The sequence below is a fragment of the Pleurodeles waltl genome, chromosome 1_1 (assembly GCF_031143425.1).
Source record: "Pleurodeles waltl isolate 20211129_DDA chromosome 1_1, aPleWal1.hap1.20221129, whole genome shotgun sequence".
Classification (NCBI taxonomy): Eukaryota; Metazoa; Chordata; class Amphibia; order Caudata; family Salamandridae; genus Pleurodeles; species Pleurodeles waltl.
Window position 1 is genome coordinate 126,983,617 of NC_090436.1, and position 144,179 is coordinate 127,127,795.

General features: G+C 44.3%; 1 protein-coding gene across 2 annotated transcripts; it reads left to right on the forward strand.

The window, feature by feature from the left end:
• The first annotated feature begins 43,671 nt into the window (after positions 1 to 43,671).
• Positions 43,672 to 96,975, forward strand: SLC14A1 (solute carrier family 14 member 1 (Kidd blood group)). 2 transcript variants are annotated; one of them, XM_069218852.1, is made up of 9 exons: positions 43,672 to 43,828; positions 66,111 to 66,267; positions 71,867 to 72,056; positions 73,832 to 73,960; positions 75,046 to 75,238; positions 85,626 to 85,773; positions 89,028 to 89,162; positions 94,231 to 94,280; positions 95,330 to 96,975. In XM_069218852.1, the coding sequence occupies exons 2-9, from the start codon at positions 66,117 to 66,119 to the stop codon at positions 95,513 to 95,515; spliced, it is 1,182 nt and encodes a 393-aa protein (XP_069074953.1). In that variant the 5' UTR covers positions 43,672 to 43,828; positions 66,111 to 66,116; the 3' UTR covers positions 95,516 to 96,975. The 2 variants fall into 2 exon arrangements, with proteins under 2 accessions (XP_069074953.1, XP_069074952.1); XM_069218851.1 differs by lacking the exon at positions 43,672 to 43,828 and adding an exon at positions 50,394 to 50,657 and having other exon boundaries at positions 95,330 to 95,654.
• Positions 96,976 to 144,179: the final 47,204 nt, after the last annotated feature.

Below are 144,179 nucleotides of genomic sequence, written 5' to 3' on the forward strand. Positions count from 1 at the left end.
GGTCAGACACCTTTCCGAATTGGTGTGGGATGCGTAGGGGATGCCCTCTCTCCCTTCTACTATTTGCCATGGCCATCGAGCCATTGGCCTGTCTCCTATGCTGTGACATTAACAACTGGAGGTGGAGGCTGGTTATGAGGTCAGAGTGTCCCTACATGCTTATGATATCCTGGTGTTCCTGGGGGAGCCCAAGAGCTTCAGACCCCAATCTCTTGAGCTTTTGAAGCTATACAGCGAGGACTCCGGGTTGCAATTGAATCTCAGGAAGTTGCTACTAGTGGAGGTGTGAGGAAATGCTGGGGACAGTATCTGGTGTCTGGATAGCCTGGTGTCTGGATAGCCATTTAAATACCCCTTTCTGCCTTTGAAGTTGGCAAACTTCAAAGGAAAGTCTCTGTTGTTCACAAGATCCTGCCTTGCCAAGTCCTGCTCCAGACACACACCAGGGGATTGGAAACTGCATTGTGTGAGGGCAGGCACAGCCTATTCAGGTGTAAGTGACCACTTTTCCCTCTGCTCTAGCCCAGATGTCTCATCAAGATATGAAAGCTACACCCCAGCTCCCTTTGTGTCACTGTCTAGAGGGGATTCAAAAACAGCCCAACTGTCAGTCTGACCCAAACAGGGAATACAAACGCAGGCAGAGTCACAGAAGTGTTTAAGCAAGAAAATGCCCACTTTCTAAAAGTTGCATTTTCAAACTGACACTCTTTGTAGTTTTAAATTGTGAGTTCAGAGACCCCAAACTCCACATCTCTAGCTGCTCCCAAAGGGAAACTGCACTTAAACGTTATTTAAAGACAGCTCCCATTTTAACCTATGAGAGAGATAGGCCTTGCAACACTGAAAACCTAATTTAGCAGTATTTCACTGTCAGGACATGTAAAACACATCACTACATGTCCCACCTTTAACATACATTGCAACCTGCCCATGGGGCTACCTAGGGCCCACCTTAGGAGTGCCTAAAATGTATAAAAAGGGAAGGGTTGGGCCTGGCAAGTGGATACACTTGCCAGGTCAAATTGGCAGTTTAAAACTGCACATACAGACCCAAATACTTTACACTTTGCCTCCGAGTAAAGCCTGACTGCTCTGTACCAAGCTACTCAAGGGTTGAGCACAGGTTAATTTAAGTTTTGATTGTGAATTCACCCTGAGAAGAATGGTGGTTGCTGCTTGAGAAGGGTTTCATCCCCCCCATACCCAGAAACCTAATTTCTTACATCCACTTTATTATGAACTTGTGACAGAATGGGTTTTACTCACTGGAAGAACTCTTGATGAACAGCATTAGCATTTGCTCTACTTCCTGCTGGACTCCATCACTCTAGTTCGGATTATCTACACTCTTTTGTGGAAAGGGTTTACAGATTAATGGCAAATTCTTTAGATATAATCAGGTTTATCAGCAATAGAAGTTTGTAAATTTCAGTACTCATAGGATTCTGCAGAATAGGGGCTCCCTTACACATCATCACAAGTCAGAGTGTTGTCCATATACCATTTCTTTCGGATGTTCACACAACAGATCTGTTCCTTTTGCCTGCTTAGTTTCTGGACTCAGCATGTCAAGTTGCTTAAGACTTCTCCCACTTGACTCTTACCAAAGTGACAATAGTTTGTGGGTCTTTGTAGGAGAAAGACCAACTCTCTCGTGGAACTAGCAGAAGTGTCTTGTGGTCTTGGATGTCCTCTGCAGAGATCCATACAGATGTTTATACCAATATTTGGAGTACATTCTAATGAAGGAGCTTCGGAGTGTCCTTCATAGCCATTACCTCTTAATGGATCTGGCAAACACCTTCGATTGTTTTGTGTGCGTGTTAAGCCAAAGATCATTCTATCTATTAGTATAAGGATTGTAGAAGTAGAATCTTTGACATAAAGTGCACAGTGATACTGATCCTTTCAGTCTAAGCAGCAATAGATCAACGCAGCATGTTTATTTGGAAAATCAACTGGCCACGCACAAACAGAACAACCCTGGTACAAGAGAAGGGAGTTGCAGTCAGTAGAGGCATGTTTAGCAATGGTAAGAGATCAGTTTGACAGAAGCTGGTGCAATCATAAGAGAGACTGCAGGGTAGTAGCCAGATATCCAGGGATATCCACAGCTCAACCATCGTCCAATTCCCCCCAAAAACCCTCATACAGCTGATAATTGTAGAGAATGGGTATAAAGGCTGTTTTTTGAGTTCACTTCTCTACAGTTATGAGCAAATCTAGAATCAAGAAAACATCCCTTGAACCAGGCAAAAGCTCTCTGTAAACCTATCCGTAAACCTGGAATGCAAGGACCCAATCTTTTTACACACTGCCCTTGGTACCCACTTGATGACTTTGCAGTCAAGCTGGAAATGACCACTAGCTGTGATTGCCATCCTATGATTAGATGGGATAATAGTCATTGTTAGCCTTCTTATTAGTGGCACATACGTGATCAGTGACTAGTCAAGTGATGTCCATCTTAAAGCGCCATTGAGTATTCTCCTATGAGGCAGAGGGCAGCAGCTCACACCAGAAACATTGCTGAAACATAAAAAATAAGCTTTCCAGCCTGTGTGACCCAGGGGAAAATGGGGCTGCGGGCACTCACAGGGAAAATAATCAGAGATGAGTTGAAAATCCGTGCAGGGTTTTGTGATGTTAGTGCATGCAGTGACAGCCCCTATTCAGGGCTCCATTCACTTGGTGAAAGGAGTTCAGTTTCTGGTCACAGCTCTGCACAACCGGTGTAGTGTTGGAGTACAAAACATGACAATGCATATATCACTACTGAATATGGCCACATCCTATATAATTAAAAGATGTAGCTCTGGTTGTAATTTAATGTTTCCTTTTCTTTTTTGTGCCAGGATCGTGAAGCAAGTCTTTCACAATGGCAGCATTTGTGGCACTCAGAAGTGTGATGGCTTTGTGAGACCAGGCCATGCTGTTCAAGATTAAGAGAAGGAGTTGGCATCCTTGTTTGGATGAATGGGAGAGGCTACAAGAGAACTCAGGTAATTTTCGAATCTTCCCCTTTTCTTTGTTAACCTTCAAATTATTCCCTCGCTCTGATTTTTTTCTCTTGGTCCATTCTCCAACCATTTCATGCCCCTGATGTAGCAGAAGTGGGTGTAGACTTATGTTGAAAGGAACAGATCAGCTGTGAGACAAATCTGAAGAAGGAGCTGAATGAGGGCACGTCCTGTGCTGCTACCCAATTACTGTAATTCTAATCGCATTTATATTGCACTTAGTACCTTTGACGATAGGGTGACCACCTGGCATTGAAGCAAATTCTGGACAGGACTGTAAGAAATTCAGGACAAAGGGTCAAAATTCAGGACAAAAATTCAAGAACAACCGTCAGTTTTACAGACACACACAAGCGAGGCCATGCATCACTATTTTGTCAGTGCATTTATTAACTGTTTTTTAACATAACACTATTTATTAACTGTGGTCTTTTTGTGATTGCCTCCTGGTATGCTACACTCAGGTGTCACATTTCGTCCTTGTTCAGTAGCGTAGGCCAGTCTCCAAGGCCATCACCCCTACCCAAATCTACTGAACATTTTAAAACCTCTGTCAAGTTTGGGAAACATTAAGGTAATAAACCTTATGTTAGTTTAAACAAATTTAACAAAAACATCTGGCTTACCCCAACCGCCCATGGACTTTCAACCTAAATTGTTTTTAAAAGAGTCAGGGCAGACGGTGTGTGTGACAGTCTCACACCTAATGTCAGGATGTGAGGTACCCACAAGTTGTCTGTGGTCTCACAGCACTAGACTGTATATCTGGGACTACATTTATCTCAGAATTGGGAGCTCAGACTGCCAATCAAAGATAATAAAAGAGGAGGATGAAATTGAGATCAAATGGGGGATCCACGGCAAGTGATTCAAAGGGTTGTTGCTCAGAACTGGATAGATAAGGAAGAGAAGAACAAGGTGGGCCAATTCCTAAAATCAAACAAGATGGATCCACCAAGACTATCAGAGGTATTGGGTACCTAGGGAGTTGTCTCTGCACACAGGTGAGAAACAGAAGAGCCACTGTCAAGTGGTTGAAGAAGCAACACCCATCCACCTTGGCAAACTCTTCTGGTGCAATGGTCTGCTGTTCGTGCTGTGAAGTGTGAGCAGGGGCCAGACTCCTTGCAAAGTTGTGCAAGGCAATTGCCTGCTTTGTCCATGTCTTTAAATGGTTTTGAAATTGAGCAAAAGCCAAACTAGTGATCTGGGTTATCCCTAAGTGTCAAGTACACATAGAATCTTCAAGATATTTGGGACGTAAATTGCACAAACAAACTGTAAAAAAAATTAAAATATAATTTGTGTTTCTTTAACGTATGGCACTGTTTTCCCCTTTATATAGAATTAGATCTCAGATTGAACTGGGAACCAGTTACGTTTCGATACCTAGTGATTAATATTTACCATTCTCCCACTGATTTCCAGGATCGAAATCTCAGCAGAGCATCACAGTCCATCCAAGTCCAGTTTGCTTTTAGGTCTTCTCTTCTGCTTTCTGTAGTGAGCCAAGTGGCACTAGTGAAGATGGTGTGCTACCCCAATGATAGTATTATTTCGCAAACCTTCTCCTGCTCGTCCTTCATTCCTTCTTCAGCTATGCCACCCATCTGATTTGGTTGCTGCGGTGCCATCGGGTAGCTCTTTCCACTATAAAGCTACCTGTGACTGGGGTGGATTAGGCCTTCTGCACTTGGAACGCTATTATTCAGCTGCACAGGTCCAATGGGTGGCTTGCTGGCTTTCTGCCCACCTCCCTGCATGTTTATCAGTAAATACTTTTAAGGAGGGCTTAATGCACTGCTCATTGTTTCCTACTGACCATTCTACAGATCACCATCCGGGGTTATCATGCACATCTTTCTCTTGCCTTGCTGGAACCTGTAAACTCACTGAAACGAAGAAACCCTGTGCTCCTGCACTACCTTTGCTAAGCCTTCCCACTCTCACAGGACGGCTGTGCTCAGAGCAACTCCATCAGTGGCATGCTGCAGGTATCTTAAAATTGGGGGATTTGTTTGTGGATGACGAGCTACTAAATTTCCAAACCCTTATGGTAGACTACCATCTTCACCCAGGTCAACTCCTTACTTACAGCCACTTTAAATAATCATTAAAGCCCTATTTCATGTCTGCCACCTAGCACTGACCCTACAAGAGGTGTGCCAGAAGGTCTACACCATAGGTACTGGTGGCAAACTGATAGAATAGATGTGCAGACCTTTGCTGCAACATGGAAACCACTCCAGGTCTCCTCCTCATACTACCTGGGTGATTGATTTGGCCAATCCTCTGCAAGGTACGGACTGGAGTAAAATACTGGACTTTCCCCACAATGTATTCCACGGCTGTAACTTTAAGCACATTCAAAGTGCTTCCTTGGGAATGCACTCTGCCCGTTGCTTGCCATTGGCCTTGTGGTTTGTAACTCACATTTTGTTGCTTTCAATTTGCTGGCTTTATTTGTTTTAGGCTATGCAGCTTGAGTTCATTCCTTCCCTTGCGCAAACCTTATTTACAGTATCTTTCCGAGTGCTCCCTTTCGGTAAACAGGCCTGTAAATCTTGTTCTTATCTCATCACATTTGCTGTGCATTCAAAGAACAAAGTCAAATGTCAGGCTCTGATTTCTGTGGGAACTTAGGGGGTTATTCTAACTTTGGAGGAGTGTTAATCCGTCCCAAAAGTGACGGTAAAGTGACGGATATACCACCAGCCGTATTACAAGTTCCATAGGATATAATGGACTCGTAATACGGCTGGTGGTAAATCCGTCACTTTTCCGTCGGATTAACACCTCCTCCAAAGTTAGAATAACCCCCTTAGTGTTTACTCTTCTTTCTCTGACTTCAAGATGAGAGGATTTATGCGACAATCTAGCTGGATACTGGGGTTAGAAAATAGTTTTTTTCTATTACATGACAACATTTAAATAAACTTCAGACTATATCAGATTAGGAGTACAAATGAAGCACATTTTTGTTAATCCTTAACTGTGCTGGAAACAAATACCTTTATATGATTAAAACAAATCATTGCATTAGGTGATGTAATTTCCACACATCATCGTCTGTGCAGAGTATAGTTTGATTTGAAAAACTGTACGTCTGTGCAAATGTAATGATCATTTCAATAAAAAATGTGTTGTCTGAAATGGCAGTGTGTTACTACACTACACTCTGCACCACTCCACACCACTGCACCCTACTCTCTATCACTCCACTTTACGCCACTCCATGCCACTGCACTGCACTCTTCTCCATTCTGAACCACTCCACATTTTGCCACTGCACTCTGCTACTTCACACTATGCCTCTCTACTCTACTCTGTACCACTCTACTCTATGCCAATGCACTTTCCGCCTCTCTACACCACTGCGCTCTGCTCCTGTGCACGCCATACCACTCCAGTCTAGGCAACACCAATCTAGTTCGTACAACTCCACTCTATGTCACTCTGCAACACTGCACTATATGCCACTGCACTCTAAGCTAATACACTCAACTCTATGCCCCTGCACTCTACATCAATACACTGTACGTCACTTTAATCTAATCTGCATCTCTGCACTCTACACCACTTTACTCTATGCAATTACAGTCTATGCCACTCTTTGCAACTCATTTCTACCCTGCACCTCTCCAAGCCACTTCACTCTACTGTGAAACAATCTACTTTACGCCACACTGCACTCTGTGCCACTGCATTCTATGCCACTGCACTCTACCCTGAACCTCTCCACTCTATGCAACTGCACTCTACTCTGAAACAATCTATTCTACGCCACTGCACTCTACGCCACTCTGACCAGTGCACTCTAGTTCAATATACTCTACACCACTGCACGCTGACACTTTACTCTGCAACACTTCACTGGCCTCTACTATACTCTACACCACTCTACTCTGTACTACTACATTCTGCACCAATACACTCTATTCCACTGCACTCTATGCTACTCTACTCTGCCCCATGCCACTCTATGCCACTGCACTCTGTCAGTGCACCCTAAACAGCTGCACTGTATGTCACTGCCCTCTACTCTGCACCACTGTACTCTGCCACTGCTCTCTGTGCCACTCTACTCCACTTTACATCACTGCACTGACACTCTACTCTGCAACATTGCACTCTCCGCTACTGTACACCAATCTACTCTGTACTACTGCATTCTACACCACTGCAATCTATGCCACTACACTCTACGCTACTACACTCTACGCCACTGCACTCTACGCCACTGCACTCTACGCCACTGCACTCTACGCCACTGCACTCTACGCCACTGCACTCTACGCCACTGCACTCTACGCAACTGCACTCTACGCAACTGCACTCTACGCAACTGCACTCTCTGCCACTCGAGTCTACTCTGCACTCTATGCCACTGTACCACTCTGCACTACTGCACTCTCTGCCACTCTACTCCACTGCACTCTATGCCACTCTATTCTGTCCCACGCCACTCCATGCCACTGCACTCTAAACCACTGCACTGTACCCCCCTGCATTGTACTCTTCACCACTGGGCTCTACGCCACTGCTCCTATGCCACTCTACTCCACTCCACCCCACCCCACTATGCACTAACTTTTAGCCATGTTGAACAGCAGCCACTCTGGTGCATAACATGGCTAAAACACATTGGCAAAGCCAATAACTCTTACGTAAACACGACCTATTGGCTTTGCCAATGTTTGTTAGTACTATGAGGTACTGAGGTTCCTGAAAGGACTGTGAATGTGCAAGTCCTTATTTTAAATATGTATTCGATGCCTCATCAGGGGTAGTAAGCGCTATATAAATACAATTACATCCTAATATAGGCTGCTACAAAATGCGCAAATACAGTTCGGTTAAATAAAAAAAGTGCTTCTCAAATACAGATGTGAATAATATAAAAAATGTTAGTATTAGGTATAAAATTTATTACAGTCCATTAAAACCACACACTCTACAGCTCACCATTACAGTACCTATCTAAAAGAAAATATCTTTGGCATCAGAAAGCTTCAAGTGACTCCTTTGATTAAAGTCAATGCAGGTTTCCAAGCCCCTTTACATTTGCAGATTTACCAGTTATCCACATTTGCATTTCTTTAGGGAAGGAGACACCCTGGCAAGAAGGCCTTTTCTTATCTGTCTGCCCCTCCCGCAGAACACAGGAGGCTCCCTGCCCTTCATTCCAGCTGGGGAAACTGATCTGCCGGTAATTTTGCCCTGCCTCCGTTGTCCTTTAGGTGAAAGGCTGAAATTACGGACAAATGCTGTCCGTGAAGACTTTCATTACGGACAACGGACAGCAGGGCAAAATTACGGGCCGTCCGTGAAATTTACGGCCGGGTGGTCACCCTATTTGACGAGGCAGCACCAGGGCTTAATTTGTGCTTGTTGTTTCCGGTGCTGAGCACCAGCACTTATTTTTGACGGCCGGGACTTATTCTTCTGCCTTAAGCATTTGCTGCGAGCAAAAGACACACATGGGAAAGACGGAGGAAGGGAAAAACGAAAAAGCGTCACAATGTGAGAAAGCAGAAAGCCGCAAGAGTGAGCTGAAGGGGCAGGCAGTGGCTTTCTATGGATAGAAGAGGCCCGTGATCGCTTCAGGATTACGCTGCCTCAGTGTTCTGTGTTCACACATTTAATTGCAGCAGCCGCGTTTTAAGAGGAGGGCTTTGGGCACCTGAACCTTTTTATTTACAAATTAAGCTCTGGGCAGCACATTGCTTCGGAACCCAAGGTTAGTGGTTAGTTACGTGTTATTGGTTATTGTTTATTATTGAAATTAGTCCTGAGCGCTCAGGCAAACCATTCCATGCATTCACTCCAGTTTCATTGTTTAAGATCATTATTGGGAAAAGGTGGATTTGTAAGTTCCTGCAGATGTTTGGTGGGGTTACTAGAGAAGCAAGAGGGGATTAGGTAGTGTTCGCTTGCAAGGGCATCTGCTGAAAAAAATTAGAAGTTGTAATCTTTGAACTTAGTTTTTGGCAATTTCCAAAAATACATTAATATAAATAAAGTCAAATATTCAGGTGAGTTAGGGAAGGTTTTTCTTGAAGAGAAAATGCATTGAGAGGAAGGAATAGAAGGATAGAGACATTTTAAAGGAATAAGGAGAGGTGACCATCACACGTCTTAGCTAAAGATCAGATTTTGTTTTTCATGTCGGATTTTATGAATAAAGAGGATGTTTTTGAGATAATATGTCATTTACAAGTCTATATTTGGGTTAGGGGGTGTAACCACAACCACAATCCTTTCCAGGGTGAACTAGAAAAGTCACTAAATTAACCTGTGCTTAACCCCCTGGTGGCTTGGCACAAAAACAGTCAGGCTTAACTTAAGAGGCAATATGTAAGAATTAATGCAGTTCACAACACAAACAAATCCCACACAAATTTAAAAAAATAGAGTAAAATGTAATAAATAAAATGACAGTGAAACTACTTAAATCCAGTCAGTGGATCCTAGCACCTAAAAATATCAAAGCACCACAAGCCTAGTCAAAAGACAAGGCTAACCACTACACGAGATGCATTGGTCTCAGCTTCCCTTTGGATGAATTTTTGAAGGGGAGCTCCTGGACCAAGTCACAGAGAAGATTTCTACCTTCAGACTTTGTCACTTTGGTTTTAAAATGGTTTTATTGGTTTATAAAGGATAAAACATTCACTCTCACCTACATCCACTGGCCGCTAAGATGGATTATAGGAGGAAGGGGCCAGATAAACAGAGGCGGGGAGACAGGGTAAGTAAAGCAGGTTCAGGTCCAACAATCCTAGGGTGTGGTGACAGGAGGGGCAAAGGTATGGCAAAGTTTTGGGGAGGTGACCGTACTGCTTGACGGTTCTCCACTGCAGAGAGCATGTAATGTTCTTGAGGTGGTCCCTAAGAGGCTGTGGTCATCCAGTGTCAGTTCTCATTAGGCTAGTGGGTGTTGATATCAATGGTTGTGAGTTGAAGCACTTGTAGATAGGTTGGGCAGGACAACTCCCAGAAGTCCCATGTGAGGACCTGAATGTCAAACAGTATCAACATTGGGGTAGCTTGTGCTCTATGGACACTGTTAATTTTTCCATGCCTAGTAGCTCCCAGAGTTTGAGTAGCCAATTGACATGAGCTAGTGTTATGTCTGTGCCCCATTTTGACAAGATGACTTGCTGAGCCTCACAGAGCGCTGAGGTAATTGCTTTACCTGTTGCAGAGCTCAGTGGATAAGTCAAGGTATTGGGTAGCCCTAACAGTATGTAACTAGAGTACTTGGGTATGGCTGGCCCATACATCTTGTGGTGAATCCATATTAATTTTTATTAGGAAGCAGGAGATTAGTTCAGCCCTTTGGCTTGCAGGCCTGTGCATCCATTATCTTGTGACCTTTAAACTACTTAGCGTGCTCTGTCTTAGCCCATTTATGTTATTATTTATTTTATGATGGCTGCTATTGTTTGCAGTTACAGAAATGTTTTGATTTCCATTATCAGTGCCACTCTGTGAAGGCATCACTATCAGCATCATAATCAAGTGATCAAGGTACTCGCATCATGTCCCTTTCCCACTTACATGTGACAGGAACATAATGTACATTTGGTGGGAATTGTTTACATAATTGCCGCCACAAGCCTGTCCCCTTTTCTATTTTTTGGGAACATACCTGCGTCAGGGGTTCTACATGATCAGTAAAAATACATTTCACACAGACAAGGTTATCAGAGGGATTCCTACCAGATGCCATCTACGCCATCTATGCTGTACATCACCTTGCTGCAGAATTCAGCCTTCGTGTCCTCAAGAAGTCTGACCTAGACCTCATTCCAAGGTAACAAGGGTTGGGGGTGCTTCTCATGGACATAGTACTGGCAGATTAGGTTCATCACACCTAGATCTCATTAGGTTAGTGATTAGGTTATCTGCGCTAGGGATTTTACATTTTATGTTTATTGCAAGATGGTGGGGGTCTTTGTATTCAAGGCTTTCATCTTTACAATCATGCTTCTTCTATCCTAATCATTGCAGCTCATGCATTTTATCATAGATTGCAGTCTTTTCAATAAACTTATTGAAAACTTTCCTGCATCTTCTTCATTGCCTGTGTGTGACTGAGACTTATTGCTAAAGTGAGAAAAGGGTAACTTCCGTTCCACCAAGACCCCCCCCTGAGATGAAGCAATCTAGATTCCATGCGCAAGGCTACCAGAAAGCACCTTTTACTGTTTGGGTTGTTGGGGAGGTACTGCTTGTGAGTCGGGAGGGTTGGGCCGACAGTTGTGACTTGTTGTAGGAGTGACTTAGTCGTCTACAAACAAAAGTGCTGTCATCCCTAAACCAGCAGTTTCACCTCAGAGTGAGAGTCCAACTACGTTGATTTCATTAATGTCTTTCAACACGTCTTTCCAAAACCTTTTTAGTTTGGTTGCAGTGCCAGACAAGGTGAGTCAGCTTTCCTGAATGGCCACACTTGCGCAAACAAACATTGTCCACGTCTGTTTTCCAATTAGCCAGTGTAGTTGGAGTGTAATATCAGTAATGTGTTAATTTAAGTAGGGTCTCCTTCCTGGAGGCACTGTAGGCAGAGGTGCATGATAACTGTAGGACGTCTCACCATTCCCTGGGGATAAAGGAGTGCTCAAACTTAGATTCACACCTTTTTTGGGCTTTGGATTTAGTAGAGATAGTGGGTGTGTTCAGGAAGTCATAAATGTCAGAGAGGAGCTATTTCTCAAACTGTTTGGGGGGATCTGCTAGCGTGTGGTTTGACCTGAGGTTATGTGACCCAGTGTCTTATGACCATGGTGGTCAAAGAAGTCCCCTACTCCTTTACAATTCGCTTTTTTGTCCATGGGAGCAATGCTGTACCCTGCATGGCAGGGTGGAAGTCAGGATTTCCTATAATAGGTGTAAGTGGGGAGATGTGCATGGATAGCGTTTCAGCTAGTTTGACTCTATCCCCTGATGCAATCGTCACCCATACAACTGGGGAAATATAGACCCCTGGCGAGCAATACTTTTTAAACAACCAAGGATTTTACATAAATTGATCCCGGTGAATGTGATCAATGAAGCACCAATGCTTTTCTATGTGTGTAATGTTCCAATGCACCATATTCTGTAATTGGGCAGCTTGGTAGTAGTGAGTTAAGTGGGGGATTTCTAGGCCTCCCTCTGCTCCTGACAAGTAGGTCTGTTTTTTAGCTATGCCTTCTTGCCATCCCATATGAAGATTTCGATCAGATGTTGCAATTTCCCCAGAGGTGAGGAGGGGGCTGCAGTGGGAGAGTACACACTATGTATAGGATCTTTGGAAGAAGGCTCATTTTGATTGCAGCTATCTTACTCAACCAGGAGAGGGGGCCACCCTCCAGGTTTGTAGATTGGAACAGGCTGACACTAGCATGTCAGAGCAGTTAAGTTCTTCTATTTTCTCTACTGATGAGTATATTTTTGAGGCCCAAGCACTGTACCCCTTGTGTGACCCACGAGAAAGGGAGGAGGTGCTTGAGCTGGGTCTTATCTCTCTGGTGAATAATAAAGTTGAAGGTATGCAACTACTGTATGTTGACTTTGAAGCCAGTGACTCTTCCAAAGGATTCAAGCTCGGGCAGAAGCATTGGTAATGAGGTTTTTGGCTAGGTAAGTGCAACCATGACATCATCTGCATAGAGTGCTATTTTATGCTTCTGACTGCCCATGGTGATGTCCTTGATCTGGGGGTTCATGTGTATCCTTTCAGCTAGTGGTTCTGTGTAAAGAGCAAATAATTGCAAGGACAGGGGGCATCCCTGTCTCATGCCTTTTGCAATGTCGAGTGGCCATGTGGTCAGCCCATTTACTCTCACTATATCCGTGGGCTTTGCGTAACTGCGCCATCTCTACTTCTGGAATTGGTCACCCAGGCCCACCCTGTCCAGCCTCAGGTGGAGAAAGAGCTACTGCATCTGATCAAATGCTTTCTCCGCAATGATCTCCAGCAAGAGAGCGGGTACCTGTGAGCAGCTTGCTTTATCTAGAAGGTCAGGAACCATTTTGTATTATCACTAAACACCTTTCCAGTATGAAGCCAATTTGGTCTGAATCGACTAGCCCCTGCAACTAGGGGGCGAGTATGCTTGTAAAGATCTTGGCATCCACATTTAGCAAGGATATGTGCCCATGTGATAAACAGAGAGTGGGATATTTTCCAGGTTTGAGAAGCACTGTAATGGTTTTCTCCCTCATCGTGTCAGTAAGTCTGCCTTTGTGGCTAAAGGGATGATTGAGGAAGGTGAGGATAGTTACCAGTGGAGCAACACCTGTAACAGCCAGAGGTGATTCTATTTTGCCCTAGAGTCTTGTTGCAGCTGCAAAAACTTTATCCTTTCATATATCTTTTTCCAGCTGGATGGCATGTCCCACCGGTAGGTGTACGGTGGTCACCTATAACATATAATTTGTGACATCTATTTGGCTTAACATTTCCGCCAAGTATAAGTCACCATAGAAGCTTTCACATTCCTGGGCTATTGTTATGTCATTGTGTGAGTAATGTCCGGATTTCAGTTATTCTCTGCCTATGTGTTTCAGGCCTTAGTTGGTAAGCTAATAATTGCCCAACTTCATTACCTCTTGCATAATACTTCTGTTTGGTGCAGAGGAGAGCTTATTCCATTTTGTCCATATCCAGTGCTTTGAGCTGTTTTCTGGCCAGTGTTAGTTGCTTCCTCACTTTATGGGAACCCAATGATTGGTGGGCCTCCTCCAAGTCTTTCACCTGCTGTTCCAGGGTGGTGTATTTGTCTGTCCTATCCTTACTGAGGGCCTGATTTAGATCATGCGGTGTTACCACCAAGCTGCATTGATGGTGGACCTAAAAAGACCACCAAGCCAACTATGTTCTGCCCGCCGTATTTAGATGTTACAGTTCTGCAAGCGGATTGAAAGGTGACGATTTGCTGATGGAGACAGACAGCGGCGGAACCCAATGGACTTCTTACAAAGGCAGGGGCTATGGAAGTGACACACACATACACTGTCACTTAGCCATATGTGTATCCCTGCACTTCACACTACACAACATACCACATGCACACAATACCCCATTGCCATTCCTCCACAACACAACCCATACATGCCGAAAACACAGACTGACATACATCCATGACACAATATACATATACCATTGGCACGGCGTCCACATATGACACAATTACAACAACCAACACAACTACACACTTAGCTACACAAACACACTCACACAAAAGCACAACTACACACTCACCTGAATGTGTCACATGGCAACACAACATACACAACATCAATCTTGTGCAAGTGACACACATACAACCATACCACCCACTCCAGCTCCTAACACCTCAAGCGCCAATCCGCGTGCACATACACTTACTGACTCACATACATAACAGATAGCACAAACCCACCTGTATAGATGCACCTGCAATGCATACACATGGACACCGTTGTCCAGTGTCAGTCTACCGTCATTGTGGTGCCAGCATTCATTTTGCAACGAATGTCAATGACAGTTGTGTATGGGTGCGATATGCGTATTGTGCCCACCCAGCCATGTGTAACACAATTGTTATCCTGATGTATGCACGTCACAGTGATTTTAAAAAATTATTGTGACATGTATATGCCTGCAGTAATCCCAACATCATGTTCAGTGCCCAATCAGAGTACCCTGACACTGCTGCATCCCTATTTTTGAGTCCCACGATGGGTGGGTCATGTTTTCTGCGTGGATTGGTGGCAGCAGTGATGGCAGGTGTTGTCCAGTCAAAAACGGGGGTGGGATGGGGAAAAAGGTAAGATTTCACCCTCTTTTCTCCCCCAATCTGCTAACTCAAACATGTAGGTCAGGCCTCCACTTTTTTCTTGGCAGTACGGACATCCAAATTTGCATTACGGGGAAGATGTTTGGGGTCCCACCGTCAGCCACTTTTCCCAACTGCACCATTGATGCAGGTGGTGTTTCTTGGTTGAGAAGGTGGTTCATATGCGGGCTTTTGTCTATGGGACCACCAATATCTAAATACAGCTGGCAGACCGTCGAGGCATTAGACAGGTTTTCAGTTAAAAAATTGATGGTGGGACCATTACCACCAAGATCTAAATCAGGTCCTGAGTCTTGTAGCAATGGCTATGAAGGTGCTTCGAAGGACAGCTTTTAGGGTGTCTCAGAGCAGGGATATAGGAATGCCTGACCTATCTTTAGTACAGCGGAAAGTGTTGAGTAACTCTTTGACTTCCTTTAGAGTGAAATAGTTCACTAGTAGTTTGGGGTTAAGATGCCAAGCTTGCTTGCACTAGTAGTTTGGTGTTCAGAAGCCAAGTGCGCGGAGACATAAGTGAGCTAGGAATGCTGAAAGTGATTGAGAGAGAGGAGTGGTCAAACAGTGCTGAAGTCCCTATTTCTAACTGGGCAGTGGCAGCCACAAGGTGGGTAGATGTCAAAAAGTAATCTATCCTGGCATAGATTTGGTGGGATGCAGAGAAAAAACGTATAAACATTTGTAGTGAGATTTTGAGCTTGCTACATATCCACCAAATCCACCTCACACATCCATCGAAGGCCTGCAGCTGTGTGGCACCTGTTTGTCCTGGCCTGGAAATGTACCAAGGACTATGTTGAAGCTGCCTCCTATTAGAATGTCAGCATCGTGGTGGTCAGCACATGCCCTAGTACTTTGGGGATGAATTCTTCTTGTTGATGATTGGGGGAATATATGGTGGCTAGAGTAAAGATACACACGTGTATCAAGAGTGTCAGTTAAAGAAGTCTGCCTGGTAGTTTTGCTAGCCTCAAACATTTGGCCCTGGAAATGCGATTCAAATAAGTTTGCCACTTCTGCCTTGTTCCCAGATCCTGAAGAAGATGATTGCCAGCCAAACCAGTGGGACCTAATATGCTTCCAGTCTCCTCTAAGTAAGTGAGTCCTCTATAGAACTCAAATGTCACACTTGGAATCTCAAAGCATAGAGAGGAGCACTAGCCTTTTTGTTGCAGTGTTGACACTGTGAACATTAAAACTCAGGATTTCAACCATATGTTCTGGTGTTGGAGCTGCTAAAGCAGGGTTGACCACTCTCTGCAGTTCTCAGCTGCTGTGGGTTTGCTCACTTTCTGACGGGATGGGAGACAGGCTCTCCCACTGGTGTTCAGGTGTGCCGGCAAGCCCCAATGCACCGAGGACCGAACACCTACCTTCAATGCAGCCTCCAGGCCCAGGATCAACCATGCCTCTTTCCATAGTGTGGATCATGTGTGTCACTTTATTCCAAATGAAGATCAGGTGAAAGGGATGACTGCACTTATATCTGACTCTTTTCTCATTGAAACAGGTAGTGGCAGACTTAAGTGCATGGCCGCACTGCAGTGTGATGATGGGCAGGTCTTGGTATAGCCATATTTTTGTCCATTTAAAGGTGATCAAGCTGTGATCTCGCACTGCTGACATGATGGCCTCCTTTTGTGGTCCAACTGGCATCCAGCCTAATACAGCTTTCCAATGCCACTTCAGGCAGCCAGGGCACACAGTGTGCATGTAGCTCTGAGCAGAGAGAGGCCAGTAGGTTGCCACTTTCCTTGTCTAAAATTACCTGTTGGTGGCCGACCCGCAAGTACAACATCCCACCCCACCATTCGTCTTTCCGGGAGTGCCTTGCTGGGGGCAGCATTAGGTCTTCCTAATTTCCTGGAGAATTCTGGGTCCAAGAATTCCTTCTACAGAAAACAGCCAGCCCAATCTAAGATGGTCACCCTGCTTTCTTCCCCTACCAGGTTCCTCCCAATCTAAAATGGCAATGCCCGTCCTTGATTCAATTTCCTGTTTTCCAGAGTCCATAAGGGAGCCTGTCTATCCTCATTTGCGTCGCAACACTTCCTAGTATTAGATGTGTTTCTTCCCTCCTGATTCCTGTCCTGAGGACTCAGTTTCTTCCTGGAGAATTTTTTTCCAGCTCTTCCAGCACCTTCTTCTGTGAATTAGCTTCCAGCCTTTGGTGTTGCCCTGCTCCTATGGCACTGGATTTCTTGTTGTTATCTGGAGGTTTTTTGCCCCTGGGCTTGTTCTTCCATCTGGGCTCCATCATTAGGGCATTATCTGCTAGGCGCTTCCTAGTGTTGGGGAATTGTGGCTATTCAATGGAATTGCCCTTATCTCTGGCAGACAAGAACAGCCAAGGTAGAACAGCCGAGGTTGGACCCTCTCAGTCTCCAAATCATAAACACCCTTGAAGGCAGCGTCCAAATCTTGACACCTTTTGATGGTAGTGATGTGCACGTTAAAATGTATTGAAGTGCACCTTGAGCTTTTAAGGGGCACCCGCTCTATGCTTGCAGTTAAGGGCAAAGTCTTTCTCTGTGAGTTCCAGAAGAATATATCAAAAAAGGCAAATGACATAATGCTCTATGTTCTCTGATTCAGCTTGAAATGGAACTCCTTTAATTCTAATGTTTGAGTGATGGGATCTATTTTGAGGTCCTCCAGATGAAAATGTAATTCCTTGTGTCAATTCCACAGTTCTAGCAATTTACTTCTGTGATTGTCAAGATCTTTGTCCCATAGGGCAGTGAAATAATTTCATAGTGTGCCAAAGAGGATCTCCATGAAGGAGCATGTGACTGGGGCATTGCCCGACAGGTGATGCATGTCCGTTGCCTCACGGGATGCTAGCAGGGTTGGTGATTCATCTTGAGGCTGGTCAAGTTTCTTTACAGAAGGTTTGGTGAGCATATCTTTTAATGTATTGTCTTTCATAGATGTAGCTGCTGCCATGTCAGTGCTAGGATCCTTCTGTAAGGTGTTCTGATGAGGTATCACAATTTGGCAGTCCGAAGCTGTAGCGCATGGGAACAGGCAGGCCTGCTTAGAAGTGTTCCACTGATGCAATGTAGACTGATATCAGGAGTGGTATCTCAGTCCTGAAGACACACCACAGGGCAACCCCCAGACACACCGGTCCCCCCGGTTGCATGACTATAAATGCTGGTGGGTTTTACAGTCTGCGTCAACAAGCAGGGATGAGGTTGGCACGTGCAGCAGCTTCTCCCTCCTTTGATCTGCTGGCCTCAAACTCCTAGCTACTCTTGCATCTGCTCTTGCTTCTATCTGCTGCACACAGCCCCCCACTGCCGACCAGGAAGGCAGAGGCAAGGTGTCCTGGTCTCTCACCATGGTTTCTTGCAGCAGGTGTGGCCACCAGCAGGTTCTGGCCCCTCACAGGTGTGCAGGGGGTCATCCACTATCATGGCCAACTGGAGGTGATCCCAGCCATATCCAGGGTCCCAGCACCTCTCTACCACTGTATTTTGCCCTGTCTGGGCTTCCAACACCTTTGATGCGCGGGACCACCACAGCCTGGCAGGCAACCCACGTAGTAGGCCCCTGACTCTGCTGCTGTACTCCATACCCTCAGGGCATCTCAGTCTCTTAGTGCACGGGGCCTGAGTTAAAACTTCCTCACCCTCCTCACACGTTGCTCTTGTGTGGCTGCAGGTGGCCCCAGTGACCTCAAGAGACAACAGGCGGGAGCCTCCCGCACCTGTCATGGTCTCAGCTCTCGTGCCGTGGCTTCAGCCACCACAGCTTGTCAGGCAACTCAGTCCATGGGCCTTGCAGCAGATACCATCTTGGCTTGCAGCCACTGCTGCAAGTCACTGGCACTTGTCGATCCTCGTCAGTTTGCATCAGTGTAGGGGCTAGCAAGTACTCCCACTGTCATCCATTGGTTCCCCCTGACAATATCTATGGTCAGACCTACACAAGCTGAGCCAAATCCACCAGCTGTGGAAGTCGGGTGACAAAGCGCCACCAGACTTTGTCACTTTTTTGGAAGTTGAAAATCTTCAGTGGGATAAGGCTGTAGCCAATGTCTACAAGGCCGGATACCTTCAATGAGAGGTCTTGCTGAAAAGGATTAGCTGATGCGCAGTCAGATCGCCCAGCAATGCACTGTGGGCAGATTGATGAACAGATAAGTCCTGGTCTTCAGCCAGTTCTCAAGCCACTTTTGGTGAAAAAAAAGTCCCACCTTTTAGGGTTAGTCAGGAGCAGCACCTTCAGCACCACCATCAAGCTACTAGGACTGGAGGGTCACCACTTGTTGTGTCAGGACACAGTCCAGCAGAGCCCATGTACAGGGTTTAAGGTCTCTAGAGTTTGCTATGTCCCTGTAGCTCACACAGAAAGCTAGCCAACTAGCCCTTGAAGTTACTCTGATAGTCTTAGGTTCATGGAGCAGGAGTGTAGTCCTCTGGTAGCAGCAGGGAGGTTTTCTAAGGTACAAGGGAGGCCTCAAGCAGCATGGAAGTCCTCTGCGGGTCCAATGCAGTCCTTCTGATGTACTCCACAGGTCCAGGAGTGTACTGAAGAGTGGCTTAGGAGATCCAATATGTATACCTGGTGCCAGCCTTTAAAGTGGGAAAAACGTCTAGGCTACCCCCACATCCTGTTCTGGATAGTCCCTTCCTTTCCATGCCCAAGCTCCGGATAGCCTAAGGTGACAAAAGTCTGGCATCAAGATCCTTTGTGAGTATGCTGGAGGTAGCCCTTTGAAATGTACGTGGGGCAGGGAACAGCTGCAACCTACCCATTTTGGCAGGAGGGCCCATCCTGTTAACAGGAAGTCCCTTACAGTCTAACTGTTGCGGAGGAAAAAGCAAAGGCCAACTGCCAAGCATTTCAGTCATATGACCCAGGACACATGCTGCAGGCACCATATGGTTAGTAGAAGAAAATTCAAACTTTCAAAAAGAGGCATTTTCATAATTGTGACTTAAAATCTGACTTTACCATTAAAGGATTTAAAATTACAGTTCAATTCAGGCTAAACAAGGCCTCCCTGCCTGTTTCCAATCAAAGGTTAGCACTGCCTAAATGTAATAGAGTAACCCCATGTTATCTGTAGTATTGGACAACAAATTTATGAGTTTTTCGCTACCAGGGCATGTAAAACTTAGAAACACATGTCCTTTGTTTTAAATACAATGCACCCTAATTTGTGGGCTATTTTGGGCCTAATACGGGGGTGACTTTTATGTAAAATAAAGGAATGTTTAGGCCTGATAGAAGGGTTATTTTTCCAGGTCAAATTGGCAGTTCAAAACTGCACACAGACTTCAACGGCAGGTCTCAGACATGTTTTAAAGAGCGACTTTAGTGGCTATCTCAATAAGTGCTGCAGGCCCACCAGTAGCGTTTAATTTACAGGCCATGGGTACATGTACTAATACTAGGGACTTGTGAGCAAATTAAATTTGCCAATTGAGTGTAAGCCAATTTTGCCATGTTTAATGGAGAAAGCACAAGCACTTTAGCATTGGTTAGCAGTGCTAAAGTGCACAAAATCCCAATGCCAACCAAAAACAAAGTTCAGAAACCAGGAGTGTGAAGGTAAAAAGTTTGGAGGTGACCCTGCAACAAAGACTGTAAAAAGAAACATTATTTGCATGTGGAAATAGTGCTATACTAGGTGATTTGAAAGGCGCTACAGTAAGGCGAACAGTCTGACCACCGCTTCAGTAAGGAGAGCAAATCAACTCAGGGATAGAAGTGTAAAGTAAGCCTGGAAGCAAACACTGAAAGGAGATTCTATAAATGATGGAGTGAATGTTACTGATATTTGCACTCAGGTTTGGCTCACAGTATTAACTATAACTGGGTCCATTTAGGATGCCTCTGTTTGACATGGCACATGATGGGGGGGACAAGGCCAGATGGCTTCCCCCAGACAGTGGAAACATATTGTCTGCATTCCTGTGGGTGAAGATACAAACACTAGGTGAGGGGGGGGTTCCTTTCAAATTTTAAAGATGACTGTGTGGGCAGCGGGCTGCTGGCTAGACATACTAAAACAGCCCTTTGATTGATGGTAGGGAAGACGGATGGACTGCAGATTCTATTGTGCTAGGTGTTCCTTTAAATGAGGCCCAGCGTTTTGTCTTTCTTGAACACACATTCAGTTTCACTGATGAGAGGGCACTGCTGAAACCTCACCCCTCCCACCCCCACCCCCAGTTGATTGTGGTTGTGGTTGATAAGGGGCATCATTAAATAATGGATGTGTTTGGAGAGAAGTCTGACAGGATATTTGAAAGGAGAAGCCACCTAAACCGGTTTTGCAGCAGAAAACCCTTTAGAAATGTTAATCACAGGAAAGGTGATGCCAAATTTCTTAATGCACTCTGAGTACTGTCCAAAAATGTACAATTCCCAAAGTACTGTTCTGGAGTTTACTAAATAGTTCCTTCTTTTCATCCAATTGTGTCAGGAGCTGTCAGGCTGCACAATTCTGAAAGTTATCTAGTATGTACTTGAGGGGGTTCCTCAGGGTGTTTTAGAGTGTACTGGCAGAGTGCACCCTCTGAAATTGATGTGGAGTGTGCTAGCATAGTGTTTCTTTCTGATTGTGATCTATTGCATACCCTCCTCAGACTGTTATAGAGTGTTCTAAGATGGTGTACTATTCTTCTATTGTTCTGGATTATTCTGGCAGAGTGTTCTATTCAAGTAGTGTTCTAGTGTGTGCTGGCATTGGCAGCAGGCTGTGCTTTCCTCAGAACATTCTAGAGCATACTGGAGAGGTTTATCATTCTTGATTTTGTTCTGGGTGTATAAATGAGCAGTCCCATCAGTAGGTCCTTCCCTCTGCAGGGCATTCCTGATTGCAGTGGTAGGGTTCCCCTTGAGAAGAGCTCCGATGTGCTGTGTTGTGAGGTACACCATGTCTAATAATCTGGGATACACTGACTGGGAATGAACTTAAGGGTGCAACATCCTTGAGTGTGTTGGCATGATAGGCTTTTCTCATAGAGTTCTAGAATCATGACCAACTCAAAGTATTTAGGGTGTCTAACCTCCTAAGAGAATTCTAGACACATAACAATCTGAGAGAGTTATAGATGTATGCTGTCCTTGGAGTGTTATAAGGAGTGCTGGCAGGGATCTCTTTACTTTCAACTGTTGTAAATCTCTGCGTGCCCTTCATGGGGTGCTATATTTGGGGTAAGGCCCACACTCACTTTCAAATGTTTTAGAGGAGAGTATGCCATTCCTGAGACATTTCAGGCTCAAGGCACAGTTTGCCTGGTTATAGGACACAGTGCCACCACCCACACTGCAACCACAGGAGTTGGGAGTTGATGCACATCCAGCAGATGCTGTAGACCCTCAAGGACAGTCAACACTTTGAGAAGGGCAAGTAGGCATGCCTGCCAATCAGTAAAATCAATAAGACCACTTTGCATTTCCCAAGCCGTGCTGTTATTGTTGCACAGACACCATACATAGAACACACGCTTCATTGGCCAGGTCCTGCACTGGAAATCTGCACCCTCACCATGTCAGAGGGGGCCAGGTGATGGTGCCAGAGAATAACCCTGTGGAGGCCTGGTGGCATGCTGTGCTGCTCGATGCCAGAATTTGTCTTCCCAGCATTCAACGTTAGGTCATGACATCTCAGCTGCAGAACATCTATCTCTTGACTTTGTCCATGCCATTGTACACAGATCTCAATATGCAATCAGATGTGACCTGTGTGCAGGTTCCTAAATTGGAACCTTGTTATAGATGGATAAAAGAGTTAATATACGCAGAGTCAAGATCCCTGATATTTAGGCCCCAATAGGGGCGGCAAGGCAATTAATGACTTACTTATCTGTAGCAGTACTTTGTTAGGCTACCAGAATGAAACTTAACTTTCTTGGAGGAATAATTCCTAGAATTCCCTACCATACCCAAGTCTTTATTCTAGAAAACTGGATGACTGCTCATTTAGTAGAGGAAAGGGCAGAGGGGTTGTATCATCACTATGCAGACAGGCGTATTGTTTTAACATGAGCTTATTGACTCCTTTCACCAGTGCTTCAAACGGACTATCTTGGGAACACCTAGCTACATGAATGACAGAACTAAACATACTTCAAAGTAGTTAATAGAATATTCTTTTTCATAGCCTCTGAAGCTAAAGGTAACAAAGGTACACCTCCACGCACGCATAGCTCTAATTCATTCTCTGTGAAGAGACCTGTTGGTGTCCATTTTATCTTTGTTGGATTCTATATTTAACAAAGTACAATTATTACCCAAAAAGGGTTTTGCAACTTATTATCAACAACTGTAGCCACTCACCATACTCACCATAAATAGAGTATTTTTAATGAGCAGACTTTCTGTTTGCTATACTACACTAGCACATGTCATGTCCATGTCAGCCCCAGTAGTGCATGATGGGCCCCCACTGGTCTTGGCTCAATGGAGGCCACCTATTAGGTTGTACTCCTTATGCCATAGGTGGCTGCATGGGGCCTCTGTTACACCTTTGTTTCAGGCTTGAAATGTTCATGTTATAGTCTGAGGAAAGATACTCTCAGTTTGTTTGCAGCACCAGACACAATACTCTGAATCTGTTCACAACTGCAGTTACAGTGTTCTGTATTGAAAGGTAATTGTCAAAAAATGTGCTAACCTTCTTGCTCCCATTTTTTCCTTTAGGTTTGAAGATCATGCTGGTTTCCCACAGTACACCATGCTGCTACAATTTACCAATAGCCAAATCAGGTAGGCTGAATTGACAAAGAACAAATGCTGGGGATGCATTGGGATCCCTGAATCCCATGCAGTGAAAATCAAATTGCAAAGTGGCTGATCTGGAGCAGTGTATGGATTACATTTACTACTTTAGACAAAATAAGCAGAAACATTTTGCAGGAATTCATTAAGATTTCCAAGTGGGTCAAGATTTAACAAAATGTGTCTACTGACAAGCAAAACCTTGAATTGTTCTTTTTGAACAATGACGCATCAATATTGTGAGTTCCCAGTGCAAGTTCTCAATAGTAGGACTTCTCATCAATGAGGTGAGAGAATTAGCAGCATTGGGAAGAATGAATATATTTCATTACTATATAGATATAACCTAGTGGCACTCACCACTAGGTAATTACTGTTAGGATCATGTTTCCATAGAAAAAGTGTTTTTATCTTTGGCACTCTTGACGAATCTTCATGAAACTTTTGAGAAAAAAAAAAGTGCCCCAGTGATTCTTGTTGCACTTGGAATGTGTTTCCCATGTTAATTCGCATAGGACCTTTGCCAAGGCTACAGGCCGAACCACTGGACAGAATTACACCAAATATGGCAGAAAGCTAGCATTAGGTACGCAGATTGTGCTTTCACTTATTTGGTGTAAATCCGTCCAGTAGTTTAGGAGATATTAAAGGGAAAATACATTTGTATATCTGAGGTTGCGATGCCTTTGTGAAGAATAAGAGCTTGTTCACTGAAATGCAGAGCTCTGATTGGCTGCCAACACTTTAAACCAGGAATTGCTGGTCGCCATCTTGGGCCTCGGCTTCAGCCAAGTTCCACAAAATGTTTTTGTTTTGTTTTTAAAACAAGGGGTCAGGTAGGGACACCCTGAACATCTTAGCTCTGGTGCTGGGGTCCCAGAGGGAAAGGCTAACAAGCATTTGTTTTAGATTTTTTGCTGAAAATTTGTGAAATTCCCAAATTTGCTGCACAAAGTAAAAAAGACAACCAAGCATGGTCTCCTGCGCTTGTCATTTATGAAGCCCCCATGTGGGCCAAGTCCTGGGGGCATTGTTATTTTTTAATGGGGGGCTTCCTGATCCCCCCCGCCCCCAGCCCCAGGGTCCAGCACCCCCATGGGGCACTAATCAAAAGTAAGGCGGGGGCATTTGGGAGGCAAGGGTAATTTTTTTGGCTTAGGGCCGGTACGGGTATTTGGGTGGTAAGTGTATTTTTAAGGTTTAGAGTGGGTAAGGGTATTTGGTGGCAAGGGTATATTTAGGGCTTAGGGTGGATAAGCGAATGTGGGTGGCATGAGTGTTTTTAAGGTTTGGGAGTAGGTATTTGAATATAGAGGTTTGGGGTTGATGTGTTTTTTTATATATATATATAGATATATACACAAACATATACGTATGTATCTGTGTGTTTGTATATCTCTCTATATATATATATATATATATATATATATATATATATATATATATATATATATATATATATATATATATATATAAAAAATACACTAAAAGCATGAAAAGCAGCATCCAAGTTAAAACAGGTCAAAACTATCTAATCTCTATGAAGATGCACATTTAACTTTCATCACAATTTAGTCCATCGGGAGTTATTGTTTGAAGATCAACAATCAATTTAAATTCTCTTTTTCTCGGGTACAGAGTACGCTTACCCCCTTTGGGATTCCTCCCAATGTGTTCACTGCATAATAGGATAACTGTGTGGGGTCACTGAAATGCATTGTTTGATAATGTCTCGCTACAGGATATTTCGGGACATCATGTCGGATTGCCTGCATGTGCTCCAGCACATATATATGTGTGTATATATATATATACACACACACATACATACATACGCACGCAGACACATATACTGATGTGTCAAAGGTTAATCTGTGTAATTTTTGTTTTTGTTTGATTGTGATAAATAATACTGTGAATTATCCATTATAAAACTGCAGGTTGAATGTATACTGTGACCTTTAAAGATGAGTACCATGCTGGCATTACAACTCGATAGTTTCTGAAAAACAGTACTATTTCTAGGGCTATGGTCACACTGTTCTAAATGGTGGTTGGCATTTTCAACATGCTAGTGTGAGCAAGACTGTCTGGTTGAAACACGTTGCATGGATCATTGCTGTTCCTTTCAATAAAGGATTTTTGGTGCATTTGAGTTTGTGCGCTTCCTTCCTGTGTCCCTGGAAGTAGTAACTGAGATTTGCATATTGGGTCTGCTCCCAAAATCACATGACACTCCTGCAGGATACATCAGCTCTAAGTGTGGAGTTGCTATGTGGATGGATTTATATATATATATATATATATATATATATATATATATATATATATATATATATATATATATATATATATCCATCCATAAGTGTGGAGTTGGCATATGGATGGATATATATATATATATATATATATATATATATATATATATATATATATATATATATATATATATATATATATATATATATGTATGTATATGTATAGGTAGTTATAGTTAGGACCCAGTTTCCATAGGAAGAACATTTGTTGTTTTGCCAGTAACTTTGGCGGCGCTTGACGAATCTTCACAGATTATTGAAAGCATATGCTTCAGTGGGATCAGCTGCTGTCTCCAACGTTTTGGGGTGATCCGTCAAGCGGGGGCCTAGAAAATGGCGGGGTCCCAAAATGCGTTTTCCCATGCATTTTCCCATAAGGGTTTTGAACATGATTACAGTCTGAACCGCTGGACAGAATGACACCAAATTTGGCAGAAAGCTAGCTCCTTGTTCCGAAAGCATGCTTTTTGTGATTTGTTGTAAATCCCTTCTGTAGTTTTTGAGGTATTAGAGATTTAAAAAATATAGATATCTGTAGACACGGCTCCTCAGCAGATCCAACTGTCCCTGTGGTGATATCAGATTGACTGTCAACACTGACAAGGAAGTCTTGGCAGCCATCTTGGGACTCAGCTTCAGATGGGTCCCACAAAAAAAGTTAAAAGAAAAGAAAAGGAGCCAGGGCAGGATCACCCTGAGCCTCTAGCCTTGGTATAGGAGTCCCTCATGGCCCCTGTTATGTCTAAAAAGCATTTTTTGTATCTAAAAAAAATAAATCAGCTGATCTGGATTTGCAGATTTTTCTGATATTTTAAAAAAGGGCATTCTCCTGCCCTTTTCCTTTATTTGCGCCCCAGGTGGGCCAGGTCCTGAGGGTATTGGGGGATTGAAAAAGGAGGGGGGCACATGGGGCCCCACTCCTGGGGCTTCAATGAGCCCCAGGGGTCACTACCTCCCTGGGCCAATTATGCAGAAATGTGCAGGGGGCCTCAGGGCCCCCCTGTGCCCTGGGGACCACCACCTTCCAGGGGCAATCTCGGTCTAAAAAGGAGGAGGCCATTATGGCCTCCCCCTCAGCACAGGGGACTGCCACCTCCCCATGGCTAAATATAAAATGTATGTGGGAGGCCCATTTCACACTGGGGGCCCTGGGGGGTAACCAGGATAGATGCTGGGCCCTGGGATCCATGGGGCCAACATCAGCCCAGGGAGGGAGCCACGCAGCTCCCTCCTCCATTTAGTGAAGGCCTGGCCCCAGGGGATGGGGTCCTGGGGACGAGATCGGCCCAGAGAGGGGTGCCACACGCCCCCCTCCCTTATCAAATATAGGGTGGGCCCGAAGGATGGGATCTCAGTTGTGAAATTTGGGTCGGGGAGGAGGTTGCATGGCCCCCCTCCCCTAGAGTCCATGGGTCTCCCTTTAAATTACTACAAGTATGCAAATGTGCAAATCACCAGAAAGCGCTGCCCGCACTGTCCACCTCAGAAGTATGCAAAAGTCTTCCTGCCTTTTACCAGGATGGTGTACAGCTTTTCAAGAGCCCCCACCCCAAGTGTGTTTCCTGCCGATTTTGGTGGTGTGTTTTTGATGCCAGGAGCAATCATGTTGCCAAAACTCACACAAGGTCACTGGTGACATTTCCTCCTGGTCCATTAAACAGTTGTAATGTAGAATACATACTGGACATTTACCCAAGGAAGCAGAAAGAACTCCCCTTGGGTAGATATTTTGTGCAAAGCTGTGGATTAGTGTTGGATAAAAGGGCAGATGAGGTTCCTTTGTGACTGAGTCTCTCACACAGCTACTGACACACTCACACAGATACACATCCACTCACATATGCACTCAGACACTCACTCAGACACTCTTGCACCCACTCACAGACCCACACGGAGACTCAACCACCCACTCACACCCCCCCTCAGACACTCACCCACCCACTCACAGACCCACCTAGACACTCATGCAACCACTCACAGATCCACTCACACAATCACTCACCCACTCACAGACCCTCTCAGACTTTCATAACCCCACTCAGACCCTCATGCACTCACTCTCAGCCCCAGTCAGACCCTTACACACTCACTCACAGACACACTCATACAGTTACGCACCCACTCACATGCCCACTTGGACGGTCACGCACCCACTCACAGACCCGCACACACACTGATGCACCCACTAAAACACTGATGTACGCACTCTCACACCCATGCAGACAATCTGACAGCCAATCTCACCCCCAGATACACCCTCTCACACCTATTCTCACACCCCAAGAGACCGCAGGTAACGCCCACCACGCATGGCCAAAGGGCAATGTGCAGTATGGGGTTGGATGGTTAGGAAGGTTGACCGCAGGGCCTGGCTGCAGTTACAGTGATATCAATGATGTTATGTTGCAATGTCTGCGGTAATTAGCAGTACATGGTGAGGGAGCGAGTTATAGTTATCTTAGGGCACGAGTTATACGTACTTGAAATAACTAGCTATAACTGGTGACGTATTGATCAGAGTAAAGGTTTTCGCAAATGCAGTAAATGTAAGGTCTGTCAGTTTGGTGTTAATACTACTGAATACATGATTTCATTCTACACTAAGCTGACTAAAATTTTTGAGGCATATTATTGAAAAACTAATTATGCAGGTTATGTGTTGGCCTGTGGTTGCAATGTCAGATATGTGGGCACCACAATTCTACAAGTACACAAAAGAACACTGCAGCACATTGGGACCACAAAGAACAAAGACCACATTTATCCAGTTGCCAGACCCTTTAATGAACTACACAACAATGACACTGCACATTTCTAATAGTTTGTTATTGATTCTGTTCAGTGTATTTACAGAGGTGGCAACTGTAAACAAGCCCTAAGGCAACTAGAGACAAAATATATCATCAAACTAGATAGCAAGGTGTTAACCGGTTTGAATAGTGGAGGAAATATGGATACTTTCCTTTGATTATGTTGATCTGTAATCTATATAACTAGAACGCGCGCCCCCGCCATGCACAGTTTTTTTGTCAAAAATGTTAGTGCAAATATTACATTGATATTATCAATTATGTAATCAAAGATGTTATACGTGCCATCATTTGTGGGTAGTTACCAGCGCATGGCGAGGGTGCAAGTTATAGTTACCTTAGGGCACGAGTTATAGTTAAATGAGATAACTATAACTGGCAAAACTCTAAGGTTTTGTATGTTTAAAATGTGAGCCTAACTATAACGTCCCTGCAACCTTTGTTTTTTTCAGTGAATTTCTATGTTTGTTTTTTATGTATACTCATTTTCATTACTATACGTTAATCCAACCACCGCCGCACAGAGCCTTCGGCCTAAGAATAGGTGTGAGAGGGCATGTTTGGAGTGAGAGTGGCTGTCAGATTGTCTGTCTGTGTCAGAGTGTGTATATCAGTGCTTTAGTGGGTGCGTCAGTGTATGTGTGGGTCTGTGAGTGGGTGCATGAAGGTGCATGGGTCTGTGAGTGGGTGTGTGACAGACTGAGTGGGTGTGTGAGTGGGTGCAGGAGTTTTTGAGTGGGTCTGTGAGTTGGTGCGTGGCGGTCTGACTTGAGCTGTGAGTGAGTGCATGAGGGTCGGAGCAGATCTGTGAGTGGGTCTATGAGTGGGTGAGTAAGTGTCTGAGTGGGTGTGTGAGTAGGAGAATTTGACTGAAAGAGACCCAAAGAGAGAAAGAAAGTGAGGGAGAGTGATAGAGTTTTTTTAGGGTTTGATGTCTGATATACTTACAATGACATATTTGTGTACATTTTTTAATTCAAAAATATATTTATTATTTAAAAAAAGAACAATAATAAAAAAAACTTTAAAAGACAGTCTCTGACCATCACACTGAGCTATGTGTTTTCTTTTTTTTATTTTAGCTCTTTATGGGCTATCTGGGACCCGAAGGGAGCCCTTAAGGGCTACCCCACGGTCTCTCCTTATATATATATATATATATTTTTTTTTAAGTATTATTTTTTTTAAATACAATGGCCTTTCTGGGCTACCTGCACTTAAGTATTTGCCCCTGGGGAATGGTGGGCCCCAGGGCAGCAGGGGTGCACATCTCCCTCCAAATAAAGTGTAGTTCCTGGGAGGTGGTCCCCAGGCATGGGGGGCCACAGCCCCCCCACATTAACCAAATGTATAGCCCCAGTCAGGTGGTGGTCCCTGGGGCTTATTAAACCCCAAGGAGGGGGGCCCTGCATATTCGCATATTTTTCTGATTTTATTTTTAAATGTTTTTTAGCCCTGGGGGTTGCCTCAGGGACCCCAGCACCAGGACTAAGGGGTCAAGATAACTCTACGCTGGCCCCTTTTCTTTTTTTTTTTTTTTGTCTTTTTTTTCTGGGACTCAGCTGAAGCCAAGTCCTAAGATGGCTGCCAATACTTACTTGCTGACTTGTTGCCAGGCTAAGCACTGGGACAGTTGGATCAATGGAGGATCCTCTTACTGAATAGATTCATACCAAATGCGTGATCTGCATAACAGAATCTAGCTTCATGCCAAATTTGGTGTAATTCCGTTCAGTGGTTCGGGTTGTAGGCATGTCTAAATGTCCTATGGGAAAATGAATGGGTTTAACGCATTTTGAGACCCTCCTTTTTCTCAGCCCCCGCTTGACTGATCACCCAGAAACTTTTAAGACAGTAGCTAAACTTTGCAAAGTATAAGTTTATAAAATTTTGTGAAGATTTAGAAAATTTCGCCAAGCGGAGCCAAAGTTATAGGCAAAACAAAAAACGCTCTTTCTATAAAAAATTGAGTCCTAACTACAACTACCTACTGGCGACCACCAGTAGGTAATAGATTATATATATATTTACTGAAAAAACAAAAAAAGTTTAATGTAACATTATAGTTAGGTGAATTTGTCAGTGACAACATTAATTTTTTGAACTAAAAAAAAACACTGAAGTTTACCGATTATAGTTAGAAGAGCTAACTATAACTTGCCCACCCACCACGCACTTTTAATGACCTCACATAGGACATCACTCATGAAATGTTCTATGATATCATTGATGACATCACTGGTGCATCTCAGTTGACATCACTGATCACATCACTGATGACAATATCCAAGTTTCTTTTGTACTCATTGCTCTATACCATCCAAGTTATGAAAGTAAGTGCAAAATAGTTAAAATTAATATGAAGAGTCCTTACTGCTATCATATGTACAACCCCCATAGGTAAATCATGCATTTGTTCTTTGCAACATTGACCATATACCATACACTTCACGGGATGCCATGTTCATGTTGACTATGAACCACAGATTAAAGGGTAACCTATTCTGCACACAGTGTACAATCCGTATACAACCTTTCAGGTAAAACTAAGTTTCTCCAGCTAATCAAGCCCTGTTACATACCTAATGTCCTGCTACTGACAGTCTTTACCTGTATCAAACCTCTGACAGTCACTGAACCTACGCAGATAACTGGAGTGGATATGATTAGGAAAGAAGGTACTGTTAACACTGTTTACTTTATAACATACTCTTTGACGATAGTGACACCCCTGTGGGCCCCAGCCATGGAAAGGTTAGCGAAAACAGTAGTTGTGATCAGCATGGTGGCGCTGAGCCGAGGCTGACCAAGAGTCCGGCCGCCATCAGCCCATCAGAAATCATTGTTACCGATGGAGATGGTGGTCCGACTTCCACTGTTGTAACATAGAGGTAGGACCTCCTGGAGTGCAGTGGGCCAACCGTCACCGCGAGTCTGGCAATCCTAGGACCGCCAGACTCATAATGAGTCCCTTAGTATGTAGTACGTAGAATCTTTTCCCTGCTGGAAATTTTTGTTCTGTGGAGTATAGTGAACATGAGTCAACTTTCACATGAGAATAGAGTTACTTCTCAATACAAAGAATTATAACTTGCTCAATACCTCTACACACCTATGGTGCATTAGGAGCACATGCGTTTTGTAAACACTTACATCCATTAGCTGGATACAGACTGTAGAAAATTAGTTATAACAGTAATATGGTAGTTACTCGTCACTATGTAAACTATAAAACGAATGAACACACTCATCAGTGATGTCATCTGAGATGTCATCAGTGATGTCAAAATGATGTCATAGAACATGTTATGACTGGTGTCATATGTGATGTCATAAGCAGTGCATGGCGGGGTGCAAGTTATAGTTCCATCATGGGTCTCCATACACTTCACACACTCCGACCAAGTCGTCATATTTACCAATGTAAATGAATTGAGTCCTGAATAGTAACTCTTTGGAAAATGGACGTGACGTGTGGTCCATCGACATTGACGAAGGCCAAGTGTCTAAACACATCTGTTTGCTGCGTGCAATTAAAACTTGGTAACTGTGCTTTGAATTCACCTACTAAGGTTTTTAATTGTGCTTTAATGTGTGTTTGGCTGCAGCAACCTACCGAGGCAGAAAGGATTGTCTACTAAAGATGTAATATAAATGTACAGGACTAACACTACCAGGATGCACTGTGTAACTCACCAGAGCATTTAATCAAATAATCAGGTGCCTGCAATCATTGCTCAACCCAAGCATTAGGCCTGTGACCAAGGACGAGATATCTGAAATGAGCAAGGCCTGTTAAATGTGTAAAGAATTCTTTGAATGTTACTGGCTTTGCTGCTTTCCAAAACTGCAACCTGTTGAGAGTTCATTTTTGTCCGGAGGACAACATTGTTTTGCGCATATATATATATATATATATATAGCTGGCACTGTGTAGTTATAGTTAGGTCAGAGTTTTCACAGAAAGAGTGGTTTTTTTCTGCTAAAAAGTTTTTGATGCTGTTTACAAATCTTCACAAAACTTTCCAAAGAAAACTTCTTTTTTTTTTTATTATTGAACAGAGGTGGCGTAGATGAGCCCCCCTCCCCTTGCAGGAATGGATTTGTAGTTCCCGAGGCCCCATCCTCAGGTTAAAGGAAATTTAAAATCCCGGAAGACCCCATTCCTTTGGGACAGCACAAAGCAGTTCCGCATGCATTGACTGCCCCACACCCGTGCATGTGTCTGTTGGGAGCAGGTCACCCCAGGGAATTCACTCCCATTCTGTCCTCCTCACAGTCCCGCTCATGAACGAAGCAAATCAAAACTGCTCCCGCCAGCCGGGATCAGAAAAATACAGATGCCATCTCTGAATTGTGCAGTGAGACTTCAGGGTCATGGGAGCCTTAGGGTTACCTCCTTGGCAACCCACTAAAAAGAAAATGTTAGCTGGGTGCTGGTGTTTTCCTGAATCTGATGGTGCCCTGGACACTGCTAGCCAGTCTCAGGGACTGTGCTCTGTGTAAAACGATTATGCAAATTAGGTTAATTTTAATTATGTCAACCTACCTATAAGTCCTTAGTCCGTAGTCTATGGTAGGGCATGTAGGTGTTGGGACTCCAGAATAGGTAGTGCACTGCTGAGATACCCAGGGTCATTTTAAAGGCAGGCCTGCCTTGCTGGCTGCTTTTAAACTAAAGGTAAATGCACATTTGACTTTGGAATTAAAAGTACTGTGAAAATCTCAAATGACCTTATTTTTACATATATCAACCCTAAGGTGTCCTGGGTGCCCCCAGGGTTGGGTTCAGTGTAACTATAAGCAGGAACCTTATAAAATATGTTGTATAAGCCCTGGTGAGGAAAAATAACCAAATTTGTTTTTCCATCATTGTAATGAATAGGCTCCATAGGCTAAAATGGGGAGCCTTTATTTTAATTAAGAGTCTCCAAAGGAACTAGATATGGCAAGTTTGGTCTCAAAACGATTGTAATATTAAATGCAACTTGCCATTGTTGGATTTGATATATCTAGTTCAGGGAAAGAGTTTTAGAACTCTTGCTATAAGTTACCAGTTTCAGCTCCGTAGTGCCGTTCAAATGAGGAAAGGACGTTGGAGCAGCTCAGGACCTCCTGCATTTCCTGCAAATCCAGACAAACAGGTGCCCTCTTGATTAGATTAGGAGAGGGCAGGAGAGGGCTGTTAGCTACACCAGTGGTTGGGCTCAGTCAGACCTAACCTCCAAAATTCAGTTTCTGCCATTTTGGACTTCTAAGGAATGTTGCTCCCTGGGATTGATTTTTGCCACACTTCCCAGGAAGTGGTCATCCAAGGGGGGAGTGGTCTGCCTGTGATTAGACATCCCCCCCGCCCCATTTTCCACCCCAGGAGCAAGGGTAAGTATGGCAGAGCTGCACCCATACCTCAGATCCCTACAAGGAACAACTACAGAAGAAGAAGGACTGCCCTGCTGGACCCCTGACCTGCACTTGGACACTGCACTCTGAAAGTGTTGCTTCACACTAAAGGACTTTGTCGGTCTTTATCTTGTTCAAGAAGGGACTCCGTGCTTGCTACAGGTGTAAAATAGCAAACAAGAGTCCCTTGCATCAAAACTTGAAGGAACTGACCCAGTGGCTAGTGATCGTTTTGGGATTTGAACTAGGTGCATTCTGAGAGTTGGAGTCCTAACCCTCATGGAGCAACTCAGAGCTTCTGGAACCTTGGGGTGAGTTGTGAACTCCTAAAGGAACTTCTGAATCCTTCTGGAAGAAGATCCAGAAGTCTGGAGAGCTTTTGGAAAAAGAGCTCCATAAAGGGACCGACCCGCTGTGGTGAGTGAGGCCGGCTTACATCAACTGCGGGCCGGCCTGAGTTGCAGGTTCGTCCTACTGAAATGCTCCATAGCCCCAGAATTCCAGGATTTCACTGGGGGCTCCTGGAAAGGTGATCTGATGACCTTGCATCAAAAAAGACATGCGGTGGAGGGTCGTCCCCTGTCGGAAGGAAAAAGCTCCATAAAAGTGATGAAGTCCGAGTGTAAAAGGTTGAATGGGACTTCCTGCGCAGCGTATCCGAGTAGGGCTCCAGGGACATCAGATTAAAATTCAGCCTTGGCCGAAGATTTCCATCCTGAAAAATCATCCAAGTCCAAAGGTAGAATTCTTCACCAAGGTCTCCTGCGATGCGTATCCAAAGAGGGCTCCAGGGAGGTCGGATCGGATTGGTGACTTCGTCCCACTGACGAAAATCTTCAAGAAAAAGACTAAGTCGGAAGGTAAACTTTTGACCAAGGCCTCCCGCTTGCTGTAGCCAAGCAGGGCTCCATTGCGGTCGGCCTAAAACTTTGACTTTGCCCTGGTCTAGTGTGATAAGATGATCAGATTGGCGCTTTTGGTTTCTATGCACTAGAAAACTTTCATTCTTTAAACATTCATATCTCAGGTTCCCCTTATCTGGTTTTAGTCCTTTTGGTGCCATTTTAAAGATAAAAATATAATCTATTTTTATAAATTGGTGTTGGATTTTTATTGTGTTTTGTGTTTTACTTATTTACTGTTTTCTGATTTTTAAATGCTTTACACACTTTTCTCCTAAGTTAAGCCTTGACGCTCTTTGCCAAGCTACCAAGGGTTGAGCTGGGTTTACTTTATTAACACCTAACTGGACCTAAGTGGGGGTTAGTGGCCTTTTGCTAGGTGTAGGTACTTACCTGCCCTTACCAATAGTCCACTTTCTAGCAATGCTACTCTTCTGTACAGTATTTTACTGTATGTAACTACACGCTACACCACTGCACTCTACGCTATACCACTCTTTGCCAATCGGCTCTACTTCACCATACACCACTATACTGTACGCTACTCCATTCTACACCATTCCACTTTACACCATTCCATAGCATTCAACTCTATGCTATTCCAGTACACGCCACTGCACTGCCACAGTATGACACTCCACACGCACTCCACTCAATGACAGTCTGTGCCCCTCCACTTCACTGTACCATACTATACTCCACTCTATATCACTCCACTGTACAACAAGGCACTCCTATCAATGCGAGTTTACAGCACTGTACTTTACTCTATGCCGCTGTATGACACTCAGCGCAACTCCCTCTATGCCGCTACACCCCACTTTACTATACTCTACTCCATAAGACAGAACACCACTTTACTTTACTGAGCTCCAATACTGAATTGTACACTACTCTACTGTATGCTACTCTATGTCATTCAGTTATTTTACAGTCTACGCCACTCCACTCTACCATACTGTACCACAGTATACTCCAATTCACTATTCAACACTATAATCAACTCTGTGACACTCCAGTGTAAGACACTCTCCAACACATCAGTGCACTCTACCGTATAACACAGGACTCCACTCTACAACACATTAATCCACTGTAAACTACACCAGTCCACTCTACTCCACTACATGCCACTCTACAACACGTTGCTCTACTCTCCCTACACCACTCCACTGGACTCCACTCCACTCAACTGCACCGCACAACACTTTACCCCACTCTATGTCACTGTATGACACTCCACTCTACACTGATCTAATCAACCACACTCTACTTTATGCTGCTCCACTCTACATCATTCTACTACTCTCAGTGCCACTATACCACACTGTACTGCAGTCTATGCCCCTATACTACACTCTACAGTCCTCTACTTCACTCTATGACCTTAAACTCAACTATAAAACGCTCTACTTTATGACACTTTCCAACACTATATAACACAAAAGTCCACAGTACAGTTCAAAGCACCACTCCACATTATGATAGCTTAGTCTACTCCATGCTACAACTGTCCACTCTAGTGCACTCCATGCCACTCTACTCTATAGCATGCAACTCCACACTGTGGCACTTTACTCCATTGTATGCTATCCCATTCCACCACTGTTTGACACTCTCCTCTACTTTACAGTATGACACTACACTTAACTACGCTACACCTGACGACACTGGACCCTACAATTTCAAACACATTTATATTAAAAAACAACATTAAAATTCAATGAAAAACTAAAGTTTAAATCTTTGTTATAGAGAACATAACTTTATGTATTCTTTCGATACAAACTAAAACTACACATACATTAGAAATTCTAAAGTTATAGTTATATCTTCAATTTTTATTCTTTCTATCCAAAAAGACAACCTACACAAAATTTACCCATTCTAAAGTTATACTTGTACCCTTAAGGTATAATTTATGCAACACTTTCCAATTATTATAACTTGCGCACCTTCATACACAGTTTCATGAACTTAGTAGCCACACTACATTCTCAAATCCCTGCTGTGAAAGGGCATTTCGTTGCGAGGGCTTGACTTTACTTATGGTAATAGTATATTACTTTATGTTAAAGAAAACTAAAAACTCACATAAAAAAACAAAACTTAAAGTAATATTAAAGTTAAATGTGATAATATATGTTAATAGATCTTTTCTTTTTTAACTTGGATATTCACTGAAAAAGCAAGGGTTGAAGTGACATTACAGTTAGGTGACTATCTCAGTGGCAACAATAACGTTCTGAGCTCAAAACAAACCACAGAACTTCACCATTTATAGTTAGCAGATCTCAATATAACTTGTGCCCCCGCCATGTACTGCTTATGACCTCACATATTACATAACTCATGACATGTTCTATGACATCAATTATGAAATCCCAAATGACATCACTGATGACATCACTGATGACATCATCCAATGATCTGTTAATTTGTTTTATACCTTACATAGTGGTGGATAGCTACCATATTAGTTTTCTACCTAATTTTGTACAACATGTTTCCAGCTAATAGGTGTATGTGTTTACAAAACACATGTGCTCCTAATGCATCATAAGAATGTAGAGGTATTGAACATGTTATAAATCTTTGTATTTAGGAGTAACTCTTTGTGCACGTGACAATTGACAACTTGTGTCAAGTATGTTCCACATAAGTTTTCATGGTTCTGCAGAAAAAGTTTCTAACAAGTCAAGATACTAAGAGCCTGATTTAGATGTTGGCAGAGGGAATACTCCCTCACAAACATGACGGATATCCCATCCAATGTATTATGATCTCCATAGGATATCATGAGATTGTAATACGGTGGGCGAGATATCCATCACGTTTGTGACAGAGTATTCCCCTCTGCCAGCATCTAAATCAGGCCGTATGTTTTGTAAGCAGTCTTATGTTTTTATAGATAACTGTCTTAACATGACAATTTCTGTATACCATGGAAGAGTGTATGCACCAGATACTAACCTATGTACATATGCTTGTTTAGCTTTAAAAGATGGGGTATCTGTAAAGTCTTCAACACAGTATGAAGGCTGCAGGTAAAATGACATTTAGCACCTTCAGACCATGGGTATTAGTAATGAGTTGTGTCTCTTTAGACCTTTTTTTGCATACAGTGAACACTGTTGTTAGTAGATACTTTTTAATACTCTGTGGTATATTTCTCATGGGAATGTCAGTTTGCAAACAGTGTGGAAAAGAGTAAACTCTCTCCTTAGAATAAACACTCTTTACGGTACCCACTTTTTTACTCATATGCACTTCATTTCTTTCTGTAGGTTCAGTGGGTGTTAGGGTTTGATACAGTTAAAGGCTGTCCATAGTAGAGCATAAATTATGTAACAGAAGTTGAGAATATGAAGGAACTTAGTTTTCTCTGGACAGTTGTATAAAGATTGAACACTGTGTGCAGTAGGGGTTACCCATCTACGTATGGTTGATAGCAAATAAGAACTCACCTACCCATAAAGTGTATGGTACAGGATCAATGTTGCACATAACTCAAGCTTGCTTCACCCAAGAGGGTTGTATGTGTAGTGGCATTAATTTTGCTCCATATTATTCTAAGCTATTTTGTACTTACTTTTATACCTCTAATGCCATACAAAAGCTTAGATGATGTCATCAATGTTGTTCACCCATGGGCAACTTTGCTTTGAATAACAGATGTTTATTACTACCCAAATCACCAATACTAAATACTTAAAGTTTCAGTGTATTTTTTACAACAATTTGCGGGGCGTCAAACTACACATTGCTGCTCCTGAAAGCAACCCCTCTTAGGTGGCGGTAGGTTGGTCTCCCCAATCTATATTCTCAAGGAGATAGCCCCACCCCTCCAGTAGACATTGGAGGCTGGGTGTTCAAAAAAAGATACTGTTTTAGATTCTGGCAGGTTAACTGGTGACTGCCTGGAGAGCACGCTCCCTCGCCAAACAGTTACTACCACCTGTTCTGATAGTCCAGCACATGGCTGGTTTACCTGCTAGCCAGGTAAAATAAAAATGCTTTGTGCACCCCACCCCACCCCCAACCTCCCTTGACCAAGTGTGGGAGCACTAACCCGAAACCTCTAAACCCGTAGGTCAAAAGATATTCTCATTTTCAGAGATCAGCATCATTAACCCAGTTGTCACTTTCCTTAGCCTCTCTTCCTCAGCTTCATGGGGGTGCCTTCCCTGTGGAGCCCTCCACTTACCTTCACACAGGCACCCTGAAAGGATTCTCCTTCTGTGCCTCCCAAGGTGCCTTTAGCCTGTGCCCTCAGACCCGGCATTTTCTGGGCAACCATCCTCTTCCTAACACTCGCTCCTCTTTCAAATGTTCCTAACGCCCTGCCTGTAATAACAGTCCCATTTCTTCTCTCTCTGCCTCCACAGTTTCTGCTCCTTATATTCCCATACCCCCGTTTCTCCTATCCCCAAACCTACGATTATCCACCCGGTGTACCACACAGATGACCCCTTTGAGCAGAGCTCTCAGGTTTCCCAGGTCCATACACAAGTAGCTGAAGGTGTTTTTTGCATTCTGTACTTGCACTGCATATTGGGTTCAGTCCAGGTCTTTTCTTTGCGTTCCGATGCGTGCATTGCAGATTGGGTTCAGCATGACTGCGAGCCCCCATAACGCACAGAAAGAATATAAAAAGTGGACGACCTGCATTTGGACGCGCCAGAGACACTGGAGAGGTCTGCTTAGCCCCTCTCAGAGACGGCCCTGCCTCTGTGCTCCAGTCTCTCCCACTGCCCGTTATCCTCTTCCCTCACTATAGTCGCTCTCTGTGTGGCCACACTGTAGCCCCTCTCGCAAGCTTTAGTCCGATAGTAAACCTGTCTAAGGTTTAGGCGATTCTCCCTCCAAGCAACCCCTTACTGCACCCACAGGGTTTGACAGCCCTCCTTCCACGCGCCTCTGTTCTCTGCGAACCAGCTGCCTGTACCGCCCAGCGCCGGTCACGTGACAGCCGTGAGGTAACCTGGTTGCTAAGGGCGGCATCCCCGTGGGAACAGGTCGCTACCCCTGGACCAAAAGTGGTAAAAGAGCCAATTCGGGACCACCCGAGATGGGTTAAGCATTGGTGTTAACTTGTTTTGTTTTGACTTGGAGTTCATTAACCTCTGTTAAAAAGTATGACGAGCATTAAAAGAAACAAGCGCTACACACATATGGGGAAAAAGAAGCCAGGACAAGACACAGCCAATATCCTCAACCCCACTCCTCCCACCCCCGCCCCCCCCCCCCACCCCCACCACCACCACCCGCAGACATTGTGTTTTTTTGGTTCGACAGATCCCCTGGTGGCAGGAAATACACGCGGGAAAAAATGTTTTGAAATCAAGATGCTGGGGATCGGCGGATCAACAATACGTTAGCAATTAGGTTGAGAATTAAAACGATGCTTTAAAGACTGATTATATCGTCAGTCATAAATAATCATTTCAAAGGCGACGTTTGAATCGGAGGAATTTACTTCTTAGACGAACGATCACAGGGTAGAAATAGAGTGTATAAGAAATCTAGAAACCATTTGTGACGTGCCTAATGAAATTTACGCCGGGGCTTAAATCGCAGCGGCAGTAAAATTCCACGTAATCCATAACTTCCACCACGCATCTAAAATACCCCATGATTCCTTTCCTGCGCGTTCCTAAAACAAACAAGGGCATCCTGTGATTTATAAGGCCTTGGGAAACACGACATCAAAGCGATATGAAAGTGTCCCTTTAGCAAGCCTATGCCTGACCTGGCCACTGGCGACTTGTGAAATTTAAACCAAATTAAACATGCAAAGCCTTTAGCTGAGCTCCGCGTTTTAACCCAAAAAATATGCAATCCATAACCTGTTGTTTTGCTGTGACCTGGTCCCAGATGGCCTCCGTACCTCGTGTTTTCACATACGCAGTTTCCTGTCCAGGGCGTGTAAACTAATTAGATCAAGGTTGGCACTTTAAAACTACAGCGACCAGAATGCATTAGGATGCCACATGAAAGCGCAGGACTGGACACAGTGTTCGTGATAACATGTTTCAGTGAAGTTTTACTTTCTTTTGTTCATGGCTACAACTATTCTAATACATAATATAACACACTATATGTGGAAACACAATTTCAAACGAACCTAATTACTTCAAAAGATTTTATAAAGTTAAAAAATACAGTAACAATCTGAATTTGGGAGAGGCAGGGTAAAAGTAAACTACAACGTTTGGGAAAACACTAAGGGGATGATTGTGACCTTAGCGGATGGGATACTTCCTCACAAGAGTGATGGATAGCGGTCCGCTGTATTATAAGTTCCATTATATCCTATAAAACTTGTAAAATGATGCACAGGATATCCCTCACGTTTGTGACGAAGAATCCCATCCGCCAAAGTTGTAATCAGGACCTAAATGTTGTTCAATAAAAAGCATGGACTGAGTATGCCACTCATGAATATTAGAAATACTAGGCAATTCCAACTGTAGAGTTCTGTTTTAAGGTTATCAGATGGTTCCATATGTCTGAAACATATATATATTTCCAGTGCTGGCCTTTTGTTTAAGCGACATATGCTAACACTGTAGTTTTGTTTTGTTTCAGTTTAACTAGATGGACTAATGCAGCCCATAACCTTGAATTTCTAAAGCAAAGCCCAGACATCGACATTCGGTGCAGTTTGGGGACGAGAAGATGGCACGCCTGGCTGTCTTGCCATCCTGTACCAGAGCAGTAAAGGAAATAGTGCTATGCATCTATAGCACTGGTGCTTATCTTAACCTGTGGTTGGAGGACCCTTGGCGGTCCACAGAACCTATTCAGGGGGTCCACAACTGTTAAGAAAATTAAATATTATGAATGGATTACTATAATGTATATAACAAAAAAAGTAAAATAGGAAATTAAACATTTTAAAACGTTCTGTAAATGGGAAGCAGTTTGAAATTGAAGGCTAAAATTTAGATTAGAGTCTTAAGAATGGGTCTTGGGAGCAGTGCAAGTGCCTCAAACAGAACATAGTATGGACGATGAGTGGCCTCAAGTGAATTTAGAAAAGCTCCAACCTTCCCATCAAAATATTTTTTTTATTTGTGAATTAAATCAAATATTTCATTTTTTCTGTATTTGAAGATTGCTTGTTTCTGTATTTTTGTGTATTGTTCAGCATTCAAATTGTCAAAAATGCTTAGATCGGGGTCCTTAGCTTCCAGTAATGATTCAGTGAGGTCCCCGCATTCCAGTAATGATTGGGGTGGGGGCTGAAACCACAGAAGCCAAAATGTAAGAACCACTGATCTATAGCAATACCTTAGGAGAGAAGACAATTTAAGATGACCCTTGACCCCATTTAAGATATGGATGGAAGAAGGTGTAGTGTATGCAAATTAAAGATTTGCAAGGAAGTTTTCCGTTAGAGCACGTGGATTTGTCAAAATGTATTATCGCCACAAGGAACCTCTGGATCTACTGTTGAACCTTCCTGCATATGCAATCTGTTTGCACATTGAACAATATAATGACACATATGCCCTGACAAAAGTGGATGTACATGACCTGTTTCCCGCCGAAACGAAGATCGACATTTCCAAAGCCTACCTCACCATACGTAGTACTGTTATCATGGCAACAGAAAGTTTGCCCAATGGTATTGGGGTATGGGCTAATTTGGGATACATGTTATGAATGATGTGCGGATGGTATGTATGGAGACTACGACCCTGGGGAAAGTTTTTTTTCCACAAAGTAATTGTGATAAAATCGTATTAACTTTGACTTCACAGAAAAATGATTTAGAATGGTTTATATAGATAGAATTCTTTTTTCAGTGACAAAAAGACTGGCCTCTCTTCATTTCATGACCAGTGCGAAGTTGTACTAGCCTTTCAGAAAGTTCATAGGAAAAGTTTGGAAGAAATGAATTGACGACATACTGTTTTAAAATACAACCACCGAGGACACGTTTATTGAACAGGGGTGGTATAAGGGAACCCCAGGTTGACCCATTGCATTATCTGATGACATCCAGTGGCGACTCTGCAGTTGGCTTCGCAGATGAGCCACGCGTTTTGTAGGCACTTAAGTGCCCGCGGTTACACCTGCGCCAGTTGTACCCTTAACAAGAATTGCAGCCTGGGACGTTATTCCAGTTTGGTCACTTGGGGCTCATCGAGGACCGCAACTCCCAGAAAGCATTATGCTGTTGGTTTAAACCGCGCGCCAGGACCCTCATCAGAAGTTCAAAGCACTGCTGGATAAAAGCCTCACTGCTGACCTGGTGCAGCCGGGTCACGCGCCGGACGCTGGCTGAGTTGGTCGTAATCCTTGTTTTTGGCTGAGGGTTGTCGGTTCTTTTACTTACCCAGCTGATCTGAGTTTTCCGCTAAATCTGTACGGGTTTTTCCTAGGGGGCGCGCACGCTTTGGATGATGAATGGTTGCGAGAGGATAGCTTGATGTCTAAGTGGAGTGGTTTGGGTCCGGTGGCTGGTCGGTGAGAAGCAAAGGCAGCAGCTCGGCGCTCACAGGGGGCAGCAGCACAGTGCCGGCAACCGAGGCCACTGGAAAAACACGATAACTCTGCGAAACTTGGCAGAAATTCAAGGACAGGAGGTGGACAGAGGCGGCACACGGGCACCCTCTTCTGAGCCCAGCCTCGGCTTCTGAGGGGTGGGGCCGCGGGACTCGCACATGCTTACCGCCTGGCCGGGGCTGGCGCTATAAAAGCTCTTATCGAGCCCCGCGGATTACCGCTAGTGCTCTCCGTGCGTTATTGCGCAAAGTGCAAACAGCCAGTTCACAGGAGCCTTATTGAACCCAAAAGGTAAGACTTTTAAACTCGTCTTTCCACGTCTTTAGTTCTTTTCCAAATATTTTAGCTAAGACAAAATGTTTCACTTTGATTTCTTTCGTCCTAGTCAAATGTACGTTCTTTTATTGCATACTTTAAACATACTATAAAGTGTGCTTCTCTATCGTTAGTCTAGCTTTTCTGTTAACAGATGAAGTCGCCAAGTACACTTTTCTCAGCTAAACGATTGTCCTTTGGAGTGGTTATTTAAGCGTGTTTAGCCGGTGTCCCTTACTCCCCTCTCCGTGTTTCTCTAGTGGGCGTATATAGCAGTCTCTGTCGCGCCTCCGGGAACGCGGGGCAGGTGCCACTTTTCTCTGTTTACAGCTATGCGGGGAACTGGCCGGCTGTGCAGCCTCACAGGGGAGGTGTTTGACCACATAACGCTGGCAGTAATTCAGAAAACGGTGCGCAGTGTCATAAAATGATAAACACCGCTTGTTTAGCAGCAGAATGTGCCTTTTTAACTCAAATGGCGCCCAGCTGCAGGGAAGGCTCCATGTGTCCGCTATTCAGAACCGCGCCACTGACCGAGGCGGAACGCTGTCGTTTTTGCGCGTGGTCTATGCAGAAATGAGTGGCATCACCTTTAATTTACAAATATAGCAATTACAGCAGATGGGCTATAAATCCGATTTTCTGCTGTAGTTGTCACAGCAGCAGGCGCTTTAGCCCTGGAACTATGTGGTTAATGGAAGTACGCCCATTCTTTAAGTATTCGGCGCAGTCTGGACAGGAGCTCTGGACCAGCGTTATTGCAGCATCCTGTGTACAAGTAAAACCTCGGTGTGTCTCCGTGAATAATATGCGCTCACTGGGAACTGACCCTTGAGCAATGCGGTACACAACATTAAATCGCCAGGCAAAGTCTTGCGAAAGCCCAACTGCAAGCGATCAATTTACCAGTGGCGAGACTTAATTTCCACAAATCTCTCGAGTCCTTTTAAATGACAGAGCATCTTTAGTGACGTTGGCGACAAGGACGTCTTCCCCACTCTGCATAGTTACTAATTGTTGCATTGTTAATCCTATATCCGGCACTGTGTTTTCATTAGACAAGTCGGTGCATTATGGGAGTTGCAGTTTAGGGGGGTTAAATGGAGTTAGTACAACAAACGTGCATGGCTAGACTTTATGAAATGACGTTCCAGGGTTTGAACACGAGAACTTTATTTTTCTTTTGACGCCATTTACTTCTCCAGTCTTGTCACCTTAAAGCGAGGCGCGTAGTTGGCCTCGGGCATGCCGTTTCTGGGTGACCCATGTAGGGAAGACGCCGGATTTTCAATCCGAAGTTTATGTTGAGCCACTGTTTGTCAGGGGTCATAGTCCAACCTGAAACAATCGAGGACTACAACTCCCAGAAAACTTTGGTCCACGAGGATTGGAAATGCTTGGCAACTCCAGGCCCAGTGTGTTCAGTAACATAGCAGTCCGGTTCCTGACTGGCTTGCACGGCACCAGAGGGTACGGGCCACGGCCGACCCTAAAACCTACATAACCTCATCGCGCTCTTATCCCCACCCGCTCACTATGTATAACTAACGGACTTTACCTTTTTGCACTTAAAGGGTACAGTCTGCAGCGAAGGCGTCATATTGTTGTGGAATGACTGGATTAATCTAACGATGTGAAACACACCAGCTAAGTTCAGTGTAACTTTCTACATTGCTGAGTATCTTGTGTTTAAATATCTGTTTTGGTAACTTATAAATACGCAATAAGATATATAAAAATATATGCCGAAAATAATAGAATGTAGCGTAAAAATAGATAACTTGAGAAAATATTGTCTCAGGGAAGTAATACGAGGCAAATCTGTAAATCATAAAATGTCGACTACTAGTACAGGTATAAGGGCAAGAAGATATGACCTGGAGCTAGACCACTTTAAAACAGTTAATTATTGTTTGTAATCATCTAACGGGTTCTAGAACAAAACGTGAACTGGGGGTTTCAGTTTCAAAATCTTTCCTGTAAAAATAATTAAAAAAAAAAAAATATATATATATATATATAATCTCTTTTCCAGACTACCTCCCTGTAGTGTGCTTTGATGTGTGCCCCTTCTCTTTGCTATATGTGCACCCCTGAGAGCACACATGACCTTTGCATGTTCAGTGGTGGTCGATGGGTCACTCGTGGTGCCCAATGTGTCATTACAATAGATTCGGGCCCAGTCGCTGCCAACATTGTTCACTGTGGCTATGTGGATACCTGCTGACGGCCCTGGCCATTCCTTCTCTCGAACCAATCTGCAGGTCTTGACTTGGTCTGGAAACTTTGACCAAGGCACAATATGAACATTGCTTTGAAAATGTTTTGGTGAATAATCAAGTCCCCATGTTTGGCGCTCTTACTTGCATATGCAGTTTCATCACATCTAGTTTAGGAGCAGCTACCGTGCACAAGCGCAGGCTGCACTAAACAGTGACTCGAGGGTTTTCTATTCAACCTTCGAGGTATCGTGTGGCTTACGGAGGCAAAATGTGACTCATTCAAGAATGAGTCTGTGCCATACCTTGGCCGGTTACCTAGGCTTATTACATAATGCAACTCGGCTATAGCATTTAGGACAATTGGCTAGATCACATACCGTGCAAATCTATTGTAGAACAAACTCCATTCTGGTATGTACAAGTCTAAAATGTGATGGCATAACTAGGCCTCGGTGAACGAGTTGTAATTATTTCTAAGGGATCACCACTCTTTTTTATTTATTTTTTTATTTTTATTTTTAATTTTTTATATATAATCAACAAGAAAGGTGCTTGCAGTTTCCAGCTACACAAGTAGGGTATTGTTTTTAAAAGGAGAATTGTTGGAATTCTTGGTGGTAGAAATTCTGTGGGTCCCCTCAGCTTTGTAATGTTCCCTCAGAAATATGAGGCAAATGCATGATTTTATCCGAAGTTTGCAGGACATTCTAGGTAAGAAAACATAATAGGATCCATGCAGGTCACACCACCCTAAATTCCACTGGGTGCATAGTTCTTAGAAATGTCTGGGTTTGGCAGGTTTCACTTGGCAGCATCTGAGCCTGGCCCCAAATACCACCACTATCCCTATTACCACAATAGGTCTCTCTTTTTTTTTTTTTTTTTTTTTTAATGGTGAAAATGTGACATTGCATTTTGGGGCCTATCATGTCCAGGGCAATGATCCAGCAACACAAATGGTGTACAATTGTTATTGGGGGAAGTGGGTAAAAACTGAATAGTAGAATATTTGTTATGATTTACTGAATTTCTATTTATTTTCAAATGTAAGCTAGTGTACAAGAAAACACATTTTGCAGGTGCCTTCAGAATCATATGGTAGTATTGGTAACACATGTTTTTTTCGAAAATCAACAAACACTGTACATCCTGAAACCAGAAGTGATGCTCCTATTAAATTTGTAAATTGGCTATCAGGGCAAACACAATGTAGATGACAACCTCGTCACCTATTTCTGCATTTCATATTAATAATAATAATAATAATTATTATTTTGCTAAAAAAAATTATTTCAACAATTGGTCTATTTGAGAGAACCATGAGTGATCTCCATAACTGACGCATTGCTTTTTCCTGAAAGCTGAACAGATGATTGTCTTAGCAGAGCAAACCTTTTGTGGATACTGTTTTAGAAACAAAATCATGCTTTCCTGAACAGCATTATGCCCCTTTTTTTTTTTTTTTTTAAATAATTTTGGCTATTTTCCTGGTTTCCTCCAGGCAAATACACAAGTCCTAGTTAAGTTTAGGTTCCAACATTTAGGAAATAAATGACAAACCAGGTCTGGATACCTTTGTGGGGAAAATGTCATGAAGGTCTAAATATCCCAAACATCAAAAAAGCTCAGCACTATGGATGGGAGAGGGACTAGCAACTAAAGGATTAAGCATTGTCTAAAACAAATTTTCTTCATTTTATGTTTATTTTTTGTACAATTAATACAAAAACTCTAAATACACTTGGTTACCCAGTCCACGACTGCCTACAAAATTACCTAATATTAACAGATTAGGTCCTCAGCTTTCAGTAGTGACTCAGTGGGGGGGAATCTCCAGATTCCAATAAAGATACAGTGGGGTTCCCTGGGTGCCAGTAATGATAAAATGGTGGTCTACAGAAGTCAAAAGGTTGGGAACCACTGCTCTAAACGGCACAAATGGCTAATCTTATGGGTCGAGCATGGACTGTCAGCAGGGCCGGGTTTAGGACTGGTGGCGCCCTGTGCGACAGTTAATTTTGGTGCCCCCGACCCATGACCGCCTCTTCGGTTTCACTCACTACCACCCGGCAAATGTGCCCCTCATCTCTCCATTGCTCCCCTTTCAAGTACATTAACGTGTTTTAAAGCACTTGTAAAGGCTGGCTTTACCAATCCCCCTCAGCTATCCACATAAAATATAGGGGCATATTTAAGAGCCCCTAGCACCATTCTAACACCACATTAGCATCCATTTTTTTTTAATGTTCATGTGGTGTTAGAAGGCCAAAAACAACGTGCCATATTTACAAAGTGGCGCAATGCATGCATTGTGCCACTTCGTAACCCTTTGCGCTACATTATTACTGCACCAGGCATAATGTATGTAAAGGTGGCATTCCCCCGTTAAGGGGGGCCAAAAAAAAATGGTGCAAAGAGATCTGACTGATTTCTTTGTGTCACTTTTTTACGGCACTTTTAACATCTGATCAGAGTAGGCGTTAAAAGGAGGGCTCCGTTGGTTATAATGGGCCTCTGGGTGCTTTGCAGGATTAACATAATATATATATATATATATATATATATATATATTAATATATATATTTATTGTTAGTTTTTTTTTTTTACGCTAATACTGCAAAGCGCCTGACTAGCATAAAAAATTCTGCTGTTAGTCCCCTAACTACCGCCATGGTGTGCCGTATCTTAAATACAGCGCACACATGATGGCATTAGGGGGGCACTAAGGGGTGCAAGAAAAATGGCGCAGCACTGTGTGCAGTGCCACTTTTTTCAAATATGCCCCATAGGGGCATATTTAGGAGCCCCTAGTGCCATTCTAACGCCAAATTGGTGTCTTTTTTTATTTTATTTATTTTTTTAATGCTAATGTGGCATTAGAAGGCCAAAAGCGCAGTGCCATATTTACAAAGTGGCGCAGTGCATGCATTGCGCCACTTTGTAACCCTTTGCACAACATTATGCCTGCACCAGGCATAATGTATGCAAAGGGGGCATCCCCCCCCCTTTGCGTCATTTTTTTCCAGCACTTTTAACGCCTGCTCAGAGCAGGCATTTAAAGGAGGCTTCCATTGGTTACAATGGGCCTCTGGGTGCTTTGCAGAATTAGCGTCAATATTGACGCTAATCTTGCAAAGCGCCGTGCTAGCGTGTAAAATTCTGATGCTAGTCCCCTAACTACTGCCATGGTGCCCTGTATTTTAAATATGACATACTGATAGTGGTGTTGGAGGGGGTGCAAGAAAACTGGCGCTGCACTATGTGCAGCCCTACTTTTCTTAAATATGCCCCATAGTTCTGTGTTTTGTGTGTTTTTTTTTTTTGTTGTTTTTTTTGCAGCAGTCATATTAACCCTCTATGCTACTTTATGTTGAGTCAAAGCTGAGTTAGGCAAAACTCCCATCTCTCTCCCTAGCAGAAACATTAATCACAAGAGATATCTTGACATATTGTTTTCTGAACGCTGGAGGCACAAGGAACTTTCAGCAGGTGCTTTTAAGTCGCAAGTTTCAGAAGTTATTGCTAAGCACAGCGCCCCTCTGAGGTCTGTGCCCGGTGCGGCCGCACCGCTCTTACCGCCCAAAAGCCGAGAGTCATGAACTGGGTCGAAGGTATTGCTACACTCTTTTCCCCTTTTCAGTGATTTAAGAGGGAGTGGAGGAGGGTGTACCCTGTGCGTGACGAGCGAGTCACTCATATGCGGTGCCACTTGAATTATGCGGTGGTGCCAAGCACATTGGACCGCAAAGTAGCCTTTCTCTGCCACATACATACTTAAGCCAACTTGTGCAGTGTAATGTGGAACCATTTCTGATGACATTAGTTAAGTATGTTATTTTTACACGTTAGCACTGTTTGTGCATTTTTTTTTTACCTCATTAGTACCATTTTAACACCGAATTACAACAATGAGCGACTGAACGGTGAGCAGTCTGCCTTTACGAAATGCCCTTCACTGCGTGGAAACACGCGTTGGTGTCTTTTTAGCAACGTCTGAGATAGTTTCCATTAAAAAAAATAGTTTTTATTTTTAATTACTATGCAGCAAATTCCTAATTATTCGATGAACGCTGTAACCGCAGCTCACACAATGCCAGAGGCTGTGTCCCTGCCTATAAAAATTAAAAACTCTGTCTGGAAATGTGGGGGATGGAAAAAAAATGAAGTTTGTTTGGGGGGCGGGGCGGCGGGTTGTCAGTTTTGACACCAGGGGGAAACACTTTGCGTGCATCCCGTGAACCTAAGCAAATAATAAAAACGGGAATCTGTAATGTGCCAGCTCATAACTAATTCATTGCCCAAACAGTAAACTTCTGCGCCTAGAGCTGCCTCAGTCGAATGAGGAACAGCCTGTGTTTGAAGGGCGCAGTGAGCGTGCGCGTACAAAGTATACCTTTTTCTACTGATACACGATCGAGGTTGGAACGAGGATGAACCGATGCGCCCTCCGCGATGCACTCATGGCAACCACATCCCCTGGCGGATGTGAGCGCTCCGAATCCGAGATTAAGGACCCTGGCTCGTCCCGGTCTTCTGCAGACGTGCTTCCAAGCACCCCCCTTTTGGAAAAACTGGAATACCAGGTATGCAGACACCTGCAGGCCACGAGCCACGGTGGTGGAACGGGTGGTGCGCGGCTGTCGAGCTGTGCTCGTCAGATGCAACGCGGGCTCTACGGCCCCTTTATGTGCTGCAGCTCGCTTTCTCTCAGGTGTGCTCACTGTGGCTCACCAAATGCTTTCGGCCAGGGGTTCTGGTGTGTGTGTCTTTGTAAACGAGCCTTGCATGAACTGTGTCCTTTCGAAAACCAAACTTTCTAGTTGAAAACTTCGCAGCAGTCTCTTGCAGGTGTGTCTGCTTCTTTCATGTCGTACCCCTGTAGTGAACTGGCGTATTCCACGCTTGCCGGCTATGATCATAAGGTCATCCGTTGCGCCGGTACTTGATTATTTAATGGTGGAAGTTGTAATCCTTGAACTGCCCCCCCTCCAACTCCCTTACTTGAATCGATTAGACTGCATATCGTAAATAGTGGCTTGCCAGTACAGTAGCCAGTGTGTCATGGGCCCTAGTGCACCGAATGAAATGTGTTGTCTGCTGTTTGACTTATAAAATACAGTAATGTTCGGGTGGCCCGACCGGCCTCTGGGTCCTGGTGCCACTGCACCTGCTGCATCAATGGAAGCTACGTCCCTGTTTGTGGAAGGAAAGACTAGAATGTGATCTCTGAAGACCAGGATGCCTCTGGTAACCTTATTTGAGTGCTGAGGTGAAAGCCGTAGGTCTCCTCCATTTAAAGACCCACATATATCCCCCAGGCAGTCTGTGCCTCTTTGCCAAAGACCTTAATTGATGCATGTGGCCTTGAAGCTGACTACAGTGTATCTGGGCTAAGGTTACATCTGCATTTACTAGTACTGTTTGACCATGATCTGGTTTCACTCGGATTAAAGTGTACACAGTGGCTGAGCTGTGTCGGCCACAGGTGTGTGTTTAGTGCAAGGCGTTTCATATGTCTGCCTTCAATGCCTCCCTCTTGAAATAAACCATATTCTATTTACTTTCCCACTCTAGAAAGTGATTATTTGGAGGCTAATTAAACTGAGATGTTGGGCATTGTTTTTTATACTTTGCATGCAGCACCACCCGTTGGATGTCCTGCCCCGTTGCAAACTGTTTCCTCCAGATCTGTGAATGCTACTTTGAATGCAAGATACGGTTTTGCTGTCCCAGTACTCATGAAATTATTGGTTACAGACCTTTGCTTGGTTTTCTTCTACCACGCGGTGAACACTATGAATTTGGTTTATTGCAAGCCAATGGAGGTTGCCCAAGAATAAGACACCACCTTGGCATGAGCTACTGAATGGCTAACACCATATTGTTGGCTTTCTTAGGTCTGGCTTGGCAGTGCGGCACTCTGCAAGATCTGTTGTTGCCCCGTCCAAAACCCTTGTGCCAACAGACGTTTGAACCCTGGATATGTCTCTACTCTCATGTTAGACTTTATACGGAGGCCATGAACTTATTCATTTTCTGTGGTCCAGTCCTTACCACAAAAAGTCTGTTCACTCACTAAGTTTGGTTCAGTGTGCAGATTGCAAACTTTTCATGGATTATAGCCCAGCCAAACTACTGAGCAGTTTGACTGCATAGTATGAATATAATTAAATTACTGACTTAGTGGTTACTGCAGCCAATTTGGCAGCAATGGCTTTGGTCTCTGATCATTGTAAAGTAGTAGATGGAATGTGGGAGACCTGGATATATCGGGAGCATTCTTGAGTAACAATCTAGATTTGCATCTGGGGGAATGAAGGAGCAATATGGCTCCCCGAATATATCGACGGCAAACTTTGATTCATTGCTTTCATGATATTATATTCTTAAGTTCTTCTTTTAAATCTCCAACTTTAACCCTATTGTCCATAAAGCCTCCATTCCTTTGTTTGCTGGTCACCCTACTTCTCCCTGCAAGCTGTTCACTTGGCTTGACCTTGCTCAATGCTTTGTTTGCATCTTAACTCAGTTTACCACCATCATCTAGCCAAGCTCAACTCAGAATAGAGCTTGGCCTTGTCAAACAGATTTACATTGTAATGTAGTAGTATTTGTCTGCTTCCACTTGTCAGTCCCTTGTCCTCATGTCATTGAAAAAACTAAATTGGGTTGGCTATCCCTGGTGTCCATTTTTTTTTTTTTTTTTTTTTTTTTCTCATTCCAGTTGGGCTAGGAGATGGATTTTGGTGAAAGTAAAATTACAACCTTTCTTAGGATGGCTATGAAGGAGTGTGTTTGCTTCTTTGTCGAATTAATCCACTCTCCATTATAATACATTTCTTGTGATTTATTTCTGTTTAACTCTAATTTATACAATGATCCCAGACTGGGTCATATGTAGATTGCAGCAGAATGTGTAATATGGCAAAAGAAACACTACTGTGTATTAACTGTCATTGCCAAATACATTTAACACAGTGGAAACTGTGGCTCCGAGAAGGGTCTTTCCATTTGATGTAAGAACTTGTGTTGAAGTCATGTGTTTTTTTCTTTTTTTTTTTTTCTTTGAATGGTGAAAATCTAATGACAGTAGGCGAGTGGTATAGTTCATTGGCATTGTTACAAAAGTTGTTAAGGTTAAATTGTTTTAACAACAAGTTTTTCATCGTGAATATGTATCATTTCATTGACTTTGTATTTGTTTGAATTGTAGTTGACATCAGATTTGACCTGAGCATTGTTAACAACTCTTTGAATTTGCACATTTTGGGCGTTGGTCCCACACACAGGATTTTTTTCCCCTCCTGTCGCGTCATGCTAATGGCTATACAATGTATCATTCCACTTCCTGTGAAGTGACAGAGTCTAAGCATGAGGTACTAATTTACATCTCAGAAGCACTTACTCATCGCACAAAGTCCTTATCACATATATTGTGTACCATGAGACTTGCTCAAACACTGTATTGAGTAATCCTGTGTGAGGTAGACATGTTAATACGCACATGTACATAAGGGTAGACTATTCACAGCCCCGAAAATAGCAATGACCAAACCAACAGATCGGGCTTTAAAGTGCAGTTTTCAAGAATTAGCACAGTAAAGCCAGACCTATCAGTTTTGCAAATGCTTGTTGGGTATTGTAGTAATCCATGGAAAGTTCTGCAAGTGCTCCTAGTTCATCTGTCTTGGGTGCATAGTTAACTGTCCACATTAAGTTAATTAATATGCCTCTTACCAAATTTAACTGCTTAGTACATCACATAAATATTTTGGGACTGAACTGCAAATCTCTTTGCTAACCTAAATGGACTCTCGAAGAGCATCCAAATGCAATCTCTATATTGAAATCCACATTTTTATTCTAATTTTCAGACATTGGCTAAAGGAATGGGCATTAGAATGTGATAGGCCCTCAAAACATAATTTACCCCTTTTTACCGTATGGTTCATGAATAACTACAAATATTCGGGCAGTTTCCCACTCTAGGTGCTGTTCTGGCTGCAGAACTACACTCGGAATGCTAGCATTCTTGCTACAAGTGGTCTGGCAAAAAAAGCTTGGGGCTAGTGCGCCTGATATTCTGCTATCGTGCTGTATGCAGTTCACCCTTCCGTATCCTCAGTATCCCATTACACGTTTTCCAAGTGGAATGGGGAATAACACGTGGAACTCTACACTGACGCCCATTATTTGGGGACCTCAATGTGACGCTCCTATTCTGCTGCCCTTCCTGATCACACCTTCAGCGAATGCTTGAGCCTTTCAGGTGAAGCTGTTCTCAAGAACAGGTTTGAGCCAGCAAATTCCCGAATAAATGCTTGATCGATACAAATCAGATACCTTCGAATCGACTGCTTCACTATTTGACTCGGATAAGGAATCTTAGCTATTCGGAAGAGCCACTTCACGTTCCAATCACATTTACCAATGTCCCGTGAATACTCATAAGACATAAAAATGTGGTAACGCGTGATAACATTGTTTTCCATAACCACTTTTGCGAAAACTACTTTTCAAAAACGTCTTTTACAATACCCATTCCTCAAAACATCTTAGACTAAACTTTACATTGGGTTCTTTGGCCCAAAAATAAAATAGTTAAACTATGTATTGCTGATTTGGAAGGCGCTTGCGTCCGTCTCATCTGTTTGTATCGTATGTGATAGTTTTCGTTCCCAATCTTGCGTTTGTTTCTCTCATAGCACGTACTTCTTGCCGTCCTTTAATCGGATGCTTGCGTCCTTCCCAGGCCCACACCAGGGAATTACATTTTTATTTTGTTTCCTGCATGTGTTTTCTTGCTTTCTCTTCAATGTGCAGCTTTCGCCTCAAATCTCCGCCCCCCCACCTGGGCGCCAGCTCCTCAATTGCTCACGTCTGTCTGTCTTCTCTGCAGTTTGCTGTCAGACTGTGTGTGCTCTTATTTGTGTTTTTGTGCTTTATGTGCCTCTGAATGGCATACTCCCATGTCTCAAAAGAATGTGTAAAAAAAAAAAAAAAGACTTGTGCATGTATAGCGCTCAGTTGGATTTTTTGTTTTTGCCAATACTGTTCCACATTGACATACAACCATATTTTTCTCTTTGGAATGCAAAAAACATTGACGGAAAGAAAATCAGGTAATCCAGCTGAAAGGTAACAGCCCTACTGACTTTGTTGGTGCTTCTTATGGTACAGGAGATACCGTCAACCAGCTTCCTCCCCATCTTTGGTCTGTTAACCATTTCAATTCTATCCATCACTGCATCTTTTCCTTTACCTTGATTTTGGTCGTTCCTCAACACCCCCCATTTACCCCCCCCCCCCCCCACACTTCCATTCTTCCTCACTTTTTTTTTTTTTTTTTTCCAATGTTCTTTTTTTTTTTTTTTTGTGGGTTTCTACTGATCCATGTTCTTCTCCGGTGAACCTTCTGGTCCTGTGGCAGTAAACTGAAGACCACCATAGCCATCTGGCACGGTATTGCAGAGGCCTCTCCAATTAACAGTTGACCAACCTCCCAAACCAGACCCACCCGATCACACCTTATCCCACCTTAGGCAGATGCACAATTTCACTCCCCTTTTGGGTTAGGGGTCGTAAACCCCTGCTTGTATTTTTTTTTTAAACATAAAATTCACAGTTAAACACACATCATTTCCAATGATTATACACAGTAACCCTTCATATTTACAGCATTATTTACATGTTTTGATGACTAGCCTTAACAGAGATGCTAATACATCATATTTCCTAACAATATCTAGACTTGTTCCTGCATATCCACAAACTGAGCCTTCGATTTAAGATCATGACTGGTCCCAGTAGTATCTCCTGCTCCAGAATCTCCCTTTCCCTTCAAATGCACCCGGGGTGTCTCACTCCTGATAGAGGACCCCACCCACCGCGTCCCCTCCCATGGTATGCCTGTGCAGGGGGCCCCCCTGTTTGCCAGGATACATACATCAGGGACTCCCTACAACCATCATTTCCACCCCCACCACCAAAAGGGCTAGTGCTAGCTTTGTGCCCATTGCACCTCCTACGCGGATGGTTGGCCATAAGGACCAGATGCCAGCTATTACTCCCTACCCCCTGTGCCCCTACAACTTCTGTTCAACTCACAAGCACTCCTTGGAGGGCTCCGTGACCCCCCTGTGTATGTTTTTATCTAAGGGTAAAAGGTATGCTTTACATGGACCTGAAGTGTTCACCAATCATGACCTCACCCACCAAGGCTACATACAATCACAATAAATACAACATGGCAATCATGCTGAAACAAAAAAATACTTACCATAACATTTAAACAGGGTCTATGATGCTCTCCCCTAGGACACAATATCAGATGGAACTCGTGGACAACCCTACACCTACCTTGCTCAAACACTAGCAAAGAAAAGAAAGAGGGTTGCTTGCTACTGGGATGGTTGGTGGGGACAAATAAAAAAATCCTCATCTGGTGAATTGGGAGAGAGTGTGTGGCGTCTTCATTAGTCTGTGAGTGGGGAACAGAGACCCGCTTGAGGCCTTCCATCCCCCTGTATAGGTGAGGCTTGGTGAGTTCAGGGCAATCGGCCCAGGAGCACTCTAAGTGCTTCTGGCGCTGCAACCCTCCCCCCTCCCCCCCCACGCACAGGACCCGATCACTGGCTGCCTCACTGCAAGGTGGTGGCGCATCACGCCACTAACCCCCAGCTGCAGGCCTAGTGAAAACCATCTTGTGTGCTGCTCCCCTGAGCTGTGGGAGCCTTTGCCATATGGCCCGGTAATGCTTAGCCCCCCCCCCCCCCCCCCCCACCCACCCAATTACTATATGACCTCTCAAACCATACTCACCCCACCCCTTCTTAGGTAGACACAACATTTCTCTCCTCTTTTGTGTTTGGGGTTGTGAACCCCCAGCTGTAGTTTATTAAACAGAAAATTCACAGTTAAAATGCACACAATTTCCCATAGTTATATTCCGTAACCCTTCATATTTACAGCATAATTTACATCTGTTGATGACTAGCTTAACAGAGAGGATAATTAATCAAGGGCCACATGTATAAAGCATTTTTCTAGTCACAAATGGACCGATTCGCAGAATTGGCCTATTTGTGAGCAGAAAAATGCTTTTTTGATTGTACAAAGCCCAATTTGTGACTCTGTAACTTGTTACCAAAATGCAATTTGGGTTTTGCGGTTCAGTATTAGGAAGGGGCATGTATGGATATTTCGCAAACAAAATGCAGTCACAAATTACCACCAATTCTAAATTGGTGCTAAGTTAGGGACCCCTTACTATTTGTGAATGTGGACACCAACATTATTTCAGAGCAGGGATTTTTTTTTTTTAATTGCCCTATTTAAAAAGCAGTCACAGACATGATGGTCCCAGCAGGCCACCATCCCTGTGAGTGCCAGCCATTCCCAATGGGTCATGAATTGGACCTGTCTCCTGAATATTTATGAGGAATGTCCCTTGCGACCCATTTGGGAATTGCTAACTGTCTGAGACATTGCTGTACATCAGGTTTTGCAAAATGCAAAGCCTGTCACTTATACGTTCTCCCAAACGTCCTAACCATAGGTAGACTTGTTCCTGCATATATACAAACTGGGCCTTCAAGTGAGATCATGACTGGTCCCAGAGTTGTATCCTGGCCTAGAACCTCACTTTCCCTTCAAGTGCACCACCTCTCAACTGTAGCCTTGGGATGATGTTAGACCATGGAAGCACAGCCTGCTGAAACTTCTTTGCGAGCCAACCAATCAGATGTTCAAACCGATCCTTTTGGCCAATGTGCACCAAATTGTTGCCACCAAGATGCACTAAAACCGGACCAGTAGGGGGCCCTCATTCCCCAGGGCTGATGAGCTATGAATGCCTTGAGGTTACTCAAGGGGCAACATGCATTGCATTACCTGGGGCTGTGTGCAATAGGATGTGATCACTCCTACCAATATGGTCTGCCTTGGAGTGGGATGGAACATCTGCCGGCTGCAAACCCCCTTCAAAATCTTTTTTTTTTTTTTTGTGCCACTTGCCAATTACCACAAGGGCCCCAAAGAAAGCAAGGGTAAAAACCACCCTAAAGAAGTGAACCTCTCCGGAGACCAGGAGATTGACCCCCTGGGAACCCAGAATTGCAGCCCAATGTCGATGGGACACCTAAAGCTGGTCCTGGCCACATCTAGGCACTGCCAACCCCTCAAGGCCCTCTGCACCAAGAAAGATGTTGTCCCATCTGCTTGCCCAAGCATTTTTGTAAAAAAGGATATCTCCGCAGTGTGGTTCCTAAGGCAGGTCACTCACTGCCCTTAGCGGCCCTTTGCCTGAAGTGAAGGCAAACCAATCCACCGCCCCTACCTGTCCCAAGAACTTGCAATACATATTGCCTCTTCATAGGCAGGCCTGGTTCTGGGTACTAAGCCAGCTGCTATGTGGTCAGGTAAGCTTGGGCATCCAGTTGCTGCAGATGGTCTGAAAGAGGCGTAGGGGACTCCACTGCTCCTGTGTGATGGAACCTTAAAGCCTGCATCTTGAAACAAGATAATGCATCAGCAGCACTGCTTAACATGCCAGGGACATAAACTGGCTAGAAACCACACATTCAGCCTCAAACACTAATACAATCTCCTTCAACAACCTCTGAATCATTTTGCTGCCTGTTGCGTGATGCATTCTACTACTGTAATATTGTGAGACCAGAACATAACTCACCGGTTGTGGAACTGCTCTGGCCAAAGGGACAATGCCACCAGCACTGGAAATAGCTCAAGGAAGCCAATGTTGACAACCAATCCAGACTGTACCTACTCACTGGGCCACCGTTGCTTCCACCATGCTGGGCCTAGGATAACTCTAAAACCTTAGGTTTATTCACTGATGCAGTGGGCGACAATCTCCTTATTTGCCCTAGACTGGCTGGGTCACATCACCATCCCATTAAAATCCTGCAGGGATGGCTCCCAGGTCTCCTATTCTGTCTAACCTCAATAGACAACCTGGTATGATTGTGCTTTTCTTTTAGGCCAGACATGGCTCAGGCAATTGACTGGGGAAAAAGTGTGGCCCATGCGGATGATCCATAAAGCAAAATTCAGCTGCCCAACCAAGACTTGTAACGGATGCAGCAATGTGACCTTCCTAACTGCCAGACATGCTTGAAAGGCTTGGGGGAAAATGAGTAAACCTTCTCCAAAGGGAGCCTTGAGAACTCTGCAACAGAATCCAACTCTCTGACCAGAAAGTCAATGGTAGTTGCAGGCCTCAGTGTCTTGCCCTGAGCCTGTGGGACCCCCAAATTCCCCCATCAATGCACAAAAGGATTGCACAGCCTCAGAGCAATCCTCTGTTCAGGTGGCCCTAAAAAGAGGAAATTGTTGAGGTAGTGCAACAAGCACTGAAGACCCAACATCTGCCTGAAAACCATCAAGGAACGTGCTGAAGTTCTCAAAATAGGAGCATAGGACTGAGCAGCACAAAGGCATGCATACATCAAAATAAACTTTGCCCTGAAATTGGAAATCCAGAGATGGAAATCCTGTGGGTGCACAGAAAGCAAGTGGAAAGCAGACTTTGTCAGATATTGCTAATAGTCCCAGATCCTAGTTCCTGCAACATCTGAATCACTTGGTCAAGGTAAGTGTATTTGACTAAGCATAAAGCACAGTCAACAGTGTCATTCACTGACTGATACCTGGGAGCTGATAGGTTGTGTATCAGTCTAAATTCTCCTGACTCCTTTTTTAGGGACAACCCTCAGGGGAGAGCAGATGAAACCCTTAAGAGAGAATACATCAAAGGGACCTGCTATGCTCCCCAGACTCATCTCCTTCAGGATGTTCACCCTGGCCACTCCAAGGTATAAATATGGGGTGATAATTCCTATTTCTTGGAACCTTTTTTTCTTTGGACTTCCTAAAGCACTTGGATTTTGGATGAGATGCCAAGCCATAGAATGAGCAACAATGCTTGAATTTACAGGTCCACGTCGGCCTGGTACAGGATTGCTTGTTAAAGTCCCAACAGGAACCTTTTTCTTGTTCTTCCCACCCCCTGGTCTGCTAGCAGACCCCGAGCCTGTGCTAAAGGGCTGACTGGCGGTAGTGTCTGTACATTGTGGTTTAATGTAGGGCAGCCATGTGGTGACCTCTATTGATCCCTAGCTAATGTGGGCCTAGTGGCCTTAATCCTCCTGAATTCCTTGTCCTATTCCATTGAGGCCAAAGTACCATACTCGTCATAAATGCATGCAATTCTACTCTGATAGCATGTGAGCTGGGCAGCCAAATTAGTAAAGCGCTCAGCCAGAATAGCCAGGTAAATTGAAAAACCTTGTACCGAGTTCACCAGGATTTCTTCTGCTCTCTTTTTTGCACAAGAAATGGCCACAGTCCCTAGAGTGACGTATCCACAAGGAACTCAAAAGGTTCTACGTAAGCCCCCTTCCAAATGTTTTTCTTTTACCTCCATTGAGACATGCCTGCCCGGCTGTTCATGCTCAGACCATACATCACCCAAACCAATGGCCAGTATTGAAGTACCTGTACCTGAATTCCTGAGGGGGAGGGAGCTGTTGCATCACTGCTGTACCCCCGGGTGCACTGCCTGCCAATGCGGTGCCTGGTGCTGACAGCGCCTGCACTGCTGGCTTCTTATTTGGCCCCAACAACCCCTGCTCCAGGGGCAACTCCCACTGGCCCCACTTGACTCACCAATGGGACTGTAGAATTAACCAGTGGCACCCCACTGACCCCAGAAACATCCGCTACAGAAGCCGTACTCCTCTGTGTCCCCTGACTAACCATACTGTCAAGGTGTGCTACCAATCACCTGGCAAGGGCCACCACATAAGGGGGGGGGAGGGGTTGTCGGACAACATCCCAACCCTTGAAAGCCAAAGCAACATACTGTCTAAATTACCCACCAAGTATGGCTGACCAGTGCCCACTGCAGGTGTAACCCCAATTGCAATACAGTTGTTGCCATTCTTAACAATACACCTGCCAGACGCAGGGCTCATTATCTCAGTCATATTTCTCTGAGACACTACTGGGCCTGAGTTACTTGCCACTATAGTCTGACCCACTTGTCCTGCTTTCATTGGTACAAAGCCCTGAGCCCCCACCATACTTGGATTGTCTGCTGACTGTATCCGCAAATAATCCTTCTGGGTATTCTTCCTGTGGGCCTTCTTCTGGACAAGGGGAAATGCCACACCTGGCTTTCTAGGCCTCTCTGCTGTTGCTGCAGGCATGCTGTGCTGGACCACAGGAGTCTGCAACCTCATGAAAAACCAAAACCTTGTCCATAGCGTCTGTTCTGTGTTAAATCCTCGAGGACCACCTCAGTTCTTGGGCGCATAGCACCTTTCCGCGCACTACCATGCGTGTGTTCCAGTGATATCTGTTGGTGTGCAAGGGGTCCCAATAGCAAGCACGAAATAGGATAGGTAAAAATTGATGCAACACAACATTCAACATCAGCCTACCACTTTGTGTCCTACCAGGGCCACTAAAGAAGGCAGGGCTGACCTGACCAAACACATCCAATGCAGCAAGACTAAGCACATCCCCACTCATCTCCCAGGCCCAGAACCTCAAAAATGCCAAGACAGGCACACTAATGCCCCAAATGGCACTAATTTTTTAGGCAAGTTTCCTACCCACAGCAATGCAATGCAACACTAACAGGCCCTTTATTACAGACCACGTGGACTCCAATTACCAGGAACTGCAAAGTGCACCAGGTTTCAAAGCACTACAATAATGGGGGGTGCTTTGCCCCACAATAAGCACCCATCCAAGAGAAAATGCTCCACAATAGTGCCCCCTTCTCCCCCCCCCCCCCCCCCACCCCAAACACCCCTCACTTGCAGCCATGGTGGTTCCCTGCCAGAGCCTCCGCCAAGTACTCCGATACCCGGGTCAGGTGAGACATGCTCTAGCCTGTGCGGCCCCCAGGGAGGGGACAGCTGTGCTGCTCAAAGTTTCTACGGAGTGCGGAGCGGAGCACCACGCACCTGCGGAGAAAGCAAATAGGACAAGAAAGAAAATCCCATTAAGTGCGATGGGAGCCTGCAGCATCTTCATGAGATGGTGAGTGGGAAACAGAGACCCGCTTTTGGACTGGAAGCTTCTTTTATGAGCAGGGCTTGGCACATTCAGGGGCAAGTGACCCTGAAGCACACTGAAGTGCTTCTGGTGCCATGACCCCTCTCCTCACAGGACCACATCGCCGCCTGCCTCATTGAGAGGCGGGATCCCCCAGCTGCAAGTACAATGAAGGTACCGCTTTTAGGTCTTCTCTAAATTATTAAATAAGCTCTAATCGTCACCAGAGGAGACTAAAAACCTGCGTTCCTAGGGCAGTGAAAGTACCCTGTGAGCATTCCAGCTCTTGAAAGTGAGAATAACCGCATTCGAAATTCTGGGATGTGCGAACACCATAGTTCTTAGTTACACTCTGCGTCTGCTATAGAAAATAGCAAATTAATGCCCCATCAGATTACTGCAGTATTTTTACATTATTTTCAGGTCTTTTTCCAAATAGAAATGTCATTGGTTTCTTTTTAGGATAAATAACAAGAACAAAGTAATGCAGCATTCCTTGTAATTGCCAGTTACGCCTGGAAAACCTTTATGGTCAAATCAGCAGTTGCACAACTGAGAACCAAGTGGTCCACGCACTGATGTCTTGAGTAGCTTGCCACAATCTAACGTTCTTGGCTAAGAACCTTTCATCGTCCTGCATGGATCTTGTTTTGTTAGTATATTTGAAGCATGTAGATTTGCTACCAGTAGATCAATTGCACTAGGGTCCGGACAAGCGCAGGTCCCTCACAATCCTAAAAATGGTTGTAATGTTCTACTAAGCTCAGAGTAAGGGGTACAGTTTCCTTGTTTTCATAAGGGTCTTTTTCACTCCGTGTACCCCAAGGAAGGACATGAACTGCGGGGTCAATAACTTGTTCATGATGGGTGCTGTATAGATTAGACGTTGTGCATGGTAACCAATTAAAATGTACATTTATTGCCGAAAAACTAACAAGCAGTCGTCTCAACATATTGTGCATATGTGCACACTTACTCTGAAGGGTACATTGGCTGATTAAATCGTCAATACCCAAGTCAGAATACTAACCTTGGAAGAATGAAAGGCTGACTGGACCAGCTGAGATTTTAACCTGTAACCATGAGGTCAAACACTATTTATTTTTTTGCAGTGAATATGAGCTGCCAGACCCGGCTTTTTGCTTGCAGGCCAAAAGGAAGAGTTAATGTACAAAATTGTCCTTCCACTTCATTAGCAGATTACTTTTTAACTTCCTGCCTACTTGGCTATTCGACTACTATTTACTGCATCCTAACTTGGGTTTTACTTGTTGACTTTAGTGTATTGTTAATTTGCACAATTCCCTTTAGAATGTCGCCACCAGATTTTTGCTGATGTTAATGTTGGATATTTCATCATACACGTGTCTGATGTGGTGGTGATAGACCTGTCCACCTTAGGGTGGTCTACCCCCTAAACTTTTTGCCTGTTTACCTCCTTTTTGATTCTTTTTGTTGGCCTTAAGTTTCAGAGCATCTGTCCAGTGCTGAAGTGCATGTGCTTCTCCCCTAACATGGTAATATTGATTCACCCACAATTGGGCTGATTAATTTAGCTGTAAGTCCCTAGTAGAGAGCACATGCCCGGGACTGCAGGGCCTTTGTGTGCAGTTTCACTGTCATGCCATCTTGGCGTTCAAAACCTCTTGTCAAGCAGTAAGCTGCCCTTTTATTACATGTAGGTCCTAGTTAGCTCATAGGGCAGGGTGCTGTGAAGTAAAAGGTAGGACATGTACTTTTTAGCTGTGCATGTCCTCCATAGTGAAAACACCTACATTTTGTTTTTCACTTGTGTGAGGCTACTCCTGTCATAGGTAGACATTGGGAATTCCTTATTACACTCCTAGGTTATAATTTCGGTTTGAGAAAGAGTACCTCTGTTGTGTTTAATATCACTGGAAAGATGATGATGATAAATTCAACTTAGCCAGCAAAGAGGATCTAACATTATTATTTAACAAAGATCACTTATAGAAAGTTGGTATTTCTAAGCTCTTAAAGCTGTGTGCCTGTAGCCTGTCTCCAATAAACATTTGGGGTAGGCGACAGGTTGATTTTGTGTGTCCCCTCTAGACAGCCACACAAAGGAAGAGCAGGTGTGTCTGAGTGCCCATTTGCATCCTGATGGTTCATCCTGGGCAGGATGGGAGGGAAGAGCTGAAACCTGCGCTTGAAAGGGCAGTGTCCTGTCTCTACACAGAGTTCTGATTATCCCCCTATAGTATGTCTGAAGCCAGTGCTAGGAAGAAAGGACCTCTGCACTTCAGATACCTTTCTTTTGAAGTCAACCTCACTTCATAGGCTCAACTGTGCATAAGTACTGGATCTCTGAACCCACCAAATTAGACACCGGGACCAGTAAAGAACTGTCAGAAGGACTGCTGTTCTGCTACTAGGACTCTCAGGCTGTTGGACTGCTTCTCTGGAAGAACTGCTTCCCTCTCTGACTCCTGCTGGGGGAGAGCAAGACTCTGCCTGAAACCCACCGTGATCTCCAAGGGCTTGTCTGCTGGTCTCATGTTGCATGAGACTGTGGTGTATATCAGACCTACTCCTGTGCCTGACCCAATGAAAGTGGACTCTGGTACTTGCTCCAGTTGAACTGACAACTCTTGTCTGCTAGAAGCAGAATAACGCATCATCGCTCTTGCAGGATCAGAGCATAGGCACTCAGAACCAGTGCTTTGCCTAAAGAATTGATGCCTCGGAATTGCCGCAGCAGTGTGGGGAGATCGATGCATCTCCTAGACTGCATAGAGAAACCAGGTGCATTGTCTATGGAACCATCTTCGTAACTGACGCATTACCGCCACTGCTTGAAGAAAATTGACTTATCACCTTGACTGCAGGTTCGGCACTAATGCATCACTTGGCTGCGCTCTACTTCTCGCTGTTATGACAAGGTCAAGGTACTGTGTTCAGCGGACCTGCATGGCTCCTGTATCTGGCCCATACTCCATCAGGGTCATCCTTAACTCCTGACTTTGCTTTGGTCCAGTGAGAAAAGATAACCCCCATTGGCACTTATTGCTTCTAAGTGCTACAGACACTTTGTTATTCTTTAAAAATTAATCTCTCGACTTCTACCTATTTGTCATTTTAGTCTTTATTTATACATTCATTATATTTTTATATATTTATTATTTTTTTGTTTTTTTTGTTAAACTTGGTGTGTAGTCCTTTTTGTGGTGGTTTCACTTCACTGTTATATTGTGTGTGTTGCACAAACTTTTCACTTTGCCTCTTAAGCCTGACTGCTGTGCCAAGCAGCCAGAGGGTGAGCGCAGATTAACTTTTAGTGTGTATATGACTTTCCCTAACTAGGATTGTGGTCCCTGTTTAGACAGGGTGCATATCTTTGCCAGACAGAAACCCAATTTCTAACAAATGATATAGAAGTTCACAATTACGCTTGCCACAAAATATAAAATGTGTATACATTAGAATGTGCACAAATAGATTTAAAACCATATTTTACCATTTGCACAATGCTCTAACTAAACACCTCCATGGGCAATTAGTTAATCTTATTCATATCTGATGAAAGGAACATAAATATCAACCCTACTCATGTGTATGATGAATATATACCTCAGTGTGAGGCCCCCTTCAAGAGATCTGTGTAACCTTCAGGTGTTTGGCTGCAACCCCTTTTTTTTTTTTTTTTTATTTATTATTATTTTTTTTTTTTTCATGGCGCCCACTCCTCAATTATGGGGGCAACCTTAAACATTGTACCATTTGGGAAATTGCTAAATATATGTAACTTTGTTATTTAGCAATAGAGGCTAAACTGCATAATCCAGAGCTTTGACTCTAGCATCTGGTAAAGGACGTACAGCATATGTTGTATGGCACTGCATGAGTGATTTATTGAAAACTTTTATTCACTGTGGGTAGATGGACCCTTGAATCTGACGTCTCTTTTTTTTCTTTCCTATAACTAACAGAAGGATATGGAACACCAAGTGGCGATTCCTCCAGTCGATGATATGAAGAAGCAGCCCCCTGGGACCACCAGTACCACCAATGTTTATGTGAGCGGCATTACTAATGCAATCAACTATATCACTGGAGACATGAGCGCCTTTGGGGACTGGCTAAAAGGTACTTCAATCCTTACTCTTAATTCAAGTTAATCAAAGATAAATAGTAACCACCTAGTTCTGCCTAGACTTCTTTCAACGTTTTTTTTTTTTAAAATTTTTTTTCTTTTCTTTCTTTCTATCTAAGAGCCCATTCCACTTCAGATGGTAAAATAATGCTGCTCATTAATGTACCTTAGTATTTTTCTGTACAATAGAACAGCTCGCAGAGAACACTAAAATCCCCAAAACAATGTTCATATAAACTTGTGATCCTAATTTTATGTGCTGGTCAAATGGTAACCATAACCGGTTTTGTGTGATTTTTAGGAAGTTTCTTACCTCAGTAAGATTTGTTGGCAGGATATTCATTTTATCAATAGTTCCACAGGAATGACCTGCATGTTTTTTCTATATACAGGTTAGTAACTAGTCCATGGGACTGACTCAAACTCAAATCCAAGGTTCTTTATAGTGAGCACCATGGAAATGGTACTAATGCCTCATTTTGTAATACTAAATGGCACAGCATGATACCTGGCAGCCCAACATACTTAGGAATGGTCAAGGAGCATGAATACATAACATACTACCCATCTAAAGCAGCTAACTTCAACAAAACTAATGAACACAGAAAACTAGAAACTTTGAACTAAATGAACCTTTAGGAAATTGCTGGCACATAAGGTTTGAAAATCTGTGTGGGATGCAGCATATTTAATCTACTCCTGTGTGTTTGTGTTTTTTTGCCTGCATCAGAGTGCTGAGTATGTCTCTTGAACCTATTCCACTCTTGCAGTCTTCTAGTGGGATGCAAGTTAGTAGGCTACTTTCAGGCTGTATGGATTGCCATAATCCAGCCCAAAAAGTACCCGAGGCAAAATCAAGCTGATGTATGCTCCCAGTGCCCACACACAGCTGTATGATTCATTTGAGCCTGAGACTCAAAGTGACACATTTATAGGTAGTGTTGCAAAGTGGTGTTTGCCCATTTAATCCCCCTGGATTTTTCCTTTTTTAACAACCTGTGTTTTTTTTTTTTTTTTCTTTTGTGGACTTTTTATTCTAAGTGAGCTGCAGTGTCATGGGAAATTCATGTTAAATGGACTTTAGGTTTTAACTGCTCATTCCCACCTTTTAAGATGAGGCTACTGCGCAGTTGGTGTAAGAGACTTTGGTCTGCTTATACATGAGCACAGGCATGCCCAGGCTGCACTTGAGGCTACCATCTTGCTCAGCCCAGGATCTGCATACAGGTAGCCCTTCATACATTGGTACTGACCCAGGGTAGACCATATAATGTGAGTGGAATTAATTGTGTAGGTCTGTAGTGCTTACTGAAAGTCTGTGGTACTTAATTGAATTACACATTGTAGGTAAAATCAGCACGAGCACAGTTTAAACCTGGTTGGGCTTACATGGTCCAGTGAGGTATCAATCTAGGAGTTAACATGCATCCAGATTGTGGCTCTATCTTTGACAAAATACCTATACTCCTTATGGCACTTTATGAATTTTCCTATTTCCCCTCATAAGGCTCCTAATCCAATTCTGGGACTTGCCCCTCCGCACCCTCACCCTCTTACCAGGCCAAGTTAATTACTGTGCTCTCTAACAGGAGGATCACAGGCCTCCCCACACAATATAGTAATTAACACTGCTTGATGCAGTTCCTGGAAAAGAGAGGGGTGGGAAGGCAACCTGCTTCTTTTAATTAGCTTGCCACACTGTTTCTGTGGATCTGATACAAAGGAGGCAGGCCAGACCTGTGAAGCCCAGCACAGGATGGGGCTTTCCTTTGTTTTGGTGGGAAGGCGTCAGGCAGCGGTGTCTGCTAGAGGAGGAGTTGTGGCTCTCGGAGAAGCACTTCCGACATATCATTAGAAGTTGGGGGGCACAAGATGACTTCTTGGTGTTGCCTGCCTTCTGCCAGTGCTTGCTGGGTGGGGTTGTCACGGAAGTAGAACTTTGCTTGGTTCCACCTGTAGACAGGACCAAAAATAACATTGTTTGCTTCTGCTCGAGGTGTTTAGAAGTGTTGTCGGCTTCAGAAAGGCACGTGGGGAGCTGGTTGGCCCATAACTAAACTTTCAGTGCCTGGTGGGCATTGGCACCTTGTATTTTTAGAAATGTATTCCGTGCGATGAGGCTGAACTTTGAGAAACAGCGCTTGGGTAAAGCTGCTAGTATAATATGCAAAACCTGGAGCCTAGGAGTGCCCCCACACTAGCCCCTGGAGCAGGCTTCAGGATTAGCATATTTGCTTATGGTGTGCCTCAAAAGTAGTGGCACAAGCAATGTTACTGGAAGTATTATGGGGGCTGCTAGGGGATCAACAGCCCCCTTGAAACTTCTGAAAACATTACCCAAGATCATAGGACAAATGACCAGAGACACTAATCAGTTTCTATGCTCTCCCTGATTTATTAGTTTGTGCCTGGGCTTGGGAGTGCAAGGACTCATGGTGGTGGGTCCTAAACAGCATTGTAAAAGTAAACCAATAAAACTCTGGAGCATGTTATTCAATGCATTGTTTTCATGATACTGTTGCAGGTTGACCATGCAAGGTTTAACAGTTTAATGAATGCTATTATTACCTTAATTGTGTGTTACAACCTTTATTGCTTATTGGCACTGTCCCCATAGCTTTCAAGTGCTGTTGCAGTGGTGAAATGTTAACTCTTCCTGTTTTACTATGTTGTGGCACACCTAAAATCTCAGTAGTCCTGCCTTATTGATACTGGCACCCCCACATATATTGTGATATTCCATTCAGTTATAGGTATGGGGGGGGTTGTGGATATAAGGTTCAGGACCTGTTAGGGGTGTCATCTGGCAGTATCACCAGAGATATTTCCATCTACTTGATAGTACATATGTGTAATTCAATGCAAAATATTTAGAAGTGTGGCTTGTACTAAAAGTACTTTTCTGTTTATATAAATAAAAAGCACTAACTGGACAATGATTTAAGTGTTGCTGCTGTGGGCCAACAGACTGGGGTTACTAGCCTGCACCACCTCTCAGGAGTAGACCTTGGACTGCTGTACTTTACTAACCTCAGTTAGGTGCTTCAATGGCGTACTTGGTTCCCTGAAAGAAACTTGTGGTCCTTATTACTTGTGAGGAACTTGCATCTTTTGCAACGAATAACTCCAATTCCTTATAGGCAGCATGTACTCTGAAAGAAAAAGCAGTCTGAAAAAAGGTATTCCAATACATGTAGGCTCTATGCCTATAGATGGATTACTTTGTGGGGGGGGGGGGGGGCAAAGCAGGAAAAGGAATCCAACTGATGCAGGCACTAAAGCTGAATTGCTAAATGAGCATAGACTTCATACATGTTTGTCTCCGCATACTGAGTATCTGTTATCCCAGGCATGGGTGGGCACTACTGAAAGCAGCAGACCCTAGTACTTGTTGCAACAGTCCCATATACCTTTTGCAGATCTGGCTCTTGTGAGTAAAAGGAGGAAGCCAGATAAGTGTAATTGGTCGCAATGCTTGCATTGTGTTTTCCAGACTTTCTGTACTTTTACTGTGTGGATTCATGATGGATAGTGTAGTATGTTCAAGAGGTTACTAGAAGAGCTGTGGTATCTTACCTTTGGAGTAACCTGCTCCTAATGGAAGAATGCAGAAACGTACATGATTGTGCACTTCTACACTAATGAGTAACTCTAATATTGTGGCCCCCAAAATGAGACATTAGTTAACTGCACCAGTTCTATACTCCATTATAACCACATGCCACCAATGAGCATCCTCCACACAGCTGGTGGTCTGAGAGCAGCTATTTCTTGCCTAATTAGTCATCACAGATTGTCTGTAAACCTTAATATTTTGTGTTTTGAGACTCTCACTTAAGCACACACCTTCTCCATAGTAAAGTGGAATGTAGCCTGTAGTACAAAATTTTCATGCACAGGAGCAGTGATGACACTAAATTTTAAATTGGTGAAATTTATCCCTACGTTTGGTTTAGTTCCTTGTTATCCCTGCAATGTTTTTCATCTGGTAAATATTTTAATTATAGGGGCATACTTGATGTTGTGTTTTGGAGAAACCCTGGTCCTAGATACTACAGCATACCCTGAAGAATTGAAATATTGTAGGAGTTCAAGATTTTGGTTTGCAGTTGACATAGTGTCTATGACTTTAATTGTTTTCCCTCCTGCACTTAACCATCTAAGCTACTGGCTGATATTTATACAGCCTTCCAATGACATGAGTTGGTGTGCAGTAGAATATAGTTTTTGCCAAGCCATTTGAGGCTCTCTAGAAAATGCATCTGTGTAATTGGGAAAGCAGCTAAGCTTGTGTCTTGCTGGTTGTAATGCATGTCCCTGTGGCAGTGAAGGATTCTGGCTCGTGTGTTTTTTTTTTTTTTTTTTTCGTATTTGGACACCAGCAGGCTTATCGTGGTCTTCCTGCTGGGTTTCCTACTGTAGATTTGTTGCAGACTGGATCTTTGGCACCCTGAACTGACTCAAATGATTGAATGGCCCATTAAGAGCACTTTAATCGTTGTCCTCATTGTGACACAAATTGATGCAAGCAATTTTGTTCCCAAAGGTTTACAGAATCTTAAATGTACCCATTTGACAAACCTTACTGTAACTGGAAGCCCTACTCATAGGTGAGCATGGTTCGTTTTGGCCTATTTGTAAGCATTTGGTGGAGACTAGGTTTAAACCACATTCTCAGGAAGATGGCATGTTTATGGTTTCATTACTCAGCTGCTGGTACCTTGCTTGACTGGCAAAGTAGACAGAGTAGTTTGTCATATGTAGTTGACAACTCCCCTCCAGCAAATTGGAGTATTCAGGTATGTGATGTGTGTGCCTGTCAGTTTTGTTATCAATTCTTCTCTACCCATTGATAATGTGTGGGTTTGAACGTTGAAGCTTTAGGTATGTGATGTGTACAGAAACAAGTGCCTTACAGAATGACACTCCTTTTGTAGTCCAGCCTTGAGTTAGCATGCCCTTAATGGACCTTCAATGTGGGAAGAAAAATGCACACTATTTGTAGTTCCTAGGATATCTACTGTGGCAATTGTGTAGATCTTACGTCCACTTCTGTGCATGTATTCTCCAGACTGTACTCTATGCTTGTACCTTTTCACAGCTTCTTGGGACCATGAGTCTTGGTATCATGGTGTTAATGAAGAGGTGTGTGTGTTTGTGTTTTTTTTTTTTTTTTTTCCCGAATTTGATTTGATCCTAACATCACCTAATCTAGAGAGCTCTGTAATGCATCTTGAAGCTGTTTTCTACATTTTCTAATATGGCTAAATGGATGTAGTTCTGAAAGCATAAAGTCTTAAAATGACTAAAAGATGGAGCTTTGTACAAGTTGCAAGTCGGCAGTACTGGTAGTTCTTTATGATCCTGACTATTATAAGGGTTTTTTTTTCCCTTTTAAATCAGTTTCAGCAGGTTCAATAAAATTTTCTTTTAGAATAGAATTTGAAAGTTCAATAAGCGATATTATTTTGAACCAATCTTAGAAATGTTAACGGCTAACTTTTGATTGGTATAAATGTACGTATAACAGCTGTGCCTCTTTTAAAAATTAAATAATAAAAATGAATATTTAAATTTCCCCTCTCTTTTCAGAAAAACCTGTTATTTTCCAGTTCATTGATTGGGTCCTGCGTGGGACGTCACAGGTGATGTTTGTCAGTAACCCCATCAGTGGAATTCTAATAATTGTTGGGCTGTTTATCCAGAATCCATGGTGGGCCATTGCTGGTTGCTTGGGAACGGTGGTCAACACAGGGGCAGCTCTTATTCTGAGCCAAGACCGGTAAGGTTGTCATTTGTGCTGTAGCACAAGTATTTTGATTGGAAAATTGAGTGTTTGTGTACAGGAGACTTAATCTAGTCAAGAAATAACATGAAGATTCCTGGATTTTATTAATGCACCTTGGTGTAATATGCATTATTTTTGCCACTTACTTTACACTCAAGAATTACTTGTACTCCAATATCTGGAAGCGGCCTATCTGTACCATTTCAGATCACAGCCTATCTAAAGGGAGGAACGCTACTTTGTAATATATCAACATAGCAGATTTATACAAAAGCAGTTGATACCACGGATTGCCTTGCTGCTGTGCATTTAAAGCTGTATGTCCAAATTTGTGATTTCAACATACTGTACTTTTATGTACACATTTGCACACCGGGTATACAGTTTAGTAGCTATTCCTATAGAATTTTCTTTTCTTTAAACCTTAGGGTGTTTTATAGTTCATATGAATAAAGTAGGACTGTGACCTGCTCAACATAAACGTCAAGGTTTAGGGACTCTGTACGCATATACCATCAGGAAATGTTGACCACATACACAGTCCTACTTTATTAGTTGGAACCGTGTAACATGGTGCCCAATGTGGGGTGCTAGGTTTGAGGGTTCCTACGAATAAAGTTGGACTGTGGATCTGCTCAACATAAATGTCAGGGTAGTGGGACTCAATCCACATATGCCATCAGGAAATGTTGTTGATTATGGTTCCTAGCTAGCTCACAGTGCCCTGTCTGAACCCCTAACCACACCAGGGTACCCGATGGGTTTTGCAACCTTGAACAGATCTACTCAGATTCCCAAGGTAATCATGGAAACGGATCTACTCTTTAGTCGTCGCTGGGAGTATCCAAGATTAGACACAAGAAAAAAATGTTTTTCAGAGTTTATTGCAACAGTTTTATTCTGTATAAAAAAAATTGCTGTGATTTATTAGGCAATGAGACCTAGGATGGTAACCAACATTACAAAGGTGGTGAAAAAGAGAAACCGTTGAACCATGGTTTTGTGATTGTGTTGGTACACTCCTATCTGTAGCTACCTACGCTGCTGAGAGCATTGTGGGAGCACCCTCTACCAGATGTTTTTGGAAAAGCTAAATCCCCATAATTGGGTAAGATTGGCCAGGAAGCCAGTCTGGTGTAGTGCAGATTTGTTGGTCCTCTGGAAGGTAGAGGTCAGATCCACGGTCTTCATCAGAGTGAGCAAAGCTATATCCATGGCAGTGCGTACCATGTTCCAGCATATGCCCAGCGGATGTGCTCCTCTGTTGCATAGTTTGCAGAGGCAGTTTTTATAATACAAGCGCCATGTGTCGGAGGTGCAAGCTCGATGCTACAAGTCTATCAATGCAGAGCTTTCTCTATGAACAATCAATGTTCATGCATTGTGCAATGTGCTCGGACTTAGACAGTGTGTACAGACTAGATAGCATGCCCCCCCCTCCCCCCCATATTTATTGGACATCGAATATTGAAAACTACTGATAGGGTGAGCAACACCATGTTGGTAGACATCTATTTCTAACAAAAGCTTTTCCCAAAGTTATCTGAAGGCAAATAAATTTAGTGAAGTAGGATTCATCTTAGTTTTCTTACAAATACACTGTCTCTATTGTCAACTGCCCAAGACCACCTACAATTTGTCAAAACTCTGACTGGGCCTCCATGTTCATAGTGACTATTTTGCTGTACAGTTTACTCGCTGAAGTTCTAAACAGCATGGAGATTAGTGTGGCACTAACCCTATGACATGACATACTTTTCTTTTAACAGATCAGCAATTGCAGCAGGACTCCATGGTTATAACGGAATTCTAGTCGGCTTACTTATGGCTGTGTTCTCTGACAAGGGCAACTGGTACTGGTGGCTGCTATTGCCTGTCGCAGTTATGTCTATGATCTGGTACGTTGCTCATCGTGATACCTACACTAGTTTGTAAATTACAATTCTGACTGATCTTTCTTTGCTCTAGCTTAGCCTCTGAAAATAATGTATTTGTTTCTCATGATACTTTGTTTTTCCTGGAATGAGAAAATCATCCTTGTGTAAACAGGACTTGCTTGAATGTGTTATGAATTTATAGGACATTTCAGATCACATGTGATCATCAATACAAAATAGTGGGACAAAGTAAGCACCTAAGCAACTAATCACTTAGCTTTACATTTGAAATTAAAAACTGGTAACCTGTGCTTGTCAATTACATTATTTCCTGTCCTTTTTTTTTCTTTTTTTTTTTTTTTTTTCTCAAAGGAACATATGCAAGTAGCAGTTTGAATAGTTGTATTCACTCCTTAATCGTTTTGGTTTGAAAAGATCAGTAATATGTCAAATTTCGTACTTACTGGACTTTGAATGTTGTGTCCCTGGGGCACCATTGTTGCATAGGAGACAGCCTTGCTAATGCATCTTAATTAGTTGGAAATAAAGGAAAGTCCCCTTTTCTTCCGGGTCGAAATGTAAAATCTTTATTAAGAGCAGAATAACCACCTGGGTGAGTAGCATGCTTGGATATTCCTATTGCATATTCCCTTTCAGCAAGTGGTTTACCTGACCTCAAACCATTGTTATGGGGAATCCTGGGATACAGGCAGAAGGTGCTTCAATTCCCTTGAACTGAACTTGCATATGAAACCCTCTATCAGTGGGGGCTCTTCTACAGCCAATACTTTTTGTAACTTCTTTCCTGTAGACTGTCAATGGATTTCGTACCCCCCCCCCCCCCATCTGCATTTTAGCTATTAGATTTTCCGATGGATAAACTAAACCACTTGGGCTAAAGTAAAGGAATACAGTTAAATGTCATAAAAATGAAGCTTCTTGTTTGTGCTTTGTCTCTGATTTGGAGTCCTCTGGTACGCACATGGGGAAAACATTTTACTCCACTTTACAAGTGGAAAACTGTAAGTACATAAATGTGCATGTTGCTATAAATTAATATATATTTATTATTATTATTTTTTTTTTAAATTTGTTTCCCTTTTCAGTCCCATTTTGTCAAGCGCATTGGCGTCCATTTTCAGTAAATGGGAACTCCCTGTGTTCACGCTGCCTTTTAACATCGCAGTGTGCCTGCACATGGCTGCCACTGGACACTACAATGTTTTCTTCCCGACTGTGCTATTCGAGCCCATCTCTGCTGTGCCAAATATCACCTGGTCTAACGTGGAAGTGCCTCTGGTGAGTGAGAATTTCTTAGTCCGTGAGTTGGAACATTGTCTTGGGTTTTGATCTGCATCCCCCTGGTGTACCGTTGCATCACTGATCATTGATCTAGAGGCTCCGAGGATACCTTCCCTTCACTTTGGTCATCTTGTCCTGTCTGATAGATGGAAGAGCAAAAAGTGTGCAAAGACTTTATTTTAAAAAAAAAAAAAGGGGGGGGGGGGCATATATCCGGACTCTCAAATGGTTGAAGATCACCTACTTTTGTAAAGCTCCTACTTTTTTTTTTTTTTTTTTTTTATTTTTTTTTTATTTTGATTCAGAGTCTTATGTGTTTAGATAGTATGGTCGAAAAAGTTGCAAAATATGGTCTCTGTTGGAGATATTGGGATCAAACCCGCTCTCCTTTCTTCAGTCTCTTGGAAATTGTGTATTTGAAGTGAACGTAGTTTACGCAGACATACTGTCCTCTAATTTATCTGTAATGGTTTTACCTGCACACACACACAGCCCCTATGTGACGCCCTTTCCAACCACTTCTCCACAAAATCCTGGACATCTACAGCAGCTTCAAACCACACTCACCCACCACACATACCCCTCACTCACCCAACCCCCACTCAGGACTCCCCCACCACACTCTCAGCATGGACCCCCACCACACACGAAGAAACCGAAAAAATCATGAACTCCATCCACTCCGACCCCTGTCCACACAGCATCTACAACAAAGCTAGCCCTACCATCGCCCCCATGCTCTACAATATAATCAACTCCTCCTTCGACTCCGCCACCTACCCAGACCCCTGGAAGTACGCAGAAATCACTGCTCTCCTCAAAAAAAACAAGCCGACCCATAGACCCTCTCCAACTACCGCCCCATCTCCCTCCTCCCTTTCCCCGCCAAGGTTGCAGAGAAATAAGTCAACACCCACCTATCCCACTTCCTCGAAGCAAACACTCTTGACCCCTCACAATCTGGGTTCCGCAAGAACCACAGCACAGAAACCGCCCTCATCGCATGCACTGAAGATATCAGGACCAAAGTCGACAAAGGCGAGACCGTCGCACTCATCCTCCTAGACCTCTCCGCAGCCTTTGACACAGTCTGCCGCCACACACTCCACACACGCCTCCACAGCATAGGAATTTGCCACAAAGCCTTAGACTGGCTCACCTCCTTCCTCACCGACCGGACCCAAAGAGTCCGCCTTCCGCCCTTCCACTCCAACACTACCAAGATCACCTGCGGAGTCCCCCAAGGGTCCTCCCTCAGCCCCACACTCTTCAACATCTACATGATCCCCCTAGCCAACATCCTCCGAGCACACGGAATCACTATCTTCTCCTATGCAGATGACACCCAACTCATCCTCTCCCTCACCAGCAAACCCACCACCGCCAAAACCAACCTATACGCCACTCTCCTACACACCGCCAACTGGATGACCACTAACCACCTCAAGCTCAACTCAAACAAAACCGAGATCATCATCTTCGGCCCCAACAAAACCACATGGGACAACTCCTGGTGGCCCACCGCCCTAGGCCCCGCACGCACGCAACCTCAGCATCATCCTCGACCCCCCCCTCCCTCTCCATGACACAGCAAATCAATGCTCTAACCACCTCCTGCTTCCACACACTCCGCACTCTTAAAAAAAAAAATAAAAAAAAAAAAATAAATCCTTCAAATGGATTCCCCCTAGAAACCAGAAAGACAGTCACCCACACACATCAGCAGCAGACTGGACTACGGTAACGCCCTCTACGCCGGCACCACACTCAAACTCAAACGCAAACTCCAGAGAATCCAGAACACAGCTGCATGCCTCGTCCTTGGCCTCCCCCGCCACGAACGAATCTCACCACACCTCCAATCCCTTCACTGGCTCCCCATAGACAAGAGAATCTCATTCAAGATCCTCATCCATGCACACAAATCCCTCCACAACACTGGCCCAACCTACCTCAATGAAAGAGTTAACTTCCACACTCCGACACGCAACCTCCGATCAGCCGACCTTGCCTTAGGCACAGTCCCCCGCATCCAACGCACCACCACAGGAGGCAGGTCTTTCTCCTACCTCGCCCCCAAAACCTGGAACTCCCTCCCCACGACCTTCGCAAAACCAAAGACCTACTGGTCTTCAGAAAGAACCTCAAGACATGGTTGTTCGATCAGTGACCCTCCCTGCGCCCCCCCCCTGTTTCTCCTCCCCCCAGCGCCTTGAGACCCTCATGGGTCAGTAGTGCGCTCTAGAATTTTTTTGATTGATTGATTTAAACTGAATGCATGAAACCGATCCGAATACTCAGTTTATAAATGCAAATGGCTTGTTTTTTTTTGTGTTATTTTTTTATCCGAGTTATCGTGGATCTTTTAGCCCAAACATGTGAAGATCGATTTTGTTTTTGTTTCTTTTGCTTTGATTGAAACTTTTTTTTTTTTTTTTTGTCTAGTTTTGAACATACCAATTAAACCTTTCTACTTCTAAAATCGGAACAATACTTTGTTTTTTTTAACCTGTTAAAAATGGATCTCTCCGATCTCTTTAAATGCTGTGCAGTCCAACACTGTCAAGGGCTAGGAGATGAAACTAGCAATCTACAGTGCTTGGAAGTAAAGGCACTAAACGCTTTTTATACTGGCAGGCTAATGTTGTTCTGTAGTCACTGGTGTGGAAGCTTTCAGAAGGAGGACCGACCAACAGTGGGGCTTCGGTTAGTTTCAAAAGGCTAGAGAAGGACTGGAATAAAATGCATCTTCAGCTATCTGCACGAGATCCATTGCAAGAGCATGGGGGTTTCAAATTCTGAAGTAGTGTTGAGGAAAACTATTTATCAACACTGACCACCCAGAATTTGAAATGAGCTCCACCAAAGGTGCTTCATAACTGATTTCCATCTTGGCAAATAACAGGAATCACCTGCCTCTGGGGGACCAGGTTTTTCTATTATTATTCAGGGTGCCACCAAATCCAAGCGTGATTGCAATACAATCATAGCTCCGTGGTCCTGTTTCTCGACTGGTTGACCAGTTAAATATTGCCGGTCCTAACACCAAATCACCCTAGCATTTGGGGGAGATGGAGGAGAAAGAGGGTCAATGAGGGCTGGAACTCATTTGATAAGCTGGCAGGCCTTTTGAGGGGGAATGAACGTTGTAGCTATAAGAACCCTAAATGTAGCTTCTTGCACACTTGTTCAAGGATGAAGTGTGACCTTTAACTTAATTCCACACTGTGGGCCTTCTTGCAATTGGAACCATGGTGTTGAGATTTAAATGAACTTACCAGGCCACACCTCTATTCCTCAGTGAGTTATGTTCCCAAGCATACAGCACCCCTATTTAGGATGTGTACATAATGAATGCAAAGAGCCGTGCAATTTTACCAGAAGGCACGGATCATCAACTGATGCAAGGTTTCAGATTCGGTACTGGTCAGTTTGGCTGCAGATCTTGAGGCCTCTGAGTCCTACTTGGAGGCCTGTCTCAATCAGTTAAGTCTTTGTTCGGTCTCCTTATGGGCCTTGCAGTGCCTCTCCTCTCTGGGGAGCCAGTCTCTTGAATTGGAGGCAGTTTTTTCATTATTTTACCCCTGGGGGAGTTCCAGTTAAGTCCTCTTACAAATAATTGTATGGCACCATGCTCAGTCTTCGAATCCAAAAGGAGTAGAAAGTATCATATTTAGACAGTACCCATGTGAAATGTGGGTATGGGGGCAAGGGAGCCACGCCCAGATGGAAGGTGTGCCATCTTAAGGCTCCTTCTCTCCAGAGAAGGAGGTATGTCCACAAGCATTTTACCCTGGCTGTGTACGTGGAGGGCAGAAGATGAACAGCAAATGGTAATTTGGGTTTTTATTTGGGATGGCAGAAGACTGACATCCAAAACATAGTTCACATATTGTCGAGTATAGCAAGGGTTTGCATCAATGGCGGGAAAGAACAGCTTGAGTGCTTTTTGCTGAATAGATCCAGGGATCCTAGTGGGGTCCTAGTTGGCTGGATGTGTTTTTCTACCCAAAAGCCAGGCAAAGGTGAACCTGCTGTGGAATTTGAGGTGGCGGTCAGAAGGGGCAATTCTAATGCAACGGAATTCAGTAGATTATTAATCTTGGGCTTCTTTTGAAGGATACCATCCAGTATCGCTAGACAATATAGCATAAACTCAGGTTGTAAGAGTTTAGATCACTCTAGGTAGGGAGTAGATGGATTATCCCTAGATTAGCTTGCATGAGTTTCTCCACATGGAAATATTTGCTCATGGAAGTTCAGAAACCTAAATGGACCTCATTTGTGGTATTTACACCTGTGCAAGTAACTATCTCCTACTACCGTGCAAATACTTCAGTGTCTCCCAAAAATTGAAGGAAAAAGATGCTGCTACAAAATGCACACCTCTGGAGGTATCCATTTTCAAGCGTTTGGATGTGTTTATTTTACAGGATTCAGACCAATAAATATCTATGCAGCACCACCTGCAGATAGTGTCCTTCCCTCATAACCAGAGCTGTGAGGCAGTCAATCATTTCCCTTCACCTACTATGTTAATTTTGACTATTCTGTTATTTTTTTTTTCCGCTTTATTGCTATTGATCACCAATGTTCACTTAAGCCACGGATGGGGAAAGTATTTGGTTCTACTTATGGGCGCTATTCCCTTGAACCACTTCTGTTTGCACGCGATCAAAGATGTGATTGGATCTACTTTTTTTTCTTTTTTTTGTACTGGTCACTAGCCTCCATATGGGTTCACCCCAAAAGACGATTCTGATGGATACTTTTAACTGTAGGTTCCACACCTCATGAACGCCCCCTAGGTCTAGACTGGATCCAAAGATCTTTCTATGCATTGCTCCTGTGCTGCAGCAGGTGGTATTGCTCTGCTGGATATGTGGACACAGCTCTGTCCCAACCTTTCTTGTTTTGACAAACTTTCTTCTACAGTGTGCTAGGAAATATGTCCCAACTAATAACAATAGGGGTTATACCTTGTAGTGACTTTCAGAAGTCGATGTCTGTAATAGACTGTGGTGGAAGTGCATTAAAAAAAAAAAATAATAATAATAAAAAAGTGTTGGCACTGTGATGCTGCACTCGTGAGGGCTGGATGAGTGAGGCTGGGGGTATCATCAGAGGTGTGGCAAAACTAAATATTCGGCAACCTTTTTCGGTCTTTCACCGTCTGGTAACTAAGTATAAAATTACGCACAGCTTAAATTAAATGCAAGCTATGGTTATAAGTGGGAAGTGCGCTATCATACACTATGAAACCTCTATTAGGTAGAAGGTTTAAGATTAAAACATGCTTCCAAAATATAGACTTTACCAATTCCCAGACTGTACTTAGTGCATTTTTTTATTTTTTTAAATAAAGGTCCTTTGAAAGCACCCATTTCACAGCTGTCTCATGAAGAAGTGTCCAGTGATTCCATCAATTAAAGCCAATACTGGCTTCCAAGCACCCTTTAAATTTGCAGATTGGCCGGTTGCATGCATTTACATTTCTTTCATTGAGGCAGTCAGCCTGGAAAGAAGGCTTGTTTAGCTGCCTGCCCACCCTCGGTTTCACGGCATGGGAGACTCCATTCATTTCACTTCAGCTGAAGCATTTCAACTCTCAAAATGAAGCATTCTGGGCTGGTTATCTTTTCACAAAAAGTAGGGGGAATAGTTTTTCTAAAAATAACTTAAAAAAAATTATGGGTATGACGTGCCCCTCAGATCTTCCCCCTTCGTCTTCCCACTTGTCAACTGGTGATAGACCTTCCTCTCGTTCCACCCCCCCCCCTCCCCCCCCCAAAATCAGGTCTGTCTCTGGTGTCTAGGGTCCTTACATGCCTCACATTTGAGGGACATGACCCTGCGTAAACTACAAAGTGATCAGGACTGCAAAGCTAAGCTTCAGGTCAAAGTTGAGGATGCAGACAAGTTCCCAAGTCTACACCAGTAAAAAAAAAAGTCCTCCTTGCATTCAAAGTCATCAGGTAAATCAGAGTCTAAAAGAGAAACACAAGAAGTCAAAGTGGGACTCTACCTCCATCACGTGACTCTCAAATATGGAATTTGCAGGGGCACCAAGGTGCCTCTCTGACTCCTACCAAGGAACTGATTCCATAGCTTATCCTGATGCAGACAGTTCCCGGTTCCATTGACGATGCTGCAATAAATAAAGGCTTCTAAGGAAGCCAAGTTGTAAATCTTCAACACACTTCTGTCCCCTGTGGCATGCCTTCAAGCCTCAAGTATCTGAGGAGGCCTCCAGTTGGAATACCATTGGCAGATCGTCCTCAACACTGTCTGCACCTGTTGACTCCACTGCAGGGTCTGCTGCAGTTCCCGTGCTAATGCCTAATCCAACTTCATACCTGGCACCATGGTCCTTGCCCCCTAGTGTCAACACTGGCACAAAAGCCAAGGAGGAACCTATTGTCTTACCTGATTTTGAGGTGAACCCAAACTACCTTGACAGAAGTTGTGCCTTCCACAAGCTTTTGGCGGTCATGGACCAACCACATTATGATTCTGACAGAACACTGACATGGCTCAAGAATGCTTCATCTTTTTGTTCAAATTCTGAACATAGTCCACATAGTCACGATGATACCAGAGATACTTGGGATGATGCGCCCTATTTCTGTGCTTAAGACAGTCTTTATATGGACATGCAGGATGTTAGTGGGCTGGACACCTCCAAATACCAGGTTTATTGACAACCTGGTCTTTTTGCAAAGGAATCTGCCTCTTTCACAGTGGTTTTTTGATGGGCTGCCAAAGTGTTAGACCTGCAGTTCCTGTCCGAGGTCAAGACCAATGTCCTGATGAAGTACAGCAGCCTAGGCAGGCTTCAAGGGAACTGCTTTGTTCTTCAAAGAAGCCCTAATGGACCCCCTGTCGGGCACTTGGTCCAAACCTTGTTCTTGCCCCTGAAAAATAAGCAAGTGGCTATATGATGTAGACCTGCCCCTGGAGGCTCATTTTTCTTCACCAACACCCTACATATGAAAGTTTGGTTTCAGGCATATATGAGTAGGCTGGTTCTTTCCTTCCATATTATTGAAGATGGTCAGGATGCAGTATGCCATCTGCTCTGGGCTGGACATCACCGACTCACTGGACAGGGCTGTTTGTACTAGTGTGATGGTCTTCAATCCTGTGTGGAAGCAATTCCTTTGGTTTTTCAGATTATATTTAGGTGGCACTGTTGGGCATGATATTTTTCTTAGGATGAAAAGCGGACTGCATTTCAAGGAAAGCAGGGCCTCCATGCACTCCCTCGACCTTTCTGCACAGGTGAGGTAGTTGAGGTTCCTTAAAATTATTTATTTATTTATTTTCAACACTCCATTACTCGCCAATGTTATCCAACATTTTAGAAAAACATCTTAATACCACTCTATCAAAATATTAAAACAAGAATGAGATTCTTGACGAGGCTCAACCCTGATTCAAGAAAAAACACAGTACAGAAACAGCCATGACAGTGATCACAGAGGAGATGAGATTGATTGTAGACAAGGGAGGGAAGCCTGCTTTGATCCCTTTTAGACCCATCTGAAGCCTTTGACACCGAGTGAATCTATCCTTATTGATCACCTAGCAAAGATTGGGATTTGTGGAACAGCACTGATTCTACTCCGATCATTCATTACGAACAGAAAGCATGAGGGATCCCTCGGAAACCTCTGAAAAAGCAATGGAATTTGACCAGTTTCAGGAGATGACTTAAATCTTGGCTTTTCCCACTAATTGTTCATGCTTCAAACACTTTCAGGTTTGCGTCAAACCGCTTTCAGGCATTCGTACACTTATTAAATAATATTATCAGAAGAAGGCTGGCTCAAAGGCAACTTCAAGGCCCAATGTCCACAGTAACAGAAAACCCGCTCCCCCCCCCCCCACAAGCCCACCCCAGTCCTTTTGAAGCTAGGGTGGGGGATCCAGCCAGTCACCTCCATGCCATCATGGACTGTGTATTGCCCAATCCCCTTCCTCTACTGCAACCACTACCAAACCACTTTAGCTGCCCTCAACAGCACATGACCACCCTGTTGGAGGCAGGATAAGATTTTCCCTCAAGGATAGCAGAACATCATATTTGACAAGTTGGTGCTCCAAATAAACCAGCACTGATATGCTAATCAATTATTTTCCAAACCACATGCACCACATTGGGTGTCAAATCCATTTGTCCATTTTACAGCAGGCAGTCTAGGGTCTTGGTCAAGGAACCATTGGGAGGTGGGAGGGGGAGGAGAGGGTCCTGGCCATCAAAAAAAAAAAAGGTTTCTAAGTGCCAAAGGATGGCACGCCTCTTCCTCTTAAGTCTTGGTTCTTAATTTCTTCCAGAAAAAGGAAAAATTAATTCTGTCATGTATACTCTAATCCCAGGTTCAGTCTGGTCAGGATCCAGGTAGTGCTGGACCTACGGAACTCTTTTCACATTCCTACCCTGCAGTCACTCAGACATTACCTGTGACTCGAGGCAAGCCAGAAGTATTTTTAATTTTGTGTGTCCCCTTTCAGCCTTAGAAGTACGTGTAGGGTATTCAAAAAAGTGATGCCAGTAGATGCAGCACATCTTCAGAGGTTGGGAATACCAGTCTCCCCTACATTGTTGACTGGCTGTTGAAGATGGGCTTGCACTAATGGTCATAGACCACCTCCACCTGAGCGCAAACTTACCAACATCTTTGTTGATTCTCTAATGTGCAAAAGTCACACCCAGCTCCTTCACAGAGGATCCTGTTCATCAGAGCTGTCTTGGATATGGTGCAATTGTGAGCCTTCCCTCCACCTTTAAGTCTAGGACATTTGTGGATATGATCCGGTGTGTTTGTTGGCGTTTTTATTATTTTTTTCTTCACATTATCCTTTGCATTTCTGCACTGGGTCCCAGTCCAGGAACGTTGCCATTTCAAGCTGCTCATTCACACCTACAGAGCCCTCCACAGCACCAGACCCCCATACCTCAATGACTGACTTCAACTCTACTAACCAGCCAGAGAGCTACCATCTACCACTCTCACCCTCGCACAGGTCCCCTGCATCTGCAGAAGCAAGTCGGGAGGGTCCACCTTCTCCTTAACCACCACCAAGAACTGGAATGCACTTCCTCAACCCATCAGGATAGCTCTTTTACAAGAAACTGCTGTTCAATTAGAAGCCCCATTTGACCTATATTCCTGCTCTGGAGCCTGGATAACCTCACCGGTGATAAGTGGCACCATACAAATCAACACATGTTGTCCAATCCACCACACTTACAGTATTTGTTTATCCACATCACCCCTCGAAAGAGGATGGGTTTCACTGCCTTAAAGAGCCTTGAGCTTTTCAATTGATCATGCCAAGGACTGTCTGGTGGACTATTAGCCCTTTTTGGGGTTCACTGGGCTGGTGGAGGGAGGGTAAGGTGGTGCCTAAAAGGGTTCTACTGAGGTGGCTAGCACTCTATTTTAAGGTCTGCTACACCTCCCTGTGGGTTATCTAACTGAGGAATCCTTTCTGACCACCACCCTGTCTTGTGGAATGGACTCTTATCTGTGAAATAGATCTGCAAACTGTCATACCTGATCAGTTATTGAGCTCTGCATCAGATGATGCAGACAGTCAAGCAATGGATGTCAGCTTGTAGTAGTGGTACTTGTATGTGGCTCCATCGTCTCTTCTGTGGCAGGACAGCGTTAACGTGGAGCAGCATGACAATACTTGTTGGTGTGTGGGAGAAATGCTGGGAAATGTCCAGATCCAGTCTGGTGCTTATAGGTGTTCATAAGGTGAGTAATCTCTGGTTAGAGTATCCATTAGATTTCATGTTTATGAAGGTAAGTACATTTTTTGTATTGGCTCTTGGGCTGAAAGAGAGCTAGTATGTTTTAACTAAGATACTGCATGTCTAACTATTAAGAGCTCTTACTTTAAAAAAAAAAAAAGTGGTGTCAGGATTGAACCATGCCCTTACACGAATTATTATGCTTCCTTTGGCTAAAGTAACACTTGCTATTGGCCAATTTTAAAGATGTCACTTGAAGAAAAAGAAAAAAACTTGTTTAATGTTAACGTTGCTGCAGGCTTATTGCCCGTGTGTGTGTGTGTGTGTGTGTGTGTGTGTGTGTGGTATGTGGCTAGCAATATTACTCATTGTATTCTTCATTACTAATTCACTGTATTATAATTTCCTCGAACACCTACCATTGTTCCACTTTTTTGTTTCTGGTCTCTATTTGTATGAGAAAACAATGTTCTAATGTTGGCAAACGGGGATCTGAATTAGGTTGTGACACAGTTTTAAACATGCTTGTATGCTTGGAATGTATTATGATTTTACTGTATAAGTAATATTTTTAAAAAAAGGATTCCACTTCATGAACTATGTCTCTGTTCTTTCTTTCAGCTGCTGAAAGCTATTCCGGTTGGGGTTGGGCAGGTATATGGGTGTGACAATGCATGGACTGGTGGAATCTTCCTGGTTGCTCTCTTCTTATCATCTCCTGTGATCTGTTTGCATGCCGCTATTGGATCAACAGTTGGAATGTTGGCAGGTACAAAGTTTTAAGGCAATGTCAAAGTGGGCAATTACCCAGGGCTACCAACGGGCCCTCTGGGAAAGTGAACTTTATCTGAATTGTAATCTACTTTCTTTCTCTATTTTAACTTCTCTGCCTACCTCCACCACTGACTGTCCATCTACAGATTTTTGTCATTTGAAGGATTTTTGGCATCCCAGGCAATATCTATTTCAACTGCTTTATGGACTTGGTTATAGTTAAACATGTAATTTAGTATTGTTTGACCTCGTGGGCTTAAATTGGCAAGAGTTGAGTAATGAAAATCAAATCTGGTCTGTACAGGGCCCCTAAAATGTCTTCTCGAGTTTCCCCAAAATCCTTAAGATGACATTGGGCAGGCACTGAAGCGAAGCCTTCATGTTTTTCCTTACTGTAACCTCAACATGGATATTTTAAGCACTAATGACTGGGCTTACAATAATTAAGAAAAGCTTAATATTTTGGAATGTTTTTAAGGCAAGTACTTGTGGAGGACTAGCTAGTGTATTTCATCTGAATCTATTCCAGCCTTCCCTGGTTCAGTTTGTCCTCTAATCTCGGGTGTCTGGGGGGGAAAAGTGTATTTCCAGACTGTTAAATATCGGTCATTCAAGAGTAAAGACTTAATGTCACAGAGCTCGTGGTGATTATTGTAACCTGGCCAGGTTAAGAAATGTTGGACATTGGGCTGTATTTGGAGAGGTTTGAAGGGTTCTCTTAGGGGGGTAAATAGTCTGATGTAATGGAACACTATTTTGGTCTGAAACAGATCTTTGCTCAACCAAGAGTGCCAAATAACGTAAACAATAGAAAACCAGCTTATGAGGCCATTTGTAAAGATGGAACAAATTGGTGTGCATTTTTCTTGTAAGCAAAATCAAATTGTCAATAATTAACCTATTTTTTTCCCCCTTAATTTTACATCCCTGAAGTATCTGTCAAAAAAGCATTACGTTCACCTTGTTGAGTGTATTTCCACTGTATTCTGGGACACAGTTTCTTATTGATGCACAACGTTTTTAAAAAGCTCATTTTTGAAGGATTAAAATAATTAAAATGTCTTTACTTTAAAAAAAAAAAAAAAACTTGTATGATAGTGAAGTACAATTATAGTTCCATCAATATGAGCAGTCCTAGTCACATATACAAAACGAAGCCTTAATGTGTATACTGATGCACATGATTATAGAAGACTAATTTAATTGAGGAATCACATATTGAGAGTGGTACTGCATTTTGTTTTTATTTGGTATTTTCCTTCAAAGTTGTTTATCCACTCTAGTATAAACCATTTCTAAATCTCATAATTTGAGGGGAGCAAAATAAAATCAAGTTAATCATAAAATAGGAAACTAGATTTCAGTGTCCATAACACCTTGGTTATTGTCCTTGTTAGAAAACACAAAACGGTTTCTGGACCAAAGTGGGTGTATTTCTGATATTAATGGTGTAAATATTTGTTGATGATTAGCAATCCAAAATTGATAAAGCTCCTGTGAACTAAGAATATAAAATGATCTATCAGTACTTGACACGATTCTTAAGGACAATAAATAAAAAGCCATTACTCACCTTAAATTTCCTATAAAAAAAAGTAATCAATGCCCAGATAGTTCATGTTGGAAACAAATGATGCAAACCCAATTGTGAAACAGAAGAATATCTTGTGAGAGCAGCATGGAGTCACTTATTCTACTAAAGAAACCTTACAATGAAAATAAACTGAGAACGGAAAGTGCTTGCTGTGTATGCTATAGTGAATATCTTTAGAAATCTGTGATGCATCCAAAGCCTTTAAAAAATATTTTTAAAACTGCATTACCCCTCAGATTGGGTGTGAATGTAAAGACTACTGCTCAGCAGAAACTGCTAATCTAATTACATATTCACATTTAAGTGCATATTCAGTTCTTCATCTGAATTAACACCACTTAAATGATTTGTTTCTAATTTGTGAAGTATGTTTTTTTTTTTTCCCTCCAATTATGTTTCTAGTGTCTATGGTAATGTAGCATAGATCAGCATTATGTTTCTGATTAAAGAGATGTGCTCTTAGGGATGTCACAATGTTGTTGGTAATTGCAGGTTTACACTGTAAAATGCATTTTTTGCAGATATCCAATTGTGCTGCTTGTATATCACTCCTGACTAGAGCAGTTGAAGGCGTGTATTGAATGCTGTCTACCACATAGCAAAAGAATTGATAGCTCTGGAATTTTGTTTGATCCGGAACTATATATTGTTTCCTATCTATGTTGTTCTTGCATGCCTTCTTTCACTTGCTGGTATAGAATACTGTTTATTCAACCAGTCCCTTTTATGTCAAGTATTCAGGTGACTTTGCTCCAATTCATCTTTCAAAGAATGTTTTTTTTATTTTTAATTTTATTTTTTATGCATTATGTTGACTCTGGTACCTAAAGTCTTTAATAACACTTTGTAATATAGAATTTACTAGAAGGCTAATAGTAGATGCGGTCTTGTGAATTTGATACACTGTACTGTTTTCTATTGCTACACAGTTACTCCGCCTGCTACAGGTTGTTTGATACTAGTGTATGATCAGCTATAGGAATGTGGGGCAGTTCGTTTGGATCCTAGCAGCCAGTATTGAAGAGACTGACCTTTGCCCCCCAAGAGAAGGACCATCAGCACTCGAAGAACCCTTCCTGGCCTAATTTTTCCTGTAAAGTGGGCCAGTGCTGCATCGACTGCACTGAATCTGTGCAGCGCAGGCACCATGTTTAAAGCGGCAAACGTTTTGCTTTTGAAAATCCCAAAAGCAGGACTCCGTTTTCATGGAGCAGATGCACCACTGACTTACTGAGGGGCCCTCACCAAATGCTAAATGAGGTCCCCGGTCATCCAGCGTTTTCCAGAGCAAAGGTGTGAAACCAACTAAATTTGAACCTCAAGTCTGACAGTAACTGAAAATCCAGAATCATTTTAAAGGTCAAATGTCTAATAGTCTTGGACTAATTCCCGGCTCTCGTGGCAGTATCGGTTTTATAGCCACAATAGACCTGTTGCACAGTACAAATGTCCAAGTCTTCTATTAACGTATCAGCAAAAAAAATTGTTTTAGGGAATTACTCAATATTATTTATCAGGTGTGTACCTGCAGAGCTACTGCCTGCTAAAATTGAAAAGCGACAACTATGCGCAGTTACTGTTTGAAAGCCTAGGTTTTAAAGTGACTTGAATTTATGAAGAAAATGTTTCACCCAAGCATCCTCCTTGCTTTTCAGGTTTAAGCCTCGCAGCTCCTTTCAAGAATATATACTTCGGCTTGTGGGGCTACAATCCTGTCCTTGCATGCATTGCAGTTGGAGGAATGTTTTATGCTCTTACCTGGCAGACCCATTTGTTGGCAGTTCTCTGTGGTATGTGGTATTTTAGTAGTAATGTCCTGTTTTTGTCTTTTGAAGTTTGAAAGTGTCCAGTGGTATTGGGGAAACTGTGGTCAGCAAGAGTTCCTCTCATCATTGTCCAAGGGAGGTCCAGAGTTGGAAAGCAGTATATTGTGAGAAGGGATATTTAACCAGAGTTGAATGAGTGGGGACACCAGCAATCTAGGCACATTTTATTGAGCGTCATCGAGGAGGTGCAATTTGCATCTTTAGGTTAACAAGCATTGCCTTAAGCATTTTCTTCCAGTCCTTACTGTCTTGAATCATAATTCAAGGACTTAAGCTCTTATTTTTTATTTTCGGTTATCGAGATTTAATTTTGTTTTTATAAAAAAAAAATAAAAAAAAAAAATGTAATGGCTTCCATGACGAGTAACCCCCTACATGTTTCAATAGTTAACACTCTGCTACCCACGGCATGCATTTTCTTGTACATTACAATTCATTAGATGGTCCATATTATAATGCAAAATGTAGTTACGTGTTGGATAAGTATTTTCAGAAAATTCACCTTTGTAGAAAGTACTAGAATTCTCGTCTCATCCTGGTAGAGAAACCTCCGGAGATCCTTTTGTTTAAGCAGTAATCACAAAGACTACAGTGGTGGCCTGTGAATTTTGAAATTGGTGGTGTGTAAATTGTTGCACACATTTTTCACAGAAATGCAACATATGGCCATACATGGCATTATATAGCTTATTTGCAAATTGTCTAACTAGTTCTAGTTCTTACAGTTCTGAAAAGGAAGCTTTGAACTATTCCAATACGTACATTGTGGTCCCAGGAGAGATTGTGGTGTCTTTACCATCCCCCAGAAATCTGAACAAATGGAGGCAAACTTAAAAAAAAAAAACTCTACTACAAAAGCTAAATGCGTTGATAATGTTCTGATTGCAGCAGTGCAAGCTTTACTTGACCCACAGTTACAGCCAGTGCAGCAATAAAGCAATTGTCCTTCACACACACGCCAGTAGAGGAACGCAGTACGCTTAAAGATCACATTGCACATAGTGCACGGTTCGCTCAAGAAGCTGCAGTGTAAGAATTCCTCACATGCAAAGTGCAGCTCTAGCGGAGGCCTAGCAAGATTCACTCACTCATAACAAGCTTTTCAGGGGAAGAGCAGAGCATGATTAACCCGCCTTGGAAACAAAGTAGGGGCACTGGAGGAAAAAAAAACTGAGAAGGAGACTTACTTTCCAGCTTAATATGTATTTTGCACTGGAAAGGTGCCCATGCCTTGGTGCAAGTTGAGGTGCACTGCACTACTTTGAGTCAAGGGGGAGTTGCATTCTTGGTACTTGGGTGCTCTAGAACAAACATTCATAATTCTTGACAAAAAGCCAGAACTACGAAGATTGTGAGGCCCAGCTTTGCATCAAATTTAACACTTTTCTTAAAGCAGGTGCAAAACTGGAAGGTTTTCTTAGTTTGCCTAACCTTTTCCACATCACGTGTGCTGCAATGTTATTACTTATAGCCTAGTCATTAGATCATGCACTTTCGGTGCAAAACCCGTCCTATGAATTAAGCACACACGTCTGCACCGTGGTGCAAAGATTGTGCGTGGCACTAGGCAGCCTGTTTGTGCGTAAGTGGAGGGCTAGATACTAAGAGCAGGCCATTTTTCAGAACTGCCATCCTCCCCCTGCACAAATAAGTGTTGCGTTGCACTAAATCTTAGTAAATCTGCCTTATGCACTCCGGCAGGAGTGCAAGGTTACCTAAAAGTTGCAGTACAGGAAGCCTCAGTATGTACTACCTTCACCAGCAGGCTGCAGTCCAGTTGGCTTCTGTGCAACCTTCCAAGCTGGGATGAAACAGGAAGCACTAGTGCTTGCTTCCGCCTTGTATAAAGAAGAGAGCCCGCTATGGAACCAGGACGGCAAATTGACAGTGCTCAAAGACAAAGTTCGCCATGGCAGTGTGGAATAGTTGGTTCAGCTACACAGCAAATAAAAACATTATGGCAAGGGATGCTACCTTTCAGTAAAATGTAATCTTAGTTGTCCAGTGTCATTTTTTTTCCCCATAGCTACAATTTTTTTTTTTTTTTTTTTTTTTTTTTTTTTTTTTTTAAATTGACTTTTCTGCACTCAGTTTCCTGTGGTCTCAAATCTTTAGCCCATACATGCATCAACAGCGCTTAGTTTGGGCTGGTGGCTGCAGGTCCAACAGTACTTTAACGGATTTTTAAATCGGAGCAAGAGAGCAATACGCAAAAGGGTGGAGAAGGGAAAAACAATGACCAGATTAGAAAGTGGGCATGATTAAGAATCAGCAGGAATTAAATAAATCAGCAGGCAGTGTATGATGGTGGGAGAAAGGTATCCGGTAGAGTGAAAACTCTAAGACTGAGAAGGAAACGTGCTAATGGCTCAAAACAAAAAAACAAACACGAGGGCCTGGAAGGGAAACAAGATAGAGCAGACTTATTTCCGTTTATTCTGACTTAAAATGATTATGGTTGCACTTTGTAAAACCGATCGTTGACTCTTATCTTTCGCTTGTCTTACACTTAAAAATAAAAAAAATGGAAGCCTCATACTCCTTCTGGTGAATTAAAGCAACCCTGATTTCATAAAATAATAAAAGCTCAAGTGTACCTGTAACCCCTGTCCATCCCTACCGTGCTGAGCAGTTGTTTGTCCATCAGTGAAGCTGATATCGATAAATGTTGCAGTATGCACAGTGTTACACTTTACATTTTAATCTTTCCTGCTTTTTTTTTTGTCCTCACTTCACGACAGTTTAGAAAGTTGCACACCTCTGCACCACATTTAAGCGTATGTATACAGGAGAGCTCTATATTGTGATAATTCAGTGTACACCTCATAATTACAAGTAGGAAAATCAACAATAACCATGATGGCGGAGAACTGCTCTGAATCCGACAAGGGATCAAAATAATATTGATTTGATCTTAAAAGAAAAAAACAATCCAGCTTGCTTAAATTGTTACTTTATAGAGAAAATACTGTATTAATGTAATGTGCCCGTTCGCACCTTAAAGTCCATAGACATTGGATTCACACAAGTTTGCAGTGGCGGCTCCTCCTTTAGGGCGGAGGGCCACGCCCCCCACCATTTGCCCCTCATGAAGAGTGTCTGTCAGGCTGAACAAAGGCCAGCCTGGCAGACACACTTCATTTTCAGCTCAGACAGACAGGAGTGAGCCATGCGCGATTTGCGCAGACTCCTGGCTGCCTGAGCCGAACTTTGCTGGGCTGAGAATGTCACAGGTCCTATGGGCGTGACTTCCTCTAAGCAAAGGTGCCTCGAGGCCCTCCCCTGGGTGACGAGGAAAGAGTCACTCATTGACACACGCCCTGGGCGCTTTAGGTTTAAGCCCTCAAGCGCCTAGGGCGAGTGTCAATCAGTGACACTTTGTCACAGAGTGCGGTGGGGTCAGCAGTCTCACTGACACCATCACACTCTGTGACGAGGCTGGGACTGCTACCTTCCCTCATTGGCTGACCTTAAAAGGTAAGCCAATGAGGGAAGGCAGCAGTCCCGACCCCCCTGTGACCTGGAGGCTGGGGTGTGGGTGTGGGTGTGGGTGTGAGTGTGTGAGAGAGATGTTTTAGATTGAATGTTTGGTGCGTGCGTGCATGTTAGAGTGTTGAGTGAATGGATGTGTGTGTGTGTGTGTGTGATGTTTTAAAATGAATATTTGGTGCATGCATGTTTGAATGGCATGAGTGTTAATGGATGTGAGTGCGTGTCTGTGTGTTTCCCGCCTGCCCCCCTCCCTCCTAAAGCTGCTGGCCGCCACTACAAGTTTGTCTCTTAAAAGCTCATTGTCTGTCAGCTTGTTAAACTCATCATGAGGAAATCTATTTTCTCATGACAAGATGGTGGAGCAGAAGTATTAGACTTAAACTTTTTACTAAGCACACAACTTCTGCCCAATCGAAATATGCTCTCCTGACTGTAAAATTGGAGGCAGAGCCAAGGCCCCTCTAATGCTTACATAATTGTCTGGCGAAAATCTCTGCTATCAAGCTAGACATTAATAAATGTGAGTTGCAGCTATTCACTTCCTTTTCCTTTCCCTACATGCAGTACTGATTCCCTGTCTCATGTCAAACAGAATTGAGTGGGTTAGGGCGTGGCCGGACATCTTTTATAAAGCAACCACCCTTAAAACACTGAAATTGTTAATATACCCACAGATTGTAGCTCCATGACAAGTTTTGAAACTTGGATACCACTTTACAGATTTGTGGCAAGTGTGTGATGTACACAATTATGCTCTTGTTCACAGAATACTGCCCAAGAATGGCTGGATAGAGGGTGGGTGAGCAAATTGAAGCTATCCCACTTCTAAGAAAGAAAAAATAAAACTGAATGACCCGCCTCAATGTTTTTGCATTGTTGCTCTTCCTGGGTCTACTTGGCATTAGTCCACAACATTGCCATTTGTGGTGTAGTCTAACTGCCCTGGATTATCCAAAAACTAAGGTGTAGCCCTTTTTCACGTCATTTCATAGTTGCTCCTGTCACTAGTTGCAGTTCCAACCTTTATATTGGTTGAACACCAAACACACGGGCACTGGGCGTCTAGCTAGTTAATATTGCAGTATTTGGTGTGGTAATCGTTCGTTCATTTACCTCCGGTTCCTTCTGCACTACCGGATATTCTACCACCTGCTAAACCTACTTGGCCATGGTCCATCTTGGTAGGCCAACTTAATTATCATAATGTATGTAATGAGAAGTCCAAACCAAGTGCATGTTGCCGTAAGCATACTTTTAATTTGCATATTGTCTATGGCAGTGCTCTGTGTGGATTGTGCAAGAGTTGTTGGGCTGACTTTCTTCTAGTTTTGTTTCTGCTCCAAATACATGTTAAGAACATAATGCTTCTCTTTGGAACCTTCTGTATATTATCATGTACTTCTATCGGAAGAGGGCAAGTGGTATTGCCATGCAGATGTTCATTTGACTGTTAAACTGCCAGCACATATTATTGACCTGATTTGGGGGCTTGCCATGGCAATATCGTTAAGTTACTAACTTTACTTTATTTTTTTAACAGCTTTATATTGTGCTTACCTTGGAGCAGCTCTCGCCAATATGATGGCAGTGGTGAGTATTTCAAGGTTTGACCATGTATTGTACTTCTGTTCAAAGGGTCTGAAAGGTTATCTGAACATCCACCTGCGTGTAAATTCATTATGTTAAGTTATTCACCCTTTCCAGTTATTGAGAATGGCGTACCATTTTTACATTTAAAATAAAATTGCCTGATTTCTGTTTTGGAGACTCCATGATTGCTAGAATTCAGAATAGAAGTATTGAAGTACTTTGTAAGAGCGATGGTTTAGAGGACAGGCATCTAATATATTTCCAGGAGATTCAAATCCATTATCCTTTCTACAGATTCAGTCTTATAAGATTGACATTCAAAATCTTTATTAAATATTGCATTAGTTCAAACATCCACGTCATCTATGGTTATCTTCAAATTGTCATTGTTGGGTATGCGTACTACTCCATTTGGACAGAATAAATATAGCCTTAGAACCCGCTGTAGGGTGCTATACTGGCCATTAAAGGCCCGTTCCAGCATTAAAGCCTGAACCGAAGGGGGCAGTCCAGCTCCAAAGGGCTATTAGAACATTCCTCCACTAGAGGGCAGAACATTGCAATGTAGAGGATCTGTGCTTCTACTAGCTATTAGAAGCCCATAGCACTCCATTGTCTCTAATGAAGCTTCCAATATTCTAACATATTTTACTACTGGCAGCTGGAGGTTCCTCATGTTCTGCTGGGAACATAATGGAGTTCATGTTATGCTCTTCTCCAGGACTGTGTGAGCAAAATCAGACTGGTGCACCCGGCTCTCCACGCCTGCCCCCTTCACCCCCCCCCCCCCGCCCCAGCCCCAATCCTCACACATCCACCCATCATTGACTTGTTATAGTGATTTTATTTTTGTTGTAACTTCTTGAAGACATATTCGATTACTTCTGCATAAACAGAATAACTTAGACATGGAGCGCTGGCATAATTTAGCATGTATTTTTAAAAGTAAAAATTGTAGGTTTATATATTTAATATTATTGGTAGATACTTACAGGAGTACCTTCATAAATGTTAATATATATATATTTTTTTTCTTTTTTTCCTTTTAGGTTGGGCTGGCTTCCTGCACCTGGCCATTCTGCTTGTCTGCACTTACCTTCCTGTTACTTACTACAAACAACTCAGATATTTACAAGTTACCCCTCAGCAAGGTCTCTTACCCAGAAGCAAATCGGCATTATTATTTAACGATGAGGAGTAAAGAAAAGAAAGAAAAAGATATGAGCAACATGTGAAATCAAAATGGCTTTGCTTTTGTTATGGGGGCAGCTTACGCTTGTAAATGAATGTTAAATTAACTTCTAATCAAAGCACCTTTATTCATCAGCAGTAACAATTTTTTTTCATTAAGCTGGGTGTTCTACATTTCTGCACTTTCTTTCTTTTTTTTTTTTTTTTTTTTAAATGATCAATCGTTGTTACTCCTTCCAATAATCAGTGGCTTCAGTGTTGTTCAGCAAATGCCAAACCTATATCAACAGTCAGTCTTTGACTCAGGCACTTAATTGGCCTTTCTGCACTTGACTTAATGTATAATAATATAACCTCACTTTGCGTTTCCCAGGCACATCTCATTTTAAGTCTGAAGAATAATGGCTGTTTTTCCAAAACCTTCTCTTCCTAGTTAACTTTTTTTTTATTTTTAAATCCTGTTACCAAGTTTTAACTGTTCTTTGATCTCGATTGAGACTGATTTTTTTTTTTTTTATATATTTTGTGGTCTTCCATTATTTTGGCTCATTATATAGAATGTAACATTTAAAAAATGTTTAATTTTTTTTTTTCACCTTTCACAGTATCCTGTGACGTAATGTATAGCTTGTCACGTGGCGCATTTCAGTTCCCTCTTCTTGGTGCTGGCTGAATTATATTCACAAAGGTTTTAATCCTCCCATTTTAAAATGTTAAAATCCATACTGTGGCTGGTCGAATACTACATTCGTCCCTAAACTAAATACTGTACTGCCACTCTTCACCCCCACCCCTCCTCAGTCTCTATTGATCATTGTATATCTTCTGTTGCATATTGTCAACTTTTTCCAGAGGCAACACATTCCAAACTGTTTCCTCATTCCTGTAGGGAATCACCCATTACGTGAACTCGCACATAACCGTAGATGTTCATGTCTTCCCAACATGCACCCACAGGATTGCCCATGTTGGGCTGCCTTACTGTATGTATGCCTCCTAAAGTTAAGTGACTAATTCCTTAATGCTCAGTTCCTTTGTAAACTTGGCATTTTACAGCAATTGACTAGCATACCTGATTAACTTTGCCAATATTTGTTACAGTAGAAGTGTTATGTAACCTATAAAAGAATATTTCTATGTAAAATATCACATGTGAAACTTATTTATTTACTATGCTTCATTTTTCTGTGTTTTTGTAACAATATAGTTTTTTTATTAGATGTTAACGACGTATTTTTCAAGATTCTGAAAACGAGTTTGCATTTTTCATAAAATAAACAAGTAGCCTTAAATTTGTTTTGTGAATTTATGCTTTGTCAGGTAAACAGCATAATGTACAGCAGGGCGAGTCTGTGCTTCAGCAGGGGGGCAATATTTGTATGATGTACTTAACAAAACGTTAATATTGGTAAAGGAGACCACCTGGTTAGAATACTGCCTAACTCTTCATCCTATAGTTAAAAATGTAAATAAATCCTTCCAAATGAAATGTCTTGGCAGTTGCCATTGCGAGCCTATTTGACTAATTGTGTTTTTCTTTTAATACCGGATTGCCAAAAGTCTGTGCTTCTTAATATACTTCACCACGCATACAATACATGCAGCTTTCTAAGGTTCGAAATATTGCCTTTTAATCTCCAAGAAAGTTAAATGTTTCGAGACCGTTCACAATCTGCAGCAGTTCCTTAATCAATATTTTGCATTTTTAGTTTTGCTACACAATTACATCCTTTCCAAATGTTTCTTCTCTCTCAAATATTTAACAGGAAACCATGCCCTTGTGGATTCACGGATTAAAACACTGCGCCTGTTCTTTCAAATAAAATGGCCCCAGTGTGTGTCTGTTCTCTTATTACTAATGCAAAAGATAGCCTCTTGGTTCCAAAATATGGTCTGCTTCAGTTATTGAAGCTGACTAAGAATGTGTAGCCTTTGTGCACTATAGAAGGGTAAAGAGGTTCTGTAGAATAAGTTAAAGGGTCGCTGGGTGCTTCTGAAATCTTGACTGTCACAAGAGTTACAGGTTTGTCTCCATGATGTGCAGGGGCACAAGGAGTAACTCTGGTACTTGAGCACTCTGTGCTTTCCCCTGGAGTCCTACCTGTGCCATATTTTAACGCTGGCAAATCTGCATGCATTACCAAAAATCGTGTAGCATCGCTATTATATAGCAAATGCTAAATTATTATTGTATTAAAAACTGACCCGGAAGGAAATCCCTTACAAGGGAGGGATGGAAAGATGTGACAAAGTTTTAGATAGCTGTGCAATCTCTTACATTGCTCAAAATATTCTTCAAAGTCTATCTTACTTTACATCACAATCTGGAAATTTTCCTGAATAGGGGCTTTGTTTACTTTTAATCAAAACTTTTATAACGAAGTTTGTGAAAATGAAGAAAATATCACAAAGAAAAATTAATTGCATACAATTAAGTTTGAGTACTAATGAAGAACCTAACTAAATGCAATAAGGCATATTTTTGCTGGTCATGGTTTACATCGCGGTGGTGAGCTTGTGACCAGGGATAGGATTATCTGAATGGTTACATGTGTACTAATGCTTACATTTCTAGTTGTGCTTGCTTGTTAGGGTTGCATTTGTGGTTGGTTGAAGTAAGCTTAGTGTTAGATTTTACTTTATTGTTTTATTCATTATAATGTTCTTCATAATTGGTAATGTAACATGCATTTTTCTTCGCCGTGAAATGCTTTGCGATTGTCACTACATAAATATATTCTGTTTTTCGTTATTTCATACGTTCTGCAGGATTATTTAAAATTGTTTTATATACCGTTCAATGCCCTTTGTGGCAGATTGCAAGTGTATTGCAGTGGTCTGGGTGCTGTTAACGACCTTCATTGTAGTGTGCTCTGCTTTTCTGTATCAAAGTTAGTAGGACTACATGGCAACAGTCTCCTTTCTAATGACTCCAGTTTTTTAGGAGGTGGCAATATTTTCATGTTTAGTAAGGCAACCTTGGACAGTAAGTGAAGTGGTGACAATGTGTGGAGTGGAACTAGTACTTTAAAACAACTTTTATTAGGCTCAGTTCGGATTAGGGTATCTAGAAAACCAAAGTTATTAGTGATTAGAAGATTCTTAATGTAGGCTATGCAGAATGGAAGTATTTCCAGATGTAACCGTGGTCTATTGCGTAGGAGAAACTAAGATTGTTTTAAAGTGTTGTCTGTGGTTTTTTTTTTTTTTTTTTTGGGATCAACTGACAAAGTGGCTAAATATAAAGATTGGAAATAGGTGCTTTTTGTACTGCTGTAGTCTTAAAGTGCTTTGTGTTCATCATGTAACATAGCTTGTGTAAAGGCATTGTGTCTCATGAGACTAGATCGTGGTTCCCAGGCACATTAGTCTCCACTACGGAAGGGTACAGAAGGAACGGTGGATGAGGGACTTTCCAACATGTGCACCAAGTGTAAGGCATTTAGAAGTACAAAGAGCATCCTGTGGCCAGGGCCTCCATTAAGCTGCCTGTAGATTATTATTATTATTATTATTTTTTTTGGGGGGGGGGGGGGGGGCTGGGGCTGGGTTCAGTCCTGTCTTTAGTCTTGTCTTTTGCTGTTCTAAGATTCTGAACTAAGATGCTATTTGTAAACATGCGAGGTTGGAGTCTGGGTAGCTGGACTGAGGCGACTTGATTGTTCTTGGTGCGCCTGGTTCCCAAGGCTATCTGAATCATTGTAAACAATATATTTTTGGTTCAGAAGGAAATAATTCTTGTGTAGCAGCAATAATCTATTGCACCCTTCTGGAGCAAATACGTCCCCTCTTTTGTAACTGAATCTTCTCCCTCCTGAGAGAACCAGATTGGAGCAAGAAACCTGGTCTGACTTAAAATCTATTTCCCTCCTGGACTATTTGGAGAATCTAAGGGTTGTTCAAAATTAACCATTTTTGTCCAAGAATGAGTTAATCTGCTCCCACTCAAAAAGGAGAAGACCGTTCTTACCATGTACTCTCCCTCCCCTTGTTTGTCCTCTGTCAATGGCAAAGTGTTCTCCCCTCCTCCTCTGAGGGAAGAACATTGGCTGGGAGTATCCGTACTGCTGGCGGTTGAAGGAGGTTGAGTAGCGAGCAAAGGGACTGCTGTATCTGCCAGCTCTAGCAGATACCTGACACAACGCACATCAGCAAGAGTAGCTATATCTGGAGAAGCAAAAACGTACGCACAACATTCAAGCTCTCTAAAGTTCTCACTAAACAAATCTTTTACGGCTCAGTACAACCTTGTAGCCAGCAAGCACCCCCAGGGTTTTGGGTCTATCCTCAGTAACAGACTTTTATGCCTTTCATATGATAGTCTGGTGTTCACATTCCTCAAAGTATACGACCCTTTGAGCCCACCTACATACCCCCTCCAAATCAAGATGTTCACTTGCTCAGCCAGGAACAACATTTTTGTCAGTGGATCTAAGGGGTCCATCACGTTACCCTGGCAAAATGCCCAGGTTCTAGCCACAGCCCTTTTGGTAATCTTCATCCACTTTCTTCTAAATAACTTTTTTTTTTTTCTTTCATATCTAGCACTGGGGTTATGGCTACACGTTCCATACCAGTAGCTTTTGGACATTCTGCCCTCATTTTAGACCTAGTGGCTTTATCAATAAGATTCCTGATCCTGGTTTTTATACTATCACCACAAAAGGATGATGGATGGAGTTCTGAAACCTTTTCACTCATCCCCAGTCACAGATCTGGGTTTAATCCATTGTTCTTTTGCTCACAATGCCATCCCAGTTTGGACCCACCCATGTGCAAATCAGTCTTGGCCCTGTAACCCATGGGAATAGTCCAGCCCAAACTGCCAGGCCAGGCCGTCCCCAGACTGTAAATCCGCATCCTGGGACTGGTTTCAGGATATCACCTTCATCAGCCAGGCTAGCCTGAATCCAGTGGTGCTGTGAGCACGGGACCGACATCTAGGGTGACATGGCAAGCAAAAAAACAATGGATTAAACCCAGATCTGTGAGTGGGGGTGAGTGTAGTTTCATCACTTTATTTTGTGGTGTGATATTGCCTTGTGTGCCCCCTAACTGTCTAGGCTGTGCCCAGGCGTGGGTACCTTGCTTGCTGCACCACTGGATTTAAGTTAGCCTGGCTGATGAAAGGTGATACCGGTCCCAGGACGCTTTTTTCCTGTCCAGGGAGGACCTGGCCTGGTGTTTCGGGCTGGACTGTTCCATGGGGAACAGGGTCAAGACTTATTTGCATATGGCTGGATCCAAACTGGGATGATGTGGCAAGCAAAATAACGATGGGTTAAACCCAGATCTGTGACTGGGGGTGAGTGAAAAGTTTCAACACTCTGTCCATTTTTTGTGTTGTGATGTTTCATACAATTGCCCCCAAACGTGAGGGAAACAACTCTGATCCAGGTCTGTGCAACACCTTAACTCTGCAAACATGGGATTGCTTTCTACATTTTTTGCAATCAGTTGTCATCGGTATACAGTGCATGTTCACAGAAGTCATCTGAATACTGATCGAATGACTTACCTACAGGCCTTATGTTTGGCCTGCAACTGTATTCGTATTTGAGTCCTACCATAGGGACTTCAGGTCCTTTTCACATCGTGGAATTGAGCCACCACAACCTACAGTTTGCTCCTTCCACGGAGCATTGTTCATGATTAATATATGTGTATTTTTCATGAACTTATTGCCTCCAGTGAGAACAGATACAGCATTTGGTATTACTGACACAATTGAGTCACTGATAACCCTAGCCACATTTTTAAAAGATGAGGAGACCACTTTATACATCAAAGACAACGAAGCATCTTAACAAAAAAAAAAATGGAGGTTCCTTTTAATTATTTGTCTTCCTCTGTTTATTATTAGCATCATGGTTATCAGTATTACTCCTGATACAAGAACATCCCTGACACGCCATTCAACCACAGAGTGTTCATTTAACAGACACAGCATTTTGTAAAATGAAACCTTATTTAAACATGAACAATCCTTGATTGGTACAAAACCCGATTCTTGAGCAGTTCCCTTTTCTTCCTACTTCTCAGGTCTCGCCTGAGAGAGTTCATGCCGTGTTGCTTGTGAAACATTTGAAAGCTTACGGGTGACTTATAGCTCACCCATTGCTTTGAATTGGTGGCTTCGTTGCATCTCATTTGCTTGGTTCTGATTTAACCTGTGGGGACTTAACGTCATCTTGTGTTTCACCCTCGCTGGATAAAGTACCCGTGTCCTTCCGCTGCTTGCTTTGTAGACCGTCTTTTTTTAATTTTGTAAAAACACCCTGTGCATGCATTTGTGGTGGTGTGCTCGCTCGCAGCCCCTTCCGAAAACACTTCCTCTGTGGTGCCGCCAGCACCCCTCAATGTGGACTCCCCCTGTGCAGTGCTTGCTGCTGCCACACTTCTGTACACTGCGAGTGTATGTTTGCTCATTCAGAGCCTTGTATGCATTCTTTGTGAGGGAGTTTGGTAAAGAGACCACTCATAGCATAAAACACAATAAATGTACAGACCTCGCTTGAGTCGGGGGAAATCATTGCTTGAAGATATCATATTAAGGAACGCAAAGTTGTGCTTCAAATTCACAGAGAATACCAAATGCAGTGTGTGAAGTCGTGCTGTTTTTCCTCCATTCCAGACGCGTGTAATGGATGTCTGCGAATGAAATGCGCTAACCTGTGATGCAATTAACGAAAACACACCGAGTTGTGGTAATTGCTGTTCTCTGTAGGGCCAGTAGAGCTAGGCCGGCTTTTGGCGGTGCTTCACACTGAGTGGGAGAAGTGTTGTTCACCAGCTGCTCACCTTACAGAGCTTTGTTTCTGCCCGGAACCACGGCTCTGCCTCTGATGTGTCAGTCTACTGGCCCATGAGCATGTTTTTGGCGCAGCACTTCGTGTGCGTTGCACGTGGGTTTAGGAATACAGGATGCACAGAACTTTAACGCAGGACTGGATTGGTTGCTTTGCTCCCTGCCCTATTCACTGAAAACAAGCCCACCATGTCAGAGGGCGGAATGCAAAGAGATCGAAGAGGGGAAGCTCAGGGTAAAATGTGTCATGACCAACTCAACCACTGGCTGATTTAAATAAATAAATGTAGCTTCTTGGAACTATCACTAAGCACTGTGAGGCATTTTTTAGTTGGTGAAAATAAATTGTGTTTCAAGCATTGCTTGCAGTGCTGGAAACGAGCTGCTGCTTTGGCCCCCCTGCCCTACAATAAAAAATAAAAACAGTGCTATGACGTGAATTTTTTTAAATAACATTTTGTGTGCACAAGTCTTCCTGTTGGATTCTCCTGCCCCACCCTCCCTACCTGCTGGCAATAAAATAAAAATAAATAAAAGCATGACATGACTGGCGCTGGCTCTGTTGTAGCCATCACTTTTTTTTTTTTTATTTGAACTTTCAGCCGTGCTGCTGTACAACATGGTTTTAAAAACATTGGGCAAGCTAATAGCTTTCGTAGATGAGATCTCTTGACTTTACCTGTGTTGCTTCACATTTAGAGTTCTTATTATACCAGTAAAACAGGGTCTAAAGCAATAATTCTTAAATGCACCCACTACCACTGTAATTTAACAGATTCCTAAAACGCAACACCAAGCTTTGGAATACTAGGATTTGAACTCTTAGCCGGTTTAAAGAAGAAACTAGAGCTGGAAAACAAATGCACTTCACATATTGAGCGCTGAAAGGAATGAGCACTGAGTGTTTTCTTTCTCCGGTTTATGCGGTGTTCCGCTGCCAGACGCTTTTATTAATTAAAACCTCAGTGCTTCAATTATTGGATATTCATTCACATGCACTCAGCCATAGAAGCTACCCACGGGGAAAAAGCAACTGACCTTTTAAAGTAAACGAACATTAATGCCTGCCTCCCTTGACTCAAGAGGAGTTGGCTAACAATAACGCATATAAATCAAAGTGTGCCGGATGCCACCATTTTTGTACAAGGCAGGACAAGTACTTAACTTTAGCAGCAAGAAAAGGAGCTGAATAAAAGACTTGCCCCTATTTATAAAGTTGGGTGTATTTTTTTTTTCTTGATTTCTTGCCTGCGGGAGAAGGATTGTGGGAATTGTAGTGTGCTTTAAATATTCTAGTTAAAATGAACTCCAGGAAAAGAGTGCATAACAGAACCCCCTGCCTTGTACTAAATTCAACCAGATTATGGCAGTGGTGGCTGGTAATTTTAGGGGGGGGGGGGCGAGGATGGGGGCACACACACTGATTCACAAAACTCACTAGCAAATATTTAAGCATGCACACACTTAACATTAATTAAAAAAAAATCTTGCTTACCTGCAGCTCTGACTCGGGTCGCAGTAGGGTTGAAATTGCTGCCTTTCCTCATTGGTTGACCTTAGGTCAGTCAATGTGTGATGGAGTCAGTTAGACTGCTGACCCCACCCCACTCTGTGATGATGTCACTAATTTACACTCAGCCCTGGCACTTCAGGGTTTAAAGCTGAGGCATCTCGGTCTGAGGCAATGAGTGACGTTAACCCTCATCAACGAGGGGTAGGTTCACCAGGACCTTTGCTGAGTTGAGAATATCATGCCCACAAGAGCTGTGACACCCTCACCCTAGCAATGTTCAGCTCAAGCAGCCAGGATCCTACACCTGTCTAGCTCCTTTGGTCAGTCTGACAGACCCTCTTCTTGAGAAGCAAAAGGCGAGGAAGTGTGGCCCCTCAACCCCTATGGATGGGCCGTAGCTGGATAATGGGCTGATTGAGAATAAGCATTAATGGTGAGGCAATAAAATGTAACTTGGAGTCAAAATGAGCCTAATTGGCATTTATGGGTGAAATCCCTGAAACAGAAAGAATACTGCCATACATTTAGAACAATTGAGAAAGTGTCCACCTGTAGACGGGGATGTACGGAGAAGCAAAAACAGCCCTGGCAAAAGTGTCCCTCTCACTTAATCATCGCATATAATCTATCCTTTGATCATCTCTACGTATTAATGTCACACTCTTGAAGCCTCCCTATGCCTGCTGTGATTAACCTCAGGAGCTGGAAAAAGTGGCAGAAGCACCAAGGGCTCCCTCCCAGTGTGATGATGCTTGTCTGGCCCTACCTACAGAAACACAAATCAAACTTGCACAGTATTCAAGAATACTTGAGGCTTTTCTGAAACTGTTGTCACAATGGTCTTTTAAGACAAAGGGTGTAATGACCAGAATGAATCGCTGAAAATAATGCACATAAATGTACATAAACGATTCATCTGTTTTGAAGAAAAAAATCCTACCTCCCCAATCACATGAAAAATAAATGCAGCTGACAAGAGAAAGCAAATCATACAACCTGCATGCCTTCTTAGAAAAAAAAAATATACGGGGGATTGCTTCGTGAAAGAGCTCAGCAAGACCGGGCAGTATGTGAATATTAGAACCCAGAAAGAACATGGAGAAATACTGATTGTTAGAAATGGGGTCTTTGGTTGGCAGTCCTGTTATCTCATGTCCAAGCAAGGACCCTCACTCTAGTCAGGGTAAGTCACATGCAATCCAAATTAGCCTGTGCCCACCCTCTGGTAGCTTGGCACTGAGCAGTCAGGCTTAGCTTAGAAGGCAATGTGTAAAGTATTTGTGCAATAATTCATGCAATAACACAACATAACACCACAAAAATGCACTACAAAGTGTTTAGAAAAATATAAAATATTTATCTGGTTAAATGCAGGTCCAGTACACGTTGAAAAATCACTTTAGAAAATGATAAAAAGAGTCTTTAGTCTTTAAAAAGCAACAAGTGTCTCTTGCAAGCACAAAGTACCTGGTTTGAGTCAAACTTATTTGCATGGGGCTGTAGAGATGCGTGGAAAACTGGGAGGTGTGCGTCAGTTTCTCCTGGTGAACACAGATGATGCGTCAATATTTTTCCGCGCAGTCAGGGGCTTGCATCGATTTCCGGCATGAAGACTTGGATCTTCTTCAGGTTGCGGGGTATTTAGACGCCCCCAGGGACGTGCAGGACGAAGTCATAGGAGCTGTGTCAATCCCATGGGCAATGCGGGGAAATTTCGGTCACACGGCAGGCGCTGCATCGATTCTCGCAGGAAGTCAGGCTGCATCATTCTGGCTCAGCTATGCATCAATCCAGTGGGCCATGTGTCAAAGTTCTGGTCGCAACGCTGGTGCTGCATCAATCTCCTCTAGGGGATCAGGGCTGCATAGTTCCGGTTCGGAGTGCAGTGATTTTCTCACCACAATGCAGGCTGTGCTTCAAATTTTCGCCGCACAAGGAGTTCTTTGAGGATGAAGTCTTTTTGGCCCTGAGACGTCATTGAGCAGGAGGCAAGCTCTATCCAAGCCCTTGGAGAGCACTTCTCAGCAGATCCAGAGGCAGCAAGACAGCAGGACAGGAGTCATTTGCAGAAAAGCAGTCAGATGAGTCCTTTGGTCAGCCAGGCAGTTCCTCTTGGCAGGTTGCAGGTTCTGGTTCAGAGTTTCTTCACAAGTGGTATCTTGTCCAGAAGTGTCTGAGTTGGTAGGGTCAGATGCCCTTTTTAAATACCCAAATGTGCCTTTGAAGTGGGGGAGACTTCAAAGAGTGGCTTAGAAGTGCACCAGGTCCCCTTTCAGTTCCATCCTGTCTGCCAGGGTCCCAGTAGGGGGTTTGGCAGTCCATTGTGTGAGGGCAGGCCACTGTTCTTTCAAGTGTAAGTGTCTGGCCCTACACCCTCCCAGCCCTGGAAGACCCGTTCAGTATGCAGATATGTGCAGGTGTGACTGAGCATCCTATGTTTGGGGTTGTCTGAGTGAAATGCACAAGGGAGCTGTCATGTAACCCATGCAGACGTGGATTGTAAGGCACATGTGGGTTTAAATGCAGAGAAATGCTCACTTTCTAAAAGTGGCATTTCTAAAATAGTAATATTAAATCCAACTTCACCAGTCAGCAGGATTTTGTATTACCATTCTGGCCATACTAAATATGACCTTGTTACTCCTTTCAGATCAGAATCTACCATTCAAACAGTATATGAGGGTAGCCCTAATGTTAGCTTATGAAAGGAGCAGGCCTCACAGCATTGTAAAACAAATGTAGGAGTTCTACACTATCAGGACATATAAACTACACAGGTATATGTCCTGCCTTTTACCTACATAGCACCCTGCCCTATGGGTTACCTAGGGCCTACCTTACTGGTGACTTATATGTAGAGAAAGAGGAGTTTAAGGCTTGCCAAGTAATTTTAAATGCCAATTCGAATTGCCAGTGAAACTGCACACACTGGCCTTGCAATGGTAAGCCTGAGGCATGGTTAAGGGCTACGTATGTGGGTGGCACAATCAGTGCTGCGGGCCCATTAGTAGCATTTAATATACCGTCCCTGGGCACAGGTATTGCACTTTGCTGAGGACATACAAGTAGATTAAATCAGCCAATTGGGTAGGAACCAATGTCACCATGGAGAGGGAGAGAGCATATGCACTTTAGAACTGGTTAGCAGTGGTAAAGTGTGCAGAGTTCTAAATCCAGCAAAAACAGTGTCAGAAAAGTGGAGGGAGGCAGGAAAACAGTTGGGGGTGACCACTCTAAGACTGTCAGGTCTAACGTGTCCCCACCAGCAGTGGGGAGAGCTACCCAACCTCCTGGGAGCTCTCATCGCTAAGGCGGAAGTATATGGAGAGACCATCGGCATTGGTGGGGTCAATCCCCCGGGTGATGCTCCACCGTAAAGTCCATCCACTGTAGGAAAATGGACCACCTCGAGTTCAGGATTTTCACCTCTCATCTGCATGAGCTATCTGAGGGGCCTGTGGTCTGTCTGAACCCGGAAGTGAGTCCCAAACAGGAATGGTCTCAGCTTCTTCAGTGCCCAGACCACAGCAAATGCTTCTCTCTCAATAGCACTCCACCTCTGTTCCCGTGGTAATAGTCTTCTTCTAATAGAGACTACTGGTTGGTCTAGGCCCTCATTTAGCTGTGCTGAAACTGCCCCTATGCCATGCTCTGAAGCGTCCGTCTGCACAATAAATTCCTGGGAGTAGTCAGGTGCCCTGAGCATGGGGGCCGTGCACATGGCGTCCTTCAGGGAGTCAAAGGCTTTCTGACAAGCCTCTATCCAATTCACCAACCTAGGTTGTTTCTTGGATGTCCGTTCTGTTAATGGGGCTACTATGGTGCCACATCCCTTAACGAGTCTGCAATAGTATCTGGTGAGACCTAAGAAGGCTCTCACCTCTGTATGGGTTCTAGGTGGTTACCAGGCCTTGTTAGTTTCAATCTGGGCCTGGAGGGGCTGCACCTTGCCACCACCCTCTAGGTGTCCCAAGTACACCATGGAACCCTGTTCAATCTGGCACTTAATGGCATTGATGGTCAGGCCTGCCTGTTGCAGGGCCCGAAGCACCTTCTTGAGATGGAGCAAGTGTTCCAGCTGGAACTGTAGACGTCTAGGTAGGCTGCGCAAAAGGCATCCTTGCCACCTAGGACCCCATTAACCAACTGTTGGAAGGTAGCGGGCCATTTTTCAATCCAAAGGCCATTACTCTGAACTGATAATGGCCCTCAGGAGTAGAGAAAGCGGATCTCTCTTGAGCCCCTTTAGTCAAGGCGATCTGCCAGTACCCTGAAGTGAGGTCAAAGGTACTAAGGAACTTGGCAGTGCCGAATCTGTTTACAAGCTCATCATCTCTGGGGATGGGGTGAGCATCTGTCTTCATGACAGTTGAACCCCGGTAGTCCACGCAGAACCTAAGTTCTGGATTGGCAACAGGAGCAGCAGCATTGGGAACCAACACCACTGGGCTGGACCAGGGACTACTGGACTTCTCTATCACCCCCAGAGCCAGCATCTTAGAAACGTCATCCTTGATTCTGGACCTCATTTTGACACCCTGTAAATTTTGTTCTTCACAGGTGGACTGTCTCCTGTGTCAATATTGTGGACACACAAGTGTGTGAGTCAAGGAGTGAGGGAGAACAGGGAAGAAAACTACTCCAACAACTCCTAGCAGTCTCCCCTCTGATCTAGAGTCAGGGGCTAGAGAAATTAACACCCTCCACTGACCCATCACCTTCCTTGGCAGAGAGGAGGTCGGGGAGAGGTTCAATCCCTTCTTCCATGCCCTCATCTGTCACAAGAAGCACACAGACATAAGACCTTTCAAAATGAGGCTTCAGTCTGTTGTGGTGGAGAACCCTTAGGGGGTTTCTATGGGTCTTGAGGTCCACTAGGTAAGTGGCCTCCCCTTTTCGCTCCTTGACTTCGAGTGGGCCAGTCCAGCGGTCCTGGAGAGATCTAGACTCTACTGGCTCATCACCCATACTTTGTCTCCAGGTGAGAATTCTACCAGAGTGGCCTTCTGGCCATACTACTCCTTCATCACCTCTTGACTGGTCTTGAGGTTTCTCTTGGCCTGTTTCCAGAAACACTGTGTCTGGTTGCGGAGGGCCAGCATGTAACTTACCACATCCTGGGGAGGTTTCTTGGGAGCTTTCTCTCATCCCTCCTTTACTATGCTTTGACAGGGTAACCATAGAGAACCTCAAAGGGGCTGAACCCCACCCTTTTCTGGTGCACATCCCTATAAGCAGAGAGAAAGCATGGCAGGAGGACGTCCCACTTATGCCTCATGGCCTCAGGCAGGCCAGTGATCATGCCTTTCAGGGTCTTGTTGCATCTCTCAACAAGCCCATTGGCTTGAGGATGGTAAGGGGTGGTAAACCGGTGGGTTACCCCCTGACCATCCCACATGGACTTCATGTATGCTGACATGAAGTTTGTGCCTCTGTCAGACACAACCTCCTTTGGGGAACCCCACATGGATGAATATCCTCATCAGAGCTCTGGTCACCACCGGTGCAGTCACTGTCCTTAGGGGGATTGCCTCTGGGTAGCGGGTGGCATGGTTCACCAGAACCAGGATCAACCTGTTGCCTAGTGCTGTTTTGAGGTTCAAGGTGTGAGAAAGTAGCACCTTTCTAGCATAGTTACCCCCATTGTTGGCCTGTTTGTGAGCGTTTGTCAGTGTGTTTTTACTGTCTCATTGGGATCCTGCTAGCCTGGACCCCAGTGCTCATAGTTGGTGGCCTAATGTCTGTGTTGTCAGAATGCTTAACTCTGTCACCGAAGTTCTGCTAACAAGACCTCCAGTGCTTATGCTCTCTCTACTTACCAAATCGGTCACTATAGTTTAGTGACTCCATATTCCAATTCCATTTGGCACACTGGACCCCCCCTTATGAGTCCCTAGTATATGGTACCTAGGGCATTGGGGTTCCAGGAGATCCTTATGGGCTGCAGCATTTCTTTTGCCATCCATAAGGAGCTCAGACAAACCTTTCTTCAGGACTGCCACTGCTGCCTGAATAAAATAGTGCACACACTATTTCACAGCCATTTTCACTGCACTTAAGTAACTTAAAAGTCACCTATATGTCTAACCTTCATTTACGGAAGGCAAGGTGCAAAGTTACTAAGTGTAAGGGCACCCTTGCACTAGCAAAGGTGCCCCATGTTGTCCAGGGCCAATTCCCCGGACTTCGTGAGTGCGTGGATACCATTACACGCGTGCACTACTTGTATGTCAATACATACATGTAGCTTCATGATGGTAACTCCGAATATGGCCATGTGAGGTCTCTAAGATCATGGAATTGTCCCCCTTCAAAATCTGGTATTGGGGGGCCAATCCCATGCATCCTGGGGGCTCCACAATGGACCCCCAGTACTGCCAAACCAGCTCTCTGAGGTTTCCACTGCAGCCCCAGCTGCTGCCAGCTCTCAGACAGGTTTCTGCCCTCCTGGGACTGAGCAGCTCAATCCAGGAAGGCATAACAATGCATTTCCTTTGGGAAGAGGGTGTTACACCCTCTCCCTTTGGAAATAGATGTTACAGGCTTGGGAGGGGTAGCCTCCCAGAGCCTCTGGAAATGATTTGAAGGGCACAGATGGTGCCCTCCTTGCATAAGCCAGCCTACACCGGTTCAGGGACCCCCAATCCCTGCTCTGGTCTGAAACTGGACAAAGGAAAGGGGAGTGACTACTCCCCTGTCCATCACCACCCCAGGGGTGGTGCCCAGAGCTCCTCCAGTGTGTCCCTGGCTTTAGCCGTCTTGGATTCCAAGGTGTGGGGACACTGGAGACCTCTGAGTGGCCAGTGCCAGCAGGTGATATCAGAGACCCCTCCTGATAGGTGCATACTTGGGTAGTGAGCTAATCCCCCTCTCAGGGCTATTTAGGGACTCTCCTCTTGGGGTTTCCTCAGATTCAGCTTGCAAGACTCCTCCAGGAATCCTCTGCATCCTCTGCTTCAGCTTCTGACCATCGGATCAACCGCAGACTGTTCCAGGAACTGCAACAAAGTATCCAGGATGACTCCTGTGACCTGAAACTTCAGCCAGCATTTGCAATAGTTGCCTAGTTGTGCACGCTTCGAGGACTGCCTGTCTTCATCCTGCACCAGAAGAACCGAAGGAATCGCCCACGGAGTGACGGAGTCACTTCCCTGCTTCTGCAGGCACCCTTCTGCAACAATCACCGCTACTCTGGGACTCCTCTCCTGACAACGAGCGTGCTCCCTGGAACGCAGGTGGTAGACCGATGTGACCCAGACTGTCCTAAGGTCCAGATGTCCAAATTTGGTGGAGGTAAGAGCTTGCCTCCCCGTGCTGCGACAGTACCCCTGTGCACCGCATCATCTGCAACTCCTTGGGCTTCTGTGCACTTCTTCCAAGAATCTTTCATGCACAGTGTAGCCCAGGTCCCCAGCACTCCATCCTGTGACGCACAACTCGCGGAGTTGTTCTCCGGCAGCGTGGGACCTTCCTTTATTGTGCTGCGATGACCATACTTTGCATATTCTTTGTCCCCATGTCCTGGCACTCCCCTGGGTGTTGCCGGTCTTCTGTGGGCTTTCTACAGTGCTGAGAGCCACCTCTGTCTCCTCAGTCCGGGTTGGGATCCCCAGGTCCCTCCTGGGTCCAGGCAGCTCCATTTTGACGCAAACCACGAACTTGCGTGAACCAAGGCTGGTTGGGGGAATCCAATGATGCAAACAGCCTGCATCCAACAACTCGACGTGGGACATCTCCTGCACCACGCAGGAACCCGGACCCATTTTCTTTGGTGCTCTCCCGTACTCTTCTTCTTACCAGAGAATCCATTTTTGCACCATCTTCTAAATTGGCAGGGGCTCCGGTCCTTCCTGAAATCTTCTGCGACTTCTGGACTTGGTCTCCTCTCTTCAGAGTTCTTCAGGTCCAGAAATCCACTGGTTGTTGATTGCACTCTTGCTTGGTTCTTGCATAATCTCTTATCACGACTTGTAGTGCGTCCTGAGGGAACTTGCAGTACTTTACTCCTACTTTCCTGGGCCCTGGGGTGGGGTACAGTACTTACCTTTGGTCTTTTCTTACACTCCCAGTGCCCCTCTACACACTATACTTGCCTAGGGGGGAATTCGTGATTTGCATTCCTCTTTCTTAGTATATGGTTTGTGTTGCCCCTAGGCCCATTCTATGACTGTTTACTTACCTGTTTTTGGTCACTAGTGTTTATCTTGTGGATAGTACTTACCTCCAGAAGGAGTATTGTCTCTAAGATATTTTTGGCCTTGTGTCACTAAAATAAAGTACCTTTATTTTTGGTAACACTGAATGTTGTCTTTTATTGTGTATAAGTACTGTGTAACTATACTGGTATTGCAGGAGCTTTGCATGTCTCCTAGTTCAGCCTAAGCTGCTCTGCTAAAGCTACCTCTAGACAGCCTAAGCTGCTAGAATACTGCCTAAATTTCACTAATAGGGAATAACTGGACCTGGTATAAGGTGTAAGTACCTTAGGTACCTACTACAAACCAGGCCAACCTCCTACATTGTTGGTGCAGTGGTTGGATAAGTACTTGCAATTGTTTTACCACTTTGTTACTTTTGCTTTTCACAAGAAAAGTGTACTCCAATACTTAGAGCTTTATACAATTGTACCTAGCAATCATTTTTCACTTTCTAAAAAGTTCTTTAAAACTTTCTGAAAGTTTTCAAAAGCTTTGAAACGTTTTTATTTTCTCTAAAAAGTTAAGTCAAATAGTTTGCTAACTCTTTACTTTTCTCTCTAATCTCTTTCCTTCACTATGTCTGTTGTAAAGGCTACCCCCAGGGTTGTAAAGACAACTTATGAAAGCTTGAATTTCAAAGGTTTGAGGGGTCTCTGCTTAGAAATAAGTTTTGGGATTGGGAAGAACCCCAACAAGGACTTTCTCTTGAATCTCCTCCTGCAAAATGACCAGGAACATCCTACTGGTCAGGTACAGTCAGAGGGGGAGGTAGAGGGAGATTCCACCCAGACAGATTCAGGAGACAATTCTGAAGATCCAGGGGAGGGTTCCCTTAATAAACCTCCTAGTGTAGCTGGTAGTGGGAAGGGGTCACACACAGGTAGGGCACCCTTCACACCTAGAGGCCAGGTCACTAGAGCGACTCAAGTTAGGGAAAGGTCTTCCTCTGCTCATTCCCATGTCACGTCTGTATCAGAAGTGTCCCACACATCCAACCCTGAGGATCAGTACCTAGATAGAGAATTCAGAAAGCTGAGGTTAGAGGAGGCCAGACTGAGGCTACAGCAGCAACAGTTAATTCCAGAAACCTGCACAAAGTTGCCCCCCCATACAAGGATGGAGATGACATTTACAAGTGGTTTCCTGCACTTGAGAGGGCCTGTAAAGTTCAGAGGGTCCCTCAAGCACAGTGGGCTGCTATCCTGTGGTTGTCTTTCACTGGCAAGGGGAGAGACAGACTCCTTATTCTTAGAGAAGATGACTCAGACAACTACCATGTTCTGAAAAGTGCACTCTTGGATGGATTAGGCTGAACCACTGAACAATATAGAATTAAGTTCAGAGAAACCAGAAAAGTCTTCACAGGATTGGATAGACTTTGTAGACTGTTCAGTGAAGGCTTTAGAAGGTTGGTTAAATGGCAGTAAGGTGACTGACTGTTAGAAATGGGGTCTTTGGTTGGCAGTCAGGTTACCCCCTGTCCAAGCAAGGACCCTCACTCTAGTCAGGGTAAATCACGCAATCCAAATTATCCTGTGCCCACCCTCTGGTAGCTTGGCACTGAGCAGTCAGGCTTAACTTAGAAGGCAATGTGTAAAGTATTTGTGCAATAAAGCATGCAATAACACAGCAGGACACCATAAAAATACACCACACAGTGTTTAGAAAAATACATAATATTTATCTGGATAAATGCAGGTATAAATGATTAAAATGCAATACATATATTTTGGAATATCACTGTAAAAATCTTATAAAGTGTCTTTAGTCTCTTAAAAGCAATAAATGTCTCTTGCAAGCACAAAGTACCTGGTTTGCGTTCAAAACCTCCACAAAGAACCGCAGAGGAGGAGATGCGTGGAAAACGGGGAGGTGTGCATCGATTTCTGGGGCCGCACACGGCGATGTGTAGTTTATTTTTCACGCAGGGAAGGCTTTGCGATGATTTCCGGCGCTCGGTCTTGCATCCTTTGCGGGGTGCGTGGTTTTCGGATGCCCTGGGGATGATGCGCTGAATTCCGGCGCTGACAGGATGAAGTCACAGGGGCTGGGTCAATCCGGTGGGCGTTGTGTGGAAATTTCTACCGCACGGCAGGTGCTGCGTCGATTCCTCTCTGGAAGTGGGCTGCGTCGTTCTGGCTTGGCTGTGCATCGATCCAGTTGGCTGTGCGTCAAATTTCCAGTCACTACGCTGGTGCTGCGTCGATCTTCTCGTTGCAAAGTTGGGCTGCATCATTCCGGTTCATCCTGCAGTGAATTTTTCACTGCAATGCAGGCTGTGCGTCGTTTCTGCCAGGTGGTGCATCAATTTTCACCGCACTGGGAGTTCTTCATGCAGTAATGAAGTCTTTTTGGTCCTGAGACTTCAGGAAACAGGAGTTAAGCTCTATCCAAGCCCTTGGAGAGCACTTTTCAGCACAGCCAGAGAGAAGCAAGGCAGCAGGGCAACAGCAAGGCAGCAGTCCTTCACAGAAAGTTGGGTGAGTCCTTTGTGCAGCCAGGCAGTTCTTCTTGGCAGGTTGCAGGTTCTAGTTCAGGTTGTCTTCTCCAGGAAGTGTCTGAGTTGGTAGGGGCAGAGGCCCTGTTTAAATACCCAAATGTGCCTTTGAAGTGGGGGAGACGTCAAAGAGTGGCTTAGAAGTGCACAAGGTCCCCTTTCAATTCAATCCTGTCTGCCAGGATCCCAGTAGGGGGTGTGGCAGTCCTTTGTGTGAGGGCAGGCTACTGTCCTTGGACATGTTAGTGTCAGGCCCTCCATCTTCCCATCCCTGGAAGACCCATTCAAAATGCAGATGTATGCAAGTGAGGCTGAGCATCCTGTTTGGGGTTTGTCTGAGTGAATGCACAAGGGAACTCAGCCAGACGTGGATTGTAAGGCACAGAAGGATTTAAGTGCAGAGAAAGGCTCACTTTCTAAAAGTTGCATTTCTAAAATAGAAATATTAAATCCCACTTCACCAGTCAGCAACATTTTGTATTACCATTCTGGCCATATTAAATATGACATTCCTATTCCTTTCAGATCAGCAGCTACCACTCAAACAGTATAGGAGGGCAGCCCTAATGTTAGCCTATGAAAGGAGCAGGCCTCACAGCTGTGTAAAAACTAATTTAGGAGTTTTACACTATCAGGACATGTAAACTACACAGGTATATGTCCTGCCTTTTGCCTACCCTGCACCCTGCCCTATGGGTTGCCTACGGCCTAATGTAGGGGTGACGTATATGTAGAAAAGGGGAGTTTTAGGCTTGGCAAGTACTTTTAAATGCCAAGTCGAACTGGCAGGGAAACTGCACACTCAGGCCTTGCAATGGCAGGCCTGAGACATGGTTAAGGAGTCTTAAGTGGGTGGCACAATCAGTGCTGCAGGCCCACTAGTAGTATTTAATCTACAGGCCCTGGGCACATATAGTGCACTTTACTAGGGGCTTATAAGAAAATTAAATAATCCAATTGGGTATGATCCAATGTTATCATGTTTAAAGGGAGAGGTCTTAGGTACTTTAGCATTGCTTAGCAGTGGTAAAGTGTGCAGAGTTCTAAAACCAGCAAAAACTGTGTCCAAAAAGTGGTGGGAGGCAGGAAAAAAGTTAGGGGTGACCACACTAAGGCTGTCAGGTCTAACACCGATTAATGTGCTAACTTACACCCATACAGTTCTGCTAACAATGTGATTGGCTTAAAACTGCCACAGTGATAGGTGCAGGACAAAATATGGGAGAATTACCCTATTATTCAATAGTCAGAAGAAAATTGTTAAATGCTGGTACTACTTTGAGGAATGTTTTCAAACCCCCTCCACTGTGAGCAGGTACCAGTTCCTCCAGTGAAATCAAAGATTGCTATTTCATCAGCCTAAAATCCATTTGCAACAACTCCATCATCAAAATCCTTACATAGACGTCTAGTTTTGTGAGTGGAATACTTTCCACGGGCTTCGACTTTCCAAGGAAACACTACACAGTGCGCTGAGAGATGCACCTAGGGGCAACACAGCAAGCTATAGAACTATACAGACCATAGGGAAGAAACTGATTCGATGAAAATATCAAGAGCATAATACTCTCTAAATGCAGACTGGCAATAGGCAGACTGGTACATGTGAATCCACAAACCCAGAAAGGATTGCGTCTACTAACAGTTCTTGTTTGAGGAGTAAACTGAGGCATTTTCTTTTACTGCCCCACCTACAAGGGCCAAAGGAACATCTAATTCAGCACATTTTGCAAGAAAAGTATTTGCTAGTACAACTGCATCATCAGAGGAGACCTGCTAGGAAGGGTGTCAAAATACATCTACTCATGGCACCCAAAAAAGAACACATAAAAGTTGGACATTAAAATGGACATACTTCAATATTGAATGTACTTTTCTGATTTACTTTGGAAACACTTCTCATGCCTAGGAGTCATTGAGACAACTTTGCATATGACAGCCATACATCTTAAGGCTAATCTGGGAAGTCACAGATAAACGCAAATACAATATTGAATGCCAAAATCCTCTTCCATGCACACCCCAGAAATCATACAAGCCAAGAGGCTCTCTTTGACGTCAGCTGAATCGGACATGAGAGATGCTAATGAAGACTCATGCATCATCACGAAAACCCTGATCATTTGTTTACTATAACTGTTGTGAAAAGCACCAAAGTAGAGTTTGTACGTGAAGCCAGCCTAACATTCAGTGCAGACCAGAAATGCTTTCCTGGAGCTTGGGATATCTCTAGCATCCTGCATGAATATATGGAGGGGACAGGCTTGTAAGGTGGAGTGTGTTCTCAATATAAATTGATTTAGTACACCTACAGCCACACATCACATTTCCCAGTAGGGAATGGCCATTGGATAAATGGTTAATCATGTACAACAGCATTTTTTTCAGCGGGACAGCAGTGATGAAACCACATAGACTTATGGACATGCTGACCCACTGAGGTACTCAGTTTGCATCAAAGGATGTACAAAAGCCAAATGCATCTGGCATCCTTATGTCCCACTGTATGATTATCTACAGGTGCTTGTTAATCCCGGATGATAAGAGAGTCAACTAAACTGATTCAAAGCCAGGGGGTGATGCAGGCCCTGTAGCCCCTTGTAGCGTAGAGGGACCCCAACCCGTCAGTGGTCCTCAAACCTTCAGCAAGACCCCATTCAGCCCAAGGCCAATGAATATCTGTGAGACATGGGTGACTCAGGGACCCCTCATCCCTTTCTGCAGGGGACCCAGTCATTTTACATTGTCAGTGTTCAAATCATGTGTCCTTGTCACAGATGGATCCATGCTTTTGACATGCCCCTTTGAGTGCTTGAATAAACGGGGGGGGTTCTCTTTGTAAAGCCTCTGGCCAAAGATGCACAGCCACGCCAAAGCCATGATGCCATCAATAGAGTCCTTCATCCCAAGCAAATAGACATTGTGAGTGAGAGTGGGTGTAGTTCTGGGAAGACTGGAGATAGCTCGGACAAGGGAGTGGTGAGAAGTTCTGTGCGTTTTCCTCAATAGCTTGGAAAGTGTGCCCAAGAACATAAGACAAAGAAAAAAGACAAAGATGCTGATAGTTGGATTGAAAGACTGGCAGACTCGAAGACAGATGTGTGCATGCAGGATTGCAACAAGAAACACAATGTGATTTCTTTGGTGCTGTGAAGGTGAGGTCTGTAAAGCAAAACCTTGTCAACCTGCCTTGTGATGATAGCAGTCCAATAACTAAATGCGATTGAAGTAAGAGGGCCTGCACTTGAGTTGACAACAGACCTCATGAACCTTTTGATGCTATGTACTGCTTAGTACTTCATCTGCCCTTTGTGGATCTGAGAGACCCCTGAATGCCATGCTTGATGTTAGTGCGAAAAGTAGGCAGTGCACTCCTAATGAATTACAGTCAGGTCACATTTAACATGCTTCCCAGTGTTGCCACTATGGAGTCCATTTCCTTAGCACCTACCACAATGTACTGTAACTGAACAACCATCACTTCCATGACCTCATCCATGTCATGGAATATACAAAATCTCCTTCAAGCATATAATCCCTTTGCCAACCCTCCCTCCGTGTCTTCACCAGAGTTCATGTGCCTCTGGTACACAAAATAACACATGGGGATAGGAGACACTTGGGAACTTACTTACAACCCTCTTGTGCTGACGTAGCATCACTTTTTTGTATGCTGTACGGTGCTAGCAGTCCCCTACACTAAGCCACATTTACAAACTGGTGCAATGGGACCATTGCATCAGTTTGAGAAGCTGTGTGCCATGTTATGCCTGCGCCAGGTATAATGTATGCAGGGTGGGCGTTTCCACATTAAAAGCCATGCAGAACTGGCACAGTGGAAATTTAATACATTTCACTGCATTGTTCTGCAATTTCACTACATTAAAAATGTAACACCTGCTCAGAGCAGGCGTTAAACTGATGCACAGCTTTTTAACATGGGAGTCCTCCATGCACTGATGGAGTTGTGTCATATTTTTGACGTTAGTCCAGCAATGTGTCAGTTTAGCATCATAGATATATCAGAATTTCTGATGCATCTGTGAAAACATGCACCATGGATCCCTGTACCATCAATATAGCACTACCATTGTGTCGTTAAAGGCTCTAGGGCTGGTGCAATGCACCAGTTTCTTGTAAATAAGGCACTATATATCTGAAGCGGGCAGCTGTTCAGTAGAGGTGGGCAGAACTAGTGGAGATTCACTCCACGGAATTCTGTGGAGTTCCATGAGTGATAGAATTTTAGCACACCACGCTGCTCTCATTGATTTTTAGCGGGTGGAACTTTTTCAGTGCTGTAAAAACAGCTCGAAAGGCACCACATAGTGCGCCAGAGGGTGCTTCTATCTACAGGTCTAGTAGAGTTTCTAATTGAGTGGCAGCTTTCTCAACGCAAACGCTAGCAACCTACTTTGATCGCCCGCATTGAGAAATCATGCCGGGACTCGTTCTAGCGCTAGATTTTCTAACTAGTGCTTGCCACCTTCATGCTGTCGAGCCGCACACGGTTGGTGGAGTTTTTCTGGGAACTCCGCAATCCAGCTGGAGGGCAGAGTGAGCAAAACTCTGCAAACCCCACTGGCAGAGCGAGGTGTATCACCCACCCCTATTCTGCAGGTAGCTGTCAATTACCACAGTCAGTGGTTTCATGGGAAGTAGTGAGCGGAACTTGTTAGAAATGCCCTCAAATAAACCTACATCTATACGAATATAACCTCAAAGTAAATACATACGTGCAGTATCTTGGGTTTTGTTCTTTTGAATGTATTTGTCCTTTAAATGTGTGTGTTTATATTTAACTATGGTGTGTGCAGTGCTTAATTTGAAAATAAAAAGATGCCGGTGCCCAAAGCCCTCCTCTTAAACACGCGGCTGCTGCAATTAAATGTGCGAAAACGGAATACTCAGGCAGCGTAATGCTGAAGCCATTTTGCACCTTTTCAATCCCTTTAAACCACTCCCTGCCCCTTCAGCTCACACCCGCAGCTTTCTGCTTTCTGTCATTGTAGCGCCTTTTCGTTTTTCTCTTCCTCCGTCTTTCCCAAACGTGTCTTTTGCTTGCAGCAAATGCTTGAGGCAGAAGACTAAGCACCGGCCCTAAAAAATAGGTGCCGGTGCTCAGCACCGGAAACAACAAGCACAAATTAAGCACTGGGTATGTGCCACTTGTACAGTTAGTGGTGTTCCGTTCCAGAATCTTGGAGATAACCATTTGATGCTGCCTGGTTTTAGGCCGGTACCGTGCCGTCTCCAAAAAATTACTTTTTCAATTTATGGACCTCCTATTTTGTGGATTTCAACATTGGCGACAAGTTAGAGGAATTACTGGCTACCTATTCTGATGGCACAGGTGCAGTACTGTCTTCTTTGGGACTAATGTTTGAGCCTCATAGTGCGCAGCGATTAATTTAGCGGTCTTTCTAAGTTTGGGAGCATCGGGCTTTAATATTGAGCCTGCGTACCTATAATACTGATTCGAAGGATTTTGGCTGTTTCTCTTACCAAGAAGTTGGCATCCTCTGAATTTCTCAGTGACCGTTGCTCATTGTTAGTGCCTGGAGAGCATGACACAACTCGTGACCATTTCCTTGGATCGTGCGCTGACGCCTGAATGACATCTGGAGACGGCGAGGTCAGGACACCTCTGTGCAGCATTTTGCCTGATCACACAGTGTAGTGTGTCCATCCACCATCTTAATTTGGCATTTCATTTGAACACTGATACGCACTGCTGCATGTCTGTGTATTTATACACCGTGAATACCATTTTGAATGGGGGCATTCATTATTAAAACACACACAGCACAGCATCGCAGTGACAAATTTACATTTTATGTGGTGATCTGCATTGCATTGCAGGCTGCCAATATCGTGCACTTTTACGATAGTTTGCCTAACGCCGATGTACACAGTTATGCATTGGCAAATTAACATTGCTTCTCTACACTGATGTACACAAAAAAGTGTCCAACAACTTGGTGTACACAAGAACAAAATGCTGATATACAAGGGTGTGCATAAATATAATTCTGAATTTATGTTGGTTTTCCTGCGGTATTTGAAAGTCATTTTATACTGTAAGATTTATTCCGCTCAGGACATTCAATTTAATTGTGCAAGTTTATTATTTCGTAGGCACAATGCAGTTTGATCCTCCTGCTAGATTCATACAGTCTAAGGCTGATTCTTCTATTCCATGGACCAGATGGAAGGAGGAATTTATCAACTATATGAAGGCTATTGATTGAGACAGAATGGGTTCTGAAAGAAAAAAATATATTACTTCATTGCTTGGGTTGTGAAGGGAAAGCTGTATTGAGAACTTTACCTCAAGTTCAGGATAGTGGTGAAATTAATAATTTTGAAGTCTTTATTGCTCATGGAATGCAGATTTAAACCAAGTACTAGAACAGCCTTACATAGGTTTGCATTTTATACTAGTGCACAACGTGATGCTGAATCCTTTTATTTTGTTTTTATTGCTTTGAGGTCATTATCTGTGAATTGGAATTTTGGAGCTATGTCTGATGAAATGATCAGGATCAGATTACTGTGAATGTGAAGTGTAAAAAAATACAAGAGCAGTCGTGGGCGATGGGTGACCCTCACTTTTTCTCATTGTCCTGCCAGAGGTAAGGAGTACAGCAAGTGTTGCAGAGTGGGACATTTTGCTTCTGTGTGTAAGGATGACAGTAGGAAAGTTTCTTTTGTGGCTAAAGGAACATCTCTTAGTGTAGGGGAAGTCTCTTGTGTAAAATGCACTTGTGAGGAGGAAAGCTGTGAGGAGTGCTTTCTGTAAATACCTCTGAAGAAGAGAATGATGGGTAAAGAAAATCTCCTAACAAATTCTAAGTGGGGAATTGGATCTTATGGCAGATTCTGGGTCTCCATGGACCACCATCATTGAAAAATATTTTCTAGAAATATTTAGAAATGTGTTTGTTATGGGAGATTTGAAAGAGTCTGATGTGGGCCAAAGTTTTGATGGATCTACCATAGATCTTATGGGCTATGTCTGTGTGGACATTCTATTTAAGTGAAGGGTAGCCTCTATTAAACTTTATGTGGCAAAAAAAGGTGTTAATGTTCTGAGATGGTGAGATCAGTGGAAATTGGCCATCATACTAAATCCCTGCAGCAAGGAACCAGTTTTCGTGGTAGGTGAGCTGGATGAGGCTGGGTGATTGGTGTCACAGTTCCCTGATGTTTTCACTGAAAAATTAGGAAAGCTTAACGGTTACATCCACCATATTAAGTTCAAGCAAGGAGCAAATGCTGCAAAGCAAAAGTTGAGAAATGTGTCTATTAATGTGAGGAATGAGCTTAAGGGTATTGTTGATGAGATGTTGAGGGGAGAGATCATTGAAGAAGTGGATCTTCTGAGTGGGTATCTCCCATCATTTTGGCACATAAGGTGAATGAATCTTTGAGGTTGTGTATTAATCTTAGAGCACTTAGGGGGTCATTATGACCCGGCGATAGGTGATAATGTGGCAGCAGTACCGCCAGCAGGCTGGCAGTACATGCCGCCACATTATGACATTGGCGGTTTGGCTGCAGCCAACCCGCCAATTTACCATAGTTACTGCCATGGTGGTAGCAGCCGCCAGGCCGGGGATAACAATCTACAGCTCATCGGCCGCTGCTGTGTCGCTGGCGCTGTTTTGACCCTGCCTACTGCCATGTTTTTCTTGGCGTTCGCAACACCACGAAAACAATGGCGGTAGGCCCTACCAGTGACAGGGAATTCCTTTCCTGTCACTGCTAGGAGGCTCATCCACCCTCCCAACACTCCCCAGGTGCCCCCAGCCCCCTCCATCCACACTTCCCCCTTCTGATCCTCCACCCCCCTTTCACGCACACTCGCAGACACGCACCCCGCATAAACACACTCACTCACACAGGCATACACGCATTCATTCACGCATGCATCCATTCATTCTCGCATACATCCATACACAGATTTACACTGACACACAGACACGCATTCACATTGCCATTCATACACACATTCTCACACATGCATACACCCATGCGAACAACACTACACACACAGTCGCATTCACGCACACACTCACACATTCATGCTCACAACCCCACACACGCACACACAACACCCCTCACCCCCTCCCCTGTCAGAAGCCCAACTTGCCTGCATCCAGGGGGTCTTCTGGCAGGGAACCGGACGGGGGGCTGCTACCGCCGGCAGCGCCCACCAGCAGAACACCGCCAGGCTGTATTATTTGACATAATATGGTTGGCGGCTGTCTACTGGCGGCGCTGGTGGTGGTAGCAGCAACACCTTAACACCTTCCACCAGTATGGCCACAGCCGGATGTCCACCCTTCTTGTGGCAGAAATTCAGCTGTAGTCATAATTTGGCAGACAGATATAAGCCATGGCGATGGACTGTTGGCGGTTGGCGCCACTGCGGAAGGCGGCATTTACCGCCATTGTTGTAATTAGGGCCTTAGTTTCAATATTATTGTGGATTGTCACCCACTGCCAAATATTAGTGAGGTTGTGAGTATGTTGGGGGGTGCCAGTGTGTTTTCCATACTTGATCTCAGGTCGGCATACCACACAATGGAACTTTCAGAGGACTCTAAGGCCGATATTTATACTTTTTTTGTGCAGCATTTGCGCCACTTTTTGACGCAAAAACGGCGCAAACTCACAAAAATACAATTGTATTTTGCAAGTTGGCACCGCTTTTGTGTCAAATAATGACACAAATGCGGCGCAAAAAAAGTATAAATATGGGCCTAAGAGTTTGACTGCATTTATCTCCCGCAGGGCCTTGTTCCAGTTCAAAAGCATGCTGTTGCCTTGCGTCAGTAGCATTCGTATTCCAAAGAGCTATGTTTCACATTTTTGGTGGTATGGAAGAATTTATTAAATACTTCCAGGGTGACATCCTTATTTTCTCCAGGAATGTGTATCAACATTTATAACACATGAGGAAAGTGTGTGGGGTATTGTAGAAACTTGGTGTAGGAGGCTAGACTGGCTTGTAGTGAGTACCAAGGGGTACTTGCACCTTGCACCAGGCCCAGTTATCCCTTATTAGTGTATAGGGTGTCTAGCAGCATAGGCTGATTGATAATGGTAGCTTAGCAGAGCAGCTTAGGCTGAACTATGAGACGAGTGAAGCTCCTACAGTACCACTTAGTGTCATATGCACAATATCATAAGAAAACACAATACACAGATATACTAAAAATAAAGGTACTTTATTTTTATGACAATATGCCAAAGTATCTCAGAGTGTACCCTTAGTATGAGGATAGCGAATATACACAAGATATATGTACACAATACCAAAATATGCAGTAATAGTATTAGGAAACAGTGCAAACAATGTATAGTTACAATAGGATGCAATGGGGACACATAGGGATAGGGGCAACACAAACCATATACTCCAAAAGTGGAATGCGAACCACGAATGGACCCCAAACCTGTGTGACCTTGTAGAGGGTCGCTGGGACTATTAGAAAATAGTGAGGGTTAGAAAAATAGCCCACCCCAAGACCCTGAAAAGTGAGTGCAAAGTACACTAAAGTTCCCCAAAGGACATAGAAGTCGTGATATGGGAATTCTGCAGGAAAGACACAAACCAGCAATGCAACAACGATGGATTTCCAGTCGAAGGTACCTGTGGAACAAGGGGACCAAGTCCAAAAGTCACAAGCAAGTCGGAGATGGGCATATGCCCAGGAAATGCCAGCTGTGGGTGCAAAGAAGCTGCTACTGGACAGTAGAAGCTTAGGTTTCTGCAGGAACGACAAGGGCTAGAGACTTCCCCTTTGGAGGACGGATCTCACACGCCGTGGAGAGTTGTGCAGAAGTATTTTCCCGCCGAAAGACCCCCAACAAGCCTTGCTAGCTGCAAATCGTGCGGTAAGGGTTTTTGGGTGCTGCTGTGGCCCAGGAGGGACCAGGATGTCACCAATTGCGTCTGGGGACAGAGGGGGCGTCGAGCAAGACAAGGAGCCCTCTCAGCAGCAGGCAGCACCCGCAGAAGTGCCAAAAACAGGCACTACAAGGATGCGTGAAACAGTGCTCACCCGAAGTTGCACAAAGGAGTCCCACGTCGCCGGAGAACAACTTAGGAGGTCGTGCAATGCAGGTTAGAGTGCCGTAGACCCAGGCTGGACTGTGCACAAAGGATTTCCGCCGGAAGTGCACGGGGGCCGGAGTAGCTGCAAAAGTCGCGGTTCCCAGCAATGCAGTCTGGCGTGGGGAGGCAAGGACTTACCTCCACCAAACTTGGACTGAAGAGTCACTGGACTGTGGGAGTGACTTGGACAGAGTTGCTGGATTCAAGGGACCTCGCTCGTCGAGCTGAGAGGAGACCCAGGGGGCCGGTGATGCAGTTCTTTGGTGCCTGCGGTTGCAGGGGGACGATTCTGTCGACCCATGGGAGATTTCTTCGGAGCTTCTAGTGCAGAGAGGAGGCAGACTACCCCCACAGCATGCACCATCAGGAAAACAGTCGAGAAGGTGGCAGGATCAGCGTTACAGAGTTGCAGTAGTGGTCTTTGCTACTTTGTTGCAGTTTTGCAGGCTTCCAGCGCGGTCAGCAGTCGATTGCTTGGCAGAAGGTGAAGAGAGAGATGCGGAGGAACTCGGATGAGCTCTTGCATTCGTTATCTAAGGAATCCCAGGAGACAGAGACCCTAAATAGCCAGAAAAGAGGGTTTGGCTACCTAGGAGAGAGGATAGGCTAGCAACACCTGAAGGAGCCTATCAGAAGGAGTCTCTGACGTCACCTGATGGCACTGGCCACTCAGAGCAGTCCAGTGTGCCAGCAGCACCTCTGTTTCCAAGATGGCAGAGGTCTGGAGCACACTGGAGGAGCTCTGGGCACCTCCCAGGGGAGGTACAGGTCAGGGGAGTGGTCACTCCCCTTTCCTTTGTCCAGTTTCACGCCAGAGCAGGGCTAAGGGGTCCCTGAACCGGTGTAGACTGGCTTATGCAGAAATGGGCACCATGTGTGCCCATGAAAGCATTTCCAGAGGCTGGGGGAGGCTACTCCTCCCCTGCCTTCACACCATTTTCCAAAGGGAGAGGGTGTAACACCCTCTCTCAGAGGAAGTCCTTTGTTCTGCCATCCTGGGCCAGGCCTGGCTTGACCCCAGGAGGGCAGAAGCCTGTCTGAGGGGTTGGCAGTAGCAGCAGCTGTAGTGAAACCCCGGGAAAGGCAGTTTGGCAGTACCAGGGTCTGTGCTACAGACCACTGGGATCATGGGATTGTGCCAATTATGCCAGGATGGCATAGAGGGGGCAATTCCATGATCATAGTCATGTTACATGGCCATATTCGGAGTTACCATTGTGAAGCTACATATAGGTAGTGACCTATATGTAGTGCACGTGTGTAATGGTGTCCCCGCACTCACAAAGTCCGGGGACTTGGCCCTGAACAATGTGGGGGCACCTTGGCTAGTGCCAGGGTGCCCTCACACTAAGTAACTTTGCACTTAACCTTTACCAGGTAAAGGTTAGACATATAGGTGACTTATAAGTTACTTAAGTGCAGTGTAAAATGGCTGTGAAATAACGTGGACGTTATTTCACTCAGGCTGCAGTGGCAGGCCTGTGTAAGAATTGTCAGAGCTCCCTATGGGTGGCAAAAGAAATGCTGCAGCCCATAGGGATCTCCTGGAACCCCAATACCCTGGGTACCTCAGTACCATATACTAGGGAATTATAAGGGTGTTCCAGTAAGCCAATGTAAATTGGTAAAATTGGTCACTAACCTGTTAGTGACAATTTGAAAGAAATGAGAGAGCATAACCACTGACGTTCTGATTAGCAGAGCCTCAGTGAGACAGTTAGTCACAACACAGGTAACACATTCAGGCACACTTATGAGCACTGGGGCCCTGGCTGGCAGGGTCCCAGTGACACATACAACTAAAACAACATATATACAGTGAAAAATGGGGGTAACATGCCAGGCAAGATGGTACTTTCCTACACAACCCCCCCCCCCAAACGAAGGACAATAAGACTAGCCATGACCTGATGAGTCTTCATTGTCTAAGTGGAAATATCTGGAGAGTCCATCTGCATTGGAGTGGCTACTCCCAGGTCTATGTTCCACTGTATAGTCCATTCCCTGTAGGGATATGGACCACCTCAATAATTTAGGATTTTCATCTTTCATTTGTTTTAGCCAAAGTAGAGGTTTGTGGTCTGTCTGAACAATGAAGTGAGTGCCAAACAGGTATGGCCTCAACTTCTTCAGTGCCCAGACCACAGCAAAGGCCTCCCTCTCTATGGCAGACCAACGCTTTTCTCTAGGGGTCAACCTCCTACTAATAAAAGCAACAGGTTGATCCTGGCCCTCAGAATTAAGTTGTGATAGGACTGCCCCTACTCCTAATTCAGATGCATCAGTTTGGACATAGAATTTTTTAGAGTAACAAGGGCTTTTCAGGACAGGTGCAGAGCACATGGCCTGCTTCAGCTCCTCAAAAGCTTTCTGACAGTTTGCTGTCCATAATACCTTTTTAGGCATTTTCTTGGATGTGAGGTCATTAAGAGGGGCTGCAATGGAGCCATGGTTCTTAATGAACCTCCTGTAATACCCAGTGAGGCCTAGGAAGGCTCTCACTTGAGTCTGAGAAGTAGGGGGAACCCAATCTATAATAGTTTGGATTTTCCCCTGAAGTGGTGCAATCTGTTCCCCACCAACAAGGTGTCCCAGATAAACCACTTTCCCCTGCCCTATCTGGCACTTTGAAGCCTTGATAGTGAGGCCTGCCTTTTGCAGGGCCTCCAAAACTTTCCATAGGTGGACCAGGTGATCATCCCAACTGGAGCTAAAGACAGCTATATCGTCCAGATATGATGCACTAAAAGCTTCCAGCCCTTGCAGGACTGTGTTCACCAACCTCTGAAAAGTGGCAGGTGCATTTTTCAATCCAAAAGGCATTACTGTGAACTGGTAATGTCCTCCAATGGTTGAAAATGCAGTTTTAGGTTTAGCATCTTCTGATAATTTGATCTGCCAATACCCTGCAGTCAAATCAAAAGTGCTTAGATACTTGGCAGATGCCAGTGTATCTATGAGCTCATCTGCCCTGGGTATAGGGTGAGCATCAGTTTTGGTTACCTGGTTGAGACCTCTGTAGTCAACACAAAACTGCATTTCTTTCTTTCCATCTTTGGAATGAGGTTTTGGTACAAGTACCACAGGAGAAGCCCATGGACTTTCAGAGTTCTCAACCACTCCCAGTTCTAACATTTTCTGCACCTCTTGCTTTATGCAGTCCCTGACATGGTCAGGCTGCCTATAGATCTTACTTTTGACAGGCAAGGTGTCTCCAGTATCTATAGTGTGCTCACACCAAGAAGTGGTACCTGGCACAGTAGAGAAGAGTTCAGAAAACTGACCCAGGAGATTTATGCAATGGTCTTTCTGCTCAGCAGTAAGACAATCAGCCAAAACTACCCCTTCCACAAGAGCATCTTGTTCTGTGGAAGAGAAGAGATCAGGTAGAGGATCACTGTCTTCTTCCTGTCCGTCATCAGTTGTCATGAGCAGGGTGAGATCAGCCCTGTCATAGAAGGGTTTAAGGCGATTGACATGGAGCACCCTAAGGGGACTCCTGGCAGTGCCTAAGTCAACTAAGTAGGTGACTTCACCCTTTTTCTCAACAATTGTGTGGGGTCCACTCCATTTATCTTGGAGTGCTCTTGGGGCCACAGGCTCCAAGACCCACACTTTCTGCCCTGGTTTGTACTGATCCAAAACAGCCTTCTGGTCATGCCATTGCTTTTGTAGCTCTTGGCTGGCCTGAAGGTTTTTACTGGCCTTTTTCATATACTCAGCCATCCTTGATCTGAGGCCAAGCACATAATCCACAATATCTTGCTTTGGAGCTTTTAAAGGTTGTTCCCAACCCTCCTTGACAAGTGTTAGTGGACCCCTGACAGGGTGTCTAAAGAGGAGTTCAAAGGGGCTGAAGCCCACTCCTTTCTGGGGTACCTCCCGGTAGGCAAAAAGGAGGCATGGTTAAAGGATATCCCATCTCCTGCGGAGTTTTTCAGGGAGTCCCATAATCATGCCTTTGAGAGTTTTGTTAAATCTCTACACCAGTCCATTTGTTTGTGGATGATAGGGTGTAGTGAACTTGTAAGTCACACCACACTCCTTCCACATGGCCTTTAAGTAAGCAGACATGAAATTGCTTCCCCTGTCTGATACTACTTCCTTTGGGAAGCCCACCCTAGAAAATATTCCCAGGAGGGCCTTTGCCACTGCAGGTGCTGTAGTGGTCCTTAAAGGAATTGCTTCAGGATATCTTGTGGCATGGTCCACTACCACCAAGATAAACCTATTGCCTGAAGCAGTAGGAGGGTCAAGGGGGCCAACTATATCAACCCCTACCCTTTCAAAGGGAACCCCAACCACAGGCAGTGGAATAAGGGGTGCCTTTGGGGTGCCACCTGTCTTGCCACTGGCTTGACAGGTTTCACAGGACTTACACAATTCCTTTGTGTCCTCAGACATTCTAGGCCAATGAAACAAGGGAACAAGCCTGTCCCAAGTTTTCATTTGTCCCAGATGTCCAGCTAGGGGAATGTCGTGGGCTAGAGTTAGGAGGAACTTTCTGTACTCCTGAGGAATCACTAATCTCCTGGCAGTTCCAGGCTTAGGATCCCTTGCTTCAGTGTACAAGAGGTTGTCCTCCCAGTAAACTCTGTGAGAGTCACTGATGTCCCCATTAGCTTGTTTGACAGCTTGCTGTCTTAGACCCTCTAGTGTGGGACAGGTTTGCTGTGCCACACTCAGCTCCTCCCTGGCAGGCCCCCCTTCACCCAAAAGCTCAGCAGTGTCTGCTTCCAGCTCCTCTGGTGTAGGTTCTGCACAGGGTGGAAATTCTTCTTCCTCAGAACAAGAATCCACTGTAGAGGGAGGGATAGTAGGAAGTGCTTTACTTCTACTAGCCCTAGCTTTAGGGAGCACTTGGTCCATTGTTCCAGGATCCAAGTTTCCCTGTCCTTTTTGCTTTTTGGCCTGAGCCCTGGTTAAAGCAAAAATATGCCCTGGGATGCCCAGCATTGCTGCATGGGCCTCCAACTCCACATCTGACCAAGCTGATGTCTCCAAATCATTTCCTAGTAGACAGTCTACAGGTAAATCTGAGGCTACCACAACTTTCTTTGGACCAGTAACCACCCCCCAGTTGAGATTTACAACAGCCATGGGGTGGCTAAGTGTGTTGTTGTGAGCATCGGTTACTTGGTACTTGTGACCAAGTAGGTGTTGTTCAGGGTGGACCAGTTTCTCTATCACCATTGTGACACTGGCACCTGTGTCCCTGTAGGCCTGAACCTCAACACCATTTATTAGGGGTAGCTGCTTGTACTTATCCATATTAAGGGGACAAGCAACTAAGGTGGCTAAATCAATAGCCCCCTCAGAGACTAACACAGCCTCTGTGGTCTCCCTAACAAGACCAACCCCAACTAAATTACCAAAAGTGAGCCCAGCTACTCCCTTGGATTGGCTATTAGTAGGTTTGCTCCCACCACCACTGCTATTAGTAGGGACACTAGGTGTAGCAGTAGGGGTTGTAGTGGTAGGAGGCTTGGTGCTTTTCTTTGGACAACTGGGATCTGTTGTCCAATGGCCTTTTATTTTACATAAATAGCACCATGGATTCTTTTCCTTGTTTTGATTAGAAGAGGATTTGGGCCCACCACCCCCACCAGAGTGTTTTTGTGGGCCTGATGAAGACTCATTTTTAGATTTGTCCCCACCCTTGTCAGAAGACTTACCATCCTTCTTCTTGTTGCCATCTTTGTCACCCCCTGTATGAACTTTTCTGTTCACCCTTGTTCTGACCCATTTGTCTGCCTTCTTTCCCAATTCTTGGGGAGAGGTCAGATCAGAGTCCACCAAGTACTGGTGCAACAAATCAGACACACAATTATTAAGAATATGCTCTCTCAGGATCAAGTTATACAGGCTGTCATAATCAGTAACTTTACTGCCATGTAACCACCCCTCCAAGGCCTTCACTGAATGGTCAATGAAATCAACCCAGTCCTGTGAAGACTCCTTTTTGGTCTCTCTGAACTTTATCCTGTATTGTTCAGTGGTTAAGCCATAACCATCCCGGAGTGCATTCTTAAGAACTTTGTAATCATTGGCTTCATTTTCTTTCACAGTAAGGAGCCTATCCCTACCTTTTCCACTAAATGATAGCCATAGGATAGCAGCCCACTGCCTTTGAGGGACATCCTGTACAGCACAGGCCCTCTCAAGTGCAGCAAACCACTTGTTAATGTCATCCCCCTCCTTATAAGGGGGAACTATCTTGTGCAGATTCCTGGAATCATGCTCTTTTGCAGGATGACTATGGGGAATACTGCTGCTGCCACCATGGGTTTCTAAACCCAACTTCTGTCTCTCCTTCTCTACTTCTAAGGTCTGTCTATCCAAATCCAGCTGTTGCTTCTTGAGCTTCAGTCTGGTTTGTTCCACTCTCAATCTATTGAGCTCCCTTTCTAACAATCTGTCATCAGGGTGGGTGGGAGGGACATGCCTTGAAACAGAAGTATGGTGAGAATGGACAGAAGGAGACCTGTCCCTTACAGAGGGCACCCTAACAGCTTGGTTCACAGAAACATCACTTCTACTGTGGTGAGAATGAATACTCTTGCTATGATGTGAGACAACACTATCTGTATGGTGTGACTCTACATCAGTACCAACTATGCTAGACTGTCTAGTAATGCAGGCTCTGAAGTTTCTTTCCTGAATCTTTTCCTAGGGGTGTCCCTGGATCAGATTGGGAACCATTAGCTACTTTTTCAACAGATGTGTCCCTTTTGGCCTTATCTTGTTCTCTAAGCATGTTAAGCAATAATTCCAAGAAAGGATTCTTCCCTACACTCAAACCTCTTTCTACACAGAGACTCCTTGCTCCTTTCCAGCTAAGGTGGTCATATGCAAGTTTGGACAGATCAACATTTTGGCCTGTGCCAGACATTTTAGAAAGAGTTTAAGTGACAGAAAAAGTGAGAAAAAGTTTTTCAGAACTTTTAGAAAGACAGAAAAAAAACCGTTAACAACGTTTTAGAACTTTTTAGAAAGTTTAGAAGTACTTTTCAGCACTTAGAAAAGAGTGAAAAGAGGAAATGCAAAACTTTTTGGTTAGGTGTACATACACTGAACTTGTTTTGTATATTTTTCTCTTATGAAAAGTACAATGACAAGAGTGGTAAGTAGTCTCAAAGCACTTATCCCACCGCTGCACAACCAATGTAGGAGGCTGGACTGGCTTGTAGTGAGTACCAAGGGGTACTTGCACCAGGCCCAGTTATCCCTTATTAGTGTATAGGGTGTCTAGCAGCATAGGCTGATAGATAATGGTAGCTTAGCAGAGCAGTTTAGGCTGAACTAGGAGACGAGTGAAGCTCCTACAGTACCACTTAGTGTCATATGCACAATATCATAATAAAACACAATACACAGATATACTAAAAATAAAGGTACTTTATTTTTATGACAATATGCCAAAGTATCTCAGAGTGTACCCTCAGTATGAGGATAGCAAATATACACAAGATATATGTACACAATACCAAAATATGCAGTAATAGTATTAGAAAACAGTGCAAACAATGTATAGCTACAATAGGATGCAAGGGGGACACATAGGGATAGGGGCAACACAAACCATATACTCCAAAAGTGGAATTCGAACCACGAATGGACCCCAAACCTGTGTGACCTTGTAGAGGGTCGCTGGGACTATTAGAAAATAGTGAGGGTTAGAAAAATAGCCCACCCCAAGACCCTGAAAAGTGAGTGCAAAGTACACTAAAGTTCCCCAAAGGACATAGAAGTCGTGATAGGGGAATTCTGCAGGAAAGACACAAACCAGCAATGCAACAACGATGGATTTCCAGTCGAGGGTACCTGTGGAACAAGGGGACCAAGTCCAAAAGTCACAAGCAAGTCGGAGATGGGCAGATTCCCAGGAAATACCATCTGTGGGTGCAAAGAAGCTGCTACTGGACAGTAGAAGCTTAGGTTTCTGCAGGAACGACAAGGGCTAGAGACTTCCCCTTTGGAGGACGGATCCTTCACGCCGTGGAGAGTTGTGCAGAAGTGTTTTCCCGCCAAAAGACCGCCAACAAGCCTTGCTAGTTGCAAATCGTGCGGTATGGGTTTTTGGGTGCTGCTGTGGCCCAGGAGGGACCAGAATGTCGCCAATTGCGTCTGGGGACAGAGGGGGCGTGGAGCAAGACAAGGAGCCCTCTCAGCAGCAGGCAGCACCCGCAGAAGTGCCAGAAACAGGCACTAAAAGGATGCGTGAAACAGTGCTCACCCGAAGTCGCACAAAGGAGTCCCACGTCGCCGGAGAACAACTTAGGAGGTCGTGCAATGCAGGTTAGAGTGCTGTGGACCCAGGCTGGACTGTGCACAAAGGATTTCCGCCGGAAGTGCACGGAGGCTGGAGTAGCTGCAAAAGTCGCGGTTCCCAGCAATGCAGTTTGGCGTGGGGATACAAGGACTTACCTCCACCAAACTTGGACTGAAGAGTCACTGGACTGTGGGAGTCACTTGGACAGAGTTGCTGGATTCAAGGGACCTCGCTCGTTGTGCTGAGAGGAGACCCAGGGGACCGGTGATGCAGTTCTTTGGTGCCTGCGGTTGCAGGGGGACGATTCCGTCAAACCACGGGAGATTTCTTCGGAGCTTCTAGTGCAGAGAGTAGGCAGACTACCCCCACAGCATGTACCACCAGGAAAACAGTCGAGAAGGCGGCAGGATCAGCGTTACAGAGTTGCAGTAGTCGTCTTTGCTACTTTGTTGCAGTTTTGCAGGCTTCCAGCGCGGTCAGCAGTCGATTCCTTGGCAGAAGGTGAAGAGAGAGATGCAGAGGAACTCGGATGAGCTCTTGCATTCGTTATCTAAGGAATCCCAAGAGACAGAGACCCTAAATAGCCAGAAAAGAGGGTTTGGCTACCTAGGAGAGAGGATAGGCTAGCAACACCTGAAGGAGCCTATCAGAAGGAGTCTCTGACGTCACCTGATGGCACTGGCCACTCAGAGCAGTCCAGTGTGCCAGCAGCACCTCTGTTTCCAAGATGGCAGAGGTCTGGAGCACACTGGAGGAGCTCTGGGCACCTCCCAGGGGAGGTACAGGTCAGTGGAGTGGTCACTCCCCTTTCCTTTGTCCAGTTTCGCGCCAGAGCAGGGCTAAGGGAACCGGTGTAGACTGGCTTATGCAGAAATGGGGACCATGTGTGCCCAAGAAAGCATTTCCAGAGGCTGGGGGAGGCTACTCCTCCCCTGCCTTCACACCATTTTCCAAAGGGAGAGGGTGTAACACCCTCTCTCAGAGGAAGTGCTTTGTTCTGCCATCCTGGGCCAGGCCTGGCTGGACCCCAGGAGGGCAGAAGCCTGTCTGAGGGGTTGGCAGCAGCAGCAGCTGTAGTGAAACCCCGGGAAAGGCAGTTTGGCAGTACCAGGGTCTGTGCTACAGACCACTGAGATCATGGGATTGTGCCAACTATGCCAGGATGGCATAGAGGGGGCAATTCCATGATCATAGACATGTTACATGGCCATATTCGGAGTTACCATTGTGAAGCTACATATAGGTAGTGACCTATATGTAGTGCAAGCGTGTAATGGTGTCCCCGCACTCACAAAGTCCGGGGACTTGGCCCTGAACAATGTGGGGGCACCTTGGCTAGTGCCAGGGTGCCCTCACACTAAGTAACTTTGCACTTAACCTTTACCAGGTAAAGGTTAGACATATAGGTGACTTATAAGTTACTTAAGTGCAGTGTAAAATGGCTGTGAAATAACGTGGACGTTATTTCACTCAGGCTGCAGTGGCAGGCCTGTGTAAGAATTGTCAGAGCTCTCTATGGGTGGCAAAAGAAATGCTGCAGCCCATAGGGATCTCCTGGAACCCCAATACCCTGGGTACCTCAGTACCATATACTAGGGAATTATAAGGGTGTTCCAGTAAGCCAATGTAAATTGGTAAAATTGGTCACTAGCCTGTTAGTGACAATTTGAAAGAAATGAGAGAGCATAACCACTGAGGTTCTGATTAGCAGAGCCTCAGTGAGACAGTTAGTCATAACACAGGTAACACATTCAGGCACACTTATGGGCACTGGGGCCCTGGCTGGCAGGGTCCCAGTGACACATACAACTAAAACAACATATTTACAGTGAAAAATGGGGGTAACATGCCAGGCAAGATGGTACTTTCCTACACTTGGTCTTGCCCTTAAAACTAGTAAGTCTAAACTTTTCCAAGAAACAGTGAAGTATTTAGGGCATACCTTATCTAAAGAAGAAGTGATACCTAAAAAGTCTCTGATTTATGCCTATTATGAAGGCATCAGCACCTGACAACAGGGAAAAGCTATTGTCATTCTCAGGGCTGCCTGAATACTACTGAAAGCTTATCAAGGGCTTTGCTACCAAGATGGAGCCATTAAGAAAACTAGCTAGGAAGAACACAAAATTTGTTTGGACAGAGAGACAACAGTGATATTTGATCAAATTAAAATGGAGATGGTGGAAGCACACACATTGAAACCTTTCTATGTGAACAAAAAAAGTATAATTACTGTGGATGCGAGTATGTATGGAGTAAGAAGTGTCTTGTCACAGCGTAGTAGTAAAGAAGAGTGAAATGTAGCTTTCACTTCCCAGAACTTTCTGCGATACTGAAAAACACTATGCTGTCATAGAAAAGGAATTACTGCCATGAATTATGTTTGGGGATCTAAATGTACACTAAAGACAGATCACAAGCATTTAGTAGGAATTTTATCTTGACCACTCCTGGCATCATGTGACTATGCTCTGGGATCACTCTCACTCCTGCCCACTCTCCAGCCATTCCAAACCTTTCCATCCTGTGTGAGTACACTGTCACATAATGGCAGGAATGGCCAAGATATATTGGAACAGAGCATTTGATGCTGCCTGTTTTCAGACAGGTACTGTGCCGTCTCCTGTACCTGCTATTTTGTGGATACATTTCATGTGAGCTATTGCAATTACTTCTAATTCCTGTAAAACATTATCACTACCTCAAGAAGTAGTTGACCATGTACAGTGTGTGTGACAGAAGTATGGATAACACGCATTCATTCCATCATCATTGCACTCAGGTAATGTCCATTGGGTATAAATGCAGTACCAGCATACATATTCATGTAAGATTATTGACCCAAACTAGATATAAAAAGAAGAAAATATGATTGCTGTCAAAAATATGCTTTAATAAGCAAAGAATGTCTGCTGTGGAATGACTAACTTCTAAAATCATGTGTGATGTGGATTCCAGTTAGATGAAGGGAAGCGGACCTGAAATATTAAGGTCCTAAGAAGATGTATTCTTACTAAGTCAAAACAAGCAGTACTCGTGTGTGGATTCAACAAACAGATAGCAGATACCATGACTAATCTGATGCCAAACTTAAGATGATAAAGACGGGTAGGAGCCTGTATAAAATGAAGGACAAATATTAAAGGATAACAATTATGTATATGTGCAAATGGACAGATTATATATATGCCTTCTTTCCTGTAACAAAGCTATTTAGAATGAGGACAATAGTTAGTGAAAGCAAAATAACTGCCTGCAATGGATTTTCAGTTCAAAGTTCAAGCCTGAAGAGAAACATCAAGGTGGTCATTACAACCCTGGCGGACGGTGTTAAAGGTGGGGTAATACCGCAAACAGGACGGCGGATAAAAAAAGGGAATTATGACCCAGGCGGAAACCGCCAACAAAGACAGCCACTTTAACACACCGCCCGCCACGGCGGTACAGACAAGCAGCACGGCGGTCACCGCCAACAGACAGGCGGAAGACAATGTACCGCCATAGTATCACAACCCGCCAATCTGCCACCTTTTCCGGGGCGGATTCACTGTGGATAAAAACACGGCGGAAACAGCTTTTGCAATGGGAAAACGCTCACCTGAACACATCCCACGAGGAACGAGGACTCCATGGACCCAAAACTCCAAATACTCCCTGCCCTTGTCTTTCTGCTCCTCTACGACCATCATCTACGTAGGCGTCGAAGACAATGGTGAGTACTGCACCTACGACATGGGGGTGGGGGGAGGCAAAAGTTAGGGGGACACCCACCAAACACCCCCACCCCCAACCTCGCATAATACAACATACACACCAGTGCATCCACAAAAATCACAGTAACAACCCACAATCCCCCCGGAAGAATAAAAAGACAAAGCGAAATCCGTTCAAACATTGTAATGTTGCAATATACATGTCTTACAAAAATATACAGATATATACAAAATTCAGTCAGAAAGATATACATTACGAGAAGTAGTGCAGATATGTACATAACAATGTCTGTGCACCAACAGTCCAAAAATGCATGGGCGAGGCCCACAAAAGATACCTGACCACAATCGGAGAGAACACTGCTGGGGCATCAGATAGAAATACTACAGGCACCTCAGGGGGAAGTGAAGGGGGGGCACCTCAGCCGGATTACTGCAAAGCCAGATCCACCACGGGGCTCCATGCCCATTGATGTATCCTGGGGAGTGCAAAGCCACAGTCTCTCAAGTCTCTACAGTGGGTGGGGTGCCCACCGTGCCATCCTGGGGAGTGCAAAGCCACAGTCTCTCAAGTCTCTACAGTGGGTGGGGTGCCCACAGTGCCATCCTGGAGAGTGCAAAGCCACAGTCTCTCAAGTCGATAACATTCTCCACTGGTTCTGGGGGGGACTGGTGCCCAGAGTGCTTCATCCTGTGCAGGACTGAGGTAGTGGATGCATCTCTCCACTGGTTCTGGAGGGGGACAGGTGCCCAGACTGGATGAGTCTCCCCGTGAAAGTTCCTGTCCTGTCACTGTCCCAGCTGCACATGGGATAAGGATGCCTGATGTGGCGGTCTATTCATGCCTACCCGGTGCTTGCCCTGTTCAGCGGTCTTCACCATGGCGGTCTTTGCCCTGTTCAGCGGTGCTTTGCCATGGCGTTCTTTGCCCTGTTCAGCGGTCTTCAACATGGCGGTCTTTGCCCTGTTCAGCGGTGCTTTTCCATGGCGGTCTTTGCCCTGTTCAGTGGTGCTTTGCCATGGCGGTCTCTGGACTGTTCAGCAGTGCTTTGCCATGGCGGTCTCTGGACTGTTCAGCGGTGCTTTGCCATGACGTTCCCTACACTGGGCATTGGGGTGTGGCATGACGTTCCATCATAGCCCACCTGGGCTGTGGCAGCCGGGGCCCTCCTGGGCTGTGACTCTGGTGGTGGTCTCCTGACCAGTGACGATACTTGGGCCCTCCTGGGCTGTGACTCTGGCGGTGGTCTCCTGACCAGTGACAATACTTGGGCCCTCCTGGGCAATGACTCCAGCGGTGGCGGGGGTCTCCTGACCAGTGACGACGTGCTGACGGTTGTGTCTCGACCGCCAGGAATGATGGCGCCCTTCTCCGCCGTGACACACACAACAGGCTGGGCAGACTTCCTCTGGCCCTTCCCCACCTTTGGTGGAGTCACAGCTGACTCTCCAATCCCCTTGGAACCCATGTGAGTTGTTTTCCCACCAGGAGTCTTCACACGGTCCCGTCGTCCACACTCCAATTTTAGAGCCTTTACAGGGGGTGGGCTGCCAGTGCCTTGGCTCCGGGTCACACTGCCTGCCCTGGTGGCCGGTGCACTCCACAAACCTTGAACAGGCACCAGTGGTATTGTAGGCTTTTTGGCTGAGGTGCTACGACAGGACTGATGAATTGGAGGGGGCTGTGGGAGCAAAAAGGTCAACTTTACAGGGGGACAGTTTCTGACGTACACTGGGATGGGTATTTGGAGGGGGTCTGGGATTGGAGGAAGAGGAGGTGGTTGTCGGAGGTGTCACTTTAGGTGTTTTGGGTGCAGGTGCAGGTACTGGAGGTTCTCGTGAGGTGGATGGATGTTGGGTGTGTGGGTGCCCGTGTTTGTGTACTTTGGGAGGGGGCGTCACAGACACACTGGGAGAGGACACAGGGGACGTGTAAATGGCAGTGGAGGTGGTGAGTGCAGGTGAGCGGGTTGTGGTGCTGGGTCTCCTTGTGCGATTCATGGTGCCTGTAGATGTGGTGCATGCAGGTGTGTATGTAGACGAGACTGGGAGGGAGGAGGGAGAAGAGGAGGAGGGGGACACAGTGGAGGAAGTGTATGTTGCTGTGTCTGTACTTGGGTGAGGCTTGCATGGGTGCCTGTGGGTTGTGTGGTGCCTATGTTTGCTTGAGCTACTTGTGTGTGCTGACTTGTGTGCATGCTGGTCTGTAGGTGTGCTTGGGATGGGCTGGGGTACAGGAGATTGGGTCTGGGTGGAGGAGGTCGGAGGGAGGAGGCTGGACACAGGGACAATGGCTGCCATCAGTGCTGAGGCCAGAGATTGCAGGGTTCGCTGAAGGACAGCCTGACCAGAATGAATGTCCTCCAGGAATGCATTACTGTGTTGCAACTCTCGTTCTACACCCTGGATGGGCATTCACAATGGTAGACTGTCCAACAGTGAGTGACCTGAGGAGGTCAATGGCCTCCTCACTGAGGGCAGCAGGGGTGACTGGGGCAGGGCCTGAGATGCCTGGGGCGAAGGTGATGCCCACCTCCTGGGTGAGCGGGCACAGGCCGAAGGCTGAGGGGCTGCTGGGAGGGCGGTGCTGGTAGGGGAGGTGGTGGCTGTACTTGTAGAAGTGGGGCACACAGATGGTGCCGCCACCACAGGGGAGGTCCCATCAGCGAACGAGTCCGTGTCGCTGGTGGGTGATCCGGTGGCCGACGTGAAGCTCCCCTCGCCCTCTGTCCCACTGGTGCATTCAGAGTCCGTGGTGTGGCCCTCCATGGCCATGTGGGATGCAGCTTCCTCGTGCTCCGGTGCCACTGTACCTCCGCCTGATGATGCTGATGTACAAAAGGACAGGGAGAGCAGAAAAAGGGGGAGGGGACAGAAAAAAGAGAGTTTTAGTGCATGGCATACCGCTACCGTTGGCGGACAAGACAGACACAGCAGCCCCCTGCATTACGCCGTGCTCCTGCCCTCTGCACGTGCAATCTCTGGGATATGGCAATGGTGGACATCTGCACACATGGATGCCACAGGGGCAACTATACCTGTACTTGGCACCCTGCTGAGGTGGGGTAGAGTGCCACATGGCCTGCATTACGGAGGGGCCTTGCCTACCGAACTCGCCCTGGCCTAGGGACACCCACAGCCCACTTCCCCCACCCAGACACCTCCACTGCGTGCAAAGTCAGCAGAATGAGAGTGTACTCACCACCTTGTGTCTGCTGTGATGCCCTCAAGCACCCATCCAACTCAGGGTAGGCCACCGCCAAGATCCGGAACATCAGGGGGGTCCTGGTGCGACGGGCACCCCTCCCACGTTGGGAGGCCATCCCCAGCTGAGCCTCCGCCGTCTTCTTGCTGCAGCGGCGAATGTCCTCCCATCTTTTCCGGCAGTGGGTGCCCCGTCTCTGGTAGGCCCCCAGGGTCCGGATGTCCTTGGCGATGGCACGCCAAATGTCCCTCTTCTGGTGGGCGCTGACCTACATGACATGCACAAGGAAAGAGGATCAGTCATTACCAACTGCGCCGTCGATGTGAGTGGTCCCCTCCCTACTCTGGCCATGTGGCCCATTCATTCCCATGCATTAATGTTCTATGAACTCTGCCCCTTCCCTCTTCCAACCAGCCCTCTTCACCCAGGCCTAGCCCATACAACGTGCTCCCTGTGTACTAACCTGTTGGTCTGGAGGACCGTAGAGTAGCGTGCACTGGGGCATGACCCCGTCTACCAGTTTCTCCAACTCCTGTGCAGTGAAGGCAGGGGCCCTTTCCCCAGACGCAGCAGCCATCGTCGCTTCCAGACCGAGGTCACAGCAGCACTTGCAGTGTAGGTCCTCTCCTGTCGAAGGTCAGGTATCTAGTGATTGAACAGATAGAAAATGGCGGTGACGTTGAAGAACCAGAACCTTATGGGCCTGGCGGCGCAGGGTACGCCTGAAATCTCCTTGGATTCACCTGCCTCAACTAACAGAGACACGGGACACTCTGTCAGGCGTAAAAGATCAGATTTTATTAGCTGCAGCTAGTACAGTTGTCCAAGAAGTACACAAGGTATGTTCTCAGGAGACTGCCACTTTACTTTGTGGCGCACAATCTTATATACCGTATAAAAACCATTTATTAACTACATACACTCCCAGAACACATAGAAAGGAGCCAGTAAGAATAATGTAAAGATAGAACAGAGCCAATAGAAATGTCGGAAAACAAGACAGCACCAATAGAAGGAATTGGAAAACAAAGTATCAAGTGACTTAAGGTTGCCTCCCCTCCAGCTGTGTTTGTCACCCCTCCCTTGAACTAATTCATTAACCGATCCACAACGAAGTTGCATGTGGTGTGATAAGTTTGTGTGCGTTTGGAGGACAGTTGTGAAATGAGAGAATACTAGCAAAGGACAGCGAAGGCCAGACGATAAGATAAGATCGGCGGAGAATAGTGTGAGCCTACAGATAGTTGAAACAAGGATTAGAAAACCAGACAGGGATTAGTGTACTCGGTCAGACCTTAATACCAGCCTTGTAAAGATAGAGGCAGAAGGCTGTTTTGAACACCATGTTGCAGAATAAGCAGAAAAGGCAGAATGGACTTCGTTCGCTGTGCTGCCTGAGTGAAGGCAACATAAAATGGCGGCGGGCCACAAAATGGCGGGTCGATACGATCGTATTAAAAATCGAATTTCCTCAGACCCTCCTTTTGCCAGAACTCAGGCAAGATACACAAACTCATGTTAATCTGAGTCGATGTCTATGGCCATGAGGTCATCAAGCTGTTGCTGTACCATCATTTTGATATTCTCTGCTCTTTGTGACTTGGGTTTGGGAATACATGCAGTAGCACATAGGTTGCAGATGGCAGGACCGCAGTGCATACAAAGACAACAAGAGAATATAAAAGCTAAAATTACTCCAAAGAATGTCAATACCTTCCAACCCCATTTGGACAGTAATCCCCAAAACCACTCTGAAAAGGACCAATCTCCTTCGTCCTGATGAATCGACTCGGAGATTATGTGTAACTTAGAGATAGCTTGGTATACTGTCGGAGCGTCATTAGGTATGAAAATACAGCAACTTGATCCGATCAATTTGCATACTCCACCACGGTCCGCAAGAACAAAGTCTAAGGCAACACGGTTCTGCAAGGTCATAAGACGATCAGCCTGTAGTTCAGCTGTAATGTTACTTAAAGCTCCTACAGTGATGTCTATGGTGGTTTCTACGACACGAACCAATTGCCTTATATTTCTGCTGTTGGCCATTGGACCCCAGAAGGGAAGAAATCCTTTGAGGAAATCTCCTCCCTCTTGTCCTGCTGTGTCTTTCGAATCCACAATCCCTCTGCCATATCTATTTTTATGATGGTTCGCAGGAGCGGTGTATGTAGGGGGAAGAAGAAAGGCTATATAACAAGTACCAGAGAAATCAGCTGGCAACAATGTATAAGCCCTATCGTGGCAAACGAAGTATGTACCTTGAGATGGTACTAACGGCAGTGGATTCAAGGCTGAATAAACATATGTATGGGAACATAAACTTTCTCTTTGTCCGGTGTTTGGAGTTCTACCATTTATTTGCAGACAGAAATTTCCTTGTTGGGGTATGACCCGTATCGGAGGAGATTTTCCTTGCTTAACCTTATCATTGAGGCTGGAAATGTAATTAGTTATGTTCCAATTGGTATATGCTTTTCTTTCATCTATGGAAGCTTCACCTTTTTCCATGATTTTAGCCATAGCTACCATTCCCTTTATCAATAAACTATGACTGAAATCTGAACCAACACTATGTGAACTGACAGGTTGTTTAATTTTACTTTGATATGCATTATTGAAAATGACAAAATAAGCCCAAGCGGAACCTTCATAGGAGAATGGAAGAACTAAATATGGCATTCCTTTTTCTACCGTATGTGGTATGAGTCCACACACCCAACAGTCAGTTGTATTGATCACTAACTGATGTTGATGTAACAACTGGACGAAGGAATTGTTAAAGTATTCAGTTCTTCTGATGAGTTCATGCTGGGGAAGAGTGTGAAATAGGTGCGGAGAGATAGTAGAAGAAGATGTAGAGGTAGGAGAAGAGACAACTTTTTGCTGCAGAGTAATAATGATCCAGTTTACAGATGCCAAAAGAATACACGACAATATAATGACGCATAGAGCAATACTACAATGACTATATATTTCTTTACAATTATTCTTTACATTTTTACTTTCTCTTTTATCTAATGTAGCCTCCATCTTTCTAAGTGGATGCTCACGGCAATCTTCCTCAATCACTGTAGTCACGATTATCTACCGTCCTATGACACTGTGAGGTCCTGCAGGCCTATTGCCACTTACTCAGGTCGTAACTAAGACTCCTACCGTGACCCTGCAACCGGGATAGAGTACTACATAGGAGAGAAATTTACAAGTTCTTTGGTCTTGGTCTCAAATTATAGCGTTCCTGTCCAGAGGCAGTCTGGTTTTGAAACAATGTTCCTGGATTTGTCGTGTTCAAGCGACGATGCGATGGTATTACTTCTTGAAGGATGTCGTCGTCCTCTTTCTCAGAAAGTGTTCCAATTAGACGCGCATCACTGAATGGTACAAATTGCGGAACTTTCTCACTTTCAGAGTCACTGATGCCTCTACGGACCCACTGATCGAAAGGCAAGGGCAAAGGCACTTTCTTGCAGTGCACGGCATGCACCCAGTTTTTCTTTCCTTCGACTTTAACTGCTGTTCTTGTGGTCAAAAGAACCAGGCGTGGCTCTCTCCATCTGGGCTCCAAATTTCTCTGTCGTTGGAAATTTTTCGTGCAGACCCAGTCACCTGGTCGGATGGAATGACCTGGGTCTGTGGAAGCCTCTGGTAGAGCACTCTGAACCTGTTGATGAAGAACACGCAATTTAGTTGTAAGGTCATGCAAGTAGTCAATCAACATCGGGTATGGCAAGTCTGAGTATTTCTTAGGGCGAGGAACTCCCCATACATTAGCTGGGCGACCAAATATCACTTCGTAAGGGCTAAGCCCCAAACGAGAGTGTACTGCTGTTCTGGTGGACAGAAGAGCCAATGGTAAAGCATCAGGCCAATTAAGTCCTGTGCTAGCTTGCACCTTAGCAATTTTAAGCTTCAAGGTCCCATTGTAGCATTCTACTAAACCAGCCGACTGTGGGTGATTCGCCGCGTGGAACTTCTGTTTTATGCCAAGACCTGCACAAACTTTTTGCATGACTTGACCCACAAATTCGCTCCCATTGTCACTCCAGACAATGCGCGGCAAACCAAACCTAGGGAAGAATTCTTTCAAAAGTATTTTGGCAGTTGATAAAGCAGTATTGTCCTTCAGAGGGTAGGCTTCTACCCATCTAGAAAAAGCACATACTACCACCAGAACATATTTGAGGTTGTTGCATCGTTCCATGTGAATATAATCGATCTGCAACACCTCAAATGGATATGTTGGAGGAGCAAAATGACCTGCTGGAGTTGGGGTTCCCTTTCCCGGATTGTACATCAAGCAAACAATACAATGTTTTACTACATTATTTGCACACTTTGGGATCCCCTCATTTTGCCACACTGGAGCCAGAAGT

Coding starts and splice junctions, on each gene's coding strand:
- SLC14A1 (XM_069218851.1), top strand. CDS start 50,505: ATGAACCGATGCGCCCTCCGCGATGCACTCATGGCAACCACATCCCCT. Junction 73,961..75,045: donor GCAGTTATGTCTATGATCTG/GTACGTTGCTCA, acceptor TTCCCTTTTCAG/TCCCATTTTGTCAAGCGCAT. Junction 85,774..89,027: donor AACAGTTGGAATGTTGGCAG/GTACAAAGTTTT, acceptor CTTGCTTTTCAG/GTTTAAGCCTCGCAGCTCCT.